The 144,179-nt window shown below is 48.5% G+C and overlaps 4 protein-coding genes and 1 non-coding gene across 10 annotated transcripts in view; 2 read left to right on the top strand and 3 right to left on the bottom strand.

The window, feature by feature from the left end:
* Window positions 1-9,675, bottom strand: part of NOP9 (NOP9 nucleolar protein) — a 26,535-nt gene extending 16,860 nt beyond the window's left edge. The window contains exons 1-3 of one of the 2 annotated variants that reach the window (XM_075330876.1): window positions 9,597-9,675; window positions 9,050-9,249; window positions 8,345-8,791 (exon numbers count right to left, since the gene is read on the bottom strand). In XM_075330876.1, coding sequence (XP_075186991.1) covers window positions 8,345-8,791; window positions 9,050-9,227 — 625 coding nt within the window. In that variant the 5' untranslated portion in view covers window positions 9,228-9,249; window positions 9,597-9,675. The other variant, XM_075330875.1, reaches the window with a different exon arrangement.
* A 4,460-nt stretch (window positions 9,676-14,135) lies between these two features.
* KHDC4 (KH domain containing 4, pre-mRNA splicing factor) lies at window positions 14,136-22,083 on the bottom strand. 3 transcript variants are annotated; one of them, XM_075331077.1, is made up of 14 exons: window positions 22,009-22,083; window positions 20,910-21,156; window positions 20,694-20,822; window positions 20,544-20,620; window positions 20,002-20,054; window positions 19,608-19,771; window positions 19,317-19,528; window positions 19,143-19,203; window positions 18,708-18,765; window positions 18,267-18,526; window positions 18,029-18,178; window positions 16,994-17,106; window positions 16,768-16,856; window positions 14,136-16,306 (listed from the first exon to the last, which is right to left on the bottom strand). In XM_075331077.1, exons 1-14 carry the CDS (start codon window positions 22,023-22,025, stop codon window positions 16,110-16,112), a joined length of 1,827 nt encoding a protein of 608 aa, XP_075187192.1. In that variant the 5' UTR covers window positions 22,026-22,083; the 3' UTR covers window positions 14,136-16,109. The 3 variants fall into 3 exon arrangements, with proteins under 3 accessions (XP_075187192.1, XP_075187193.1, XP_075187194.1); XM_075331078.1 differs by lacking the exon at window positions 22,009-22,083 and adding an exon at window positions 21,299-21,462; XM_075331079.1 differs by lacking the exon at window positions 14,136-16,306 and having other exon boundaries at window positions 16,994-17,078.
* LOC142258657 (small Cajal body-specific RNA 4) lies at window positions 18,982-19,111 on the bottom strand. The gene has a single exon (XR_012727834.1).
* A 420-nt stretch (window positions 22,084-22,503) lies between the features above and the next one.
* Window positions 22,504-89,771, top strand: LOC142258169 (uncharacterized). 2 transcript variants are annotated; one of them, XM_075330664.1, is made up of 31 exons: window positions 22,504-22,726; window positions 23,886-23,934; window positions 36,222-36,296; window positions 36,374-36,464; window positions 36,835-36,971; window positions 37,383-37,505; window positions 38,872-38,941; window positions 39,330-39,923; window positions 41,695-41,734; window positions 43,348-43,381; window positions 43,464-43,502; window positions 43,598-43,657; window positions 43,796-43,948; window positions 58,027-58,084; window positions 75,438-75,500; window positions 75,589-75,813; window positions 77,517-77,597; window positions 77,687-77,752; window positions 77,843-77,938; window positions 78,718-78,807; window positions 78,924-79,037; window positions 79,192-79,281; window positions 79,540-79,656; window positions 80,526-80,636; window positions 80,726-80,818; window positions 81,104-81,217; window positions 81,661-81,756; window positions 82,017-82,127; window positions 82,276-82,353; window positions 82,664-82,826; window positions 89,555-89,771. In XM_075330664.1, exons 2-30 carry the CDS (start codon window positions 23,893-23,895, stop codon window positions 82,807-82,809), a joined length of 3,207 nt encoding a protein of 1,068 aa, XP_075186779.1. In that variant the 5' UTR covers window positions 22,504-22,726; window positions 23,886-23,892; the 3' UTR covers window positions 82,810-82,826; window positions 89,555-89,771. The 2 variants fall into 2 exon arrangements, with proteins under 2 accessions (XP_075186779.1, XP_075186778.1); XM_075330663.1 differs by having other exon boundaries at window positions 22,505-22,880.
* A 10,135-nt stretch (window positions 89,772-99,906) lies between these two features.
* Window positions 99,907-126,997, top strand: HJV (hemojuvelin BMP co-receptor). Of its 2 annotated transcripts, none has more exons than XM_075329583.1 (4): window positions 99,907-100,272; window positions 117,449-117,593; window positions 119,763-120,265; window positions 121,318-126,997. In XM_075329583.1, exons 1-4 carry the CDS (start codon window positions 100,153-100,155, stop codon window positions 121,936-121,938), a joined length of 1,389 nt encoding a protein of 462 aa, XP_075185698.1. In that variant the 5' UTR covers window positions 99,907-100,152; the 3' UTR covers window positions 121,939-126,997. The 2 variants fall into 2 exon arrangements, with proteins under 2 accessions (XP_075185698.1, XP_075185699.1); XM_075329584.1 differs by lacking the exon at window positions 99,907-100,272 and adding an exon at window positions 101,348-101,430.
* Window positions 126,998-144,179: the final 17,182 nt, after the last annotated feature.

Raw genomic sequence — 144,179 nt, forward strand, 5'->3', positions numbered from 1 at the left:
TTAAGTGTAATACTTTGTGCGGCCTCCGGAGGCATAGCCTATACACCCTAATTGTCTGGGTCTCCCAATAGAGCGACAAAGAAAAAAAAGGGCATATATATATATATATATATATATATATATATATATATATGAGAATCATTCTCTTTTTCCCTGAAGAAGGAGACGGCTTATGTCTCTGAAACGCGTTGGATGCTGTAATAAAGAAAGAGTTTTTTAATATAAACTACATCCTGGCAACAGTGGTTTCTTAGCGCGGCTAAAACCCGATTCTCACATATATATATATATATATATATATATATATATATATATATATATATATATATATATATATATATATATATATATATATATATATATATATATATATATATATATATATATATATGAGAATCGGGTTTTAGCCGCGCTAAGAAACCACTGTTGCCAGGATGTAGTTTATATTAAAAAACTATATATATATGCCTTTTTTTCACTAAGTCTTCACGGGGCTGCTGCTGGAACCACGCGGACACTCATATGCTTTACAAGGGGTTGTGACTGGCACAACCGCTCCAGGTGAGTGTATCTTTCTACATCCTTACACGGTTAATACCGGGTAAAACCCTATTTGCGCCTTTTCTCCCCCCTTTCAGCAGTTTCATGCAGGATGGTAGCAGGCTCGGTCACAACCAGAGAAGCAGCAAAGAAACTCCTAGAAAGGGCATCCGCTTTAATATTTTTGGTGCCCGGAATATAAGAGACCACAAAATTAAAGCGCGTGAAAAACAAGGCCCATCTAGCCTGCCTAGGATTCAACCTCCTGGTGGATTCAAGATAGATCAAATTCTTATGATCAGTAAGTACAACAATCTGATGTCTCGCCCCCTCCAGCCAATGTCGCCATTCCTCAAAGGCCCACTTCATAGCCAATAATTCCAGATTTCCCACATCAATTTCGTTCTGGTGGAGAAAATTTCCAGGAAAAAAAAAAGCACAGGGTCTAAGTTTAGAAGTCACAGGGTCCCTTTTAGTACAGACAGCCCCAGCTGCCATCTCCAACGCATCGATCTCCACCTGAAAAGGAATAGACACATCAGGTTGCCGCAAGACCGGAGCATAAGTAAACCTCCTTTTCAGCTCCTGAAAGGCCAAGACTGCCTCTGGAGACCAATTCACAACATCAGCTCCCTTTTTGGTCAAATCAGTCAACGGCTTGACAATACTGGAAAAATTGCCAATAAATTTACGATAAAAATTAGCAAAACCCAAAAACGTCTGAACGGCTTTCAAAGAAGTAGGCTGTACCCAATCATGAATGGCCTGGACCTTGACCAGATCCATCTCAATAGAGGATGGGGACAAAATAAACCCCAAACAAGAGACCTTTTGTACACCAAAAAGACATTTTCGATCCCTTGACATATAATGCATTGTCCCTAAGAACCTGAAATACTGTCCGAACCTGTTCAACATGAGAATCCCAGTCGTGAGAAAAAAATCAAAATGTCATCCAAATAGACAATCAAAAACTTGTCATTAAAGTCCCGGAAAATATCATTCATGAAAGGTTGGAAGACGGCAGGGGCATTAGTGAGCCCAAAGGGCATTACCAGGTACTCAAAATGCCCCTCAGAGGTATTAAACGCCGTCTTCCATTCATCACCCTGTTTAATGCGAATGAGATTTTATGCTCCCCGAAGATCGTGCTTCGTAAACCAACTAGCACCCTTCATTCTAGAAAACAGGTCGGAAATCAGAGGTAATGGACACTGATATTTAAAGGAGTTGTCTGACATTAGCTTACCAAAAAAAAAATTGAGTTTCTGTGCTGTATTGTCATATAAAACACCCCTACGTTGTTATTTTTTGTTTTCTATCTTTTGTTCCTCTTGAATTATCCCTTTATTCTCTGCAGCTCTTTGTTTACATTCAGCTCCAGCAAATATGCTAACTTCCTGTGCAAAACCTCCCAGTCAGAGCTGGCACCGCCCAGCCTCCGTGTCCAGCCTCACCCCCTGCACACACACATTCCCTGTCAGTATTCTGCCCAGCACTGACCTGTTATCACTACAGCATTACAAATTACAGCCCCACATCGTGCCACACACACGGCTCTGCGCCCCACATCACATCCCTCCCACCACCCACACACACGGCGCTCTGTACCGACCCCCGACCCCTCCCCCACCATCGTTCTGTACCGACCCCTACCCCCATAGGGAACACATGTGGGCTACATTCACGTGACCGTTCCGTTTTTGCGGTCCACAAAAAAGGGACCATTTTTTCACGGATGCATCCGTGTGTCATCCGTGTGCCTTCCGTTTTTTTAGCGGACCGCAAAAAACGGAAGCAGCAAGAAAGATAAATAGATGAGTAGATATAGAGATGAATAGATAGATATAGAGACAGAGGGATGAATGAATGAATGAATGGAGAGATAGATAGATAGACAAATAGATAATGGATAGACAGATAGATAATAGATGAGAAAGACATACATCCATACATACACACATATTAGTCCTACCCCCCTGCATATTCTAAGCTGGCACCCTTTAGAGACTTTCATGTGGCACTAAAGGGTGCTTAGCCTTGTATTTAGCCAAGAAAATAAATAAATAATTTAAAAAAAAAAAAAAACCTGACATGGGGTCCCCCTATCTTTTGTAGCCAGCTAGGGTAAAGCAGACGGCTGCAGCCTGCAGACCACAGCTGGCAGCTTCACCTTGGCTGATAATCCAAAACAGAGGGCACCCCTCGCTATTTTAACTTAAATAAATAATTTAAAACAAAAAACATGGGGTCCCCCCCCCCCAAATTGGATCACCAACCGAGGTAAAGCAGACAGCTGTGGTCTGGTATTCTCAGACTAGGGAGGTCCACTCTTATTGGACACTCCCCAGCCTAAAAATAGCAGGCCGCAGCTGCCCCAGAAGTGGCGCATCCATTAGATGTGCCAATCCTGGCGCTTTTCCCCAACTCATCCCATTGCCCTGGTTCGTGGCAAACGGGGGTAATATACGGGGTTGATGCCAGATGTGTAATGTCACCTGGCATCAAGCCCTGGGGTTAGTGATGTCACGCGTCTATCAGATACCCGACATCACCAACCCAGTCAGTAATAAATAAATTAAAAAAAAAAAAGGACAACAAAAACGTTTTATTTGAAAAAACACTCCCCACATTCCCTCTTTCACCAATTTATTGAAAAGAACAATCAAATCCGGGTCCGGCTTAATCCAATAAGGGGGACACATAACTATCCATACCATAGTCACTGTCCCAGTCAGTGAAGAACAGAATGTTCCCCATTGGCTGGGAGAGTAATGCAGTGACCTGAGCTAACATCAATAGCCCAGGTCACTGCAGGGGATGATGAGCGCTGCTGTCAGGAGGTTAGATGAGATCATTACCTGCAGTGATCATCTCCTGCACTCCTGTCAGCGCGGTCACTGCCGCCTATGCCCGCTGTGTTCTCAGCAGTATCGCCCGTGACGTCACCGCTAGTGACGTGAGAACGCAGCGGGCATAGACGGCAGTGACCGCGCTGACAGGAGGGAAGAGGAGAGCGTCACAGCAGGTAATGATGTCATCTAACCTCCTGGCGGCTACCAGCTCTGCAGTGTGAGAATCTGCATGCGGGCAGACACACACTGCAATGAAGGCAGCCGCGGGGTTGGAGCGGGACACAGACTGCACGGGCCCTCTGCTATCCTAAGCACTGTAAGCAGGGGGCCCGGTGCTGGCGGTGACACTGTGGGCCAAGAGAGTACGGGGTGCGGGGGAATGTGTGGGAGGGTGCAGGGAAGGGGGGACGGGGACTCACGCACTGTGCCCGCCCAGCAGGGCGGCAACATGCTGTTCCAGATTTGCATGTCAACATGGTCCTGCCCATGTTGACATAAAATGACCGGAAGCAGCAAAATCGCGGCAGGAGCGGTCACATGACCCCTCTGAGCTGGGGGAGAGGGGCTGACAGCGGGGCAGGTAAGTGCTCACTATCTACTTACCTGCCCCAATATAGCCCAATAGTGTAATAATAAAACAAAAGTCAAAATAAGCCGGATAACCCCTTTAACCGTGACTTTATTAAGGAGACAATGAACAGTACAGGGCTGCAATGAGCCATCCTTCTTGGCCACAAAAAAAAACAAAAAAAAAAACAAAAAAAACGGTGCCCAAAGGGGAAGATGACGATCTGATGTGACCCTTCTCCAAAGACTCCTTAATGTAAGTCTGCATAGCAACATGTTCAGGTACAGATAAATTGAAAAGCCGTCCATTAGGAAATTTGCAACCAGGCACCAATTCAATAGCGCAATCACAGTCGCTATGCGGAGGCAAAGACGCGGCCTCGTTCTCATTAAACACATCCATGAAATCCACCAAAATAGTCAGGGACTTCCCGTGTCTGAGTGAAATAGACAAAACAGGAGTATCACTATGCACACATTGGCAGCCTCAACTAGTCACAGATAAAGAAGTCCAATCAAGAACTGGATTATGGGTTTGCAACCAAGGAAATCCCAGTACCAAAATGTCATGCAAATTATGCAACACCAAACACTTACAAACCTCCTGATGGTCAGGCGTGACCTGCATCATCACCTGGGTCCAAAACTGGGGCTTATTTTCAGCTAAAGGAGTAGCATCAATACTCCTCAAAGGGATAGAAGCATGCAAAGGTACCCATAGGAAAAGCACAACGCTCAGCAAACCCAAAATCCATCAAGTTCAGGGCAGCTCCAGAATCAATAAAAGCCAAAGCCGAAAATGATGATAGGGAACAGATCAAAGAAACTGACAAAAGAAACAGAATGTAAACCGCCCAAAGTAAATAAATAGTTTCTTGCGCTTAGGGCAGACAACTAGTATGAGAGGCGTCTCCACAGAAGAAACATAGCTTATTCCGCCGTCTTAAATCCTGCTGTTCCGCCCTAGAAAGGACCCTATCACACTGCATAGGCTCTGGAGAACGCTCCTAGAGGGACATCTCAGCACGCATTGTTTTACGTTTACGTAAACGTCTGTCAATCTGAATGGCCAATGACAGAGGCATCGAGACAAGAGTGGACAGGAAAACCCACCATAACATCTTGCACAGGCTCAAAAAAGGCAGATATCCAGCATCAAGGAGAGCAGTGGATTAAAACTTGCTTTTATTAGACGAGTAAAAACAAAATGTGGTCCAGTGAGCACAGAGGCACAAGTATTATGCGTGTAAACCAACGCGTTTCGACCAGAGAGTCTTATTCATGGCATGTGAATTACCCCAAAACTGATTCCATATAAAGAGGTACACATTATACGTCATTGGCAAGGCTGAGTGCTTATTTATGTTTATCTTGCACAGGCTCTGCCAACCCCTTCCGAAAGGGAGCGGCATCATTCCACTCAGTAAGGACCGCCCACTTACGAAATTTATGACAGTATATCTCTGCCTATTCCTGACCCTGGATCAAAGCCATTAAAGTTTTCTCGGCTTGATCAATAGCATTAGGTTCATCATATAACAACCCCAGAGCCTGAAAAAAAAAAATCCAAATCAGCAAGAGCAGGATCTTCAGGCGCCAGGGAAAAGGCCCAATCCTGGGGGTCACCACGCAGCAGGGAGATAATCTGAGCTCGCTGCCTGATAGACCCTTAGGACTTGGGTTTCAAGGAAAAAAAATAACCTACAGTTGTTCTTGAAGTTCAAAAATTTAGACAGATCCCCAGAGAACAAATCCGGTAACGGTATCTTAGGTTCTACAGCAGGTGTCTGGGCAAGATAATCAGATATATCCTTAACCTGAGAAGTAAGCTGATTGACTCACCCAGATAATTGTGTAATATCCATTGCAGCACAAGATCCTCCATGGCACCCAGAGATAAAGAAAAAAATAAAAAAAAAATTGACACTTTTTTTTTTTCCCTTTCTTTTCTTCCCTTCTCTTTCTTTAGAGTACCCTAGAATCTTAGGTAAGACCGGTGCTACTGTTGTGATCCAGTGACCGAGGAGGATCAGAAAAAGAGCAATAACTCGGAAACCCAGAAAATAACCAGAGTGGCTGGAACCTTAACGGACTTCAGACCTAATACTGACACACAACTAGAAGTAGCCGTGGGGCGAGCCTACGATGACCTGGTCGCCTCGACACAGCCGGAGAACTAAATATTCTTACAGATAGAGATAAAAGAAAGCTAACCTAACTCTGAGCAATCCCCAAAGATATAGATAGCCCCTCACATGTAAAGACTATGGTGATATAGGAAAACAGAATACGTAGTTAGAGAACAGCAAAGATGAGGCCCAAAACTATCTGCATAGGAAAGAGCACTGACTGCAGCTGTAAAAACCCTAATAAATACCAGCACGCCTGACATGGAAAAATACTGAGCCTGAACAGGATCTCCCCCGCTATATCAGTACTCTGGTGTTACTGGGATCCAAGAAAAACATGATATAGAGAGGGGACTGAATATTGTACCAAGCATGACAAAACACAATACATAACAGAACATGGAGCAAGGTACACAGATACTCCGAGCAGGGAATAATCCAATTCCACCAGGAACTCCATACAGGCAAAATCACAAGAAAGTGAAAAACCATAAGCAAAGATACAAGACCAACTTATCTGAGAGGAGTTCTGGTAGACACAGAACAGGGCTGGTTTCAGGAAGTTCTTAAAAACACAGGAAATACAATTAAGCACCGTCAAGGAACAAAAGGAAGCTACACAGTTATATAAACCCAAACCAAATGGCCTGATTGTAAATCCTACTCAGCTGTCCAGTTCCCACTCAGCAAGTCAGCTGCATTACCAGCACTGACCACAAGAGGGAGCCCCAAGCTGGAATCTAATTCAAATGTATTCACAACAGTGCACCTTCATAGAATGCAGCCCAGGAGCTGCAGAAGGTGATTCTTTTAGTTTAATAGGTAAAAATCTGGTGACAGGTTTTCTTTAATCAGAAAAGAATATGCTATAGTGGCCAGGACCAGCATTGCAGCTCTCTACCATGCAAGTAAATGGGAGAACTAGTACACACCGTATATGGTTTAGGAGCCATGAGGGGTACTGCAGCTCTCTCCCATAGAAGTAAATGGGAGAACTAGCACAGCATCATATATGGTGTAGTGGCCATAAGGCTGGTTTCACACTACGTTTATTTAACATGCGTCAGGAACGTTTTTTTGCTGCAAAAGAGGATCCTGCTTTTACAGCAAAAAACGCATGCAAACGCATCTGTTATTTTGCAGGATCCTGTCACTGGATGTTTAGGGGCGGGCATTGGAGTCATGTGATCGGGAGTGAGGGGAACTAGACTGGGAGCCGGCTTCTGACAGCTGCAGACGCTGGTAACCAAGGTAAACATCGGGCTTGGATACCCGATATTTATCTTGGTTACGAGTGTCTGCAGCTGCTAGGAGCAGGGCTGTCTGCACACGTAACCAACGTAAACATCGGGTAACTAAGAGAAGTGGTTACGCGATATTTATCTTGGTTACGAGTGTCCGCAGCTCTCAGGTGGGAGAGAGAGGAAGGGGAGGAAGGGGGAAAGACAGAGATAGAGAGAGAGGGTGAGGGAGGGAGGAGGAGAGAGAGACAGATCACGCGAGACTGGTTCTGGGCATGCTCAGTACTTTCTGGGCATGCTCAGTACAAAAGCAGGATCCTGTCTATCAGCACGCCAGCGTTCACCTGCGTTTGCGTGCTGTTTAGTCAGGATCCGGTGACATGCAGTATTTGGACGCAGCTCAAAAACGCTACAAGTAGCGTTTTTGAAACATGTTAAAAAACTGCAAGTCGCTGGATCCTCACTATAACGCAGGTGAACGCATGTTAACGCGAGTCCATTGCAAATGCATTGAAATGAAAACGCATTTGCACTGGATCCGCTTTTCCGCTAAAAAAAACGTTATGGACGGATGTTAAATAAACGTAGTGTGAAACCAGCCTAAGTGGTATTGTAGGTCTCTACTGTATAAGTGGGAGAACTCGCACAGCGCCATACATGGTGTAGTGGCCATGAGTAGTACTGCAGTTCTCAACCATACAATTAAATGGGAGAAATGGCACAGAGCCTTACATGGTGTAGTGGCCATAAATGGTACTTTAGGTCTCTACCGTATAAGCGCCATACATGGTTTAGTGACCATGAGCGGTACTGCAGCTCTCTCCCACACAAGTAAATGGGAGAACTGGCACAGCGCAATATATGGTGTAGTGAAGGCGAGTGGTACTGCAGCTCTTCTATACATGTAATCGTATGATGTTTCTTTGCATTTCTTCTTTTGAATACCTCTGCTTGCTGAGAACCTCTGCTCAGAACTGAACTTAAAACAAGTAGGATAAAAAAAAATGTCTACCTGTGGACCCTTGTCCTCCTTTTTTGGGGTCCTTGCAGAGAACAGTTCCGCTCAGCACCTGGAACAGAGTCCGTACGATGAAGCTGCCGTGTGTGTTCTGGTTGTAGGGCAAAAATTTGCTCTTTACTTCTGCACAGAGACTCAGAATCAGATCATCCAGGCTGCTGCAGGGCTCACCCCCATCCTCATCATCATCATCATCATCATTCTCCTCCTCCGCTCCCTGAAGCCTCTCATACTGGAGGAGAGCAGTCTCAACCACATGTGATCCGGTCCGGTGCCAACATATGGTCTGCCAGCTCTTACTCAGAACATCCAAAAACTGGCACAGCTGGGCTGACGACGCGAGCGCCAGCAGCTTCTGCATGGTGATGCTCGCAGAGACGTTCGTTGCCACTGCCCGCTCATTCCCTTTCACCTCCTTGAAGACGTTCCGGATAAAGAGAGCTGTGAAGAGACGGAGAAGAGGAAATTGAACCGTTATCTGATGTTTCACTTGCTGTTTGCTGTCAGTGAATGGAAACCTTAGGGCGATACACAAAAACTTCTGCAGAACTAATACTTTTCACAACTGGGGGTTTGTGGCAAGTGCATCGCTCCAGTGCTGATGGTTTGTTATAATGTATCAGTTCAGTTATAATGGGGACAGATGTAAGAAAGCCTAATGTAACCTCAATGTCCAGACTTCTTTCCGGAGCTTCTTACCCCGATCTTCTTCTGATTCGAAGTCTTGCTCCAGAGTTTCCTTCACTCGTCGGAAATATCCCACAAATTTGGGGTCCAGGGCCGGGGCCGGACTCTCCTCCGCCTTTTTTGCCTCCCAGATCCTCTGGCTGCCTTGATTTTTTTTGCGCCCAGTAAGTTTCTTCCGATCTGTCTCCATCGTCCTTTATTCCGTAGTTTCCCTAAAAGAGTTATAAAGGCGATAAGTTGGACAATCACTTACAAGAAAATTCCATACATAACACACCAGGCTGTGAGGAGTCACCACAGGATTATTAACCCCTTGGCACCTACGACTCCTGGAAGAAGGGTAGGAAAAATCAGCTGGAAATGAAGGGGATAACGCCCCCAGCGCTGAGGGGTGGGTGGAATCAAGGAGCTGACCCCAGTCCAACAGATGTAAAGGGAGACACATCCTCAGTTACCTGAACTTAGCTGTGACCTCTGAGGAGGAGAATTCCCTGACAGCCTGCTGATATATTGCACTATAGCGCCCACTGTAACCGCCGCGCCGCACTCAGTAACTCACCACAGCACACACGTGCTTCCGGCGATGGCTGATAACGTCACCTCCCAGTGCAAGGCATAGGTCATGCACTGGTTACGTCACCACCAGCTAGCGGTGCCTTCCAGCGCGGAATGATGACGTCACATGCCGAAAACTGTGGGCGAAGAGTTATAACACCGAACAAACAAAAAGAAAGCTGAAAATTCTGCCCGGATTTCCATCGTCTCCTCTCGTCCGTGTTTGGGTCATGTTCTTCCTATTACAGTGCAGCGCCCGCAGAGGAGGCATTGTGTGCTGCTGCACTGTTAGTAAAGGGAAAGACACCCTAAAATGTGTTCCACTCCATCTACCTAATCCCCGCATGTGTGATAGAGGCCGTACACACAATGGGATCAGATATATGGAGAATGACCTTAGATACCGTGTGACAAGCAGGATATGCTTAGATACACCGTGTATCTCGCCGAAGTTGCTTAGATACACTGAATGTATCACGCAGGATGGTCTGAGACCATCCTGAGCGAGACACGGATTTCATTTCAGCCCGTCTTGCATGATACAATTAGTGTATCCGAGTCCATTATGAGCAAAACACGTACTGCAGCAAAGCCCATCATGTGTGGTACAGCCATTGTATCTAAGCCTGTGCTGCCCAATACAAGGTATCGCAAACCTTCGTGTGTCGTACATGGTATGTATCTAAGCCCATCCTGTTCGGTACACAAGGGTGTATCTCAGGCTGTCCTGCATGGTATACAGAATGTATCTAAATCGTTCCTGTGTAACACATGGAGTGTATCTCAGCCCATCCTGTGTGGTACATTGGACTATAACTAAGCCCATCCAGCATTGTACACTTAGTGTATCTAAGTACACTCTGTGAGGTACACAGGCTGTATCTAAACCCATCCAGCCTGATACAATCAGTTTATCTAAGCCAATCCTGCATGGTACAAATGGCGTAGCTAAGCCCCTCCCTTGTGGTACAGTGCATCTCAACCCGTGTCACATCAAACTCTCTGTATCTAAGCCTATGCGGCATGGTAAACATGGTTTATTTAAGCCCATTCTCTGTGATACATGGGGTATATCTAAGCCCATTATGTGTGATACATCCAGTGTATCAGCCCATCCAGCATTATATACAGAGAGCATCTAGGCAAATCCTGCATGGTAGAAGAGAATATCTAAGCACATCATGAGTGGAATACAGGGTGTATCTAAGGTCATCTAGCTTGGTACACTGAGTGCATCAAAGCTCATCATGCATGCTACATCTAAGCCCATGCTGCACTGTTGGAGTATATCTCTGCTCAACCAGCATAGTACAGTGTATCTAAGCACACCGTGGGTAGTATACGGAATGTGTCTGAGCCTACCCTGTGTGGTACACAAGGTGCATCTAAGCCCATCTTACATGGTAGATGGGCTACATTTAGGCTCATTCTTTGCCGTATACAGTGTATTTAAGTCCATTGTTTGTGGTACACTGGGTGTATCTAAGCCCAACCACTGCAGTAAACAGTGTTTCTGAACCCATCCACTTTATTCATTGTGTACATCCAAGCTGATCCTCTGTGGTACACAAGCAGTATCTTACCCCTACTGTCCGGTACATGAAGTGTATGAGCATATCCTGAGTGATTGGGTGTATCTAAGCCCATAATGTGTGATACAATATGTATCTAAGCCTTTCCTGTGTGAGCCACAAGTTGCATCTAAACTAATTTTGCACGGTGTGCAGGGTGAATCTAAGCCCTTCCTCCGTAGTACAGAAGCAGTATCTAAACCCATCCTGCGTGGTACATTCAATGTATCTAAGCCAATCCTAAATTGCACACGGTGTGTATATATCTAAACCCATCCTGCTTGGTGCCTGGGAGAGTATCTAAGCACATCCTGTGTGATACACAAGGTGTATCTAAACTACTGCATGGTATACGGGACAATATCTAAACCCATTCTGCGTGATATAGAGTATCTAAACCAATCCTGTGTGGCACACATTGTGAATGTAGGTGCATGGTAAAAGGAGTGTATGCCTGTGCTGCACCATACACAGTGTATCTGAGCCTATGCTGCACTGTACAAGGAGTATCTAAACTCATGCTGTATGGTACATTGGGTGCCTCAACGCTCATCCTTGCGATGTATCTATGCCTATGCTGTTCAGTACCAGGAGTGGAAATAATCTTGTCATGTGTGCTACAGAGTGTATGTAAGCCCTTCTTACGTGGTACAGTGTCTGAAAACCTGATGTATCTAAAACCATCCTGCATGGTCCATGGAGCATATCTAAGCCCATGCTGCACTATGCATGAGGTGCATCTATGGTCATATTGCACAAAACCTAAGGTGTTTCTAAGCTTTTTATGTGTGGTACCCAAGTTACATCTAAACCCATACTATGCGGTACAGTGTATCTTAGCACATGCTGTGTGGAACAATCAGCATATCTAATCCAATCCTGCGAGGTTCAAGGGGTACATCCAAGTCCATATTGCACGGTACACAGGATGTATCCAAGCCCTTTGTATCGCACCCAAGTTATATCTACACCCATCCTGAGCTGTAAATTAAGTGTATCTAAGCATTTCCTGTGTGGTACACAAGTGGTATCTAAGCCAATCCTGTGCAGTACACAAGAAGCCCATCCATCATTGTACTTCTCACTGAATCCAAGCCCATCCAGTGTGGTCCACTGGTATATCTAATTCCATGCAGCATGGTACAGAGTGTATCTAAGCCAACCTTATATGGTACACAGTCTATCCAAATCTATCCTGGGCTGCAACTAAGCTCATCCTGGGTGGTAGTGTTTCTGAACCCATCTTGTACGATACACCCGTTTTATCTAAATACATCGTATACGGTACACGGTGTGCATCAAAGCCCATATCATGTGATACAATCTGTATCTAAACCTTTCCTGTCTGGTACACAAGTGGTATCTAAGCCAACTTGCGCTGTCTACAGGGTGCATCTCAGCCCATATTTTATGGTGCAGTGTATCAGTGTAAGCCCTCCCATCATGTGCGATACACAGTGTATCTAAGCACAATCTGCATGATACATGCATTGCATTTAAGCTCTTCCTGTGTAGTTCTGAGTGCATCTAAACTCATCTTGTGCGATATTAGTTTAGCTAAGCCCATGCTGCGCAGTACGCTGAGTATCTAAGCATACCCTGTATCTAAGCCCTTCCTGCATAAAACACTCAGTGTATTTGAGCCCATTAAGCGCAATATACCCAGTATATCCGAACTCATCTAACGAGATACACCTGGTGTATCTAATCCGATTCTGCACAACAGGGGCATTTTATCTAAGCCCAACTTGCGCAGTTGCCGGGATGTATAAGACCACCCGGCATGGTACATTGTGTATCTAAGCTCAGCCCGTGTTTTAAACAGTGTATCTGAACTCATCCATCACAGAATACCATGTATCCAAACCCATCCAGAGTGTGTAAGCCCAGCTTGCTTAAATACTCTGGAGTGCATATAAGCCCATCCTGCCAGATACAACTGATAAATCAAACAAGATTGGATTAGATACATATCTCTGAAATGTATGACACCGGGAGGGGCGAGACACTGGGCGCGCGCGACAAAAGGGAGGGCAGATTTTCCTGGTCAACGCATAGCAGTGTCTCTTCTGTGCGGTCAGTTATGCAGGGACGTCTAAATGAGGCTTCACTGCAGTGTCTGCCCTGTACAATGACGGTGACTGTGCGCTGGGTCTGTTGCAGTGAAATCATAGACATATTGTTCCATTTGTACACAGCCACAAACCTGGCACTGATTGTCCACAATTTCACTGCAACCACAGATCTGCCTCAGATTTATCTCTGACAGGGCCTTTACTGTGATTGAGTTGGATGCAGCAAAGCCTCATTGGGATGTCTGACTGAAGACGTAACAGACTCAGTATCCAGAGCACAGCTGTGTAAGGACTTCTGCTGTGCTCTGAACACTGCGGTGACAGCACAGCCTGTCATTGTACTACTAATGCCAGACTACCAAGCTGTTGTTGTCCCTAGAATGTTGCACCACCTGAGCACCGCTCTCGTTTTCCTCCAGCGCAGTGGTTACTCTTCTCGCTGCTGAACACTGAGCAGTGACAGGGGAATTGTAGTGGAGAGCACAGCTCCAGCTTACATACATGGAACCTGACTCCCCACAGCTATGAACAGCTGAAGTAGCTCCAGTTGGCCTCTGACCACAGCATCCTCTTTCCAGAGTCCAGCATTGTGCACGGACACTTACTAAAACCTGCAGGGAGCTCATCCCTACACATGAATCCTGTGCACATGCAATGATTCTATAACAACCCCAATCCGTGAAAATTATGTGGACCGGTGGTGAATAGGGGTCGACACTCACCTTTAACTGGAAATGCCCAAATGTCACTGCTTCATCCTGGTCAGCCAGAGAAGAGCAGTGTCCGATGGCAGCTGACCCCTCAATTCACTGACAAAGTGGTCACCGAATACATAGGAGAGTTTTGAGTCTTTCAATGATTTCTGTCATGTGACCCCAACACCACACGGACACAGTCTTGAATATGAATACATTTATTTACAATAAAAGATTTTCCCATATTTACAGCAAAATAAGACAATAAGGTACAAAGCAGGAGGTGGGAGATGGACGGGGAGGGATCCTGACACGAGGAACAGATCGGGAGTATATAGGAGGCAGCTGCGATCAAGTGTGTAGATATAAATATCCGAGCACGGTGACAACATGCAAATAACAGGGGGGAGGGTGACTGAGCACGGAGTGAGGGGAGAGGAGTGTATCTGTGTATACAGGAAAGGGGTCTACAGAAATTACAAAGCTCCTAATGGTACTGGATTTAACATTACCGCAGATGTTAGAATAAAGGGGGCTCGGTAATCCTATTCCACACATCCCTCCACCCAACTCAGCTGGCAGATACCACATGCCAAGCGGTACTCAGGTTTCAATCTACAACATATATGGAAGAATCGTGGGGTAAATTGAGACCCCCCAACCCCCATCACAGGTCTCCAAAATACATTATAGCCTCAATATATATATAGAAGAGTTGTGGGGTGAGGATAGACCCCATTACAGTACCCCAATATTCATTACAGCCCAATCAATCGCAAGCAACCTAACCATGTAGCCATGGCTTTAGAATGGTCATTACCTTCCTTACCAATTTGGGATCCCTACCTTTAATAGGTGAAACAAAAGTTGTACATAGCAGAAAATCACTTCACAAGGTGCAACAACTAAAATGGCACCTATCATGTTGTGAACTAGGGAACCGTCCGGCAAAGGTTTACTTTCATTTACAAGAAGTATTCCAGTTCCACTCCCATTTGCATTGGTAAAGTAGAGAGCCAGCGACATCACATCCATATCAGCCGACCATTATTAACTGTCAGTAATGTCACCTGCTGACACAGAAGGGAGGAAAAGCTGAGATACCCCTTTAGTGACTGAGAAGACGTCTTAATAAAGGGAAAAAAAATGAATCCACAAAGTTTATGATTTACCCTTTCAATGGGTATTCTGAGCCAAAAACATTGTCATATGGCTAGGTTATGTCCTCACAGATCCAGAGGGTGGTGTGGATGCAGTACTGTGGCTCCTTCCCTGTGTATCCCCATTAATGGTTATCAGCCAGGCGACAGTTCCCAAATTGACCCTCCCAAGCATACCCCCCGAACAAGCTGCAGGTAAACTGTGTTTCAATGTTGTCCAGCCACTTACTGAAAGCGCAGCTACAGGGAGAAAACGTTATTCCTTCCAGAAGGGGGCTGCCAGGAGGAATAAGGTTTGATCCAAAAACATACTGATAGGGAATTTAGATTGTGAGCCCCAATGGGGACAGTGTTGCCAATGTATGTAAAGCGCTGTGGAATTAATAGCGCTATATAAATGAATAAATATATTATATTATTGTCTGTTGATAGCCACACTCAATATGGTGGCTGAACAGCATTCAGATTAACCCTTTATCTGCAGGCTGACATTTGGGGAGATGAAATATTCCCTTTAAGAACAGAATCACACTTTTCAGTCCCTGAAAGTCACCTCCCGTTGTTAGATTGGGGAACTCATTTGACCACAGATTCGATTGACTTATCGCCTATTAGGAAAATGCTTTTTACCCACACGCAGAATAGTCCTATTGAATAAGACAGGTGAAAATACACAGGGGGTAGAAGGGCCAGCAACTCCAGAACTACACCTTCCAGCATACCCGACTGCACCAGGTGAGCAGGGCATGCTAGGAGCTGTTATGTCATAATACCAGACGTTGCCATCCACTGGTCTACGAGGATGAAGTACAAGGGCCAGCTCTGGCAGACCTCAAGAGAACAGTAAGAGCGTAGAGGGGGGCAGGACAAGGACTGGATGGGGAGAAGGGAAAGATTGATCCCATTGTCATCTCTTTACCTGCTCCTGCTTATAAAGTCTGATACGCGCGTTTGTGTGGTGAGCACATGCTGAATTATTGCTACAGGTCCTCGTGGACCAGAATCTACCCAACAAGCTACGGTGCCATCCAAAAAGGCATCTGTTGTTTGGCCCGCTGCTGGGAGGCGGGATACTGGTATCCTACATTCCACCCCGGAGAGAAGGAACCCGTACTCTTGTGCCCCCCATGCTCCTCCTCCTCGTCAGATGAGTCTCCGGCGTATGCTACCAGCCCAAACGTTTTATCAGCCTTCATCTTTTTGGTGGGAGAATCTGTAAAAAAAGAAAAAACGAAACAAGAGCCGACGAGGGGGGGGGGGGGGAATCAAAAACAAGGAGGGATATGGACACAACCAGAGAGAAAATACCCGCATCCGTTAATTCGGGAGAAATAAACACATTAGTCGGGAGTTTTGTGAGGGTTCCCCCCGGGCGGGTCACGCGTCGGGTCAAGCACAGCACAGGCACGCAGTCCACGGTCATGGAAGAGAAGAGCAAATGGAGAGAGAAAAAAAAAAAAAAAAAAAGACACAAAAAAAATACAAAAATATGCAGTTAGAGATGACACCTGAGACTGCACCAAGCTGCCCCCCCAGCCGATGTATAATGGGTGGCAGGAGCAGTATAACATACACAGGGCCGTCTCTAGGCACCGGCAGCCTGCAGAATCCGGGGAGGAGGCGAAAATCTGGCGGGGAGTGGGGGTTCCACCTACCGGGGCTCACAACACTCACCATCTGCACCCTCATAGCTCCGCAAGCTGCTGCGCTCCTCTGGACTCCTCTGCGTTGTCAGTGGCAACCCTGGTGGGGGCATCAGCTGCCTGCAGGGGGGTTAATAACAGACTGAATGTAACGACAGCTGTGAGACCCAGACCTTGCGGGCATCTATGCTCACGGCAGGTCCCCTGGGTGACTGGCCTACAAGCATGATGATGGAGCCCATGGAGTCTCATCTCACCTGTCCCTCTCTCGCTCCTTGCCGACGGCGGTGTCTGGTTTGGCGACTCCAGCGTCCATTTTATTCTGGCCCAGGAAGCCTGTACCTAAATTAGTCATATGAATGGGTCCATGCTATGAGCAGAAAGACACAGTGGCATTATTAGCAATACTACAGGTGCGTGCCATCTCCTACTCCTGCTGCATGGGGGGCGGGCAACCGGGCTACCCAGAAACCCCCTAGGACTACAAGAACTTCATCAGTATGAGATCTGCAGTCCAGAAATTCCCTTCTATCACAGAGGAGACCCCCTACTGGGACCCTTTCTAATGAGCCAAATGATTGAGGCACTAAGGGGTACTTTGCACACTACGACATCGCAGGTGCGATGTCGGTGAAGTCAAATTGAAAGTGACGCACATCCGGCATCGCAGGCGACATCGTGGTGTGTAAAGCCTAGATGATACGATTAACGAGCGCAAAAGCGTCGTAATCGTATCATCGGTGTAGCGTCGGCGTAATCCATAATTACGCTGACGCGATGGTCCGATGTTGTTCCTCGCTCCTGCGGCAGCACACATCGCTGTGTGTGAAGCCGCAGGAGCGAGGAACATCTACCGGCGTCACCACGGCTCCCGTAGGATATGCGGTAGGGAGAAGGTGGGCGGGATATTTACATCCCGCTCATCTCCGCCCCTATTGGTCGCCTGCCGTGTGACGTCGCAGTGACGCGGTACGACCCGCTCCCTTAATAAGGAGGCGGGTCGCCGGCTAGAGCGTCGTCCCAGGACAGGTGAGTCCATGTGAAGCTGCCGTAGCGATAATGTTCACTACGGCAGCTATCACAAGGATATCGCAGCTGCGATGGGGGCGGGGACTATCGCACTCGGCATCGCAGCATTGGCTTGCGATGTCGCAGCGTGCAAAGTACCCCTAAGAGTCAATGTCTCCCAGTGCTGATCACTAGATCGAGAGCGATGGCCATAAAACCAGAGTTCATACAAGGGGCAGAGAAAGCGAAGGGAGATACAGATGGATAGAGAGGCATTAAAGCACCTGGTAACCCAGCAGACCGGAGTCTTGTTCCTCTGGAAGCTCCTCTGTAAAACGCCGTTTCTGACCTTGAGGGGTTAAGTTGGGAATTGGCAGATGTGCAGTGGCTTGTTTAACAAGAGCAGGCGGAACATATGGACTAGGAATAGGAGCCTGAAGAAGAGGAAAAAAACATTAAACAGTTACATCCTGTACTATACTCCAGAGCTGCACTCACTAGTATGCTGGTGCAGTCACTTACTGGAATAGCGGTCACAGGTGGTTGCACTTGTGCGATCGGATACTGTGTTGGTATAGGGGGTACAGGAGCGGGCATGGTGGGTACAGCGGCAGGTACTGCTGGTACTGGGCTGCTCATTGCAGTGGGTACTACATATGGCACTTGCACCGGTTGCTGTGGCGGTATGGCTGGAACCACAGGAAAACCAGCCTGGTAGCCATTTGTTGCATAGTATGGAGGCTGGATAGGAACAGTTGATATCGCTGGTTGCTGAACATAGCCTAAAAAAGTGAGTTTGTAACAATGTGTTAGTGCAGGTAAAATGCATCTCTGGAGTCGCAGCTGTTTTGCTCACACGACTGAATAAACCTGAAACAACTGTAACAGCCGTCACAACTGATACTGCCATTCACTGACAGGAAGCAGAGGGGAGTCTGGTGTCCAGACAGTGGGCTGACGTACCGGGCAGAGGAGCAGGCGACGTAATCTGACTCAGGAACCTGGAATACTCTGCATGGACCTGCAGGACAGAAAGCCATTTACACAATTAAAGGGGTGGTCTTGCAAAGAACATCATCTTTGTATTTATCTTTCTGTTAAAGACCGCAGCTTCATATATACCACAGACCAGATGAAACGGCACGGCTACATGCAGAAGTTGGTGGCCGTTCCCATTCACTTCAATAGGAGATGCCACTGCAGTGTATATGGGGGGCCAGGACCATCATGCCTGGGTGGATGTTGCATGGTGCAGTCAGCCCTGGCTCTGCCTGGGAGCACGGCTGCTCTCTGACCATACATTTGCTGTCGGAGGGCAGTATCAGCACAATCTCACTTCACAGACTCTGCTTTCTTCACCCTCCACATTACAACTACAAGTGAGGTCTGGGTACTCACTGTTTGCAGGAGGTTCTCGCACAACTTCTTGGCAGATGCTAGGCCTTCAGGTTTTGGGTGGCTGTAGAGAAGGAGAGAGAAAACACTCAGATATTCACACCATCTGCACCGCTCCACTTCTCCGCTCCTGTATCAGGAGGTAAGTGGTGCCCAGAAGGTTGTGTAATCACAAACCTGATATAGATGTACATGGGCTCGAAAGCCTCCCGGCCGGACGCGGGCTCTATGCACCCCGAGCCTTTCCCCCTCAGGAAAACTTTGGCACCAGTTTCTAACTGAATGTGCTGGAGGTAGGAGCAGAGTGGCCCTTCCACCTTCTCCTTCACATTGAAGGTGACCACGGCGTGCTCCAGCCCCACAAACAGCTTGTCCTGGACATAGTGCAACTAAAAGCGGAAAACAAATCTGAGCTCTCCGCACCCCAACATCTAAAAGGCAGGTATTAGGGTTGGAAGGAATACATACTCCGGACTGGAACGAGGGCTTGGGAGGAGCCGCAGGGGCTGCTGGCGTCACAGGGGCCGATTGGTGATACACGGTAACCGTGGCACCGTTGAAGGTCGGGCTGGAGCCAGTGGCAGCTTTAACAACTCCGTTAGTAATGATTTCCTTAATTCTATTCACTGCTCCTGAGAACGTAAATAACGGAGCCTGTCATATTGCATGTATCATGCTGCATCGCGTCGCACATCACCTTGAGACCTCACCTCATCTTGAGACCCACATATCACCACACGACAATATGCCACACCCCCACACCTCACCCAGTTTTACCCATGCAGTGCTCCACCCATTTGGTGTCGCACCCACCCACCTTGCGCAAGACATCACCGTGGTACAATTACAATATGCCACTTACGGTCCACAAGATCCCTTGTCTGGCCTTGAACGTGGAGATAGAGCGGCCGATCCCTGCCAGAAGGAAGGAACAGACAGTGAAATGAGAAATGGGCACCACGGGGTAAAGTTTCCACCCCCTACCCAAATACAGCCCTCTGGCAAAAATTAAGAGACCACTGCAAAATTGTCAGTTCTTATTTTTCTCTTTATAGGTATATTTTTGAGTAAAATGTAAATTGTTCCTTTATTCTATAAACTACTGACAACGTCTCCAAATTGCTAGCAATACATTTTGCATTTATTTTCTGAAGATGAGAAAATAACAAAACAATGCACAAATAATGCAAAGAAAACAAGTTCATAATCATTTAGAAACAATTTTTGCCAGATCTGTAGATAGATCCGGGAATATCGCATTAAATGGAGGTAAAGGGGATGTACTCATTACCCAGGGATCAGGTCAGGTTGGCCAGACCCACCCCTGATAAGGATACCCCAAGTCTCCCCACTAACTGTCCCAGGATCAGAGGTGCCCTCTTACCCCCGCTAGATTGCACGTACCCTGGCCCTTTGACTTTCTCCTCCGGTGTCATGTATCGCCCCCTGGTGGATACAGCAGCTCCGCTCAGCCGGCTGATCTGCAGAGGGGGAGAGCGTGGAATGTAATGATCGCTCTCCTCACAATCTGTGGTCAGAGGGCGGTGCACCCACCTCATCCTGCGTCTGCCCCCGGGTCAGCAGATTCCGGCAGGTCTGGGGAACGTCGTTGATCTCCACTTCAGCCACCACTAGGTCGTCTTTGCTCTTGGTAGCAGCTGGAGGCTTTGCAGCGTCCGGGACCTGGAAAATATGAGGGTGAGTGTCAGCGACAGGGTGGAGACATGGGGCCCAGGGCAGTGGCCCGGTGACCCTGCCGGATGCCCTCACCTTGTCCGGCATGCTCAGGGCAGGCTTGATCTTCCCCTTGGCCATCAGCATGGCGTTGATCTTGGCAGCCACAGCGGCCGCTGCGTCCAGGGCTCCAGAGGGGGCGCTCACCGTCTCACACACCGGCAGTTTGTCCTCAGAGGATGGCATGAACATAGTGGTGGGGACGGGTGGGATAACCGGCATCACCCCGGGGTGGAGGAGGCCGGACGCTGCAGGGCCAGGCTGGTCCCATTTACTTCTCCGTCTATAAACATAAAAAGAGAAATGAAAACAAGATGTCCAATCCCAACATGACTGTACCCGGGACTGCAGGAGCCTCAGCGCCCTACACTGGGCCACAAGGGGGACCCCACAGAGTGAGGGCAATATACATCAGCACTCCTCACCCGCTCATCGCTGACCCGGGACTGCAGGAGCCTCAGCGCCCTACACTGGGCCACAAGGGGGACCCCACAGAGTGAGGGCAATATACATCAGCACTCCTCACCCGCTCATCGCTGACCCGGGACTGCAGGAGCCTCAGCGCCCTACACTGGGCCACAAGGGGGACCCCACAGAGTGAGGGCAATATACATCAGCACTCCTCACCCGCTCATCGCTGACCCGGGACTGCAGGAGCCTCAGCGCCCTACACTGGGCCACAAGGGGGACCCCACAGAGTGAGGGCAATATACAACATCAGCACTCCTCACCCGCTCATCGCTGACCCGGGACTGCAGGAGCCTCAGCGCCCTACACTGGGCCACAAGGGGGACCCCACAGAGTGAGGGCAATATACATCAGCACTCCTCACCCGCTCATCGCTGACCCGGGACTGCAGGAGCCTCAGCGCCCTACACTGGGCCACAAGGGGGACCCCACAGAGTGAGGGCAATATACATCAGCACTCCTCACCCGCTCATCGCTGACCCGGGACTGCAGGAGCCTCAGCGCCCTACACTGGGCCACAAGGGGGACCCCACAGAGTGAGGGCAATATACATCAGCACTCCTCACCCGCTCATCGCTGACCCGGGACTGCAGGAGCCTCAGCGCCCTACACTGGGCCACAAGGGGGACCCCACAGAGTGAGGGCAATATACATCAGCACTCCTCACCCGCTCATCGCTGACATGGCGACAGCTCCGCTCTCCGCCTTCACGACAACCTCCAGGCACGTCACGACGTACGAACGTCGTTGTAATACAGGCCACGCCCCCTAACAGTTGTATAGAGCGCCTCTCTGTGTACAGCCGAGTCGTGCGGGCGCCGTCTGCGTGTCAGACGGTGTAACTACAACAGACGTCACGTCTACTAAGCAACTAATTGGAACTCAGCTTGTATTCTGAAAAGCTTTGGAAAAATGTAACCTGGATTCTGACTGGATGCTTTGACACAGTAAAAACTTTATTAGTATTGTTCATGGAGACAAACTTATGCTTCCTGCTTGGCTACTTATTCAGAAATCTTTATAGCCCAAAGCTTCTCCCACACGCGACTGGTCGCACAGCAAATGACGTCATCAATAGGCGCTTTTACATTTCCGTTAGCCCAGCCGGAATAAGAGAATTCTAATCAAGTTACTGATCACGTGGTCATGACATCATCAAAGCGCTATTTGTTTTTTTTTGTCCGCTGTGTTATACCTATTTCTCTCCGTCCTCCATCTTGTCGGAGCCTTAGTCATGAGCTCCCAACGGGATACCGCCTCAAAAATGGCTGCGGCACCGGAGACAATCAGACTCCGACTGTGTTTCCACTAGCTCGTAGTTGAGGGCGGTGTGGGTCTGCGAGGAACGGTGGCGAGGAGAGAGGGAGCCGCGCTCGAAGTGTGAGGTGAGGTGTCTGTGCCAAGCGGAGGGAGAAGGGGTGCGGGACCCCAATACTGGAGGCTGCGCTGCTGAGTTTAACCCCTTCCTGCCAAGAAGAAATCGCATCATTCACCACCGTCCTGAAACGCGATAATATCCATAGTGTTATTTAGCCACTGGTAAGGGGGAGGCCATCATTTTATTTTATTTTTTTGTTGGGGAGGATTTAAGATATTTAAAAACATTTTTTAAATGTATTTTGTTTTGAGATATTTTGTTTTATTTTAAGATATATTTCATTTTTATTTTTTTAAACTTATTTTCTAAATATTATTATTTTCTTTTTATGTTGTAATTTTTGTTTTTATTTTTTTGATATGTAAAATTCCTACTTTTTTTTTTTTTTTTTTTCATTTGTCAATTTTTTTATGGGGATTTTTAAAAATGTATATTTTCAATTTGAAATGATTTTTGGTTTAATACATTTATTTTAATGTGTTTTTTTTTAAGGTATTTTATTTTTTATTTGGTTTTAAATGTTAAAATTGTGGTAGACAGTCCTGGGGGCTTCATTACACCCCCACCTCCCCCAGTCAAGGACCATAAAGAAGACCCCAGGACTGCCTACTACAATACTCATACATTACCAGTTATAAGTGGGCATTACCATGCTCAGGTACTCGTAACAAGCGGTTGGATGCTCTATTCGGCGCGACCCGAGTACCCGAGTGCAATGCAAGTCAGTGGAGAACACAGAACTGCTTAAATTCCCTATTGACTTCCATCATACCCAGTACACGAGTCAAGCCTATCCGAGCATCTGACTGTTAGTTACGATTACTGTGTACCCGAGCATGGCAGTGGCCGCTCACCACTGGCACAGCACAATGTATCAGTATTCTGTAAGGTGGTCCTGGGGGCTTCCTTACAGCCCCTGATGATGTGAGGGGCAATATATGGGAGCCATTTCTTGCAGTGATGTTATTTCAAGGTCACTCCTCTGTGAGCTCCAGCCGCGCAATCACAGGCATAAGATGGCTGTATAACTCAGCTCCTGAGCCAGTTTATACTGTGATAAATATGTCCGCCATGGGTTGTTGAGGGGTTATACTTACCAAGACATGTTGTAATGGTGGCCGACGTGCTCCATCCACATCATCCTCACATCTTTCTTTACATTGCAGAATCAGCATGGCGGACAAGGAGAAAAAAGAAATCATCCATAGGTGCCATGTAAGTACCGCAGCCACTCAGTTCTAGGTGGTAGGTACAGAACCCGTCTTCACCTGGTGCCACCTCACCGCCAGTCTACAAGGGGCCCCTGATATCATCCTTTTCTTCGTCGCTCCATTGGGAGACCCAGACGATTGGGTGTATAGCTACTGCCTCCGGAGGCCACACAAAGCATTACACTAAAAAGTGTAAGGCCCCTCCCCTTCTGGCTATACACCCCCAGTGGGATCACTGGCTCACCAGTTTTCGGCTTTGTGCGAAGGAGGTCAGACATCCACGCATAGCTCCACTGTTTAGTCAGCAGTAGCTGCTGACTATATCGGATGGAAGAAAAGAGGGCCCATATGGGGCCCCCAGCATGCTCCCTTCTCACCCCACTGGTGGTTTGTAAGGTTGAGGTACCTATTGCTGGTACGGCGGCTGGAGCCCACATGCTGTTTTCCTTCCCCATCCCCCTGAGGGGCTCTGAGGAAGTGGGATCTTACCGGCCCCAAAGCCCTGAGGCCGGGCTCCATCCACAGACCCATTGAACCTGCTGGATGTGGAGCGGGAGTGCCGTTCAGGGACATGGCCCTGCACCATTCAGGTACTCTGTGTCCCCGTACACACAGGCACAGCACACTCCAGACTTGCTGGGTGTGCTAGTGCGCCGGGGACAGTAAAGGGTTACAGTCACTGCAGCCTAGCTGAGTGACTTTATTTATTGGGAACTACCGCGCCGGACGCTCCGGGAGCGGCGGCGCGGCTGGGACTTGTAGTGCGCCGGGGACTTAGCGCCGACCGCGCTTTTACGGCGGCGGCGCTTATAAATCCAGTCCCCGGCTTTTGCGGCCTAGCTCCGCTTCGTTCCCGCCCCCACCCTGTCAATCAGGGTAGGGGAGAGACGCTGTACAATCAGCAGCGCCGAGGGCTGGAGCCTTATTTACATGCTCCAGCCCTCTCACTGGACACTGTGGGACGCCGGTTTCCCGCTCTGACTAGGGGCACGCCCACGGCCCGCCCCTACTCACACGAGCTGGAGAAGGACGCCGGCAGCCATTCCTGCAGTCCGAGCTGAGAGAACGGACTCTGGGCAACCAGGCACAGGACTAGGGCGACCACACACCCGCTTATAGGCGGGCGGTAAGCGGCACCTGAAGTGCTGACACTAAATACCGCAGTTTGTCCATTTGTATTTTATGCTTACACTGCATAGGTCGCTATTTTTGGCTATATGCCCTCTTAGATGGCGACACATCAGCAGCAGGAAAGCATGGGTGCTAAAGCACAGGCTTTCTATGCTGCTTGTATTGCACGTACTGAGGTGTTCATGTGTATTTATGCTTGTATGCTATACACTGCACTGTACGGTCGCTAGTCTTGGCTATATTCGCCATAGAATGGCTAGACTACAGCAGCAGAAAAGCAAGGGTGTTGAGGCACAGGTTTTTTTCTATGCTGCTTGTTTTGCAGGGGTTGCAGTGTTCATTTGTACTTATGCTTGTATGCTATACATTGCACTGTATGGTCGCTATTCTGGGCTATATTCCCCTAGATGGCTACACAACAGCAGCAAAAAAGCAAGGGTGCCAAGGCACAGGCTTTCTATGCTGCTTGTACTGCATGTGCTGCAGTGTTCATTTGTACTTTATGCTTGTATGCTATACATTGCACTGTACGGTCGCCATTCTTGGCTCTATAAGTCGGCAGCAGCATATAAGCAACACAGGCTTTCGATGCTGTTTTTACTGCATGTGATACTGTTCCACGGCACTGAACCCCATTGTGTGCAATGCTCCCCTGTAGCACTTGGTCAGCCGGGGTCTCTACTTGACGTGACCAAAAGAACCACCTCTCAACCCTGTCCAAGGACAGGGACGGAGTTGCGATGGGATAGAGACTTGCAGTCCGGACAGGCCATGGGCAATCTGGAGCATTGCTCCCTGGCCACCCTCATTTGGAATAAAATCGGTGCTCCGGGGGGGGTCCCAGGACGACTCTCTGTATGATGAGGCAGACGTAGCTCATCAGGACTTTGATCCTGACACCGCTCTCACTCCGGATACACCGGATGGTGACGCCATAAGGAATGATCCTATAGCGTCCATCAATGGAATGTTGGATCTTTTCTCCCTCAGCTCCCCCAGCGGAGGAGTCAGCTTCACAGCAGGAGAAATCCCATTTCAGTAGCTCAAACGTATATTGAGTATTGTTCTCGCCACGCTGACTTCAGAGAAGCAGTCCAGGAACACCACGCTTCCCAGATAAGCGTTTTCTCCAAACGTATTAAGGATACACGTTATCCCTTTCCCCCTGACGTGGTCAAGCGTTGGACCCAGGGTCCAAAGGTGGATTCTCCAATCTCCAGGCTTGCGGCTAGAGCCATAGTTGCAGTGGAGATGGGACTTCACTTACAGATGCCATTGACAGACAGATGGACTCTGGTTGAAATCTGTCTATGAGGCTATCGGCGTGTCGGTTGCTCCGGCATTCACAGCCGTATGGGCACCCTAAGCTTTTCAGCTGTTCTTGCGCAGCTGGTCTTGAGCACATGTACATCTGTGCCGCAGGGGCGTCCGTAACCTCGCAATGTCTGCATTGCGACTTACCCTATTAATGCTGTCCTGGAAGGACAGTCGAGGTTTCGGTCCTTCCCAGGCTCGGGCAGGTCCCAATTGTCCTCGTCCAAAAGGGCTGAAAAGCCTCAGAGGGGCTCAGCTTCCGGCCGGGCTCAATCACGCCCAAGGAAGGCAGCCGGAGGAACCGCTACCAAGGCGGTCTCCTCATGACTCTCAGCTCTCTCATCTCTCCGCATCCGCGGTTGATGGCAGACTCGCTCGCCTTTGGCGACATTTAGCTGCCACAGGTCACAGACCGGTGGGTGAGGGACAGTGTGCCCACGTGCACAGGACAGAGTTCTGTTCTCGTCCTCCGACTCGATTCTTCAGAACGTCCCCACCGAGCAGATGCTCTTCTGCGGGCAGAAGGAGTGGTAATCCCGGTTCCTCTTTAGGAACAAGACACGGTTTTCCTCCAAGCTGGTTGTGGTGCCAAAAAAGGATGGCTCTTTCCGTTCCGTTCTGGACCTAAAACTGCTCAACAAGCACGTGGAGGCCAGGCGGTTCCGGATGAAACCCTCCGCTCCGTCATTGCCTCAATGTCTCAAGGATATTTCCTAGCATCAATAGACATCAAAGATGCTTATCTCCACGTGCCGATTGCTACAGAGCACCAATGTTTTTCTACGTTTCGTGATAGGAAACGACCATCTTCAGTTCGTAGCTCTGCCATTCGGGCTGGCGACAGCCCCACGGGTGTTCGCCAAGGTCATGACGGCAGTGGTAGCAGTCTTGCACTCACAGGGACACTCTGTGATCCCTTACTTGGACGATCTACTTGTCAAGGCACCCTCTCAAGAGGCATGCCAACTCAGCCTGAATGTTGCGCTGGAGACTCTCCAGACGTTCGGGTGGATCATCAACTTCTCAAAGTCAAACCTGTCTCGACCCAATCACTAACGTATCTTGGCATGGAGTTTCATACCCTCTCAGCGGTAGTGAAGCTTCCGCTGGACAAGCAGCGGTCACTACAGACTGGGGTGCAGACTCTCCTTCAAGGTCAGTCGCACTCCTTAAGACGCCTCATGCACTTCCTCGGGAAGATGGTGGCGGCAATGGAGGCGGTTCCGTTTGCGCAGTTTCATCTGCGTCCACTTCAATGGGACATTCTCCGCCAATGGGACGGGAAGTCAACATCCCTGAACAGGAAAGTATCCCTTTCACAGACGGCAAGGACTCTCTGCAAGGGTGGCGTCTTCCCACCTCATTATCACAGGGAAGATCCTTCCTACCACCGTCTTGGGCGGTGGTCACGACAGACGCGAGTCTGTCAGGGTGGGGAGCGGTTTTTCTCCACCACAGGGCTCAGGGTACGTGGACTCAGCAGGAGTCCACCCTTCAGATCAATATTCTGGTAATCAGAGCAGTGTATCTTGCCCTACTAGCCTTCCAGCAGTGGCTGGAAAGAAAGCAGATCCGAATTCAGTCGGACAACTCCACAGCGGTGGCATACATCAATCACCAAGGAGGGACACGCAGTCGGCAAGCCTTCCAGGAAGTCCGGCGGATTCTGATGTGGGTGGAAGCCACGGCCTCCACCATATCCGCAGTTCACATCCCCGGCGTAGAAAACTGGGAAGCAGGCTTCCTCAGTCGCCAGGGCATGGACGCAGGGGAATGGTCCCTTCACCCGGACGTGTTTCAGGAAATCTGTCGCCGCTGGGGAAGGCCGGACGTCGACCTAATGGCGTCCCGGCACAACAACAAGGTCCCAACCTTCATGGCACGGTCTCGCGATCAAAGAGCGCTGGCGGCAGATGCCCTAGTGCAAGATTGGTCGCAGTTCCGGCTCCCTTATGTGTTTCCACCTCTGGCACTCTTGCCCAGAGTGCTACGCAAGATCAGATCCGATTGCAGCCGCGTCATACTCGTCGCCCCAGACTGGCCGAGGAGGGCGTGGTATCCGGATCTGTGGCAGCTCACGGTCGGCCAACCGTGGGCACTACCAGACCGACCAGACTTACTGTCCCAAGGGCCGTTTTTCCATCGGAATTCTGCCGCCCTGAACCTGACTGTGTGGCCATTGAGTCCTGGATCCTAGCGTCTTCAGGATTATTCCACGGGGTCGTTGCCACCATGAGACAGGCTAGGAAGCCCACGTCCGCTAAGAACCACAGACCGTGGAGGATATTCTTATCCTGGTTCTCTGCTCAGGAAGTGTCTCCCTGGCCATTTGCATTGCCTACCTTTCTTTCTTTCCTGCAATCTGGGTTAGAAAAAGGTTTGGCGCTCGGCTCCCTTAAAGGTCAGGTATCGGCGCTATCCGTCTTTTTTCAGAGGCGTTTGGCACGCCTTCCTAAGGTGCGCACGTTCCTACAGGGGGTTTGCCATATCGTTCCCCCGTACAAGCGGCCGTTAGATCCATGGGATCTGAACAGGGTACTAGTTGCCCTCCAGAAGCCGCCCTTCGAGCCTCTGAGGGAGGTTTCACTTTCTAGACTATCCCAGAAAGTGGCTTCTCTGGTAGCGATCACATCTCTTCGGAGAGTGTCTGAGCTGGCAGCGCTGTCATCCAAGACTCCCGTCCTGGTCTTCCACCAGGACAAGGTAGTGCTGCGCCCCATTCAGGAGTTTCTCCCGAAGGTGGTATCCTCTTTTCATCTTAATCAGGATATCTCCTTGCCTTCCTTTTGTCCTCATGCAGTTCATCGGTATGAGAAGGATTTACATTTGTTAGATCTGGTGAGAGCACTCAGAATCTACATTTCCCGCACGGCGCCCTTGCGCCGTTCGGATGCACTCTTTCTCCTTGTCGCTGGTAAGCGCAAAGGGTCGCAGGCTTCTAAGGCCGCCCTGGCTCGATGGATCAAAGAACCAATTCTTGAAGCCTACCGTTCTGCTGGGCTTCCGGTTCCATCAGGGCTGAAGGCCCATTCAACCAGAGCCGTGGGTGCGTCCTGGGCATTACGACACCAGGCTACGGCTCAACAGGTGTGCCAGGCAGCTACCTGGTCGAGTCTGCACACTTTCACCAAACATTATCAGGTGCATACCTATGCTTCGGCGGACGCCAGCCTAGGTAGAAGAGTCCTGCAGGCGGCAGTTGCCTCCCCGTAGGGGAGGGCTGTCTTTGCAGCTCTAACATGAGGTATTTCTTTACCCACCCAGGGACAGCTTTTGGACGTCCCAATCGTCTGGGTCTCCCAATGGAGCGACGAAGAAGAAGGGAATTTTGTTACTTACCGTAAATTCCTTTTCTTCTAGCTCCTATTGGGAGACCCAGCACCCGCCCTGTTTCCTTCGGGATTTTTGGGTTGTTTCGGGTACACATGTTGTTCATGTTGAACGGTTTTTCAGTTCTCCGATGTTACTCGGAGTGAATTTGTTTAAACCAGTTATTGGCTTTCCTCCTTCTTGCTTTTGCACTAAAACTGGTGAGCCAGTGATCCCACTGGGGGTGTATAGCCAGAAGGGGAGGGGCCTTACACTTTTTAGTGTAATGCTTTGTGTGGCCTCCGGAGGCAGTAGCTATACACCCAATCGTCTGGGTCTCCCAATAGGAGCTAGAAGAAAAGGAATTTACGGTAAGTAACAAAATTCCCTTCTTTAGACCATTACTACAAACCCGTTTTGTTTTTCTTCAGCGCTCTATTGGGAGACCCAGACGATTGGGGTATAGCTACTGCCCTCCGGAGGCCACACAAAGCACTACACTAAAAAGTGCAAGGCCCCTCCCCTTCTGGCTATACCCCCCCGTGGTATCACGGGTTCTCCAGTTTTCAAGCTTTGTGCGAAGGAGGTCAGACATCCATGCATAGCTCCACAGATTTTAGTCAGCAGTAGCTGCTGACTATTTCGGATGGAAGAAAAGAGGGCCCATATAGGGCCCCCAGCATGCTCCCTTCTCACCCGTTGATGGTGTTGTAAGGTTGAGGTACCTATTGCTGGTACGGAGGCTGGAGCCCACATGCTGCTTTCCTTCCACATCCCCCTGGGGGGCTCTGAGGAAGTGGGATCCTACCGGCCTCAAAGCTCTGACGCCGGGCTCCATCCACAGACCCATTTGAACCTGCTGGATACGGAGCTGGAGTACCGTTCAGGGACATGGCCCTGCACCATTACAGGTACTCTGTGTCCCCGGTCACACGGACACAGCACACTCCAGACTTGCTGGGTGTGCTAGTGCGCCGGGGACAGTAATGGGTTACAGTCACTGCAGCTTTGCTGAGTGACTTTGTGTTTTGGGAACTACCGCGCCGGACGCTCCGGGAGCGGCGGCGCGGCTGGGACTTGTAGTTCGCCGGGGACTGGGCGCCGACCGCGCTTTTACGGCGGCGGCGCTTATAAATCCAGTCCCCGGCTTCTGCGGCCTAGTGCCGCTTCGTTCCCGCCCCCTCCCTGTCACTCAGGGAAGGGGACAGGCGCTGAGCAATCAGCAGCGCCGAGGGCTGGAGCCTTATTTACATGCTCCAGCCCTCTCACTGCACACTGTCGGACGCCGGATTCCCGCTCTGCCTTGGGGCACGCCCACGGCCCGCCCCTCCTCACACGAGCTGGGGAAGAAGCCGGCAGCCATTACTGCAGTCCGAGCTCGGACTTTCGGCAACCAGGCAGGACGGTGGCGACCATACACCCGCTTATAGGCGGGCGGTAAGCGGCACACATAGTGCTGACCACAATATATATGCAGTGTGTACATGTGTTGTTTTTAACTGCATAGGTCGCTATATGCCAGCTTGGGGAGCGACACATCAGCAGCAGGAAAGCAGGTGTGCTAAGGCACAGGCTTTCTAGGCTGCTTGTATTGCACGACTGAGGTGTTCATTTGTGTTTATGCTTATATGCTATACATTGCACTGTACAGTCGCTAGTCTTAGCTATATTCTCCTGGAATGGCTAGACTACAGCAGCAGAAAACCAAGGGTGCTGGGGCACAGGTTTTTTTCTATGCTGCTTGTATTGCATGGGCTGCAGTGTGCATTGTACTTGTGCTTGTATGCTATACATTGCACTGTATGGTCACTCTTCTGGGCTATATTCCCCTGGATGACCAGTCTACAGCAGCAGAAGAGCTGGGGTGCCAGGGCACAGGCTTCTATGCTGCTTGTATTGCATGTGCTGCAGTGTTCTTTTGTACTTGTGCTTGTATGCTATACATTGCACTGTAGGGTCACTCTTCTGGGCTATATTCCCCTAGATGACTAGTATACAGCAGCAGAAGAGCAGGGGTGCCAGGGCACAGGCTTCTATGCTGCTTGTATTGCTTGTGCTGCAGTGGTCATTTGTACTTTATGCCTGTATGCTATACATTGCACTGTACGGTCACCAATCTTGGCTATATACTTTTAGATAGCTAGTCGGCAGCGGCAAAAAAGCAACACAGATTTTCAGTGCTGTTTTTACTACATGGGATGCTGTTCATGACACCGTCCCATTGTGTGCCTGCTCCCCTGTAGCACGTCGTCTGCCGGGGTCTCTAGCACTTCGTCTGCCGGGGTCTCTACTAGTCGTGGCCAAAGAAACCACCTGTCAACCCTGTCCATGGACAGGGACGGAGTAGTCATAATATAGAGACTTGCAGTCCAGACAGGCCATGGGCAATCTACTTGACCAAAAGGCAGCTCTTCAGGGCTTTGATCCTGACATCGCTCTCGGGTGGTAACGCCATACGGAATGATCCTATACCGTCCATCAATGGAAGGTTGGATCTTTCTCCCTCAGCTCCCCCAGTGGAGATAGGAGACGAACAGGAGAAGTCCTTTTTCAGTATCTCACACAGATATTGAGTATTTTTCTGGCCACGCTGACTTCAGAGAAGCAGTCCAGGAACACCACGCTTACCAGATAAGCGTCTTCTCCAAACGTTTTTTAGGATACACGTTATCCCTTTTCCCCTGACGTGGTCAGCGCTGGACCCAGGGTCCAAAGGTGGATTCTCCAATCTCCAGGCTTGCATCTAGAGCCATAGTTGCACTGGAGATGGGGCTTCACTTAAAGATGCCATTCACAGACAGATGGACTCTGGTTGAAATCTGTCTAGGAAGCTATCGGCGTGTCGGTTGCTCCGGCATCCACAGCCGTATAGGCAACCTAACCTTTTCAGCTGTTCTTGCGCAGCTGGCCTTGAGCACAGGGACATCTGTACCGCAGAGGCGTCCGTAACCCCGCAATGTCTGCACTGCGACTTACCCTGTTTATACTGTCCTAAAAGTACAGTCGAGGTTTCGGTCCTTCCCAAGCTCCGGCAGGTCCCAATTGTCCTCGTGCAAAAGGGCTACAAAACCTCAGACGGGCTCAGATTCCGGCCGGGCTCAATCACGCCCAAGGAAGGCAGTCGGAGGAACCGCTACCAAGGCGGCCTCCTCAGGACTCTCAGCTCTCTCTCTCTCTCTCCGCATCCGCGGTTGATGGCAGACTCCCCCGCCTTTGGCGACGTTTAGCTGCCACAGGTCACAGACCGGTGGGTGACGGACATTGTGCTCACGTGCACAGGACAGTGTTCTGTTCTCGTCCTCCGACTCCATTCTTCAGAACGGCCCCACCCCCCACCGAGCAGATGCCCTGCTGCAGGCGGTGGACGCTCTAAGAGCAGAAGGAGTGGTGATCCCTGTCCCCCCTCAGGAACGAGGGCGAGGGTTTGTACTCCAATCTCTTTGTGGCTCCAAAAAAGGACGGTTCCTTCCGTCCTGTTCTGGTCCTGAAACTGCTCAACGAGCATGCGAACGCCAGGCGGTTCCGGATGGGATCCCTCCGATCCGTCATTGCCTCAATGTCTCGAGGAGACTTCCTTGCCTCAACAGACATCAAAGATGACTATCTCCACGTGCCAATTGCTACGGAACACCAACGTTTTCTACGTTTTGTGATAGGAGACGAACATCTTCAGTTCGTAGCTCTGCCATTCAGTCTGGCGACAGCCCTACGGGTGTTCACCAAGGTCATGGCAGCAGTGGTAGCAGTCTTGCACTCTCAGGGACACCCGGTGATCCCGTACTTGGACGATCTACTCGTCAAAGCACCCTCCCTCGAGGCATGCCAACGCAGCCTGAATGTTACGCTGGAGACTCTCCAGACTTTCGGGTGGATCATCAATTTGGCAAGGTCAAATCTGTCTCCGACTCAATCACTAACGTATCTCGGCATGGAGTTTCATACTCTATCAGCAATAGTGAAGCTTCCGCTGAACAAGCAGCGTTCACTGCAGACAGAGGTGCAGTCTCTCCTTCAAGGCCAGTCGCACCCCTTAAGGCGCCTCATACACTTCCTAAGGAAGATGGTGGCAGCCATCGAGGCAGTTCCCTTGCGCATTTTCATCTGCGCCAACTGCAATGGGACATTCTCCGCCAATGGAACGGGCAGTCAACCTCCCTGGACAGGAAAGTCTCCCTTTCCCAGACGGCCGAGGACTATCTGCAATAGTGGCTTATTCCCACCTCATAGTGGTCACGACAGATACGAGTCTGTCAGGGTGGGGAGCAGTTTGTCTCCGCCACATGGCTCAGGGGACGTGGACTCAGCAGGAGTCCACCCTTCAGATCAATGTTCTGGAAATCGGGGCAGGGTATCTTACCCTACTAGCTTTCCAGAAGTGGCTAGAAAGAGAGCAGATCCGAATCCAGTCGGACATCTCCACAGCGGTGGCATACATCAACCACCAAGAAGGGACGCGCAGTCAGCAAGCCTTCCAGGAAGTCCGGCGAATCCTCATGTGGGTGGAGGACACAGCATCCACCATATCCGCAGTTCACATCCCGGGCGTAGAAAACTGGGAAGCAGACTTCCTCAGTCGCCAGGGTATGGACGCGGGGGAATGGTCCCTTCACCCGGACGTGTTTCAGGAAATCTGTTGCCGCTGGGGGGTGCCGGACGTCGACCTAATGGCGTCTCGGCACACCAACAAGGTCCCGGCATTTCTGGCACGATCGCGCGATCACAGAGCTCTGGCGGCAGACGCCTTAGTGCAAGATTGGTCGCAGTTCCGGCTCACATGTGTGTTTCCACCTCTGGCACTCTTGCCCAGAGGACTGCGCAAAAATCAGATCCGATTGCAGCCGCGTCATACTCGTCGCCCCGGACTGGCCGAGGAGATCGTGGTATCCGGATCTGTGGCATCTCACGGTCGGTCGACCGTGGTCACTGCCAGACCGACCAGACTTACTGTCCCAAGGGCCGTTTTTCCATCAGAATTCTGCGGCCCTGAACCTGACTGTGTGGCCATTGAGTCCTGGATCCTAGCGTCCGCAGGATTATCTCAAGGAGTCGTAGCCACAATGAGACAAGCTAGGAAGTCAACGTCTGCTAAGATCTACCACAGAACGTGGAAGATTTTCTTATCCTGGTGCTCTGCACAGAGAGTATCCCCTTGGCCATTTGCATTGCCCACCTTTCTTTCCTTCCTGCAATCGGGGTTGGAAAAGGGCTTGTCGCTCAGCTCCCTTAAAGGGCAAGTCTCGGCACTATCCGTGTTTTTTCAGAAGCGTCTAGCACGTCTTCCTAAGGTGCGCACGTTCCTGCAGGGGGTCTGTCATATTGTGCCCCCGTACAGGCGGCCGTTAGATCCATGGGATCTGAACAGGGTACTAGTTGCTCTCCAGAAGCCGCCTTTCGAGCCTCTGAAGGAAGTTTCTTTTTCTCGCCTGTCACAGAAAGTGGCGTTTCTTGTTGCGATCACATCGCTTCGGCGAGTGTCGGAGCTGGCAGCTCTGTCATCCAAGGCTCCCTTCCTGGTGTTCCACCAGGACAAGGTAGTGCTGCGCCCCATTCCGGAGTTTCTCCCTAAGGTCGTATCCTCGTTTCATCTTAATCAGGATATATCCTTGCCTTCCTTTTGTCCTCATCCGGTTCACCGGTATGAAAAGGACTTACGTTTGCTAGATCTGGTGAGAGCACTCAGAATCTACATTTCCCGCACGGCGCCCATGCGCCGTTCCGATGCATTTTTTGTCCTTGTCGCTGGTCCGCACAAGGGGTTGCAGGCTTCTAAAGCCACCCTGGCTCGATGGATCAAAGAACCAATTCTAGAGGTCTACCGTTCTGCGGGGCTTCCGGTTCCTTCAGGGTTAAAAGCCCACTCAACCAGAGCCGTGGGTGCGTCCTGGGCATTACGACACCAGGCTTCGGCTCAACAAGTGTGCCAGGCAGCTACCTGGTCGAGTCTGCACACTTTCACCAAGCATTATCAGGTGCATACCTATGCTTCGGCGGATGCCAGCTTAGGTAGAAGAGTCCTGCAGGCGGCAGTGACACCCCCGTAGGGGAGGGCTGTTTTGCAGCTCTAACATGAGGTATCTCTTTACCCACCCAGGGACAGCTTTTGGACGTCCCAATCGTCTGGGTCTCCCAATAGAGCGCTGAAGAAGAAGGGAATTTTGTTACTTACCGTAAATTCCTTTTCTTCTAGCTCTTATTGGGAGACCCAGCACCCGCCCTGTTGTCCTTCGGGATTGTTTTGTTGTTTGCGGGTACACATGTTGTTCATGTTGAACGGTTTTTCAGTTCTCCGACGTTATTCGGAGTTAATTTGTTTAAACCAGTTATTGGCTTCCTCCTTCTTGCTTTGGCACTAAAACTGGAGAACCCGTGATATCACGGGGGGGTATAGCCAGAAGGGGAGGGGCCTTGCACTTTTTAGTGTAGTGCTTTGTGTGGCCTCCGGAGGGCAGTAGCTATACCCCAATCGTCTGGGTCTCCCAATAAGAGCTAGAAGAAAAGGAATTTACGGTAAGTAACAAAATTCCCTTCTTTTTGCAGCTCTGCGAAGCGAAGTTCACAAACTACAAGGACAAGGATGTCCATTACAACGAGCAGTTCCACAAGTTCATGATGGTAAGCGACAGCCCAGATGATATAATCCGGCAGGTTATTGGGTCTGTGCTGTATGATGTATATCGTTTCTAACACAGGGGGTGAGGCGAACACAGCTGTCTTATATGGGAAAACTCAAAACGCTGAATGAGCAGATGACAGAAACCGGCAAAAAGGAGTCCTTCATTGGTAAGAAAGTCAGGACCCTGCACTCCACAGCGGAAGGGGCTTCTGTAGACTGGTTTGGGGGCTACCTTGCCAGCAGCACTGTGTGTGTGTCACTGGGAGGAGGAAGGCGCGACCCCCACACCCCTGATTGCTCCTGTCATGTGTGAGCACCACTCCAGTCACACAGGAGACTTTGGGTGTAGTGATCATTTATCATCAGCAATGACGTCATGTGGAGAGCTCACATCACCGCTGCAGCCAATCACTGCTTTCACTAGCTCATGCCGTCTTCATCAGCTGGTAAGGGGATATACAGAGCACAGCTAGTAAGGTACGAAATGGTGGAGAGACGATTAATGAATGCAATACTACAGTGGCTTTCTTTTGGCAGGCCTCGAGTACATCTATGAGTATGCGGCGGATAGTGAAGGGGTCCGCATGTATGAATGTAAGCTGTGCAACTCTGCCTTCAGAGTCGCCTCCATCTTCTTCCACATTGTAGGGATCCAGCATCGGATTTTGTACCTGGTAAGTACGGGCGGCACAGACTCCTCACGTAGGAGGGATACAAGGGATCTTCACATACAATATCACTTTCTGATTGGTGAAACCTTCCCCCAAATGGTTGGACTTGCCCCGACCGGTGGATGCTTCCCTTGTTAGTGGGATCTGCCTCGACCAGTGGGACCTTTCCCCGTTGTTGGGACCCGCCCCAATTGATGGGACTTGGCTTGATTAGTGGCACTTGCCCTGACCGGTGGAACCTTCCCACATTGGTGGGACCTGCCTCAACCAGTGGGACCTTTCCCCATTGGTGGGATTTTCCTCAATTTTTGGCGAATGTTTTCTGGACATTAAACCCTGTTGCCTGCCGACTACTGTATTGGTGTTTATGGTTTCGGTTCAGATTGTTAAGGTGGTTTTTATTTCTCCTTCTAGGCGAAGCATCATCCCATTATGGGAATAGAGGACAGTTACGAAGTCTTACAACTTGTACATTACCGAAAATTAACCAATAATGCCCTCGCCATCGAGCAGACACACGGAAGGAAGAAAATTAATGTGAGTTACACATTTTCAAGGGGATGTCCATTTATCATGCCCCTGTAACTGGAATACGCCAATACCAGACATGGCTTAAGGACAGTGGTGGCGTTTTTGCCAACTCTAGGCCTGTGTTTTTAAATAACAGGGTAAATGTTATAATATAGGGACCCCCCCCCCCCCTGCAGCCTTTTCTTGTCTTTGTTAAACTGTATATTCTGTATGTTGTTTTTTAGACATTGCTTGAACAGCCACCCTACTCTGCTATACATCTCCCCGGCAATCACTCAATTGCTGGTACAATACAATAGTTTTGTATTAGTCATTTTTAAAAGTACTGAGAAAGCGGTCCTGTTTGTTTGTTTGTTTTTTTTTGGTTTTTAAGCCTCCAATTACTCTGGAAGCTCATTAGGTTTATGGCATGACAGAAGAAGCCATGTTTCTCTGAATAACTGCTTAGATGCCATGGCAGTTACTGACTGCATCATATAAGGGGTTGAGTTGCTAAAATCTAAGTTATCTCCAATCCCATCAGTTGCAAGATGCTGTCAGCTGTGAAGGGAGGGGGTTCAATCGTTTTCAAGCCATATGCCTGTCAGGAAGGGCGATGCGCTGCTGGCACAGGCCTTCACTGGAGGGGCGTAACTAAGCAACTGCCTCATCTTCATTAGAGCCTCTGATGATTAGGTTAGGCCTGTGCTGGAAGGTAGCTGCCAGGTGCTACTCGATGGGATTGCTATGTACTGTGGCATCTGACCCCAGAGGTTGGATCTGCAGGAGTGGGCGCTGATGCATGCAGGAACAGTCTCTGGTGCAGACAGGAGAGTGGAAGGCTGGTGCAGGCGGGTACAGCAGGCACGGATGGTTCAGACAGGTACTAGAACACAGGTAGGTGTTAGCAAGCACAGGTAACTGAGACGGGATACAAGGGATGGGAACGGGATCTAACAACTAGTAGCAATGTCTCAAGCAGTAGAACAAGGAAAGGTTTGTAGCCCGTTCACAGTGTTTGAAAGTCCACTGTGCACAGAACCACTGTTAGACCAGAGATGCAATAGGATACGAATAAAGGAAAGAGGTTCCAACTTCTGGTAAAATGTTCGATCTTTAATGTGTTACAAAAAGTAAAAAAAATACCGTTGAAGAGACATGGTGTGCGCTCCCGGGGGATCTATGTGGTGTGCACAGGCCCTGAGAGCAGGGAGGACAGAAGCAGCCGGGCTGGGCGAGTGCACTGGTGTCCCTTCCTGGAGGAGGAAGCAGCACAGAGAGGGGGCGACGGCATTACAAAAGGGTTAACAAATGTTCATAGATAGCAGCCAGATTTAGACAAGATATATAGGATGACGTCTGATGCCTTGTATGTGTTTATTTTTACATTTAGGTTGTGGAGGAAGTTTATGTATCGAAGCCGAACGTCACTGAAGTCAGTGATTTAGAAATGTATCTTGTGGGTACGTCTACAACCTGGGGAGGAAAAAGTGATCCTAGGAGAAGCTTCCCCTCCTGGTGAAACCTTCTGATATGTTATATGTATCATGTTTTAAACTCTTTACACTTCATCATGGAGCGATCGGGGTATAAAAGCTCCTTGATACAGGATTGTGTAGTGCCAATGAGTTGCCATGACAGTCGGGGACCTGCTGAAGCCCCTTCAACCACTCTTCACTGCTAGCTACATACTGATGCATGGATAGCGCCACATCTGTGAGTGTGAGGTGTTGCACCTCAACACTAGTGAAGTGAATGGGGGACAGTTGCCACAAAAGGGTTGTTTCCATAAACTGTTTCAAAAACATGTTTTTGTTTTTTTTAACCTCGCTCCACCCCTTAAATTCACAGAAAATATTCCCTCTAAAGAAGAACTAGAAAAGAGAAAAGTTGAACAAAAAGTTGAACAAAAAGTTGAACAAAAAGTTGAACAAAAAGTTGAACAAAAAGTTGAACAAAAAGATGAAAAGAAAGATGAAAAGAAAGATGAAAAGAAAGATGAAAAGAAAGATGAAAAAAAAGATGAAAAAGAAGAAGAAAATATAGATGGTAGCAAAGTGAATAGTAAAACGAGAAGAGGACGGAGGCGAGCACAGAAGTTTAGAGACATGTTGAATTCTCAACAGGGAGACGATGATCGTGACGACCGATCCAGGCACCGTGACCACAATTCCTCATCACGTGACAGTAAAGACCTGCCGAAATTCCTCCTTCACGATGACGATTTCGATGCCAGAAACATAAGCCAGGGCAGTGCCTCTGCATCTCGACTCAACTTCCTGAAAGATTATCCATCTGATGACCGCAGGGCAGATCGTAGGAAGCGGAGCCGTTCTCCAGATCGCCGCAGTAAGAGGCGTAGTAGTGGCGGATCCAGATTTGTAGACAGCTGTGGCGATATTGACGTGCGGTCCGTGGTGCCCTCAGGGGGCATCTCATTTCGAGGTGAGCTCATCTTCTGCTTTCCGTCTGGGTCACAGGTCTTTCTTTTTTTTTTTTCTTAAATTATTTTTTTAACCATAAACATGGAATCATTCCAGTCTGGATCAGTTGCAATACATTTCACAACCATTGTATTAAAGACTAACTGTGACACATGAATATTTTCAACATTTTGACCTCTCCATGTTTACCAAAGGTTTTATAGTACGGGAATACCCGAGTAGATTAAGAAAGAGAGAAAAAGGAAACGAGTAAGGCAAGAAAGGTTTAGCGAGAAACGAGCGGGGGGGGGTACAGAAGGGGGAAGAAAGGGAAAGACACTGGGGCACGAACGAACGCAAAGCAGGGATCCATCCTCTCAGAGCACCTCCGTCCCATGGCATCCATGGGGGCCCCCCTCAATCAGGGTGTATCCATGTGCCATAGTCATTAGAGTATTTAAACTCGATCCAGGAGAACCAAGTCTTGTAAAAGGCCTCATGTCTATCGTAAAGAGACGCTGTCAGGTCCATGTATAACAATTCGTTCACCCTATTTGCCCACATCGATAACGTCGGCGGGGAAGGGGATCTTCACCTCAGAGGGATGCACGTCCTAGCGGCCATCACCAGGAAGCTTAACAGAGACCCTTTGTACGCACGGGCAGAGGACTCTGATAATTGGAGCAGGAAGAGTTCCGGGCCCAGGGTCTGTGTGTGTCCAGTCACATGCCTGATCACTCCCCGTACCCCCTCCCAAAACTGCTGTAGCGCAGGGCATTCCCAAAATATGTGTAGGAAGTCTCCCTCCCCTGTGCCACATCTCCAGCACCCCGGGTCCACTGCTGGGAACATCCTGTGGAGTTTTGTTGGGACCCTATACCACCGGGAAATGCATTTAAAGTTGGCTTCTTGAAGTTTTGAACTCATGGATGCTTTGTGAGCAAGGGACAGCACCTTGTTTCTCTGCGTGGCAGAAAGGGTGAGGCCCAGGTCCGACTCCCACTGCAGGAGGAACCTAGGAGGAGGCAGATTCGTGGAGTTGTTTAGCATGGTATGTGAGATGGCCAGTGAGTGTCTAAGGGTTCCCCCCTCCATGCATAACTTCTCGAATTCGGTGAGGGGTCTGTCAAACTGACTATAGTCTGGTAGAGAGCACAGAAAATGTCGAAGCTGCATAGAACGCCACTGGCCCAAAGGCCCGGGGACGCGGAAGTTCCGGAGTTCCTCCGACGTTGGCCAATGCCCCCCAACTCCAATTTGGTGGGCTCGAAATCTATTTCGGGAGATCCATAGGCGAAACACCGGGTCAAAGAGACCCGGGGGGAATTCTGGAGCGCCAACGATCGGGGGGAGGGTAAAGGGATTAGGGATCTCCGGACCACCTCTTGAGAACAACAAGATAGCGTGGCGCCAATCGTGGGATGGGTCCGAAGTTCTGTACCTGTTTGGGAAATCACCCATGGGAGCGCCGCTAGTGGAGTATCTGTGAAGCTCTGCTGCACCGACACCCAGGGTTTGGCCTTGGAATGCCTGCACCAATCCACTACTCTGGCTAAGTGCGTGGCTACATAGTATGCCTTGAGATCCGGGAGGCCAAGCCCACCCCGGGTTCTAGGTCTACACAACAGCGACCGCGCCAATCTCGCCGGCTTGTTTGCCCACAAAAACCTCGTTTGCATAGAAGAGACTTCTCTAAAGAAGGTCTTGGGGATGGGTCACAGGTCTTTGACCTTCTGTACCACCTAGTCTATCCTGGTTACTACTGTACTTAACACATGCATGTATCATTTCAGAACTGAAGGCAGCCAACATCGGACATCTATACGGTTTCAGGTTAGTACTGAGGAAAAATCCTGTGACGTTAATGCAGGATGCTTCTATTACCAATGTTGTAGGTTTCCACATGGTTACGGCTATTTGGTCGCGATTTGTGAAGCTTTCATGAAATACAGTGCAATTCAGGCTGCTCAATCCTATCTCTCCACATCAGCGGAATATACCATAAATGTCAGGTGAAGGTCCCAGTTGCATCTTGAGAATGATGCTTCCTGGTACTGTAAATGAAAAAGATTTCGTTGGAAACAGCTCAGTGTAAAGAAACCTCCATTTTTCAGAAAAGTACTCCTCCCACCACTGAGTCCTGTACAGATTTCGATAGGAGACCCAATTTTGACACTGCTGTGAATAGTGAGGTGTCTTTCTATATTCACCTCTCTCCAACAGTCCTTGAGTAGAAGAGCCATCTTAGCGCTACCAAACAAGTAAAGACGCATGCGTAGCAACTGCTCACTTACAAGCCGTGAGGTGGGGGTTACAAAACTTCCCTTCATGTGAAAACTGCCCATCTCACCTGTCTTAGGCCCCTTTCACACGTCAGTGATTCTGATACGTTTGTGCTTTTTTTAAACATACCGGAATCACTGACCTACGCAGACCCATTATAATGAATGGGTCTGCTCACACATCAGTGATTTTTCACTGAACGTGTCTCCGTGCAGCGTTCACCTGTGTCCGTGATTGCTGCACGGAGACATGTCCATTTTTTTCTGGCATCACTGATGTCCCACGGACCACGCAGTGGTGTGATCCGTGAAACACGTGCCAGAAAAAAACGTGCTTATAAAATAAAAATTATTTTTACTCACCCGGCGTCCAGCGATGTCCTGTGCAGCCGGCTGCTTCTGAGCCGGCTCGTTATTGTCGCGCATATTCATGATGCACGACACAGCCGACCCGAAAGTAGCTGCTGCGCGGGGGTCAGCGCCGGCCGGATGCTGCACCGTGGGAGCGATCAGCACCATGGAGAGCGGGAGCGCGCACAGGTGAGTTGATTTCTAAGTGCAATCACGGGCCACGGAGAACGGAGCCCGGATTGCACTTAGACAACCCACGTGTGCCGTGATTCACGGCACACGGAGGGACATGTGCGTGTTTTACAAGCCAGTGAAAACGTCAGTGTTTTTCATGTGTTTTTCGTGTGAAACTGGCCTTAAGAATAGGGCCCGACGCATGCTCAGCTCTCCATTAACTCCTAGGGTTGATGGGCAGAACAACGCATGCGCAGCAGTGCCTCTCAAGTCAGGCGTCAGGAGACCTTCATTCTTTAAGTAAGCATGTGTCCCACCTCTGGGAACCAAACACCTCTCAAGAATGGAGTCTTGTTTGAATAAAGAAATGGCTGTGTATGCGTCGCTCTCTACATTCACTTCTATGGAAGTTCAGAAAGTGAATAGAAAAGGTTGTCTCTTCATTTACTGCGACTGCAATACCAGGGGTTCCCTGTATCCATATTCTCATGAGTGTGGCCTCTAATATCCACGTGTGATTGATTAATCCTTTAATGCCATAATGGAAATCTCCGTAATATACAGCTCTGTCCAAATGCAGCTGACACAATGCCTCCCCATGTGATGTTTGAAATACTCAAGGACTTATTTCTTTTACAGCAGCGCAAATCTCCCCCTGTGTAAAAAGAAGCCGGTAAGCATCCACAAGAAGTCGTGGATAAAACACACGGACGTCACTAAGCAATGACACATTCACCTTATTATCTGTTTTTCAGGAGAAGGACTCTGACAGCGACATGGATGTGTGCAGTATGGTACGTGACCTATGGCTGTACGGTATATGAAATCTGACCCGCATATGGCTCAAGATTATATATATTATATAAATATTTCTGCCATTTCCCTGTAGGACTTCAGCGAATGTGAACCAGAAGACTTCTGGTGTAATGAGGAGCTGTTTGATTATTTGGTAAGACGACATCTTATGTGAAGAGATGCTGAGCAATTTAATGCTCGATAGTAAAGTTCAAAGTGAAAAAACAAAAATTGTCCTCAGCTGTAATGTAGAAGTGTAGACATTTCTCTTCTGATTTTTTCTTTTTCTTAGAAATGCTACGACATCGGAGATGATGAAGATGTCAAGTTCATCCTGGAGTCCATAAAGATCTTATCTCAGTCTTTGGTCCGTCACAAAACCCGGATGGAGGATCTGAAGAAGTGGATATCGCAGGAGAAGACTAGGCTGGCAGATGAGAAGAAGGTATTGTGTTCTGTGTGACCGTCCCTGCACTTCTGAATTAGAGGAGATGGGGCTTTCCTGATTCGGCTAACAATTCAAATACGTTCCGGGATAGTCAAAGTGCATATGAAGTGAAAAAAACAAATCCCTTTAAAATATCTCTTTCTTTACCGTTCCTATGGGAGACCCAGACCATGGGTGTTTAGCTTCTACCTCCGGAGGACACACAAAGTACTACACTTAAAAGTGTAGCTCCTCCCCCTGAGCTTATACACCCCCTGGTGAGCAGACCCAGCCAGTTTATCGCTTTGTGTTCAGGAGGCATACATCCACACATGCATTCTCATATGATTTTTCCTTTTGGAACGAGATTGAAGAGTGGGGTCCACGTCTGGACCCCCGGCATGTCCCTTCTCACCCCACTGTGTCGGCGGTGTTGTAAGATTGATTCCTAGGCTGGAGCCTTTACATGCCGTGCTCCTTCCCCATCCCTCCTGGGCTCTGGCTTGAAGTGGGAGCCAGCACGGTCTCCATGCTTGGCAGGACACCGGTCTCCATCCGCAGCCCTTCAGGACCCTGCTGGACCGGAGTACTCATCCCCAGGGACTTGGCCCTGCGTCTCAGCAGCTAAGTACCTGAGACGTTTAGATTTCGGGGTCCCTGTACTTTATTGTTGGGGGAGAGTGTGCTTATTGTGTTTACGGACATTTCCGGCGGGTTCTCTAGCTGTCGCCTGAGAACCGCGCCGATGGTGCCTGCGCGTCGGCCGCGCCGCTCAAATTTAGGCCCTGGCTTCGCCGGAGGCCTAGTTTCTGTTTCACTGCCCTCGCATGTCACTCATGCAGAGGGACAGGCTCGGCTCCTCCCGGCGGCCGTTCTGTACAGGGGAGGGACACTCCCCACTGCAGTGTGTGTCCCCTCCACTGTAGGTCTCTATGGCCCTTCAGATCGCGCTCCTCAAGCAAGTCCCGCCCCCTCTCTTCGCTCCGGCGGCCATTTTCTCAGCGTTCTCTCTGCGATCAGTCATTGCAGCGCTGGTCTGCAGTATCTCTGCTGAGGTGCTGTGCTTGGGGGGTCCGGGCTTCGGGATCTGGAGGGCACACAACACCGCTCCAGCGGTCTGGTAAGCCACAACCGGTCTCCGGTTGTGGACCTCTGTATATACTCTCTGGGGTTCATTCTCTGGCAGAGCCCCCACTCCAGCAGCATGTCTCACACGAGGAGCAAGGCCCCAAAGCTTTATGCTGTATGCGCTACATGTAAGCTCCTGCTGCCTGAACCGAGCACCTTCCCACATTGTGATGCCTGATCTAACTTGGCGGTGCCACAGCCTGGAGTCTCACCCCCAGTGATTTCTCAGGCTGCTCCTGTGGCTGAACCCCCGGCTTGGGTAGAATCCTTTTCTAGGTCTATCTCCCAGTCTTTTGCTGAGTCCATGGGACTTCTGTCCAGGACGTTGATGAATATGCATCAGCCCCCTTCACAGGGTGCCTCTGCTGCTAGGGGTCCCTCAGGACCGGAGCTCACAGAGGATTCATCATCAGGACCCAGACCCCGTCCTCCTAAGAAGAGACGCAGGGTTCCCTCTCCCTCCTCCTCCCGTGGCTCTGATTCAGAGATGACTCGCTGGAAGAGGAGGATGCCTTTACAGGGGGCTCGGAGGCTAACTCGCTGTGCCCCATTGATCTGTCCGAAAGTGACTCAGATCTTAGTGACTTGATTGCTTCTATTAATTCTGTACTGGATCTCAATCCGCCAGTATCAGAGGAGCAACCCTCTCTGGCAGAAAAGCACCAGTTTACCTTGCCTAAGAGAGCAAAGAGTGTGTTCTTTAACCACTCCAGTTTTCAGGCCGCTGTGACCAAGCCCAGGGCCTGTCCTGACAAGCGCTTCCCAAAGCGTGGTTATGATGACCGTTTTCCCTTTCCACCTGAGGTGGTCAAGGAGTGGGCTCAGTCCCCAAAGGTAGACCCTCCGGTGTCTAGGCTCGCAGCCCGGACCGTTGTGTCGGTGGCTGATGGCACTTCCCTTAAGGATTCCACTGACCGCCAGATTGACCTTCTGGCCAAATCCGTGTATGAAGCGGCGGGTGCATTCCCTCACCAGGGAATCTATGCCCGAAATGGATGCCTTAACTTCCCAAGCTTCGGCCTTTTCATCCTATGCCATGTCTGCCATGTTGGAGGCTTCTCACCGTACTGCGGTGGCTTCGGCTAATTCCCTTGCTATACGCAGAATCTTGTGGCTTCGAGAGTGGAAGGCAGATGCTTCTTCAAAGAAGTACCTTGCTGGGCTCCCTTTTGCTGGGTCCCAGCTGTTAGGAGAACAGCTGGATGAAATTATTAAGGAAGCTACTGGCGGGAAGAGTACTTCCATGCCTCAAACCAAAGCCAGGAAACCTGTCCAGGGTAGGAATCAGTCGAGGTTTCGCTCCTTTCGTTCCTCCAACTGGTCGTCCTCTAAACCCTCGGCCTCGTCCACTAACTCAGCCAAGGACCAGAAATCCAACTGGCGCACAAAAGCGCGTCCACAGAAGACCGCAGGAGCTGCTGCCACTAAGGCAGCCTCCTCGTGACTATCTGCCCGCTCCGGCAACGTCCTTAGTCGGTGGCAGGCTCTCCCACTTTGGCGACGCTTGGTTTCAACACGTCTCCGATCAGTGGGTGCGGGATATCATCTCCCACGGCTACAGGATAGAATTCTCTTCCAGTCCGCCAAACAGATTTTTTCTCTCAACTCCCCCCTGCTCCAAGGCCGCCGCCTTCTCTCAGGCCGTGGCATCCTTGCAGGCCAACGGAGTAATTGTACCGGTTCCCGCCCGGGAACGTTTCAGAGGTTTCTACTCAAATCTCTTCCTAGTCCCCAAAAAGGACGTTTTTTTCCGGCCCATCCTGGATCTCAAGCTTCTCAACAAGCATGTTCAGGTGCGGCATTTTCGCATGGAGTCTCTGCGGTCAGTCATTGCCTCAATGACCCAAGGGGATTTCCTGGCATCCATCGACATCAGAGATGCCTATCTGCATGTGCCAATTGCAGTTTCACACCAGCGTTGGCTACGTTTTGCAATCTGAGAGGAACATTTCCAATTCGTGGCTCTCCCCTTCGGGTTAGCCACGGCCCCTCGGGTATTCACCAAGGTCATGGCAGCAGTGGTTGCGGTTCTGCACCTCCAGGGGTTGGCAGTGATTCCTTACCTGGACTACCTTCTAATCAAGGCTTCATCCAGCGCAGACTGTCAGCGGAGTGTCTCGCTTACTCTCGCCACTCTAGCCCAATTCGGGTGGCTTGTCAATCTGCCCAAATCCACTCTGACTCCGACCCAGAGGCTCACGTACCTAGGGATGCAGTTCGAGACTCTGCCGGCACTTGTGAAGTTGCCCTTAATCAAACAGCAGTCACTCCAACTGGCGGTGCACTCTCTGCTGAGGTCCCGCCGTTATTCCATCAGGCACCTGATGCAGGTGCTGGGTCAGATGGTGGCGTCAATGGAGGCTGTTCCCTTTGCCCAGTTCCATCTGCGGCCACTGCAGCTGGACATTCTCCGCTGTTGGGACAAGCGGCCTTCCTCCTTGCACAGGTTAGTGGCTCTGTCGCCACAGACCAGGAGCTCTCTTCAGTGGTGGCTTCGGCCCCTCTCTCTGTCTCAGGGGCGCTCCTTTCTGGCCCCGTCCTGGGTGATTCTCACCACGGACGCCAGTCTATCCGGCTGGGGAGCGGTATGTCTCCACCACCGAGCGCAGGGCACTTGGACTCCGTCCGAGTCAGCCCTCTCGATCAATGTGCTGGAAACCAGAGCCGTGCTTCTGGCTCTCCTAGCTTTTCACCACCTATTTGCGGGCAAGCACATCCGAGTCCAGTCAGACAACGCGACAGCAGTTGCCTACATCAATCACCAAGGCGGGACACGCAGCCGCCTGGCAATGTTGGAGGTACAACGCATCCTTCAATGGACGGAGGACTCCAAGTCCACCATATCCGCAGTCCACATCCCAGGCGTGGAAAACTAGGAAGCAGATTATCTCAGCCGTCAAACCGTGGACAGTGGCGAGTGGTCCCTGCATCCGGCAGTGTTTCAGTCAATCTGCCGCAAGTGGGGCACTCCGGAAGTGGACCTAATGGCATCCCGTCACAACAACAAGGTTCCGGTTTACGTGGCTCGCTCCCACGATCCTCAGGCCTTCGCCGCGGACGCTCTGGTTCAAGACTGGTCCCAGTTTCGTCTGTCCTACGTGTTTCCCCCTCTAGCTCTCTTGCCCAGAGTTCTGCGCAAGATCAGAACGGAGGGTCGTCGAGTCATCCTCATTGCTCCGGACTGGCCCAGGCGAGCTTGGTACCCAAACCTGCTCCATCTGTCCGTAAAGGTGCCGTGGCATCTTCCGGACCGTCCAGACCTTCTCTCACAAGGTCCGTTTTTCCGCCAGAATTCTGCGGCTCTCAGGTTGACGGCGTGGCTCTTGAGTCCTGGATCTTGACGGCTTCTGGTATCCCCCCTGAGGTCATCTCCACTATGACTCGGGCCCGTAAGTCTTCCTCTGCCAAGATCTATCACAGGACTTGGAAAATTTTCCTGTCCTGGTGTCGCTCTTCCGGCCATTCTCCTTGGCCTTTTTCCCTGCCGACCCTTCTGTCTTTTCTACAGTCCGGTCTGCAGCTGGGACTGTCCCTCAACTCTCTCAAGGGACAAGTCTCGGCTCTGTCAGTGCTGTTCCAGCGGCGTATCGCCCGGCTGGCTCAGGTCCGCACCTTCATGCAAGGCGCGTCTCACATCATTCCGCCTTACCGGCGGCCCTTGGATCCCTGGGACCTCAATTTGGTTCTCACGGTTTTGCAGAAACCCCCCTTTGAGCCTCTTAGGGAGGTTTCTTTGTTTAGTCTTTCACAGAAAGTGGTCTTTCTAGTGGCCATAACTTCCCTCAGGAGAGTCTCTGATTTGGCTGCGCTCTCTTCAGAGTCACCTTTTTTGGTTTTTCATCAAGACAAGGTGGTTCTCCGTCCGACTCCGGACTTTCTCCCTAAGTTGGTTTCTCCTTTCCACCTTAACCAGGACATTACCCTACCTTCCTTTTGTCCGGCTCCTGTTCATCGCTTTGAGAAAGCGTTGCATACTCTGAATCTGGTGCGGGCGCTCCGGATCTATGTGTCTCGCACCGCTGCTCTTAGGCGGTGCACCTCTCTTTTTGTGCTAACCACAGGTCGGCGTAAGGGCCTCTCGGCTTCTAAGCCGACCTTAGCCCGTTGGATTAGGTCGACCATTTCGGATGCCTACCAGTGTTCTCAGGTGCCTCTCCCGCCGGGGATCAAGGCACACTCGACCAGAGCTGTCGGTGCCTCTTGGGCTTTCAGGCACCAGGCTACGGCTCAGCAAGTCTGTCAGGCCGCCACTTGGACTAGCCTGCATACCTTTTCAAAGCATTACCAAGTGCATGCTCATGCTTCGGCACATGCGAGCTTGGGCAGACGCATCCTTCAGGCGGCTGTCGCCCATTTGTGAAGTTAGGCTCCGCCTACTTCTCAGTTTTTCTGTTTATTCCCACCCATGGACTGCTTTGAGACGTCCCAATGTCTGGGTCTCCCATAGGAACGATAAAGAAAAAGAGAATTTTGTTTACTTACCGTAAATTCTTTTTCTTATAGTTCCGTATTGGGAGACCCAGCACCCTCCCTGTTGCCTGTTGGCAATTTTCTTGTTCCGCGTGTTATCACCGGCTGTTGTCGTGGACAGAGTCTCCGGTTGTTCCGGCTTTTGCTCTGTTCTACTTGTGGGTGGCTATTCTCTTTCAGCTTTTGCACTAAACTGGCTGGGTCTGCTCACCAGGGGGTGTATAAGCTCAGGGGGAGAAGCTACACTTTTAAGTGTAGTACTTTGTGTGTCCTCCGGAGGTAGAAGCTAAACACCCATGGTCTGGGTCTCCCAATACGGAACTATAAGAAAAAGAATTTACGGTAAGTAAACAAAATTCTCTTTTTTATTTATATACTTCTTAAAAATATTCCAAGTGATTCACCCTTACAGCAAATATCAAGGGTAGTATAAATATACACCAGGGATGCCACTCCTAATCAAAGGATAAAAAATGCAATTAATGATGGAGGACAACATAAAGGGAGTTTGGGGTCCCACAGGGGGATTAAAGTAACCCTGTTATAAACCTTCAACTTAACTCCTTCCTACCAACAGAGGTGATACCGCCTTAACTTAACTGGGCGCCCCCGTTCCTCGGTGGCTATCCCTAACTTACCCTGATAATTCCCTACCATATAAGGACAAATGAGGATGCCTATGCAAGAACACTAAAAATTAATGGTTGGCCTTATCATACCCTCAGGATATCTCAGAGAGAGGGCAAAATCAAATAGATATTGTAAAACCCTGTTAACATCTATATCAATCCAATATACCCCAAAATACAGGGTTGCAGATTCATGTACAGGGTTACAGATTCATATACAGGTCAAAACCCAAACCTAAACAATGTGTTTCTTCGGCGCTCCATTGGGAGACCCAGACGATTGGGTGTATAGCACTGCCTCCGGAGGCCACACAAAGCAATTACACTAAAAAGTGTAAGGCCCCTCCCCTTCTGGCTATACACCCCCAGTGGGATCACTGGCTCACCAGTTTTCTGCTTTGTGCGAAGGAGGTCAGACATCCACGCATAGCTCCACTGTTTAGTCAGCAGTAGCTGCTGACTATATCGGATGGAAGAAAAGAGGGCCCTTATAGGGCCCCCAGCATGCTCCCTTCTCACCCCACTTGCGGTTTGTAAGGTTGAGGTACCCATTGCGGGTACGGAGGCGGGAGCCCACATGCTGTTTTCCTTCCCCATCCCCCTGAGGGGCTCTGAGGAAGTGGGATCTTACCGGCCTCCAAGCCCTGAGGCCGGGCTCCGTCCACAGACCCATTGAACCTGCTGGATAAGGAGTCGGGGTACCGTTCAGGGACAAGGCCCTGCAACATTCAGGTACTCTGTGTCCCCCTATGGACTGGCCGCGCACGCTCCAGACTTGCTGGGTGTGCTAGTGCGCCGGGGACAGTAGCGCTGCGCGCTGGGGTTTGAGTCACTGCAGCTTAGCTGAGTGACTTTATGTGTTGGGAACTACCGCGCCGACCGCTCCGGGAGCGGCGGCGCGGCTGGGACTTGTAGTGCGCCGGGGACTTAGCGCCGACCGTGCTTTTACGACGGCGGCGCTTATAAATCTAGTCCCCGGCTTTTGCGGCCTAGCTCCGCTTCGTTCCCGCCCCCTCCCTGTCACTCAGGGAAGGGGACAGGCGTTGTGCAATCATCAGCGCCGAGGGCTGGAGCCTTATTTACATGCTCCAGCCCTCTCACTGGGCACAGTGGGACGCAGGTTTCCCGCTTTTTGTCTGAGCACACCCAGGGCCCGCCCCCCCTCCACAGAGACGCCGGCAGCCATTCCTGCATGCAGTCTGGCTGGGGAACGGACACAGGCTCTGGGAGACCCAGACAAGGGATTTCTGGCGACCACACACCCGCGTTAAGCGGGCGGTAAGCAGCACATTCGTGCTGGCCCCACTAGTGCCACAGTGTTATTTGGTGTACTTTTTCCTGTACCAGATATATCTATATATATTGCACTGTAAGGTCGCTTCTTGGCTGTATACCCCTATTGCTCTGAGGAGACGACAACATGTCATCTGCAAAACGCAAGGGTGCCAAGACACAGGCTGTGAACGCCGCTTGTGCCGCTTGTGGGGCTAATCTACCGGCAGGTTACAATGACCCCCATTGTGTGCAATGTTCGGTCCCTGTGCCACTTCGTCAGCCGGAGCCTGTGGTGGTAGTGGCCCAGGCAGAGTCGCCGGTGAACCCTGTCCCGGTGACGGGGACAGAGTTTGCTGTTTTTGCTGACAGGATGTCTGTCACTATGACAAAAATCCTAGAGACCTTGCAGGCCAGGCCAGTTACTCAGTCCATGGACACTGCTGCGGCAATGTTCCCCGGTCCCCCTCAGTTGGAGTTAATCAGTGCTTCAAGGGGGTCCCAGGCATCTCAGCCTGACGGCTCTGATTCAGATGACAGTCCCAGGCAGCCTAAGCGTGCTCGCTGGGAGAGACCCCCCACGTCTTCACGCGGATCAGGGTCTCAGCGAGAGGAGTCTCTACATGATGAGACAGAGGAGGGTGATCAGGAGTCTAATCCTGAAGCCGCTCTCAATCTGGATACTCCTGATGGTGACGCCGTGGTAAATGACCTTATAGCGGCCATCAATAGTCTATTGGAAATTTCTCCCCCTGTCCTTCTGCAGAGGAGGCAGCTGCACAGCAGGAGAAGTTCCATTTCAGGTATCCCAAGCCTAAACTGAGTACTTTTCTGGACCACGCTGACTTCAGAGAATCAGTCCAGAAACACCATGCCTACCCAGATAAGCGTTTCTCAAAACGTCTTAAGGATACACGTTATCCCTTTCCCCCTGACGTGGTCAAACGCTGGACCCAGTGTCCAAAGGTGGATCCCCCAATTTCCAGGCTTGCAGCTAGATCCATAGTTGCAGTGGAAGATGGGGCTTCACTTAAAGATGCCAATGACAGACAGATGGACCTTTTGGTTAAAGTCTGTCTATGAAGCTATTGGCGCGTCGTTTGCTCCAGCATTCGCGGCCGTGTGGGCACTCCAAGCTATTTCAGCTGGCTTGGCACAGGTGGACTCTTTCATAGGTCCAGCAGTGCCGCGAGTAGCGTCCCTAACCTCGCAAATGTCGGCGTTTGCGACTTACGCTATCAACGCTGTCCTGGACTCTACAAGCCGTACCTCAATTGCGTCTGCCAACTCTGTTGTCTTGCGCAGAGCCTTGTGGTTAAAGGAATGGAAAGCGGATTCTGCTTCCAAAAAATGTTTAACCAGCTTGCCGCTATCTGTGGATAGACTGTTTGGTGAACAATTGGCTGAAATCATTAAGCAATCCAAGGGTAAGGACTCCTCCTTACCCCAGCCCAGATCAAGCAAACCTCAACAGAGGAAGTGGCAGTCGAGGTTTCGGTCCTTTCGAGGCTCCAGCAAGACCCAATTCTCCTCGTCCAAAGGGACTCAGAAGGAGCATAGGAGCTCAGATTCCTGGCGGGCTCAGTCACGCCCCAAGAAAGCAACCGGAGGAACCGCTTCCAAGGCGGCTGCCTCATGACTTTCGGCCTCAGCCCTCCGCATCCTCGGTCGGTGGCAGGCTCTCCCGCTTTTGCGACATTTGGCTGCCACAGGTCAAAGACCGGTGGGTAGCAGACATTTTGTCTCACGGGTACAGGATAGAATTCAGTTCTCGTCCTCCGCCTCGGTTCTTCAGAACCTCCCCACATCCCGACCGAGCAGATGCCCTTCTGCAGGCGGTGTGCTCACTAAAAGCAGAAGGAGTGGTGATCCCTGTTCCTCTGCAGGAACAAGGGCAAGGTTTTTACTCCAATCTCTTCGTGGTTCCAAAAAAGGACGGCTCGTTCCGTCCTGTTCTGGACCTAAAGCTGCTCAACAAGCATGTGAACGCCAGGCGGTTCCGGATGGAATCCCTCCGCTCTGTCATTGCCTCAATGTCTCAAGGAGATTTCCTTGCATCAATAGACATCAAAGATGCTTATCTCCACGTGCCGATTTCTACAGAGCACCAACGTTTTCTACGTTTCGTGATAGGAGACGACCATCTCCAGTTCGTAGCTCTGCCATTTGGTCTGGCGACAGCTCCACGGGTTTTCACCAAGGTCATGGCGGCAGTGGTAGCAGTCTTGCATTCTCAGGGACACTCGGTGATCCCTTACTTGGACGATCTACTTGTCAAAGCACCCTCTCAAGAGGCATGCCAACACAGCCTGAATGTTGCACTGGAGACTCTCCAGACTTTCGGGTGGATCATCAACCTTTCAAAGTCAAACCTGGCACCGACTCAATCACTAACGTATCTTGGCATGGAGTTTCATACTCTCTCAGCGATAGTGAAGCTTCCGCTGGACAAGCAGCGGTCTCTACAGACAGGGGTGCAGTCTCTCCTTCAGGGTCAGTCGCACACCTTAAGGCGCCTCATGCACTTCCTAGGGAAGATGGTGGCAGCAATGGAGGCAGTCCCGTTCGCGCAGTTTCATCTGCGTCCACTTCAGTGGGACATTCTCCGCCAATGGGACGGGAAGACAACTTCCCTAGACAGGAAAGTCTCCCTTTCTCAGACGGCCAAGGATTCTCTGCTATGGTGGCTTCTTCCCACCTCATTATCGCAGGGAAGATCATTCCTGCCCCCATCCTGGGCAGTGGTCACGACAGACGCGAGTCTGTCAGGGTGGGGAGCAGTGTTTCTCCACCACAGGGCTCAAGGGATGTGGACTCAGCAGGAGTCCACCCTTCAGATCAATGTTCTGGAGATCAGGGCAGTGTATCTTGCCCTATTAGCCTTCCAGCAGTGGCTGGAAGGACAGCAGATCCGAATTCAATCGGACAACTCCACAGCGGTGGCATACATCAACCACCAAGGAGGGACACGCAGTCGGCAAGCCTTCCGGGAAGTCAGGTGGATTCTGATGTGGGTAGAGGAAAGAGCATCCACCATATCAGCAGTTCACATCCCGGGCGTAGAAAACTGGGAAGCAGACTTCCTCAGTCGCCAGGGCATGGACGCAGGGGAATGGTCCCTTCACCCGGACGTGTTTCAGGAAATCTGCCGCCGCTGGGGGGTGCCGGACGTCGACCTAATGGCGTCTCGGCACAACAACAAGGTACCGACCTTCATAGCGCGGTCTCGCGATCAAAGAGCTCTGGCGGCAGACGCCTTAGTGCAAGATTGGTCGCAGTTCCGGCTCCCTTATGTGTTTCCACCTCTGGCACTCTTGCCCAGAGTGTTACGCAAGATCAGATCCGATTGCGGCCGCGTCATACTCGTCGCCCCAGACTGGCCGAGGAGGTCGTGGTACCCGGATCTGTGGCATCTCACGGTCGGCCAACCGTGGGCACTACCAGACCGTCCAGACTTACTGTCCCAAGGGCCGTTTTTCCATCGGAATTCTGCGGCCCTGAACCTGACTGTGTGGCCATTGAGTCCTGGATCCTAGCGTCTTCAGGATTATCCCAAGGGGTCGTGGCCACCATGAGACAGGCTAGGAAGTCCACTTCTGCTAAGATCTACCACAGAACGTGGAAGATTTTCTTATCCTGGTGCTCTGCACAAGGAGTGTCTCCCTGGCCATTCGCGTTACCTGTCTTTCTTTCCTTCCTGCAATCTGGGTTGGAAAAGGGCTTGTCGCTCGGCTCCCTTAAAGGGCAAGTCTCGGCACTATCCGTGTTTTTTCAGAAGCGGCTAGCACGACTTTCTCAGGTGCGCACGTTCCTGCAGGGGGTTTGTCATATCGTACCTCCGTACAGGCGGCCGTTAGATCCGTGGGATCTAAACAAGGTCCTTGTTGCTCTTCAGAAGCCGCCCTTCGAGCCTCTGAGGGATGTGTCACTTTCTCGACTCTCACAGAAAGTGGCTTTTCTGGTAGCGGTCACATCTCTTCGGAGAGTGTCCAAACTAGCAGCACTGTCATCCAAGGCTCCTTTCCTGGTGTTCCACCAGGACAAGGTAGTGCTGCGCCCCATTCAGGAGTTTCTCCCTAAGGTGGTATCCTCTTTTCATCTTAATCAGGATATCTCCTTGCCTTCCTTTTATCCGCTTGCAGTTCATCGGTATGAAAAGGATTTACATTTGTTGGATCTGGTGAGAGCACTCAGAATCTACATTTCCCGCACGGCGCCCCTGCGCCGCTCGGATGCACTCTTTGTCCTTGTCGCTGGTAAGCGCAAAGGGTCGCAGGCTTCCAAAGCCACCCTGGCTCGATGGATCAAAGAACCAATTCTTGAAGCCTACCGTTCTGCGGGGCTTCCGGTTCCATCAGGGCTGAAGGCCCATTCTACCAGAGCCGTGGGTGCGTCCTGGGCATTACGACACCAGGCTACGGCTCAACAGGTGTGCCAGGCAGCTACCTGGTCGAGTCTGCACACTTTCACCAAACATTATCAGGTGCATATCTATGCTTCGGCGGACGCCAGCCTAGGTAGAAGAGTCCTGCAGGCGGCAGTTGCCTCCCCGTAGGGGAGGGCTGTCTTTGCAGCTCTCACATGAGGTATTTCTTTACCCACCCAGGGACAGCTTTTGGACGTCCCAATCGTCTGGGTCTCCCAATGGAGCGTCGAAGAAGAAGGGAATTTTGTTACTTACCGTAAATTCCTTTTCTTCTAGCTCCTATTGGGAGACCCAGCACCCGCCCTGTTGTCCTTCGGGATTTTTGGTTGTTTTTCGGGTACACATGTTGTTCATGTTGAATGGTTTTCAGTTCTCCGACGTTACTTCGGAGTGAATTTGTTTAAACCAGTTATTGGCTTTCCTCCTTCTTGCTTTTGCACTAAAACTGGTGAGCCAGTGATCCCACTGGGGGTGTATAGCCAGAAGGGGAGGGGCCTTACACTTTTTAGTGTAATTGCTTTGTGTGGCCTCCGGAGGCAGTGCTATACACCCAATCGTCTGGGTCTCCCAATAGGAGCTAGAAGAAAAGGAATTTACGGTAAGTAACAAAATTCCCTTCTTAACTTCCATGAGGCAATCCCGATAACCTGGAATAATACCAGTGTACAATCTCAATTACAATGACTAAATATCATTATATTAAGCAAAAAATAATAACTTCCCTTTTTGAAGTGCATCTGCACTGCCTTTGTGTTGTCCTCCATCATTGATTGCATTTTTTATCCTTTGATTAGGAGTGGCATCCCTGGTGTATATTTATACTACCCTTGATATTTGCTGTACAGGTGAATCACTTGGGAATATTTTTAAGAAGTATATAAATAAAAGAGATATATTTTAAAGGGTTTTTTTCACTTCATATGCGCTTTCTTGATTCCCAAAGAGAATGGAATGATGTATCAGGTCACATTTGCAACCAGCTGCATCACAGGTTTAGACGACTAGAAGAGAATCAAGGCCATACATCTCCTGTTCTGATGATCAGTAAACATGAACCTGACTTTAAAGGGATTGCAGGGGAGTGGTTTGCTCCTGAAGAAAGATCATGAGAACACACCTTTAAGTAAAAGAGGTTGTATATTGATTGCACTTGGTATCTCCACTGATCTGTGCCATTAGGGCTTAGAACAGCTGATCTATGGATGTGCCAGCTGCCTGCCTCCCACTGAGCAGATAGTGATAACATATCCTATGGACAAGCAATCTAACAAAACCCTGGACTGTCATCAGTGGGCACTACCTTTTTAAGCTGGGTTCACACATAGCGACAACGATGTCGCTGTTACGTCACCATTTTCTGTGACGTAACAGCGACCTTGTAAGTCGCTGTTATGATCGCTGCTTATCTGTCAAACACAGCAGACACAGCAGCGATCATAACGACGCTGTGCTTCATGTGCAGAGAGCAGGGAGCCGCGCTTAGCGCTGGCTCCCTGCACTCCTAGCTACAGTACACATCGGGTTAATTAACCGATGTGTACTGCAGCTACATTTGCAGGGAGCCGCACACACTGCTTAGCGCTGGCTCCCTGCTCTCCTTGCTACAGTATACATCGGGTTAATTACCCGATGTGTACTGCAGCTACATGTGCACAGAGCAGGGAGCCGCGCACACCGCTTAGCGCTGGCTCCCTGCTCTCCTAGCTACAGTACACATCGGGTTAATTACCCGATGTGTACTGCAGCTACATGAGCAGGGAGCCGGCGTCTGGCAGCAAGGGCGGACGCTGGTAACGAAGGTAAATATCGGGTAACCAGGGAAAGGTCTTCCCTTGGTTACCCAATGTTTACCCTGGTTACAGCAGACGCCGGCTCCTGCTCCCTGCTCGCTACATTTCGTCGCTTTCTCGCTGTCACAGCGATGTGTGCATCACAGCGGGAGAGTGACGACCAAAAAATGAAGCTGGACATTCAGCAACGGCCGGCGACCTCACAGCAAGGGCCAGGTCGTTACTGGATGTCACACACAGCGACGGGACGTTGCTGCAACGTCACAGAAAATGGTGACGTAGCAGCGACGTCGTTGTCGCTGTGTGTGACACCACCTTTACAGTACAGTCCTAAAACGGGACAGCACAAATCTTCACCACTTTGCTTCTCATTTAATCTAGAAATTTCAAGATATGAGGAAGCGGAAAGAGGATAAGATAAGCAGCACAAAGATTTGTGGTAAGTACAGAGACCCGGCCTAGCAGCAGATAAGCCAGTTATAAGGTTGACTGCCCTGACAGAAAACTGAGACCCAGGCAAACAAAAATCGAAGTGTAAATGTTTTTTCTCTATTGGCAAAGAGAATGGGAAAAAAAGAAACATAAATCTAAATCCTATAATATTTGATGACCACATTTGCCTTCATCAAGTATCTGCCTGGATTTTATCAGCACTGAGGACACCATTAATCCTGACCAACTCCATTTGCTGCAGTCTTCCTCCAAACTCTTATAATTGTGCCACTCTCCAGCCCTTCACCTCCAAACTACTTTTGTTACAACCAGATATTATATATACTGACGTCTTCAGTCCAGAGCCCCTGCTGCCATTGTACTGCATCCCAGTCCTTGTTTTTGGGCATGGTTGAGACACATTTCCTTTCTTCGGCGCTCTATTGGGAGACCCAGACGATTGGGTGTATAGCACTGCCTCCGGAGGCCACACAAAGCAATTACACTAAAAAGTGTAAGGCCCCTCCCCTTCTGGCTATACACCCCCAGTGGGATCACTGGCTCACCAGTTTTCTGCTTTGTGCGAAGGAGGTCAGACATCCACGCATAGCTCCACTGTTTAGTCAGCAGTAGCTGCTGACTATATCGGATGGAAGAAAAGAGGGCCCATATGGGGCCCCCAGCATGCTCCCTTCTTACCCCACTTGTGGTTTGTAAGGTTGAGGTACCCATTGCGGGTACGGAGGCTGGAGCCCACATGCTGTTTTCCTTCCCCATCCCCCTGAAGGGCTCTGAGGAAGTGGGATCTTACCGGCCACCAAGCCCTGAGGCCGAGCTCCATCCACAGACCCATAGAACCTGCTGGATGTGGAGCGGGAGTGCCGTTCAGGGACAAGGCCCTGCAACTTTCAGGTACTCTGTGTCCCCGTATGGCAGACCACGCGCACCCCAGGCTTGCTGGGTGTGCTAGTGCGCCGGGGACTGTAGCGCTGTGCGCTGGGCTTATAGTCCCCGCAGATTACTGGGGGACTTTATGTGTGTGGATCGCCGCGCCGACCGCCCCTGGAGCGGCGGCGCAGCTGCGACTTGTAGTGCGCCGGGGACGCGCCGACCGCGCTTTTACGGCGGCGGCGCTTCTAACTTTAGTCCCCGGCTTTCTGCGGCCTAGCTCCGCTTCGTTAACGCCCCCCACCCTGTCAATCAGGGTAGGGGAGAGACGTTGTTCAATCGGCAGCGCCGAGGGCTGGAGCACGATTTACATGCTCCAGCCCTCTCACTGAGCACAGTAGGACACAGGCTTCGCGCTTTTTCTCTGTGCACGCCCTAGGCCCGCCCCCAGGCTTGCAGCTCCCCAGGACGCCGGCAGCCATTATACACATACAGTCTGGCTGGAGAACGGACGCAGGCTCTGGGGGACCCAGGCTAGGGGTTTCTGGCGACCACACACCCGCGCTAAGCGGGCGGTAAGCAGCACATACGTGCGGCCCCACTAGTGCCACAGTGTTATATTTTTCGCTGTACATAGACACTGCTGTGTCTAGATATATTTATATACTGCACTGTAAGGTCGCTTCTTGGCTGTACACCCTATATTGCTTTGAGGAGACAACAGCATGTCATCCGCAAAACGCAAGGGTGCCAAGGCACGGGCTGTATACACTACTTGCTCAGCATGTGGGGCTAATCTACCAGCAGGCTCCAACGACTCTCATTGTGTGCAATGTTCAGTCCCAGTGGCACTTCGTCAGCCAGAGCCTATTGTGGTGGTAGCCCAGGCAGAGACGCCTGTGAACCCTGCCCCGGTGACGGGGACAGAATTTGCAGTCTTTGCTGATAAAATGTCTGTGACTATGACAAAAATCCTGGAAACCTTGCAGTCCAGGCCAGTTGCTCAGACCATAGACACTGCTGTGTCTATGTTCCCCGGTCCCCCTCAGTTGGAACTAATCCGTACTTCAAGGGGGTCCCAGGCATCACAGGCTGAGGGCTCTGACTCCGATGACAGTCCCAGTCCGCCTAAGCGAGCTCGCTGGGAGAGACCCTCCACGTCATCACGCGGATCAGGGTCTCAGCGAGAAGGGTCCCTATATGAGGGTTCAGAGGTGGGTGATCAGGAGTCTTGTCCTGACGCCGCACTCAATTTGGATACGCCAGATGGTGACGCCATGGTAAATGACCTTATAGCGGCCATCAATAGGCTGTTGGATATTTCTCCCCCAGCCCCTTCTGCAGAGGAGGCAGCTGCACAGCAGGAGAAATTCCATTTCCTGTATCCCAAGCGTAAATTGAGTACTTTTCTGGACCACTCTGACTTCAGAGAATCCATCCAGAAACATAATACTTATCCGGACAAGCGTTTTTCTAAACGCCTTAAGGATACACGTTATCCTTTTCCCCCTGACGTGGTCAAACGCTGGACCCAGTGTCCAAAAGTGGACCCTCCAATATCCAGGCTTGCAGCTAGATCCATAGTTGCAGTGGAGGATGGGGCTTCACTTAAAGATGCCAATGACAGACAGATGGACCTTTGGTTGAAATCTGTCTATGAAGCTATCGGCGCGTCGTTTGCTCCAGCATTCGCGGCCGTGTGGGCGCTCCAAGCTATTTCAGCTGGTCTGGCACAGGTGGACTCTCTCATACGTCCAGCAGTGCCGCAAGTGGCGTCCCTGACTACGCAAATGTCTGCGTTTGCGACCTACGCTATCAATGCGGTACTGGACTCTACGAGCCGTACCTCAATGGCATCTGCCAACTCTGTAGTTTTGCGCAGAGCCTTGTGGTTAAAGGAATGGAAAGCAGATTCTGCTTCTAAAAAATGTTTAACCAGCTTGCCATTATCTGGAGACAGACTGTTTGGTGAGCAATTGGCGGAAATCATTAAACAGTCCAAAGGTAAGGACTCTTCCTTACCCCAGCCCAGATCAAACAAACCTCCACAGAGGAAGTGGCAGTCAAAGTTTCGGTCCTTTCGAGGCTCGGGCAAGCCCCAATTCTCCTCGTCCAAAGGGACTCAGAAAGAGCAAAGGAGCTCTGATTCCTGGCGGACTCACTCACGCCCCAAGAAAGCAACCGGAGGTACCGCTTCCAAGGCGGCTGCCTCATGACTTTCGGCCGCCTCCCTCCGCATCCTCGGTCGGTGGCAGGCTCTCCCGCTTTTGCGACATTTGGCTGCCACAGGTCAAAGACCGGTGGGTAACAGACATTTTGTCTCACGGGTACAGGATAGAGTTCAGTTCTCGGCCTCCGCCTCGGTTCTTCAGAACTTCCCCACATCCCGACCGAGCAGATGCCCTTCTGCAGGCGGTGAATTCTCTAAGAGCAGAAGGAGTGGTGGTCCCTGTTCCTCTTCAGGAACGAGGTCAAGGTTTTTACTCCAATCTCTTTGTGGTGCCAAAAAAGGACGGCTCATTCCGTCCTGTTCTGGACCTAAAACTGCTCAACAAGCATGTGAACGCCAGGCGGTTCCGGATGGAATCCCTCCGCTCAGTCATTGCCTCAATGTCTCAAGGAGATTTCCTAGCATCAATAGACATCAAGGATGCTTATCTCCACGTGCCGATTGCTACAGAGCACCAACGCTTTCTACGCTTCGTGATAGGAGACGACCATCTTCAGTTCGTAGCTCTGCCATTTGGTCTAGCGACAGCCCCACGGGTGTTCACCAAGATCATGGCGGCAGTGGTAGCAGTCTTGCACTCTCAGGGACACTCTGTGATCCCTTACTTGGACGATCTACTGGTCAAGGCACCCTCTCAAGAGGCATGCCAACTCAGCTTGACTGTTGCACTGGAGACTCTCCAGACGTTCGGGTGGATCATCAACTTCTCAAAGTCAAATCTGTCACCGACCCAATCACTAACGTATCTTGGCATGGAGTTTCATACTCTCTCAGCGATAGTGAAGCTTCCGCTGGACAAGCAGAGGTCACTACAGACTGGGGTGCAGGCTCTCCTTCAAAGTCAGTCGCACTCCTTAAGACGCCTCATGCACTTCCTCGGGAAGATGGTGGCGGCAATGGAAGCGGTTCCGTTTGCGCAGTTTCATCTGCGCCCACTTCAATGGGACATTCTCCGCCAATGGGACGGGAAGTCAACATCCCTGGACAGGAAAGTCTCCCTTTCCCAGACGGCCAAAGACTCTCTGCAGTGGTGGCTTCTTCCCACCTCATTATCACAGGGAAGATCCTTCCTACCACCGTCTTGGGCGGTGGTCACGACAGACGCGAGTCTGTCAGGGTGGGGAGCAGTTTTTCTCCACCACAGGGCTCAGGGTACGTGGACTCAGCAGGAGTCCACCCTTCAGATCAATGTTCTGGAAATCAGAGCAGTGTATCTTGCCCTACTAGCCTTCCAGCAGTGGCTGGAAGGAAGGCAGATCCGAATTCAGTCGGACAACTCCACAGCGGTGGCATACATCAACCACCAAGGGGGGACACGCAGTCGGCAAGCCTTCCAGGAAGTCCGGCGGATTCTAATGTGGGTGGAAGCCACAGCCTCCACCATATCCGCAGTTCACATCCCCGGTGTAGAAAACTGGGAAGCAGACTTCTTCAGTTGCCAGGGCATGGACGCAGGGGAATGGTCCCTTCACCCAGACGTGTTTCAGGAAATCTGTCGCCGATGGGGAAGGCCGGACGTCGACCTCATGGCGTCCCGGCACAACAACAAGGTCCCAACCTTCATGGCACGGTCTCGCGATCAAAGAGCGCTGGCGGCAGACGCCCTAGTGCAAGATTGGTCGCAGTTCCGGCTCCCTTATGTGTTTCCACCTCTGGCACTCTTGCCCAGAGTGCTACGCAAGATCAGATCCGATTGCAGCCGCGTCATACTCGTCGCCCCAGACTGGCCGAGGAGGGCGTGGTATCCGGATCTGTGGCAGCTCACGGTCGGCCAACCGTGGGCACTACTAGACCGACCAGACTTACTGTCCCAAGGGCCGTTTTTCCATCGGAATTCTGCGGCCCTGAACCTGACTGTGTGGCCATTGAGTCCTGGATCCTAGCGTCTTCAGGATTGTCCCAAGGGGTCGTTGCCACCATGAGACAGGCTAGGAAGCCCACGTCCGCTAAGATCTACCACAGAACGTGGAGGATATTCTTATCCTGGTGCTCTGCTCAGGGAGTGTCTCCCTGGCCATTTGCATTGCCTACCTTTCTTTCTTTCCTGCAATCTGGGTTAGAAAAAGGTTTGTCGCTCGGCTCCCTTAAAGGTCAGGTCTCTGCGCTATCCGTCTTTTTTCAGAGGCGTTTGGCACGCCTTCCTAAGGTGCGCACGTTCCTACAGGGGGTTTGCCATATCGTACCCCCGTACAAGCGGCCGTTAGATCCATGGGATCTGAACAGGGTACTAGTTGCCCTCCAGAAGCCGCCCTTCGAGCCTCTGAGGGAGGTTTCACTTTCTAGACTATCACAGAAAGTGGCTTTTCTGGTAGCGATCACATCTCTTCGGAGAGTGTCTGAGCTGGCAGCACTATCATCCAAGGCTCCCTTCCTGGTCTTCCACCAGGACAAGGTAGTGCTGCGCCCCATTCAGGAGTTTCTCCCGAAGGTGGTATCCTCTTTTCATCTTAATCAGGATATCTCTTTGCCTTCGTTTTGTCCTCATGCAGTTCATCGGTATGAGAAGGATTTACATTTGTTAGATCTGGTGAGAGCACTCAGAATCTACATTTCCCGCACGGCGCCCTTGCGCCGTTCGGATGCACTCTTTGTCCTTGTCGCTGGTAAGCGCAAAGGGTCGCAGGCTTCTAAGGCCACCCTGGCTCGATGGATCAAAGAACCAATTCTTGAAGCCTACCGTTCTGCTGGGCTTCCGGTTCCATCAGGGCTGAAGGCCCATTCTACCAGAGCCGTGGGTGCATCCTGGGCATTGCGACACCAGGCTACGGCTCAACAGGTGTGCCAGGCAGCTACCTGGTCGAGTCTGCACACTTTCACCAAACATTATCAGGTGCATACCTATGCTTCGGCGGACGCCAGCCTAGGTAGAAGAGTCCTGCAGGCGGCAGTTGCCTCCCCGTAGGGGAGGGCTGTCTTGCAGCTCTAACATGAGGTATTTCTTTACCCACCCAGGGACAGCTTTTGGACGTCCCAATCGTCTGGGTCTCCCAATAGAGCGCCGAAGAAGAAGGGAATTTTGTTACTTACCGTAAATTCCTTTTCTTCTAGCTCTTATTGGGAGACCCAGCACCCGCCCTGTTGTCCTTCGGGATTTTTGGTTTGTTTGCGGGTACACATGTTGTTCATGTTGAACGGTTTTCAGTTCTCCGATGTTACTCGGAGTGAATTTGTTTAAACCAGTTATTGGCTTTCCTCCTTCTTGCTTTTGCACTAAAACTGGTGAGCCAGTGATCCCACTGGGGGTGTATAGCCAGAAGGGGAGGGGCCTTACACTTTTTAGTGTAATTGCTTTGTGTGGCCTCCGGAGGCAGTGCTATACACCCAATCGTCTGGGTCTCCCAATAAGAGCTAAAAGAAAAGGAATTTACGGTAAGTAACAAAATTCCCTTCTTTTCCATGTAGAAAGTCTGGGTTTTTCTTCCCATCTCTTCCATGAAGATGACTTCTCGCCAGACTTCAAATGACAGTAGATGATGTAGCTGGTCCCACTGGTTGCTGCCAGTTCTGAACTGATGGTACTGCTGGACATCTTCCAAATTCGAAAGGGAAGTAAAGCACGATGTGTCTGCTGCGATAGGTTTCCTTGGCCGACCACTGCATCATCATTACCCATTTCTTGGTGTTTCTTCAAAAGAGCTTGAGCAACATATCTGGAAACTCCAGTCTGCTGTAAAACTTTTCTTGGGAGACTCCTTGCATCAAATCCCTGAAGACTTGATGCTGTATTGATGTCAAAGGGCAGTCCACCAAATATTGACCTGATTAGATTTCTCTTTTGTTCATTCACTTTACATTTTGTTAGTTGATTAAAAAAAGATAAACAACTAACATTTCTATTTTTGAAAGCTTCTTACCTTACAGCATTTTTTCCCAGATCTGCCTAAACCAGGGGTGGGGAACCTGCGGGCCGCATGCGGCCCGCCATGACCTTTTCTGCGGCCCCCGGGCAGATTCCCGGGGGCGCAGTACTCCGGCCATCGCCGTGGTTTTACCGGCCGCCGGCCCTTTAAATCTCCACATGTGCTGCTTGAACGCACCAATGAGCTCTTTCGCTAGCAGGTGTCAGCGTGCTCAGAACTCGACTCTGTGGGTGGGTTTAGCGCTCTGCGTGCGCTTCCGTCCCACAGCATTGTGACGCCCCCCTCACCGCCCCTTCTCTGGTACAGCGTGCCCCATCAGTGGAGTGTGCCGCCCGCTCCCCTGCGCCTCCCGCTCACCGGTGCCTCGTGCCCCATCAGTGGAGTGTGCAGCTCCCAGTATGTGTACCGCCCGCTCCCCTCCGCCTTCCGCTCTCCGGTGTAGCATCGTGCCCCATCAGTGGAGTGTGCAGCTCCCAGTGCTGTCTTCTTTCCAATGCTGTGTACCCCCTAGTGACGTCTGTGCCCCCCAGTCTCCTAGTGATGTCTGCGTGCCCCCCACTTAGTGATGTCTGCGTGCCCCCCACTTAGTGATGTCTGCGTGTCCCCCACTTAGTGATGTCTGCGTGTCCCCCACTTAGTGATGTCTGCGTGTCCCCCACTTAGTGATGTCTGCGTGTCCCCCACTTAGTGATGTCTGCGTGTCCCCCACTTAGTGATGTCTGCGTGTCCCCCACTTAGTGATGTCTGCGTGTCCCCCACTTAGTGATGTCTGCGTGTCCCCCACTTAGTGATGTCTGCGTGTCCCCCACTTAGTGATGTCTGCGTGTCCCCCACTTAGTGATGTCTGTGTGCCCCCACTTAGTGATGTCTGTGTGCCCCTACTTAGTGATGTCTGCGTGTCCCCCACTTAGTGATGTCTGTGTGCCCCCACTTAGTGATGTCTGTGTGCCCCCACTTAGTGATGTCTGTGTGCCCCCACTTAGTGATGTCTGTGTGCCCCCCACTTAGTGATGTCTGTGTGCCCCTCACTTAGTGATGTCTGTGTGCCCCCCACTTAGTGATGTCTGTGTGCCCCCCACTTAGTGATGTCTGCGTTCCCCCCACTTAGTGCTGTCTGTGTGCCCCCCACTTAGTGCTGTCTGTGTGCCCCCCACTTAGTGCTGTCTGTGTGCCCCCCCACTTAGTGCTGTCTGTGTGCCCCCCCACTTAGTGCTGTCTGTGTGCCCCCCCACTTAGTGATGTTCGTGCTCTCTGTGCTGCCCTAGTGATGTGTGTGCCACCCCAGTGCCGTCTGTGCCCCACAGCAATGCTTACGCCTCCCTGTGACCTAGTTATGTCTGTTCCCCAGCCCCTCTTGTCATGTATATGCCCCCAGCATCTCCTGTCATGGATATGCCCCAGCATCTCCTGTTATGTGTATGCCCCAACCCCTCCTGTGATATATACATCACATTGGAGATGCTAGGAGGCATATACATCACACGCTGGGGTATATACATCACATTGGAGATGTTGGGGCTGTACATATCACAGGAGCGTCTGGGCGCATATACCTCACAGGAGGGGCTGGGCGCATATACCTCACAGGAGGGGCTGGGCGCATATACCTCACAGGAGGGGCTGGGGGCATATACCTCACAGGAGCGTCTGGGCGCATATACCTCACAGGAGCGTCTGGGCGCATATACCTCACAGGAGCGTCTGGGCGCATATACCTCACAGGAGCGTCTGGGCGCATATACCTCACAGGAGCGTCTGGGCGCATATACCTCACAGGAGGGGCTGGGGGCATATACCTCACAGGAGGGGCTGGGGGCATATACCTCACAGGAGGGGCTGGGGGCATATACCTCACAGGAGCGTCTGGGCGCATATACCTCACAGGAGCGTCTGGGCGCATATACCTCACAGGAGCGTCTGGGCGCATATACCTCACAGGAGGGGCTGAAAGCATATACATCATAGAAGGGGGCTGGGGGCATATACATGTGTGATGTAGGTGTCTCCTGTGATGTATATACAGCAGTCCCAGCGTCTCCTGTGTGATGTATATCCCAACAGCCCCTTCAGTCATGTATGTGTCTCCTGTGATTTATATACACCAGTCCCTGTGTCTGTTGTGTGATGTATGTAGTCTACCAATCTTATTATCACGAAGAGTTGCCTGCGCTCCAGACCGAGACAAACCTGGAAAAGAGAGAAGCAACATAAGTATCACCGAACATCACAGCCGCACCAAAGAGAAGCCGCTCCAGCCATTACAGTAAGGGTGAGTTAATAAACTGTTTGACCAAATATAGTTGGTTCATTTTCACATTGATAATTTTATGCGGCCCCCGAAGGTTGGCAGAAATTTCCAAATGGCCCCCGGCAGCAAAAAGGTTCCCCACCCCTGGCCTAAACCATTTGCACTGTGCTGTGCGCAGGGCTGTGGAGTCAGTAAGCCAAACCTCCAACTCCTCAATTTCCCTTGCACCGACTCCACGATTCCGACTCCCACATATATTGCTTATATTTAAGTGAAAAATGTATTGTAGTATAATGTGAACATCAGACATTTTAATAATTTTTGAGAAAATAATCAAGATATTTAGATAGAACATAAAAAGAGAATTTTGTTTACTTACCGTAAATTCTTTTTCTTATAGTTCCGTAATGGGAGACCCAGACCATGGGTGTATAGCTTCTGCCTCCGGAGGACACACAAAGTACTACACTAAAAAGTGTAGCCCCTCCCTCCGAGCATATACACCCCCTGGTTAACCAAATATAGCCAGTTTAGTGCAAAAGCTGAAGGAGAGTAGCCACCCACAAGTAGAGATAGAGCAAAAAACCGGAACAACCGGAGCCTCTGTCTACAACAACAGCCGGTGATAACACGCGGAACAAGAAACTGCCAACAGGCAACAGGGAGGGTGCTGGGTCTCCCATTACGGAACTATAAGAAAAATAATTTACGGTAAGTAAACAAAATTCTCTTTTTCTTCATCGTTCCTATGGGAGACCCAGACCATGGGACGTCTCAAAGCAGTCCATGGGTGGGAATAAACAGAAAACTGAGAAGTAGGCGAAACCTAACTTCGCAAATGGGCGACAGCCGCCAGAAGGGTGCGTCTGCCCAAGCTCGCATCTGCCGAAGCATGAGCATGCACTTGTAGTGCTTCGAAAAGGCATGCAGACTAGTCCAAGTGGCAGTCTGACAGACCTGCTGAGCCGTAGCCTGGTGCCTGAAACCCAAGAGGCACCGACAGCTCTGGTCGAGTGTGCCCTGATCCCCCGGCGGGGGGAGGCACTTGAGTACTCTGGTAGGCATCGGAAATGGCCGACATAATCCAATGAGCTAGGGTCGGCTTAGAGCCGAGAGGCCCTTACGCCAACCTGTGGTCAGCACAAAAAGAGAGGTGCACCGCCTAAGAACAGCGGTGCGAGACACATAGATCCGGAGCGCCTGCACCAGATCCAGGATATGCAACGCTTTTTCAAAGCGATAAGCGATGAACAGGAGCCGGACAAAAGGAAGGCAGGGAAATGTCCTGGTTAAGGTGGAAGGAGAAACCACCTTAGGGAGGAAGTCCGGAGTCGGACGGAGAACCACCTTGTTTTGATGAAAAACCAAAAGAGGTGACTCCGAGGAGAATGCAGCCAAATCAGAGACTCTCCCGAGGGAAGTTATGGCCACTAGAAAGACCACTTTCTGTGAAAGACGAGACAAAGAAACCTCCCTAAGAGGCTCAAAGGGGGGTTTTCTGGAAGCCGTGAGGACCAGACTAAGGTCCCAGGGATCCAAAGGCCGCCGGTAAGGCGGAATGATGTGAGATGCGCCCTGTATGAAGGAGCGCACCTGAGCCAGCCGGGCGATACGCCGCTGGAAACACACTGGCAGAGCCAAGACCTGTCCCTTGAGGGAATTGAGGGATAGTCCTAGCTGCAGACCGGACTGTAGAAAGGACCGGAGTGTCGGCAAGGAAAAAAGGCCAAGAAGCATGGCCAGAAGGGCGACACCAGGACAGGAAAATTCTCCAGGTCCTGTGATAGATTTTGGCCAAGGAATACTTCCGAGCCCGAGTCATAGTGGAGATGACTTCAGGAAGGATACCAGAAGTCGTCAAGATCCAGGACTCAAGAGCCACGCCGTCAATCTGAGAGCCGCAGAATTCTGGCGGAAAGACGGACCTTGTGAGAGAAGGTCCGGGAGATGCCACAGCACCTCAACGGACAGATGGAGCAGGTCAGGGTACCAAGCTCGCATGGGCCAGTCTGGCAATGAGAATGACCCGACGGCCCCCCATTCTGAACTTGCGCAGGTCTCTGGGCAAGAGCTAGAGGGGGAAACGCGTAAGACAGACGAAACTGGGACCAATCTTGAACCAGCACGTCTGCTGCAAAGGCCTGAGGATCGTGGGAGAGAAGATCCACTTCCGGAGAGCCCCACTTGCGGCAGATTAACCGAAACACTGCCGGATGCAGAGCCCACTCGCCGCTGTCCACGGTTTGACGGCTGAGACAATCTGCCTACCAGTTTTCCACGCCTGGGTTGTGGACTGCGGATGTGGTGGACCTGGAATCCTCCGTCCACTGAAGGATACCAACAGTGCCAGGCGGCTGAGTGTCACACCCTGGTGTTAATGTAGTCAACCGCTGTGGCGTTGTCTGACTGGACTCGAATGTTCTTGCCCGCCAGCAGGTGGTGAAAGGCCAAGAGAGCTAGAAGCACAGCTCTGATTTCCAGCACAGTGATCGAGAGGGCTGATTCGGACGGAGTCCAAGTGCCCTGCGCTCTGTGGTAGAGATATACCGCTCCCCAGCCGGATAGACTGGCATCCGTGGTGCGGATCACCCAGGACGGGGCCAGGAAGGAGCGTCCCTGAAGAGAGAGGGGCCGAAGCCACCACTGAAGGAAGTCCCTGGTATGTGGCGACAGAGCCACTAACCTGTGCAAGAAGGAAGTCCGCTTGTCCCAACAGCAGAGAATGTCCAGCTGCAGGACGCAGATGGAACTGGGCAAGGGAACCGCTTCCATTGACGCCACCATCTGACCCAGCACCTGCATTAGGTGCCTGATGGAATGACGGCGGGGCCTCAGCAAAGAGCGCACCGCTAGTGGAGGGACTGCTGTTCGACTAAAGGCAGCTACACAAGTGGCGGCAGAGTCTCGAATTGCATCCCTAGGTACGTGAGCTTCTGGGTCGGAGTCAGAGTGGACTTGGGCAGAATGACAAGCCACCCGAATTGGACTAGAGTGGCGAGAGTGAGCGAGGCACTCCGCTGACGGTCTGCACAGGATGAAGCCTTGACTAGAAGGCCGTCCAGGAAAAGGGATGCCAACCCTTGGAGGTGCAGAACCGCAACCACTGCTGCCATGACCCTGATGAATACTCGAGGGGCCGTGGCTAACCCGAAGGGAAGAGCCACGAATCGGAAATGTTCCTCTCTGATTGCAAAACGTTGCCAACGCTGGTGCGAAACTGCAATTGGCACATGCAGATAGACATCTCTGATGTTGAAGATGCAAGGAATCTCCTTGGGTCATTGAGGCAATGACTGATCGGAGAGACTCCATGCGAAAAAGCCGCACCTGAACATGCTTGTTGAGAAGCCTGAGATCCAGGATGGGCCGGAAGGAACCGTCCCTTTAGGGGACTAGGTAGAGATTTGAGTAGAAACCTCTGAACCGTTCCCAGGCGGGAACCGGTACAATTATTCCGTTGGCCTGCAAGGATGCCATGGCCTGAGAGAAGGCGGCGGCCTTGGAGCAGGGGGGAGTTGACAGAAAAAAAAAAATCTGTTTGGCGGGCTGGATAGAAGTCTATCCTGTAGCCGTGGGAGATGATATCCCGCACCCACTGATCGGAGACGTGTTGAAACCACATGTCACCAAGCGGGAGAGCCTACCACCGACCAAGGACATTGCTGGCGCGGCCAGATAGTCAAGAGGAGGCTGCCTCAGTGGCAGCAGCTCCTGCGGTCTTCTGAGGACGCGGCTTCGTGCGCCAGTTGGGTTTTTGGTCCTTGGCTGAGTTAGTGGACGAGGCCGAGGGTTTAGAGGACGACCAGTTGGAGGAACGAAAGGAACGAAACCTCGACTGGTTCCTGCCCTGTACAGGTTCCTGGTTTTGGCTTGTGGCATGGAAGTACTCTTCCCGCCAGTAGCTTCCTGAATAATTTCATCCAGTTGTTCACCGAACAGCCTGGGCTCAGCAAATGGGAGCCCAGCAAGGTACTTCTTTGAAGAAGCGTCTGCCTTCCACTCTCGAAGCCACAGGATCCTGTGGATAGCGAGAGAATTGGCCGAAGCCACCGCAGTGCGGAGCATCCAGCATGGCAGACATGGCATAGGATGAAAAGGCTGAAGACCTGGAAGTTAAGGCAACCATCTTGGGCATAGAGTCCCTGGTGAGGGAATGCATCTCCTTTAGAGAAGCAGAGATGGCTCTGAAGCCCACACTGCTGCAGAAGATGGGGAGAACGGGGCCCCTGCCTCCTCATATACAGATGGTGGACATTGGAATCCTTAAGGGAGTTGCCATCAGCCACTGATACAACTTTCCGGGCTGAGAGTCTAGACACCGGAGGGTCTACCTTTGGTGAATGAGCCCACTCCTTGACCACCTCTGGTGGAAACGGAAAACGGTTATCAGAACCACGCTTTGGGAAGCGTCTGTCAGGACAGGCTCTGGGCTTGGGCACAGTGGCCTGAAAAACTGGAGTGGATAAGGAACACACTCCTTGTTCTCTTAGGCAAGGTATACTGATGCTTTTCTGCCAGAGAGGGTTGCTCCCCTGATACAGGCGGATTGAGGTCCAGTACAAATATAATGGACGCAATCAAATCATTAGCATCTGCGTCACTTTCGGACAGATCAATGGGGTACATGGAGTAGCGTCCGAGCCCCCAGTAAAGGCATCCTCCTTGTCCTGCGAGTCAGCTCGTGAACCAGAGCCGCGGGACGAGGAAGGAAAGGGGACCCTGCGTCTCCATTTTAGGAGGACGGGGTCTGAGACCAGATGAAGAATCCTCTGTGAGCTTTGCTGAGCGAGCCGTAGCAGCAGAAGCGCCCTGAGAAGGGGGCTGATGCATGCTCAGCAGTGTCCGGGACAGCTGTCCCCTGGAGAGAGGGATTCTACCCAAGCCGGGGGTTCAGCCACCGGAGCCGGAGCAGCCGGAGGGACCACTGGGGATGAGCCTCCAGGCTGAGGCACCACTATGTTAGAGCAGGCATCACAATGTGGTTATGTGCTCGGTACAGGCAGTACGAGCCTACAGCAGTGCATATTAAGTACAGCCTTGCAGCCTTGCTCTGATGTGAGACATGCTGCTGAAGTGGAGGCTCTGGCCAGAATGACCCCCAGCAGAGTATATAAACAGTGTATATAAGCAGGTCCACAACCGGAGGTTGTGGCTTGCCAGACCGTTTGACATAGAGACATCTCTGTGCCCTCCAGATCCACAGCCCGGACCCCCAGAGAGATGGCCAGCGTCGATCGCTGTCACAATGTGGTTATGCAGACATGCATGAGAACGCTGATAAAATGGCGCCGGAGCGAGGAGAGGGGGCGGGGCCAACTACAAGAGCGGGATCGGAGGGCCAAGGAGATATACAGGGGAGGGAATATTTCCTCAGAGGAGTGTCCCTCCCCAGTGCTGAACAGTCGCTGGGCGGAGCCGCACTGTCCCTCTGCATGATTGGCATGCAGGGGCAGTGAAAACGAAACTAGGCCTCAGGCGAAGCCGGGGCCTAAATTTAACGATGCGGCCGGCGAGCAGGCACCATCGGCGCGGTTCTCAGGTAAAAACCAGAGAACCGGCCGGAAATGTCACAATAGATACACAGCACACTCTCCCCAACAATAAAGTACAAGGGACCCCCCGATAATAACGTCTCAGATACTTAGCTTGTGAGACGCAGAGCCAGGTCCCTGAGGGATGAGTGCTCCGTCCGGCAGGATCCTGAAAGGGCTGCGGATGGAGACCGGTCTCCTGCAAGGCAGGGAGAACCGTGCTGGCTCCCACTTCAAGCCAGAGCCCCGGAGGGATGGTGAAGGAGCGCGGCATGTAAGGCTCCAGCCCTGAAATCAACCTTAACAACACTGCCGACACAGTGGGGTGAGAAGGGACATGTCGGGAGTCCAGGCTTGGACCCGCTTTTCTTCAAACTCTTTCCAAAAATCAAAATCAGATGAGAATGCATGTGTGGATGTGTGCCTCCTGAACACAAAGCATTGAACTTGGCTATATTTGGTTAACCAGGGGGTGTATATGCTCGGAGGGAGGGGCTACACTTTTTAGTGTAGTACTTTGTGTGTCCTCCGGAGGCAGAAGCTATACACCCATGGTCTGGGTCTCCCATAGGAACGATGAAGAAAATATATTTATTGGACTACAACTTTAGAAAACAAAAAACTGTAAATATGTAATACAGATAATATATAACACTATGTAATCTATGTAAGTGGCAAAAACAGTTTTCAACAAAAACAGTAACATTTGTGCAGTCTATGAATTTGTTGTAAGAAATAGAATTGCTTCCATCAGATCCTCCTTCATAAATGACTTCAAATCTGACCTAATAATTTTAAGGCTAGAGAACAACCTCTCTACACTAACTTGGGTTGGAGGCAAAGCCGTAACCACATGGGCAACATCTCTAATAATTTCTGGGTATAAAGGACTTGCCTCATGCACGGTCAGTGTTTATGAACGCTTTAATTTTTCTATTATTTGAGAGCAAGTGAAAACGTTTGCTGAAATCTGGTCAATCTGCTGCTATAGGAGACGGAGTGAAATCTTTTTCCTTGCGGCAACGCTCTGCCTGCTCTGTCATCCAAATACTTGTCAAAGTTAAACTCCTCATCTGATGAGGATGTAGATATGGCAGTAGCACTGTCAGGATCCAAGTCCTCTTCCGCCTGGCAGTCCTGTAGCCGCTCATCCTAACGGTTACCTCAGTCAGAGCTTCTTTTCCTTTAGTAAGCTGTTGATCATCAAGCAGTATACGATGACTTGGGTCCATATAAACAGCTGCCAGAAGAATTTTATTTTCCAATAGCTGTGTCTGTCCCATTGAAGCAGAAATGCCATCTGCGATTAAACCTCCTCTTTGGGACAGGCAAAATAGCAAGTTCTTCCACTCCTTTATGAAAATTCCAGGAGTTAAATCCTCAGCTTGTAATTTTTTAGTCACGGGAAATGGGTGATTAAGCAATGCCTTCAATTCAGCCACTTGTCCATTGACCTTCATTTAGGGTTACCTGAGGGTTCACAATATCTATAAGAAACGGTTTTAGTTCAAGCAATCACTCAATCATTAAAAAAGTGCTGCCCAATCGAGTGGCTTGATCAACAATTGCTCCTTTCCCAACACGTCTCTTTAAGATGGAATCAATTTTAGGGGTTCTGACGGCAATAACCAATTTCCTCACTTTTCCAATCAGATTTCCAGCATGTCCCTCTTGCAGACTATCTGTTATTGCCAACTGCAGCGTGTGCACAACACAGCACATGTGATGAATATGAAAGTGTTTTGAAGCAGGTTCAACAAGATCATCTAATTCTAAAGTATCATTTTGCTGTTCTTCTGTTGTAATATGTTTGTTCCTCAGTTACATGAGCAGAGCTGTGGCTCCATCTCACACATACTGAATTGTAAATTTTCTTCTAGCTGTTGTTCATTACTCTCATTCATCAGTGTAATTGTGCTTATATTTGAAGCATTGTCCTTTACAATAGCAAGAACCTGTTCTTTTTTGAGTTCGCAATCTTGCAGAACGTTTTCCACTGGAGAAACTGGAGGCTTCAAAAATGGATCCTCACTAAGAATGAGCAGGCAGTTTGTGTGGCGTTTTTCTGATCTGCTTTTGCTATTGAAAACATTATCTATGAGCTCAAAAATCTTTCAGGTGATGGTTTTTTAAAAAGCTGATCTGCTTTTGCAGCTGAAAAACGTATCCTCAAAAAACGCAGCAAAAACACTGTGTGTGAATGTAGCCTTAGATCAGGAATAGAACAGCCAGGAATAGAACAGCCATTTATAGGGCATTTCATAACTTTCCCAAATTCCTATGAAAAAATATTCAGCACATTCTGCATTGCACTATTCTCCCCAATTTATTATATATTTTCGGAGTCGGTCCATTTTATACCGACTCCACCAAAATGAACACAGACTCTATGACTCCACAGCCCTGGCTGTGTGTGTCTATATCACAACACCATCAGGAAAGCATCTGATTGGCTCCAAATCAGATTTTTTTGATCTTCGTACCAAGCTTCCTTTTTCCCTGTTAATATTTTGTTATCTCTTATCCCTTTTTATTGTTACATTTTTAAAAATTTGGTGAAAAACAAATATATAATTTTAAATCTTTATTTTTTAATTTTGCAGAACCCGAGATCCTGAAGTTGTTTAATGAAGTAACAGGGTCCCAAGTAAAGCCTCAAGCACCAGGTGATTTATATAGTATTGAGCTGTCAGATGTCCATGTTCTTCTAGTACAAATCTCCAGTAACGCTGAGATTTTATATCCTTTCTACAGCCCAAAACGTCGGCCCGCTCCTGCCTGCGCCCATGGGTGCGCTCCTGCCCACGCCCACGTGCCCTCCCCTCTACATGGCCACGCTCCAGCAAATGCTGGTCGGCTCGCCCCTGCCAACGGCCATTGGTCTACCCCAGCACATACCAATCGGCGCACCACAGCACATGGCCGTCGCCCAGCCCATGCCCGTCGCCCAGAAGCTGCCTGTGCCAGCTAAGAAACAAGGTAACAATGTAACAATAAAGGGTATTCCACTCCATAGACAAAAATTAAAATCTGCACTTTTCTATGTAGCGTGGGGAGGTGTCTTTATTAATACAGTGGGGGGGTACAATTTGCAATTATGTATAATGTTCCCAGTTCTGTGCAATTACCTTACTTTTTTTGTTTGTTTTTTTTAACCCCTCCACGACCGCCCAATATTGCACTTTCCATTTATTTTTTTTTCGCCTATCTTCTTCCGAGTAACTTTTTTATTTTTCGGTCCATATGGTAATGTGAGGGCTCATTTTTGTTTGTACTTTTAAATGAAACCATGAGTTTTACCATATATAGTGTACTGGAAAACTGCAAAAAAATTCCAAATGCGGAAAAATTTCAAAAAAGTGCGATAGCACTATGGGTTTTGAGATATTTTATTCACTGTGTTCACTATATGGTAAAACTGATATGTCGGTATGATGCTTCAGGTCGGTGCGGGTTCGTAGACACCAAACATAAGGTTTACTTTTATCTAAGGGTTTAAAAAAAATTAGATGTTTTGTTCGAAAAAAGTGGCGCACGTTTTACACCATATTCCGTGACCCGTAGCATTCTCAATTTTCGGGATCTATGGCTCAGTGATGGCTTATTTTTTTTGCATCACAGGCTGACGTTTTTAACGGTACCACTTTTGCGCACATGCTACATTTTGATCACTTTGTGGCGACCAAAAAACGTAATTTCGGCATTTGGAATTTTTTTGCCGCTACACCGTTAATCGATCGGATTAATTGATTTTATATTTTGATAGATCGGGCATTTCTGAATGCGGTGATACCAAATGTGTGTGTATTTTTTATTTTTTTAACCCTTTAATTTTCAATGGGGCCAAAGGGGGGGTGATTTGGACTTTTAGAGTTTTTATTTTATTTTTTTTTCAATTTTTTTAACTTTTTTAACTTTTTTTATTTTTTTTAGTCCTAGGGGACTAATGGATCAGCAGTCCGATTGCTCTGCCATATCTGCTGATCACAGGTACAGAGTTGTGAACAGCAGATATGCTCATTTCATGTCTCACCAAGCTCTCGGCCGTGTGAGGGCAGGAAGTGAGTCGTGAGCTACAGGAGTCCTCACATGACTTTGTGCTACCATGGCAACCACCGGAAGTCACGTGATCACGTCACGTTACTTCCGGTATCTGCCGTGAGTAAATGTTTACCGTTATCACCATTCTAATAGCGCTGTCGCATATTGACAGCGCCATTTAAGGGGTTAAAAGGCACGGGCGGATAACGATTTTACTTGTGCTTAGCAGTCACACGTGTCGGCTGTTAAAATCAGCTGATCTGTGCGCCGATCACTGCACGCTGCTTGCAGCAGACCACGGGCATTAACACTATGACCGCTAGGACGTAATGTTACTGCTTGCGGTCGTTAAGGGGTTAATGATGGACAGTGGGGGGGTCTTTGTTGAGACAATGAGGATATGATATGCAGGTAGCGAAGACACTGCCGATTTATGAGAGCATCTCACATCATTGCCATTGCCGTGCGCGGCTCGCTGATTGTTTTCAGTGGTCACATTAAAGATGTGCGGCCTATGACCAGCGGCAGTTAATCTTTTTTTTTTTTTTTTTTTTTTATTCTGTCTTATCATTGTTCCTGCTATCTGGAACTTGTAGAGACCCCCTTTGATATGTATTTTATACCTTTCTTGCCACACAAAGTTAAGGAGCCCCCACAGCTGACCACCTTCAAGAAAGCGCTGCTGGAAAGCTTGGCATCAACAGCACCTCAAGCCACTCCAGGTAAGAATTGGATTCCTCTGGAGGGTACACAGCCCCTTGTACAGAGGAGTGTCCGCTAATGCTGAGATTTTATACTGTGTATGCTACAGTAACTGCGCCCGGCTCCCAGAATCCGTTGATGGCACCAACAAAACAAGTCACCCAGAAACCTGCAGGTAACGGTATAGTAATGAAGCGATTCCTATAAATATACTGGTAACATACAGATCTCCCAGTAACACTGAGATTTTATATCCTGCGTGCAGCACAGAATGTCACCCCGACCCAACAAACTCCCATCTCCCAGACATTAATGGCCGGCGTAGGGCAAATACTTCAACAGCTTTTCCTGCGACCTCACGGTAACTCTGTGGTTATTTCTCATGCATATCATTGGGGATGAGGGGGCGGGACAGATGAGAGCGATGGGTATGGCTGCAACTTGGCACATATGTAAGTCTTAACTCCTACCCCTATACGCACCCTGCAGGTGCTGAGCAGAGCAATGGAATTCAGCATGTCTAATCCTTTTCTTCCCCCACATGATTTGCCTAGAGGGAGTGTCCTTATACGCAACAGTGAGGAGGGAGGGCTCTGGAATGTGAGTCAGGAGGGAGGGCCTTCTGTACACGACAGTCTGGAGGGAGGATCTTCTGTAAGCGACAGTCCGGAGGGAGGGTCTTCTGTAAGCGACAGTCTGGAGGGAGGGCCTCCTGTAAGCGACAGTCTGGAGGGAGGGCCTCCTGTAAGCGACAGTCTGGAGGGAGGGCCTCCTGTAAGCGACAGTCTGGAGGGAGGGCCTCCTGTAAGCGACAGTCTGGAGGGAGGGCCTCCTGTAAGCGACAGGAGGAAGGTCCCTTATACACGACAGTCATAAGGGAGGGCCTTGTATACGCGACAGCCAGGAGGGAGGGCTTTCTGTATGCCACCGGAGGGAGGGCCTTTATATATAACAGTCAGGAGAGGGGGGTCCTTGTAAGTGACAGGAGGGAGGACTCCTGTATGCGATATTCAGGAGAGAAGGCTCCCCATAAGTGACTGTCATGAGGGAGAGCCCTGTACATGAAAGGCCCCAATAGCGGGCATTGCCCTGTTGAGTATGGGGCCTTTAGTCATATGTTTCTATTTCTCTTCCATGTAGTGGATGCTGCTAATCCTTCTAACCCAAAACCCAGTTCTCAATATGACATCAGGGGTCCTATGGGTGGAACCAGACCAGTCTTACCTGCAGGTAATTGTAAATTATAAATAGACCATAGATGAATACTAGACGATGTGTATGGGCAGTCTCTTCCCATGTATACATGTTGTTGTTAAATCTATATACCCCTTTATCTACAATCACAGCCTCTAATGCTGCCCCCAGTCAGAATGCACAGATTCCTGGCGCTAGATTTAATACTCCAAATCCATCTAAGGAACAGAAACCTCTCACAGGGCAAGGAGTCAGCAAATATCCAGGTATTTGCGGATTGTGATACTATTCTGAAAGCTGCAGCACAAAGGGATTCCCATTTTTGCTCCTTCTAATGCTCTACATTCTGACAGACAATCACACATTGTTCCATGATCTTTGTATGGATCTTTCAGTAGCATATGGATTATATTTTGGCAGCAGAGAATGTCCGCCCTTCCCAGCATGTGCCTGGCTACCAGCAATTGCCCGGCTCCAGTCCTGCACCTCAAGCCAGTCAGAGAACTCCAGGTAATTATCGTAGTAATGACCTCAAATGATTGCGGTTAGAAGATCCAGTTTTGTAAATTCAAGTTTCGCTCTCCCCATTACAATGCAGGGCTGATGGTGGAGGTGTTTCTCTTTGACTTGATCAGCATGTCAAATGGCTGAGAATGGGTTAAAGAATGAAGAATTGATACCCTCACCTATCCCATGACAGTGCTGTGGCACAACAATACTGATGGGTTTCATCTGCTTTCATCTTATTAACAAATCTGACTTTTTCAGGCCCTGAAACGCGTTTTGCTCAGAATCTGCAGATCCCTGGATCTAGATTTAATAATCCGGACCCCTCTAAGGAACAAAGGCCTCCCTTCCAGGGACAAGGAGGGGGCGTATATTCAGGTAATTCCCGCATCGTGAAATACTCACTCTAGCGATTATGCTACAAGGGTTTCTGTGATCACAATATTGATTAGTGGAGTCAGACACATGGCGTGCCTGTCCATCAGAGGTATTGTGAATCACTTAGTGATTGACAGCAGCTTTTAAATAATTAAACAGCAGGGATCAAAGCTATCTCCTGTTTCTGCTGTTAGATGCATGTCCCGGCTAGATACAAATTCACCTGACCTATGATGCAAATGACGTTGTGGTGCAGGGAAAGGTTAATCCCTATAAAGCCCCTGTGACACCCGCTGATCCCTACATCTGGCGGAGCAGGATTCCCCAATGACATCTATATGTCATAATAAGGGGAACAAATGGGTGGTCCATTTGGACAATCATTTGGACTCAAATTCTGCACTTTGCCGATGCCTCTAGTTCCTCCTTGAGGTGACAATGTTAATATACAGCTACATACAGGAATAATTTCCACATGTGGTTTTATTTCTTAGTTTGGACAGTAAGATCAATGTCTCCTTGCATTCCCAGCTTCCATGAACCCCAGCCAAACTCAGCTACAAGCTGGTCCAAGCACTCAAGGTAGCCCTACATCATAATGGCTGCAGACTAGTATCAATGCCTTAGAGAGTTCTTCCAAACATGAAGGACAGAGCACTCTTGATCATTCGGGTCCTCTGTAGTCCTACCCCAACTATCATTTGTCCTATGGATAGGTTGTCCATTGTCATAGTGGGCCAACCCCTTTATGGTTGTATATACTACCTATGGAGTTTACATGTCTGTAGTCTTACCCTCTATGCACACGTAGAAGTATATAATGTCCGTCCGCTCATAGTCTCGTAAATTCTGTGTTTTGTGTTTCACAGGTTCTGAAACACGCTTCAATCAAAATCAGGGAATTCCTGCTTCCAGATTTGATATGAATCTCCCAAAGGACCCCAAGCCTCTGATGGGACAAACAGTAGGCAGATATCCAGGTATCCGTGGTGTGTTGGGACAGGTGCTACCCTTTAGGTGATTCTTTGTGTTCAGCCTCGATTATAATTCTATCATCCTCCGTGTACAGAGTCGAATGGTCGTTATAACCAGAGTGAGCCGTATCCTGTTGCCAGGACTGACACCGGTGGATCTTTCGATAAACCAAGACCATCAGGATTAGGTGATTTCTGACCTTCAGGATCGAAGATGAAGGGGTTTTTGCTTGTTAGCAGAGTCCATTGACAATCTGATCCCTATCCCCAGCGATCAGCTGTAATCTATAGATAAACCAGGCAATGTCTAAATTCGCTGCAGTGCCTCCAGAGGGGAAATTATGTATTACACAATTAACTGATATGACCTGAAACTGTAATACACAATGTTTACCCGAGAGCGAGAGACGCACCAAGAAATGATAAACAGAAGACTCCCTCTATTAACTCTATCTGGTTTGTTTGTTTTACAGATCCGGACATGCGTTTTAGTCAAAATCCGCAAATGCCTGGTTCCAGATTTGATCATCCAAACCCCTCTAATCAACCAAAATCCTTCATGGGACAAGCACCAGGCAGATATCCAGGTATCCTAAATCACAGCAACACTGCTCAGTATTGCTCTATAATATTCTTCATGCTGTTGTTGCTTTACTTGAAGTGTTTTATCAAACTCAAGTGATTGATTCACAGCTACACTGCTCAGTACTGCTTTATATACTGCTGCTTTCTAGTAAAAGCAACTGGAGGTTTGGATTCACAGCAACACTGCTCATTACTGCTGTATAATGTCCTCCACATTGTTGCTTTCTTCAAAAAGCAGCCAGAGGTCTGGATTCACAGCAACACTGCTCAGTACTATTGTTTAATGTCTACCATGATGCTGCTGGTTTCTGAACAGGTGATACATAGTGACAGCGCAGCAGGAATGACTCCGGATATCTTCCATATACAGCTCACACAGACATATCAGCTCGTCTCTACTCAATAGCTCAAAGATGGTTCTAATTCTGTAATCCTTCGTGTACAGAGTCGGACGGTCGATATAACCAAGGTGAGCCGTATCACAGTGCCCGGCCTGAAAACAGTGGATCCCTCGATAATAACAGACCACCATTTGGAGCAGGTAATAACTGACCGTCAGGATCAGAGAACGGACAGATGATCTTGTTTACACCTTTACTGTAAGCCAACGTTAGAGGTTTTTTGAAGGACTTTGATACTGATGGTCTAGCCATAGGATAGGTCAGCAATATAAGATTGGTTGGGGTCCTCTTAGGTCTATGGGTGGTCTCTGATAACATTCCAGACCACTCGTGTCTCAGATTAATGCCATATATATTTGTTTTGCTTGGCGATATGACACGTATGCTTTTACCTTCATAGATCAACAAGGGGGTTATAAACAGATGGCGTGGAATAGCGAACCATCGTCCAGAAACCAGAGTTTCTATAGCGAGGCGCGACCAGGCACCATGGGTCCGGGAAGATATGATGGTATTATTAACGTGTGCATGATTTAATGCTTTGGTATCTGTGCTATTCGCTCTAGGTGAAGTATGAAAGTTGTGGGATCTGTAGGTAAACAGGACGTGTGTATAATGGAGGAAAACTTTTACATAAAAAATATTGTATTTTGTCACAGAGCAGTACAACCAAAACCAGTGGCAACCCCAGTACAGTAGCAGAGGGACGTATGGAGCTGGAATGGACAAACCTCCTGGTATGTATCTGACTTTTCAGACTTTTATGGGGATAGTGGAGTAAGCTGTTGCCAGTCCCCTTTGAAGTGGTCGCTTATGTCACAATTTGTGCCATTTTGTTAATAAAGAGGGGCATCCCCATGTCTCGGGTGGGAAAAAACCCTTAACGGCTGAAAAGTATTTTGGCTAGTGGACTGGAAGGATTGGCTGTGATGTGACAGGTTTTACAAATTAAAGAAAAGTAGCAATTCAGAGCAGCATCTCCCATGTACTTAGATTTATATGATATGAAGTCCAAATTGTTGAATATCATCATTCTTTACTTTACAGGACCCCAAGGTCCCCAGACTCAGCCTTCGGCTTCTACCGGGTTCTCGTCAGAGGGGCGTCCAGCCACATGGCCCAGTCAGGCTCCTGCTAAACCTGGCGTTTACCCTGCTGGCATCCTCAAAAACAAAATTAGCAATCCGCCCTAAATGAGGAAAATGTCTCTGTAAGTGACAGCGATGACCACCCCAATGCATACGCTCAATTATGTCATATTGACATCATTCATGTGGGAGGTCGTCTGCTCATGATACTCTCTTCTTTGTCTTTTTGTTCCCTTTTCATACTCTTCTCTTTTCTTCCACTTTATATTAATTTATTTTTTTACTTCTTTGCCCTTCTGTCACTCTTTCACTTTTCTCTCCCTTCCTCCTCCCCATTAATCCTTTGTTGACGTTTCATCCACTTCTTTTGCTTCCTCCTAATTCTTTCTCCTCTTATGTTCTACCTTCGTCTCTTCCATTTCTTGTTTTTCCTCCCGATATTTCCTCTTTCTTCAGCGCTCTATTGGGAGACCCAGACGATTGGGGTATAGCTACTGCCCTCCGGAGGCCACACAAAGCACTACACTAAAAAGTGCAAGGCCCCTCCCCTTCTGGCTATACCCCCCCGTGATATCACGGGTTCTCCAGTTTTTAGCTTTGTGTGCGAAGGAGGTCAGACATCCATGCATAGCTCCACAGATTTTAGTCAGCAGCAGCTGCTGACTATGTCGGATGGAAGAAAAGAGGGCCCATGTAGGGCCCCCAGCATGCTCCCTTCTCACCCGTGGATGGTGTTGTAAGGTTGAGGTACTTATTGCTAGTACAGAGGCCGGAGCCCACATGCTGTTTTCCTTCCCCATCCCCATGAGGGGCTCTGGGTGAAGTGGGATCTTACCGGTCTCCAGGCACAGAGACCGAGCTCCATCCACAGACCCAAAAGAACCTGCTGGATATGGAGCTGAGTATCGTCAGGGACAGGGCCCTGCTACATCAAGGTACTCTGTGTTCCCATGCACATCGCGCCCACACACACCAGCATTGCTGGGAGTGTTAGTGCGCCGGGGACAACAGCGCGGAGCGCTGGTGCTATTATTCACTGCAGCTTTGCTGAGTGAATTTATGTATTGAAAACGGCCGCGCCGGCCGCTGCTGGTTGTTTTTTACATTGTGGCGCGGCTGGGACTTGTGGTGCGCCGGGGGACTTCGGCGTCGGCCGTGCACATAGGACGGCCGCGCTTATTACTAGAGTCCCCAGCTTTGCGGCCTAGTTTTCGTTTCGTTCCCGCCCCAGCCCTGCCAGTCAGAGGAGGGGCGGGACGCTGTACAGTAGCTCAGCGCAGGGAGCTGGAGTCTGCTTTGCATTCTCCAGCCCCCTCTCACTGAACACAGTGAGACGCCGGGTTCCCGCTCTTGGCTGGGGCTCGCCCACGGCCCGCCCCTCTGCACAGGACGGGGAAGAGAAGCCGGCAGCCATTATGGTTTCCACTCTGGGAGAACGGAACCAGTCACAGGTTTTTGGGCGACCTCGCACCCGCTCTTGTGCGGGCGGTAAGCAACTGACACCACTAATGCTGAAGTGGGCTTTTGGGCTGTGTGCTGATATGCTATGCACTGTACTGTACTGTCGCTATTCTGGGCAACAGCAGCAAATAAGCAATGCTGCTGAGGCACAAGCTTTCAATGCTTCTTCGTTTGCATGTGCTGCAGTGTTTACTGTCAGATTGGGCAACAGCAGCAGTAGAGCAATTTGTGCTAAGGCACAAGCTTTCAATGCTGCTTCGCTTGCATGTGCTGCACGGTTTATTGTTATGATATACATTCACTGTATGTCGCTATTCTTGGCTAATGCGCCCAGATAAACAGACAAAAGCAGCAGTAGAGCAATGGTGCTACGGCACAAGTTTTCAATGCTGCTTGACTTGCATTGGCTGCAGTGTTTACTGTCATGCTTGTATGCTATACATTCACTGTATGTCGCTATCCTTGGCTAATGTTCCTGGATAAATAGACAACAGCAGCAGAAAGGCTAGGGTGCTAACGCGCAAGCTTTCAATGCTGCTTGGATTGCATGGGCTGCAGTGTTTACTGTCATGCTGTATGCTATACATTCACTGTATGTCGCTATCCTTGTCTCATGCTCCTAGATAAATAGACAACAGCAGCAGAAGAGCAAATGTGCCAAGCCACAAGTTTTCAATGCTGCGTGTACTACATGTGCTGAAGTGTTTATTTGTACTTCATGCTTGTATGACTATTCACTGTACGGTCGCTATCCTCGGCTAGGCTCTTAGATAGCTAGACAACAACAGCAGAAAAAGACAAGTTGCCAATGCACGGGCTTTCTATGCTGCTTGTACTGCATGTCATACGGTTTCAGGACCCCCAGTGCGTGCAATTGCTCAACCGGGGTCTCTGCTATATGTGGCCAAAGGAACCACCTGTGATCTCTGTCCAGAGACAGGGACGAAGTTGCAGTTTTTCCACTGATATATTGTCTGTGACTATGACTGACATCTTACAGACTTTGCACCCCAAGCAGACCGTGGGCAATATGGTTGCAATGACCCTGGCCGCCCTGATCTGGAGCATCTCAAGGCGCCAGAGTGATTCCAGGCATCCCAGAGAGCAGGCATCCGACACGGTCGACAGTCCCAGATGGCCTAAGCGGGCTCGCTGGCATTAGCCCTCGACTACATCACTGGGCAAGGTCCCAGCTGGAGTACTCTCTGTACGATGAGGCAGACGTAGCTGTTCAGGACTCTGTTCCTGAGACCGCTCTCAATCCGGATACACCGGATGGTGACGCTATAGTGAATAATCTTATTGCGTCCATCAACGAAAGGTTGGGTATTTCTCCCTCAACTCCTCCAGTGGAGGGGTCAGCTTCACAGCAAGAGAAATCTCTATATATTGAGTACTTGTTTAGCACTCTGACTCCAGAGACGCAGTCCAGAAACGACACGCTTATCACGATAAGCGTTTCTCCGACCGTATTAATGAGACACGTGTCACTCCCCCTGACGTGGTCAAGCGCTAGACCCAGTATCCAAATGTGGATCCCCCAATCTCCATGCTTGCAGCTAGATCTATAGTTGTAGTGGTGGATAGGACTTCACTTCAAAATGCCATTGACAGGCAGATTGGCCTCTGGTTGCAATCTGTCTATGAAGCTATCGGCAGGTCGGCTGCTCCGGCAGTCGCAGCCGTGAAGGCACTCCAAGCTATTTCAGCTAGTATTGCGCAGAGGGTCGCTGTCACAGGTACTCTCGGTCCCAGCAGCGTCTTTAACTCGCAATGTCGGCATGGCGAATCATGCTGTTATTGCTGTCCGAGACTCTACGAGCCGGACGTCAGTGGCATCCGCCAACTCCGTGTTTTTACGCAGAGGCTAGTAGTTGAGAGATTGGAACAGAGGCTGCTTCCAACGAAGTGCTTAACCAGGTTGCCTTTATCTAGTGATAGTCTGTTGGTAAGGGTTGAATGAAATCATTCAACTATCCAAGACGACTCAAAAAGCCCAGAAGGGCATAGATTCCTAGCGGGCTCAATTCACGCCCGGGGAAGGCAGCCGGAGGATCCGCTACCAAAGCGTTTTCCTCATAATTTTCAGCCCTCTCACTCCGCAACCGCGGGGGGGCAGACTCCCCCGCTTTAGCGGCATTTACCTACCGCAGGTTAAGGGCCTGTGAGTGAGAGTCAGTTTGTTTTCAAACTACCGCACCGACCGAGCCGAGGCTCTTCTGCAGGCGGAAAGAGCGGTAATCCCTGTTCCTCTTCAGGAACCAGATACGCATTTTGCCCCGACCTGGTCGTGGTGCCAAAATAGGACGGCTCCTTCCGTCCCGTTCTGGACTTTATACTGCTTAACGAGCACGTGAAAACCAGGCGGTTCCGGATGGCATCACTCCGCTCCGTCATTGCCTCTCTGTCTCAAGGAGTTTTCCTAGCTTCAATAGACATCAGGATGCTTATCTACACGTGCCGATTGCTCCGAGGCACCGGCGTTGGCTACGATTCGTTATTAAAGACGAGAATATTTCGTTTCGTAGCCATACCTTTTGGCTGGCGACAGCCCCACGGGTGTTCACCAAGTTCGTGGCAGCAGAGGGAGCAGTCCCGCGCTCTCACGGTCACTCTGTGATCCTTTACTTGGGCAATCTACTGGTCAAGGCACTCTCCTTTACAAGCATGCCAACACAACCTGAACATGGCGCTGGACCCTTCCCAGAGTTTCGGGTGGGTCTTCAACTTTTCAAGGTTGAACCCAATCGCTGGCATCTCCTGGAGAGTTTTCACACTCTCTCAGCGATAGTGAAGCTTCCGCTGGACAAACAGCGTTCACTACAGACGAGGGGACAGTCTCTCCTTCAAGGAGGCGCCTCATCCAGAGGCGAGTTTTAGCTTTTCCAGACGGTCAAAGACCATCTTCAGAGGAGTCCACTCTTCAACTCAGTGGTCTGGAGCTCTGGGCAGTGTATCTTGCACTGCAAGCCTTCCTGCAGTGGCTGGAATGCAAATAGATCCGAATTCAGTCGGACTATCCACAGCGGTGGCATACACCAACCACCAAGGCGGACTACGCAGTCGACAAGACTCCCAAGAGGTCCGGCGGATTCTGCTATGGGTAGAAGACAGAGCATACACCATATCAGCTGTTCACATCCCGGGCGTACGACACTAGGAAGCAGACTTCCTCAGTCGCCAGGGCGTGGACGCAGGGGAATGGGCTCTGCACCCGTTTGTTTGCAAGAATTCTGTAGACGCAGGATGAAGACGGACGTCGACGTCATGGCTTCTCGGCAACAACAAGGTCCCGATTTTCATGACGCGGTCTTACGATCATAGAGCTCTGGCGACAGGCGCCTTGGCTCAGGATTGGTCACAGTTCCAGCTACCGATTGCTGCCACACCATCCTCGTCGCCCCAGACTGGCCGGGGAGGTCGTGGTACCGTGATCTGTGGCATCTCACCGTCGGTCGACCGTGAGCACGACGTCATTGCCACCATGAGACGGGCTAGCCAGCCGCGGTCTGCCAAGATCTACCACAACTCGTGGAAGATATTCTTATCTTAGTGTTCTGCTCAGGGAGGGTCTCCCTGGCCATCGGCATTGCCTACTTTGCCTTCCCTCCTGCAATCTGGTTGGGAAAGAGGTTGGTCGCTCGGCTCCCTTTAAGGGCAAGTCTCGGCACTATCCGTGTTCTTTTCAGAAGCGTCTAGCACGTCTTCCTAAGGTGCGCACGTTACTACAGGGGGTTTGTCATATTGTGCCCCCGTACAAGCGGCCGTTAGATCCATGGGATCTGAACAGGGTACTAGTTGCTCTCCAGAAGCCGCATTTCGAGCCTCTGAGGGAAGTTTCCCTTTCGCGCCTGTCACAGAAAGTGGCCTTTCTGGTTGCGATCACGTCGCTTCGGCGAGTGTCTAAGCTGGCGGCTCTGTCATTCAAGGCTCCCTTCCTAGTGTTCCACCAGGACAAGGTAGTGCTGCGCCCTATTCAGGAGTTTCTCCCTAAGGTTGTATCCGCGTTTCTTCTTAATCGGGATATACCCTTTCCTTCCTTTTGTTCTCATCCGGTTCTCCGGTATGAAAAGGATTTACAGTTGTTGGTTCTGGTGAGAGCACTCAGAATCTACATTTCCCGCACGGCGCCCATGCGCCGCTCTGATGCATTTTTTGTCCTTGTCGCTGGTACGCGCAAGGGGTTGCAGGTTTCTAAAGCCACCATGGCTCGATGGATCAAAGAACCAATTCTTGAAGACTACCGTTCTGCGGGGCTTCCGGTTCCTTCAGGGCTGAAGGTCCATTCTACCAGAGCCGTAGGTGCGTTCTGGGCATTACGACACCAGGCTACGGCTCAACAGGTGTGCCAGGCAGCTACCTGGTCGAGCCTGCACATTTTTCACCAAACATTATCAGGTGCATACCTATGCTTCGGCGGACGCCAGCCTAGGTAGAAGAGCCCTGCAGGTGGCAGTGGCTTCCCCATAGGGGAGGGCTGTCTTGCAGCTCTAACATGAGGTATTTCTTTACCCACCCAGGGACAGCTTTTGGACGTCCCAATCGTCTGGGTCTCCCAATAGAGCGCTGAAGAAGAAGGGAATTTTGTTACTTACCGTAAATTCCTTTTCTTCTAGCTCTTATTGGGAGACCCAGCACCCGCCCTGTTGTCCTTCGGGATTTTTTTGTTGTTTGCGGGTACACATGTTGTTCATGTTGAACGGTTTTTCAGTTCTCCGATGTTACTCGGAGTTAATTTGTTTAAACCAGTTATTGGCTTTCCTCCTTCTTGCTTTGGCACTAAAACTGGAGAACCCGTGATATCACGGGGGGGTATAGCCAGAAGGGGAGGGGCCTTGCACTTTTTAGTGTAGTGCTTTGTGTGGCCTCCGGAGGGCAGTAGCTATACCCCAATCGTCTGGGTCTCCCAATAAGAGCTAGAAGAAAAGGAATTTACGGTAAGTAACAAAATTCCCTTCTTTCTTCCATCTGTCTACCTTTTTCTAATTGTTCCGTCTTTTCCCTTATTTTCTGTTTTCTTCCTCGAACTCTTCCACTTTTATTTCTTCATTCTCCTGCTCTTCCTCTCCTTTTTTTTCCTTCCACTTTTTTCTTCTTGACCTTCACCTCTCCAATCTTCTGCTCTTCCTGGTTTCCTTTCTTTTTTTTTCCAATTAATATTTTCTTTTTTCTCCCTTCTTCCTTCTCGTTCAGCTGTTTATTATTCCACTCTCTCATTCTTTTCTCCCATACTACTTAGAGAGGTTTATGCTGCTGTTTCTTCTTCCACTCTCTTTATTTCCTTCCATACTACATGTAGACGTTTATGGTACAATCAGAATTTTGCCTGGCAGTAACCAGACCCTGCCGACGTCTGCTCATCACATCCATCTTTCATATTTCCTTACAGATAACATGATGAAGTTCGGGGGAGCGCTTGTTATCAGGAGCAACACGTTGTTATGAATTGAGTTTGAATGTTACATAATTATAGTTATAACTTCATTTTATTATATCCTGTGAGACAAGACGGGAGTGACCCTTGCAGCTTGTACATAGTTTTCAATTTTCCTTTTAATTCTGTTATCTGAAGATGTAATATCAGTAAAGTGTGATCTCAAACCCGATGCCTTCCTTCTGTCATTTCTTTTTAGTTGATCGCGTCATCTAGTGTGCAAAATTTGTGAACTTCACAGTATCATTGATTGTCTTTGGAAAGATCATCAGACAAGAGTTACCACTAGCTTCCAATACCAGTTGAAGTATAGTCCACAGTGACCAGACCAGTCCTCTGGCTCAAACGCAACAGCCTTACAGGCACATATGAAGCTGTTGAGTTCAGGGTGGGAGACACCTAGCCAGTGTGGACACCATGGTCTGTGTGCGGACCATGACCATCGGACATGTGAAATTGAGGTCAAGTAAATGAAGAATATAATTTATAAAATTCAAGAGTGTTTAACTACAGTATCAGATGCTACTAATCAGTAAAATTAGGTCTGAGCTGCAACACCATACACTGACCACAGAGAAAGAGGTGGCACTGTTGCTAGAAAAAGGAAAATTTTGATTTGTAGCGCAGAAGCTGTATGCCGTGGATTCACTTGGAATACAGTTGTATGCAATTCACTGAGAGTTTTAGTTTTGCTATAGCTGGAGAGCCAGAACCTGCTGGGAGTTGTTGTTGTGCAACGGTTGGATCTCACAATCTGTTCTTTCTACACTACCTGTGAAAGTGCCCCTCAACCCTGAGACCTAATCTAATTGAATCATTGGTACTGAGGGAGTGACGTATCATCACTAGACCCTACTTATCGCCATAAGGAGGATGTAATACCACACGCCATACATCCTAACTGGTTTATTGGGGGGAGTTGTAACAAAGTGGGTGGGCTTATTCAGATATTCATAATATATTTGCTTTGGGGCAGGGTTTAAGGCTGTGTACGCACGTTGCGTATTTCATGTGCTTCGGCAGCGTTTTGAGCTGCAGCGTTTTAATACAAAATTGCATGTGTTTTGATTTCCAGACAAAGTCTATGGAAAATAAGGCTTTCTTGTGCGCACGATGCTTTTAAAAACGCGGCGTTTTTGTTGTAGAAAATTTGTCAAAATCTCTAGAAGCAACATGTGAATTGTTTTTGCCATTTCTTTGTCGCTCCTAATTGGGAGACCCAGACAATTGGGTGTATAGCTACTGCCTCCGGAGGCCACACAAAGTATTACACTTAAACGTGTAAGGCCCCTCCCCTTCTGGCTATACACCCCCCCGTGGGATCACGGGCTCCTCAGTTTTATGCTTTGTGCGAAGGAGGTCAGACATCCACGCATAGCTCCACTGTTTAGTCAGCAGCAGCTGCTGACTATGTCGGATGGAAGAAAAGAGGGCCCATACGGGGGCCCCCAGCATGCTCCCTTCTCACCCCACTTGCGGTCGGCGGTGTTTGTTAAGGTTGAGGTACCCATTGCGGGTACGGAGGCTGGAGCCCACATGCTGATTCTTTCCCCATCCCCCTTAGGGCTCTGGGTGAAGTGGGACTTTACCGGTCTCCGGGCACTGAGACCGTGCTCCATCCACAGCCCCTGGAGGACCTGCTGGATACGGAGCGGAGTTTCCTCAGGGACAGGACCCTGCTTCATTAAGGTACTCCGTGTCCCCGTGCTTACCGCACGCACACTGCAGCATTGCTGGGTGTGTTAGTGCGCCGGGGTAAACAGCGCTGCTGCGCTTGTGCCGTTACTCACTACAGCTCTGCTGAGTGAGGAGACTTAGTACGATCGGCCGATCCGGCCGCTGGGGTCAGTGTTTACTGCGTCGCGGCTGGGATTTGTGGTGCGCCGGGGACTTCCGCGCTGGCCGTGCATATATGACGGCCGCGCTAGATTACTACAGTCCCCGGCTTTTGCGGCCTAGTTCGTATCGTTCCCGCCCCCAGACCTGCCGGTCAGGAGGAGGGCGGGACGCTGTACAGACCAGCAGCGCTAAGAGCTGGAGTCTGTTTTACATACTCCAGCCCTTACACTAGGCACAGTGGGTCGCAGTTTCCCGCACTTTTGTTTGTGGCACGCCCACGGTCCGCCCCTCTTCACAGGACGCCGGCAGCCATTCCTGCCTGCACGCTGAGCTGCAGAGGGGAGGCTGGGAGACCCAGACAAGGGATTCTACGACCTCACACCCGCTTTTCAGCGGGCGGTAAGCAGCCCTCAAGGGCTCTCCCCCACTTGTGCCATAGTGTACTTTGTATTTTGTGCTGGCAATACTTTACACTGTACGGTCGCTGGTGATTTCTGCTATATACCCTCCTTAGATTTCTCAAGGAGACAACAGCATGTCGTCCGCAAAAAGCAAAAGTGCCAAGGCACGGACTTTATATGCTGCCTGTACCGCATGTGGGGCTGCTCTACCGGCAGGTTCCACTGACCCCCATTGTGTGCAGTGCTCGGCCCCTGTGGCAATTGCTCAGCCGGGGCCTCTGCTAGAGGTGACCCAGGGAGAACCACCTGTGAATGCTGTCCAGGTGACAGGGACGGAGTTTGCAGCTTTTGCTGACAGATTGTCTATGACTATGTCTAAAATTCTTGAAACATTGCAGTCTAGACCAGTAACTCAGACCATGGGCACTGTTGATTCATTGCCCCCTGGTCCCCCTCAGCTGGAACACTTCCTAGCTCCGGGGGTGTCACATGCACCCCAGGGTGATGGCTCTGACTCGGACGACAGTCCCAGACAACCTAAGCGGGCTCGCTATGAGCGACCCTCACCTTCATCACACTGGTCAGGGTCCCAGCGGGACGACTCTCTGTGTGATGAGGCGGATGTAACTGATCAGGATTCTGATACTGGGGCCGCTCTCAATCTAGATACCCCGGATGGTGACGCCATAGTGAATGATCTTATAGCGTCCATCAATAAGATGTTAGATATTTCTCCACCAGCTCCTCCTGCGGAGGAGGCAGCTTCACAGCAGGAGAAATTCCATTTCAGGTATCCCAAGCGTAAATTAAGCACTTTTCTGGACCACTCTGACTTTAGAGACGCAATCTAGAAACACCACGCTTATCCAGATAAGCGTTTCTCCAAACGGCTTAAAGATACGCGCTATCCTTTTCCCCCTGACGTGGTCAAGGGCTGGACACAGTGTCCCAAGGTGGACCCTCCAATCTCCAGGCTTGCAGCCAGATCTCTAGTTGCAGTGGAAGATGGGGCGGCACTTAAAGATGCCACTGACAGACAGATGGAGCTCTGGTTAAAATCCATCTATGAAGCTATTGGAGCGTCGTTGGCGCCAGCATTCGCAGCCGTATGGGCACTCCAAGCTATTTCAGCTGGCCTTACACAGGTCGACACGGTCACACGTACATCTGCTCCGCAGGTGGCACCATTGACCTCTCAAATGTCTGCATTCGCGTCTTACGCGATTAATGCTGTCCTAGACTCTACGAGCCGTACGGCGGTGGCGTCAGCCAACTCCGTGGTTTTACGCAGAGCCCTGTGGTTGAGAGAATGGAAGGCAGATTCTTCTTCCAAGAAGTGCTTAACCAGTTTGCCTTTTTCTCGTGACCGATTGTTTGGTGAGCGTTTGGATGAAATCATTAAACACTCCAAGGGTAAGGATTCATCCTTACCTCAACCCAGACAAAACAAACCCCAACAGAGGAGGGGACAGTCTGGTTTTCGGTCCTTTCGAGGCTCAGGCAGGTCCCAATTCTACTCGTCCAAAAGGACTCAAAAGGATCAGAGGAGCTCAGATTCTTGGCGGACTCAATCACGCCCAAAAAAGCCAGCCGGAAGAACCGTTACCAAGACGGCTTCCTCATGACTTTCAGTCTCCTCTCTCCGCATCCTCGGTCGGTGGCAGGCTCTCCCGCTTTGGCGACATTTGGCTGTCACAGGTCAAAGACCGTTGGGTGAGAGACATTGTCTCACGGGTACAGGATAGAGTTCAGCTCTCGTCCTCCAACTCGTTTCTTCAGAACTTCTCCACCGCCCGACCGAGCCGATGCTCTGCTGCAAGCGGTGTCCGCTCTAAAGGCGGAAGGAGTGGTGACTTCCGTTCCTCTTCAGGAACAAGGCCACGGTTTTTACTCCAATTTGTTTGTGGTGCCAAAGAAAGACGGGTCGTTCCGTCCCGTCCTGGATCTAAAGCTGCTCAACAAACACGTAAAAACCAGGAGGTTCCGGATGGAATCTCTCCGCTCCGTTATCGCCTCAATGTCTCAAGGAGATTTCCTAGCATCAATAGACATCAAGGATGCTTATCTCCACGTGCCGATTGCGCCAGAGCATCAGCGTTTTCTACGCTTCGTTATAGGAAGCGAACACCTGCAGTTCGTAGCTCTACCTTTCGGGCTGGCGACAGCCCCTCGGGTCTTCACCAAGGTCATGGCAGCAGTAGTAGCAGTCCTGCACTCGCAAGGTCACTCTGTGATCCCGTATTTAGACGATCTACTTATCAAGGCACCCTCTCAAGAGGCATGCCAACACAGTTTGAACGTGGCACTGAAGACTCTCCAGAGTTTCGGGTGGATCATCAACTTTTCAAAGTCAAATCTAACCCCGACCCAATCACTAATATATCTTGGCATGGAGTTTCATACTCTCTCAGCGATAGTGAAACTTCCACTGGACAAACAGTGCTCGCTACAGACAGGGGTGCAATCTCTCCTGCAGGGCCAGTCGCACCCCTTGAGGCGCCTCATGCACTTCCTAGGGAAGATGGTAGCAGCAATGGAAGCAGTTCCTTTTGCGCAGTTTCATCTGCGTCCATTACAATGGGACATTCTCCGCCAATGGGACGGGAAGTCGACGTCCCTCGACAGGGAGGTCTCCCTCTCTCAGGCAGCCAAGGAATCTCTCCGGTGGTGGCTTCTTCCCACCTCATTGTCAAAAGGAAAGTCGTTCCTACCCCCATCCTGGGCGGTGGTCACGACAGATGCGAGTCTATCAGGGTGGGGAGCAGTGTTTCTCCACCACAGGGCTCAAGGTACGTGGACTCGGAAAGAGTCCACCCTTCAGATCAATGTTCTGGAAATCAGAGCAATCTATCTTGCCCTACAAGCCTTCCAACAGTGGCTGGAAGGCAAGCAGATCCGAATTCAGTCGGACAACTCCACAGCGGTGGCATACATCAACCACCAAGGGGGAACACACAGTCGGCAAGCCTTCCAGGAAGTCCGGCGGATTCTGACGTGGGTGGAAGACACGGCATCCACCATATCCGCAGTTCACATCCCAGGCGTAGAAAACTGGGAAGCAGACTTTCTCAGTCGCCAGGGCATGGACGCAGGGGAATGGTCCCTTCACCCGGACGTGTTTCAGGAGATCTGTCGCCGCTGGGGGATGCCGGACGTCGACCTGATGGCGTCATGGCACAACAACAAAGTCCCGGTTTTCATGGCACGGTCTCACGATCACCGAGCTCTGGCGGCAGACGCCTTAGTTCAAGATTGGTCGCAGTTCCGGCTACCGTATGTGTTCCCACCTCTGGCATTGTTGCCCAGAGTGCTCCGCAAAATCAGGTCCGACTGCCGCCGCGCCATTCTCGTCGCTCCAGACTGGCCAAGGAGGTCGTGGTAACCGGATCTGTGGCACCTCACGGTAGGCCATCCGTGGGCACTACCAGACCGTCCAGACTTGCTGTCTCAAGGGCCATTTTTTCCATCTGAATTCTGCGGCCCTGAACCTGACTGTGTGGCCATTGAGTCCTGGATCCTAGCGGCCTCAGGTTTATCTCATGAAGTGGTTGCCACCATGAGACATGCTAGGAAGCCATCCTCCGCCAAGATCTACCACAGGACGTGGAGGATATTCCTATCTTGGTGCTCTGCTCAGGGAGTTTCTCCCTGGCCTTTTGCATTGCCTACTTTTCTTTCCTTCCTGCAGTCTGGGTTGGAAAAAGGTTTGTCGCTTGGCTCCCTTAAAGGTCAAGTCTCCGCGCTATCCGTATTTTTTCAGAAACGCCTGGCGCGACTTCCTCAGGTACGCACGTTCCTGCAAGGGGTTTGTCATATCGTCCCCCCTTACAAGCGGCCGTTGGAGTCCTGGGACCTGAACAAGGTTCTAATTGCTCTCCAGAAGCCGCCTTTCGAGCCTATGAAGGAGGTTTCCCTTTCTCGTCTTTCACAGAAAGTGGCCTTTCTAGTGGCGGTCACGTCTCTTCGGAGAGTGTCCGAGCTGGCGGCGTTATCATGCAGATCTCCATTCCTGGTGTTTCACCAGGACAAGGTAGTTCTGCGTCCAATTCCAGAATTTCTTCCCAAGGTGGTATCTTCCTTTCATCTCAATCAAGATATCACTTTACCGTCTTTGTGTCCGCATCCAGTTCACCAATTTGAAAAGGGTTTGCATTTATTGGATCTGGTGAGAGCACTCAGGATCTACATTTCCCGCACGGCGTCTCTGCGCCGCTCGGATGCACTCTTTGTCCTTGTCGCTGGTCAGCGTAAAGGGTCGCAAGCTTCCAAATCCACCCTTGCGCGGTGGATCAAGGAACCAATTCTTCACACCTACCGTTCTGCTGGGCTTCCGATTCCATCAGGACTGAAGGCCCATTCTACCAGAGCCGTGGGTGCGTCCTGGGCATTACGGCACCAGGCTACGGCTCAGCAGGTGTGCCAGGCGGCTACCTGGTCGAGTCTGCACACTTTTACCAAGCATTATCAGGTGCATACCTACGCTTCGGCGGATGCCGGCCTAGGTAGACAAGTCCTTCAGGCGGCGGTGGCTCACCTGTAGGAAAGGGCTGTTTGACGGCCCTATCACGAGGTATTCTTTTACCCACCCAGGGACTGCTTTTGGACGTCCCAATTGTCTGGGTCTCCCAATTAGGAGCGACAAAGAAGAAGGGAATTTTGTTTACTTACCGTAAATTCCTTTTCTTCTAGCTCCAATTGGGAGACCCAGCACCCGCCCTGTTTTCTTAGGAAGTTTGTTTCTTTCGGGTGCACATGTTGTTCATGTTGAACAGTTCAGTTCTCCGAGGCTGTTTCTCGGGTTGAATTTGTATTTAAAACAGTTATTGGCTTTCCTCCTTCTTGCTTTTGCACTAAAACTGAGGAGCCCGTGATCCCACGGGGGGGTGTATAGCCAGAAGGGGAGGGGCCTTACACTTTTAAGTGTAGTACTTTGTGTGGCCTCCGGAGGCAGTAGCTATACACCCAATTGTCTGGGTCTCCCAATTGGAGCTAGAAGAAAAGGAATTTACGGTAAGTAAACAAAATTCCCTTCTTTGGCAGCATTTTGCTAACACTGAAGTCAATGAGAATTATCAAAACTCATCCTAAAAGACATTTCTAGCGTTTTACATGATTTTTTGATGCTAAACGCATTCTTTTTTGTCAAAATCAAACCATGCGTTTTGGCATTCTAGTGAGGTCAAGAGGTTTCCATTTGCCCTCACATCCATTCCGACTTTAAAAAAAATGAGTCAAACAACACTTTTTATTTTGAATATAATTATTAAATCTCAATCATTTTTGGTAAATTATCATTATAGTGTATGATTTAAAGGTTATTATTTATTTATTTTTTTCCCCTTTTTTTCCTACTGTTTGAATGTTCAAACTTTATTTAGTTGTGTATTTGTATTGAAAACGCATCTCAATTTAAGCAATGAAAATGCCTGTAAAACACGGCAAAAACGCCTTTGTATTTCCTGCGTTTATGTGGTCAAAACCAAATTTAACTGACAAATTCTGCCAGAGGATGCTTTCATTTCTGCAAGTTACTGAACACAACGTGCGCACATGGCTTAAAAGTACCTCCACCAGTGAGGAGGCATCTGTTAAGACACACCCCTGCAGTGCTGTTTTGTTTGTTTTTTTGGCGGGGGGTGGGGTGGGGGGGGGGGGGGGAAGGTTTCGGTTGTCACATTGGCAGTGGTTTATGATTGGAGGGTGCATCATCCACCCCACTCACCACACAGGCTTTTTGCCTAACCACAGCTCCTTGTAGAAAATCCATCTGTGGGCTGAGGTTAGTCTTTGACTCATGGGGGATCACAAACCCATCGTATTGCTCACTTAGAAACCCCATTTTAATGCTTTAGCTACCATGTCAGGAAACTGCTGCAATTTATAGTTAAAGGCTACGTCTTAGGCCGGCGTCACACTTGCGATTGAAAAATCGGTCCAATTCTCATGCTGGAGAGTAGAACGATTTTTTTCTCACTTTTCATCCATGTGCCGTCAGTGTGCTGTCAGTTAGCAATCTGTTCTTTCTTCCTCATTAGCTGTTACTTATATACAGTCATGCACAGTAGCATTTACAGGGTTCTCTGCTACATGATAGAATTATATTTAGAAAAACAGATGTCACTAGGATGGGCCGTGTGCCGTCCGTTTTTTTTCTCTCACCCATAGACTTGCATTGGAGAGTCTTGCACAAGAAACTCTAGAAATCGCAGCATGCTGCGATTCTTTTTTTTTTTTTTCCCCTCAGTCCGATTTGAACTGAGGAAAAAATAGCAGATCAGAGCTGCCTCATTGATTAACATTGGTCTAAGTGCAATGCGAGATTTTCTCGCATTTCACTCGTGGGAGTTAATCGCAAGTGTGACGCCGGCCTTAAAGAGAATCCGTCACTTGCTATAAATATTAGAGGTGATGCGAATCGATATGATGGACCCGATCCATCAGGAACATCAATAATCTGTGGCCACGCTCTACGTCTCGGTAGAGCCCTACCTCTTTGACTGTTGCAAAGTCATCATTTTGATGTGACATACATGGCACGTCGCATGAGGCCAGCGAATGAAAAGAAGAGCCTCAGATGCAATCATGTAGTAGTGGTTCTCAGGGCTCCTGTGCAACAACCACTGATCAACAAAATAATCGATGGACCAGGGCCTGCAAATTTTCATCAACTCTAAGAAATATGTAGAATTTTAACAGGTGTAAATTCTATTTTCCTATCATTTCAGACATGTCTATTCCTTGAAGGGTTAATCCACACACTCCGTAATTTTACATCATGGACGAATCAATACAATGGCTGAGAATGAGTAAAGTCATCTCCACATTAAATACATTTTTCAATGACTTAGTGTAAAATTGGAATCGAAAGTCTTATAATACATTCCATGAATGGAACTACAGAGCGAGAGCACGGGGGCCCGAATATAAATACTGCGAGATGAAAGGACGTTGTTAGTGTAAGACTACAAAAATATCATGATTCTTCAGTCAGAGTTCAGAAAGAAAAGTTCATGTTTTGGAAACTGATGGGGGATCTGCAAGAGCGGAAAAAAAAGAAAAATAGGAAAAAAAAAGCTCTCTCTGTATTAAACCAATAATACCGGTAGTACACTTAATGATGTGACCTTTCTAGGCACTGACAAACTTAGCGCCAGGGAAAAAATGAACTTTGAATGCATATGCAAATTAGATTAAAAGTGTAGAGTGGGTGGTCCCAAACTAGGCAGATTCTCTAAATGTCGCTAAATCCACCTTGGCACCGCCCACTTGCTGTGGATTAACTGCGTTGGCGCAGCCTGTCCTGGAATCCTATCAATTGACACCAAGGGAAGGTTATTACAAAGAGATTAGTGACAACTGCTTGGAACCGCCCACTGGACACTTCAGACCTAACTTCCCACTAGAGGAAAAACTAACTTCATCTTCCCAGTTGGCGGTCCAGTATGACAAGAACTCTAGCTCTCGACACTGAAACCAGACCCCAACTTAATCACCTCAGTGTTGATTGATGGCACCAGCGAAGAAGCCTAATGTAGCAGCTACCGGAAACTTATTGCGCATGTGTCACTGGTAGCGGCTTAAGTGCAGAATTTGAAAAAAGAAGCATAAGGAAGTTAACAATCAAGATTTAAAAAAAAAAAAAGGGATGGGGGGTTAGTGACAACATCCAGAGCACTTGCCTGGTTGTTTACTACCAATTTTGGGAGAAGCTGCCGCAGTTACTAGTTTCAGGTGAAAAGTCTACAATAACTCCCTTCAATAACTTCACCTATTTGAGATCTTAAATTGGTGGTATGACTCTTAAAAATTGTTATGCGGTTTATACCGTAAATATGAATGCGCTGATGTCCTGTTCCCGGTGACTACACATCTTCGGTTTGCTCCATCCCCTTTCCGAAATGTCACTTGCATGACTTTAGACTGAGCTCCAGGAAGGTTGATATATTGAGCTTGCTAGCTTCCCCTACATCTGTTTCAATCTTTTTTTAGACCCCCTTAGTCTCTCCCCCTTCCCTCTCTCTCTCTCACACACACCCTATACTGTACTTCTTCCATCCTGCAAGTAACATATGCACAGAGCCTGCAGCGCTGAGGGGGCCAAACACAGTTGTTCAAGCAAAGAGCAGGTGCCAATGTCCACTGATTTATCTCCCCTCTGGTATCTCCGGAGCCCCGCTGAGACAAGCTGCACCCACCCTAAAAAAAAAAAAAATAGGTGGTCCTAGATGATGGTACAGAGCTGGGAAAAGTGGAGTGGGTTCATTTGATATTATTCTGCCACTAGAGTATTGGGGTACAACCTTACGGTGGCCGATGAGATGCCGATTTAATACATCGCAGTCACCAACACCTGCAACAGTGCGGCTTCATGAGTCAAGGGCAAATCAAGAATCATGGGCAAGTGAAGCCTACTGCCTGAGAGCGGTGTGCCAGGTAAGTGACATGCGCATGTCTGCAAAGGCAACTATCAGACACAGACAATCCTCTTTTATGTAACAGGCAACTAAAGCTTTTAGTATATCTGTTTTTTACATCATGCAATTTATATATAACAATGAATTTTAAAAATATAAAAACAATAAAAATAAATGTTTAAGGTTATTTCTGAGATTCAGTAGTAATTTTCTTGTTAACTTTTCTACTGAGGTCTCTGTTGGATACTGCACTTCAATTTTAAACGTCAGAACTATAATGGCATTTGGTAAATGCTAAAGTAGAAAAAAATAAATTGGAGATTGCATTTATACTGCTGGGATCTGTAGTTCTGCAACAGCCACTGTTGGCGCATTATCCCCACTGTTTTACCCTGTATTTGTTATCCTTTGCATATGGAAATGCCCTGCAGCTCAGATGTCACACGGTGGTGCGGTCGTCTACCCCAGCTGCCCATCAAACCGCAGAATCAGCCAAGCTGTGAGTTTACCTCACACCAATGACTTTGTTCTTCTCCCTATTTGTGCAAGAGCTTAGAAGCAAACATAAAAACAGCTGGGACCGCGAAGGGCACATTCAACCCCCAAAAGGTCATTTCCCCCCAAAAATCTATTTTGCCATTTATACAAATAGAAATGGCTAAATAGATTTTTTTCGTTCAATTTGGGGAAGGGGGGGGGGGAATGCCCCTTTTGAGGGTTGAATAAGCCCCTTGCGGTCCCAGTTGTTTTTACATTTGCTTCTAAACTCTTGTACAAATAAGAGAGAAGAACAAAGTCATTGGTGTGAGGAAAACTCACAGCTTGGCCGATTCTGACTCAATCGAGAAAGGGAATTTGAGGGTGATTGGTCCAAATGCCCGTCGGGTCTTCAAGTCTGAAATCCATGGTTGTGTGTCTATAATTTTTTTTTTTTGAGGAATTCTAAAGTCCGGCCATTCAGGGTGACCCGGCAGCTGCGTAGTAACATTGCAGGAATTTGCTTTTGACAGTTTGGTCTTTGGGACCGGTGGGGGCTACTGATTATAGTAGTCATTACTAGAGGGGTGACACATGGATCACACTGAACTGCTAAACAATATGGCACTTAGCTGTAAGGAGGAAGGCAAATCTGCAGACAACTGGTGTCATAAAATTGCAGTAGTCCAGAAGCAATGGGGTAAGTATTTTGCTGGAGTTGTTTTTTGACAGTATAAAATGTGAAGGGTAAAATCTGCGCTAAATCCAATCTGAATGATTTAGTGTGGATCGGTGAGAGGTAAAGGGGTCATGCCAGGTCCACAGAGGTGTGATAAGAGAGCACCTGACAGTGTTCAACTTATCTGGGAAATCAATCTCTATCAGCAGCACAGAGTATTTCAGGAGAGGAGCAAGGGGGTAACCACCTGTTCTGATCTATTCATATAATTGCAAAAGAAAGTAGAACAGTGTGTGACAAGAGCAGTGAGGAAAATAAACACAAGAGAGGTCAAAGTGTTACAGCAGCACAGAGTATTTCAGTAGCACATACTGCTGTGGCGAAGCCCTTTGAACTGGCCACATTTCTGAATAAGGTATTGTGGATGGACAAAGATGTGAATTAATTAATTGGGAGATTAGGTACAGATGCGGAGAGGAGCAGGGTATCTCTGCAGCACCGAGAATGTCAGGAGTGGAGTAAAAAAACAAAACAAAACAGTGTTGCATCTAGATTCATCACAGGCCAGGGGCAACATACTTTTCCAGAAAGGGTGATCAGTAGGATTTTGATGTGAGAGGGATCAACTTTTCACAAGAAATGTGGAGATTGGCAGTATAGGATCTAAGGAGGGTTTGGATTATGGTTGGAAGTGGCATTGAAATTCCAAAACCAAGAAGGAAAGGAGGTGGAATCACAGAATAGAGACATCTTACTGATCTGCAAATGATAAAAAAAAAATGGAAGTTTTTCTGGACATCTGAGCCATGTGGATAAATCCCGGGACTGCTAGCTTTGGCTGTTATCAGTGAGGTTATTAATATACATCTGAGAAAGGTTCTGCCACACTGAATGTTCTTAGGTAAATCATTAAGATCCGCTGCTGGCAGCTCCTGTGTAATCACTGGCCAATGACGTCTCATTTGGAGATCACGTGGTCAACTCCATAAAGAGGCCTTTGCAAGGGACCATCACATTGTTCCTATTCCCAGGATTACGGTGCCATATTGTAGGGTAGCTGGACCCCTTTAGTTTACTTTAACAGCTCAGGATTGCATTGATTTGGCGGTGGAACAAGTGGTGCGGACATTTCTTCAGAGTGTCTTAGGAGCTGTTTGTTCCTTGTACTACTGTGAAAATGTTATACCCATTTTGTCATAATTTGCAGATGAGCACCATGTCTATTCATCCTGCAATTTCTTTAATTTCACCACTTCTCCTTTTCGGTGTCACTATTTAATGTAAAGTATCTCAAACGTGGTCACAGAAAGTCACTATCAGTGAAGTGTAAGACAGTTACTGGAGAAAACGTCTTTCGCTCGTGTCCAGTTGGTGACTAACCAGCAGCTCACACTTATCAGGATAGTGAGTGCTACGCACAGGTGACACCGACACAGTCACCATCCAGAATGGGAAAATCTGGACCCCCTGTATAGAGGATAGCAGGGAGGTCTCACCAGTCCAATATAGAACCAGCATATTCCAGTCTCTGCCAATCAATGACAATCTCTTTGATCCTAGAGACTGTCTAAAAGCAGACACAAGTGGCATTATTCAAAGTGGAAGAGAAAGTGAAGAGCTTCCTATGGTGAGATGACCACAGGGTGGCTAAGGACTTACATAGTACCCAATTAAATTAATTAATGTATGAAGGTGTTGAGTCTTCCGGTTCTGTACTCTGGCCAATTTCTGGGACATTATTGAAGAAGTGTCAGACTCTAAGGTACAAAGTTATCATACAGAGCGCCACGTATATATGCAACTAAATATCACTGCGCCAAATTAATATAGGACTTTGCCTCGGGTGCTCAACCTGTTGAACAGCTGCGAGCAGCCCTGATACGAGCAGATTAGTGATGCATTTCATAGCCTGTTCCACAGAGCTCGACTTGACATATCCAACATGGCCGCTCCCCTTGCTCCTCAGCACCTGGCTGGAGTTAGCACATGGGAAGACCCTTGGCCTATGTTCTACGTGCAGAAATATTACTAGATCACATCAATCATCGGTCAGATGTGCTCCATCCCCCGACACCTCGCCGCTCTAATTACATGTGTGCGCCATTAACAGGCAACACGTGAAGAACATCATTTTTCGTTTACGACACCCATCTGACAGAACCGACTGCAATAAAAGTCCTATACTAGCGGGAAGATGGATGCCTAAACTATATTATTATTGCGCTGATGCAAATTGACAAAAGCTCTCTGAACTTACACAAAAACATTAAGACTATGCTCACATGGAACGGAAACGCTACAGGCTTTGCAAAGAGGCAAAGAAAATATTTTCTTGATGATTTCACCCTAAGGAATTTTGTGGACCTTAAAATTTGCAGCAAAGGTCAACTAAAAGTGAAAATTTCCACAATGTGTAGATTTTAAAATCTCACTTCTTATGCTTTATTACAATGCAGTCAAATCAGTGCAGATAATCTGCAGAAAATCAGCAGCACATATGCATTTACTCCAAAGGATAAATTCTGAAGCATAAATTTATCTGACATCAATTTTGGTGCAGATTATTTTCCCTGCAAAGTGTGGATAAGAATTTAAGATTTTTTACATACCTTTTCATGTGTATGCTGAACACAGGTTGGGTAATTTGCTAATCGATGGGCTTGGCAGAAAGTACCACAGCACATTGACAATGGTGTTAAGTCCAGGCAATGCCCCCCACATCAACTATTTCTACAACCGCCTGCCAGGTGCATGTTTTAATTGGCCCTGTCCGGAGTGGAATCTAAATTTAACACGGGCTTGTAGCTTTACCAAAATAAACGGAAGCAAGAGGACAGCACGCTTCCCATAAAGGGGACGGGGTCTTAGTGAGAACGTAGAGACATTTTAATGAGCAAATCGGAGAACTGCATTGTGGGTAATACTAGAATATAATATAATACTATGGCTGATTAGTAACGTAATAGTCTCTAGTAGAGTGCTAAAAAAGTGGATGACATGAAAGAGGAGTCAGAAATAGGCAAGGGGAGGAGAAAGCAGGGACAATACATTTCTAAGAATCCAGGGTGACTAGGAGAAAAAATGTTGGCTCCAAAATGGTTAGGAGAAAAACAAGAGGACATGAATAGTGACAGGACAAGATGAATTGATTCATACCCTATTTGATTATTCTATATCTCTAAGAGGGAATTTTATATTTTTTTTTTTACACAAAGGATGGAGCAGGTAATGACTATACAACCTCATGCTCTGGAGAACACTGGCCAAACGAACCTTCATGATTTAGGCTTTGCAGCACTCTTTGTTCTCAACCCCCATCTATCCCTCATTTGCTGCCTCCTCAAAGTACAGGTTCAGTCTATTGATGGAGCATTCCAGCATCAGGCAGAAGAATCCTACAGGAGGTTTTGGAGTGTGCCAATTCTCCAGGGAGTACAGGAAGTCTTTTTTTTTTCTGTCAGCCTCCCAGATGTTTCAGTAGAGTTAGCAAACATAACCTTGACCAAAATATTTTTTGGGGAACTTTTAAATCAAAGATAATCTGGAACCTTAAAACCATGACCCTACCATCCAACAATGCCAAGTTTCACACGGTTGGAACTTGTTACTCTATCATGGGCTTGTAAATAAAGAAGTCATCAAGAGCCTAAAGAATCCTACGGAAGGTTTTGGAGTGTATCAATTCTCCCAGAGTACAGGAAGTCTTCCTTTTTCTGGGAGCCTCCCAGATGTTTCAGTAGAGTAAGCAAATATAACCTTGACCAAAATATTTTTGTTAACTTCTACATCAATAATTACAATCTGGAACCTTAAAACCATGACACTACCTTACAACAATGCCAAGTTTCACAAGGTTGTAACTTGTTACTCTATCATGGACTTGTAAATAAAGTCATCAAGAGACTAAAGGCTTCTATACACTAACGTCTGACGAACCTGCCAATAGCCAAAAGGATAGGCGAACAGTCTAATGTGTACAGGGGCCTCACCCACCACGACAGATGACGGAGAAGATTAAACACATTGGATATTCCTATGGCCGATCCTTTTATTGTCCAGGAGATAAGCCGCTAACGGAGGAGTCTGACCAAAGTTTTCTCATAGCAAGTCAAGAAGCACGTGACCAAAGAAAAAAGATAACACTACTGTATGCGGGAGTTCAGAGAGATAGAAGTCAGCCAAACAATCGTTCATTATTGTATATGGCCTTAACTCATACTTGCAAATTATCCCGGAAAGTCCGAGAAGCTCCCAGAAAAATGGAATACCTCCTGGAATTACTCCAGAGCCAACATAGAAACCTCCTGGAATCTCCCCAAAAAAAGCGCAGCGTAACCCCAATATGTTCTTTACCGTGACTCTGAGCCATTCAAAGTCCCACTCTGTCTTCTGGAAAAAGAAATTCTAAAAGATGGCAAGCATAGTCTGATAACAGAAGGAGCAGAAAAAGCTGTTACAGCCAGGAACAAGTGCCTGAGGGTCCTACAAACTTCTTAAACGCATAAGAAAAACAACTGTATTATAGATGGAGCTCCACGTTACCGAATTTGCATTGGGCACTTCACATTACACAACTGTGTTTAATAATATGACCAATCTGCGTTCTGGTCATTTACACTCATTTGATTTGGCATAGACCAGTACTGACAAAAGATCAAGGCTTCTGCTTTCTATACCGGGAACCAGTTGATCATTAGCTTTGTGTATGAGAAGGGAGCACTACTATTTCTCAATGACTGCAGTGTGAAGCGATTTATAAAGCCTGTTTATTAATATTTTTGGGGGGCTGATTATTTTGGAAAACTGACAGAAATGGTCAACTAGAAAAGAACATCTTGTGATAGCCACCTTGTTAACTCAACAGATGAAGATCCACCACTTCCACAACATCTTTTAGTGTTCTTCCTGGATTGAAGATCAGACCCCATTGGAGAGGAGACACCGATGATGCCCCAATTCTCCTGCTGATACAATTATCTGTTCTATGAGAAGGTTGTGTGTGGCTCAGAGAGAGAGTCCTGACAACAACCGAAGCTCTCGAAATCCTTGTAGATACAGAAAGACAGCTGCTCCTGAAAGTCCTGGATTATCACTCTTATGAAGGAGGAGTGGAGAAAAAAGTGGACGGGGATGAACACCGGCTGTCTTTGAATAACATATTTCAGGTGGACGGAGATTGTGTTTTTACAACCTCGATAGTTGCCAGAGGACACATTACTACACAACATGGCCATCTGAAAAAGAGCCCTGTAGTAAGTGTTCACTAGAATACCACAATATCTAAGCTCAAGTGAGATACTGAAAGGCGGTCTCCCAATAGTTTTTTATGCACTGTATATGTAATTCTCATTTGATATAATAGTGGATGATGAATTGTTAGACAGTCGTTACCTTCTGCCTGTTATATTGTTGTCTTGAACCTTGAGCTAGGGAGTCTCCTTGTGATCTAGAGGGGTTCACCTATACTCAGAGTTCTCTCTGCCCTTCTTTCCGCTAACCACCATAAATCTTGGCAGTGCACCAGGATTCCTGTTGATACATTGTTTACATTGTTGCAACAATATTGTGATTCTCTTAAAAAAAAATTAACCTCTTGCACTTCAGAGAATTGGATTGTCTTGTACTAAGTTTTTTTGCTGTTTGTAAGGATAATATAGTTAGAAGGTAGCAGTGGATCCTTCGTTTTAGGTGGGAAGGTGATCAAGGTTTGCTTCAGTGTGAGCATAGAAAATTCTTATTACTTGATCACCTATGAGTCCAAAGCAGAGATGAGTATGTCATGGTGGTCTCTGCTGAGGTGTGGTTCTACATGTGGCATGTGGATCAAGATGTTAAGTCGAGGGTCAAATTTAGGGATGAGCAAGCAAGTTTGGGGTTCATACTGAACACCGGGTGTCCATGTCTCTGACTCGAACACAGACTTTTTTAAAAAAAAAAAAAAGTCTTTGTCCTAGTTTGGGTGCTGTTTGTATGCTAACCACTCAATCAAGTATAGTGGTGCTCGGGTACATTTGCTGCTCAGCCCAGTAAGAGCCATTTGCAATCTCTGAATGGCTCTCACTGGGGGTAAAAACAACTTTTTCGGATGCGGTGTGTCAAAAAAATAAATAAATAATCACCCTTCCAGAGCGACTATCATATAAAAAGTCTAGACATGTTGGATTTTGGAGTAAAAGGTTGGCATTTTAGTTGTGCTGTTGCGATATAGATTGTATGATGACTTACCACCTAACATGACTGAAGCGTTACCATCTCCAAAAAAGTAAACCTCTTTGATTATTGGTCAGTTGAAAGAGTTAAATAACCACATTAATTCTGCTACATTTATCCCAATTCAAGGTCAATAATGCAACGTGGTAACTTTGCACTTAGCATAACCTAAAGATCTCAAACTCATCCCCTGTCTCTCTTCCAAAAAATGACAAGTTTAACGAGAAAAGAAGGTTGCTGGTGATTACATAATATCATGTCTTGTAAGCTTCTTGATCTTGCAAAGTAAGCAAGTCCTCTGTTATGAGAGAGCACAGTGTTTTCTTGGTAATATACATCTGCAATGTCTCCCCCCTTCCTCATCCAAGACATCTGGACACATGTTGATCTGGAAGGAAATACTTCCCAAGTCTTCAGAGAGCAATTTGCTTGACAGAAAAAGAGTTTGGCCAAGACAACTCCTATTCCCAGCTGCGGAGCCTCCAGTGTTCAGCAGGTGGACGTAAAGGGTGCCCCTAATTTTAATGCATTACGTTCTGATCTCCATCCACTTCCCATACTGTGGCCCGACTCAGCCCTTTGATGCAAAGAAAATGATGGGAGCAAATGGTTTATATTAGAAGGAGGTCAAGACAAGTCTGTGGCAAGTGAGCTTAACTTCTGATTCCCCAGTGCAGGTGAAAAAATGGAGATATATTGAAGAAGTGGTGGGGGGAGGAGGGAGCAGATGTTTCCGATGGAAGAACATGACTTTTTCTTCCTTTCCTAGTTATAACATCTGAGTTCAGACATAAATCTGCAGCATTTGTGTTGCTGGAATGAGATGAGGATGGCAAGATGAATGGAATGCATTTGTGCGATTATATGGTAGAGTAGTTCACTGATGGTTAAAGGCTCGCCCGACGCTGGGGGTGAGGTGTGGGAATATTTCATCTGGTGAGTTTCCAAAAAAAATGTAAAAAGTAATGATGTCACCCCAAAATTGTGTCAGCTGGAACGTCAACAGATGGACATGGTCAGTGCCAAGGAATGTGAAAATAGTGAGAAATTAAACTAAAATAACATTTCTAACCTCAGGAAGCCAGAGAGAAAAGGGGTTCACGGGTGTGCAGGGAGATGTAAGATAGGAGACACCAGAGCTTGGATAAGGTTCATTGTTGCCTATAATTGTGCCAGAAAATGAGATGTAGCACAGACTAGGGGGAACTACGATCATTTTTACATACCCCTGCTCCCAATCACTGCTACATGTACATGAAAGTAAATAAGTGCACATCTTCCTATATCATTGATAGGCTCTCATTACAGGCAACTTAGCTTTGAAAAAGGACCATCAGTGGGGGAAAGGGGGATGGAGGCCTTGGATTAAAAAAAAGGTCATGGGCCTCCTACTACCATCCATAATTCTAATAACTTGATGGAAATTTAGAACATGCATCGGTCACTTTTGCCTCTTGTGCGCTGCTAAGTGGTGCTGTGTATATGCACCAAGCTTTGCACCCGTAAGGGCACAACATGTGCACCAGGCAGCTTTCACAGCTGAGCGGTATTAGCAATGCATTCCTCTACGTGACAAGCCAAACGGCACAGTTAATACCCTAAGCTAGTGAGACAGATGGAAGGTAGATTGCCAGTTCGACCATTTAAAGCAGGACACATATGACGCACACATGCTGCATAGTCGTAGCACCAATATTTCAGATGTGTCAGGGTAATTATTGCTAACTAAATATGCGTCTTGACTATAACCTGGAAGTGACTTAAAAAAATGTTTTGTCCATATGCGATGGCAATTCTATGGGTCAGTAATTCCTAAAACACATGTCGTGAGCATACAAATCGCAACTCCTTGCCATGTTTATTCAATGCGTGCTGCTAGAAAGCTATATAGCTCTGCTAGCGTCTCTCTCATAGAGAACACAGGTGCACTTGGCTGAACTGAGAGTTCTCATGTATGGGGGACTTAGGGAGATAGATGTTTTGATTGGTTCAGCCCAAAACTATCTAATATGTTTAGGGAGGTTTTAAATGGGTTTTATAAAACTGACGTACCACTTTCCTTTCTTTCGATGTATTGGCTAAGCAGAGAGCCTAAGAGATGACACATTTTTAGAAAACTGCTCAAAATCTATAAAGGATTACAACTGAGAAACGAAAAATATAAGGATTTTAAAAACAAAAAAAACCAATTTTACAAAGTTGAGATCTTACCAGTTTACTCATGCAAAGGTAAAGAAGGGAATTTTGTTTACTTACCGTAAATTCCTTTTCTTCTAGCTCCAATTGGGAGACCCAGACAATTGGGTGTATAGCTACTGCCTCCGGAGGCCGCACAAAGTACTACACTTAAAAGTGTAAGGCCCCTCCCCTTCTGGCTATACACCCCCCCGTGGGATCACGGGTTCCTCAGTTTTAGTGCAAAAGCAAGAAGGAGGAAAGCCAATAACTGTTTCAAAAACAAATTCAATCCGATAAACAACATCGGAGAACTGAACTTATTAACATGAACAACATGTGCACCCGAAAAACAAAATCCCTAAGAAAAAACAGGGCGGGTGCTGGGTCTCCCAATTGGAGCTAGAAGAAAAGGAATTTACGGTAAGTAAACAAAATTCCCTTCTTCTTTGTCGCTCCTAATTGGGAGACCCAGACAATTGGGACGTCCAAAAGCAGTCCCTGGGTGGGTAAAAGAATACCTCGTGATAGGGCTGTCAAGCAGACCTTTCCTACAGGTGGGCCACCGCCGCCTGAAGGACTTGTCTACCTAGGCCGGCATCCGCCGAAGCGAAGGTATGCACCTGATAATGTTTGGTAAAAGTGTGCAGACTCGACCAGGTAGCCGCCTGGCACACCTGCTGAGCCGTAGCCTGATGCCGTAATGCCCAGGACGCACCCACGGCTCTGGTAGAATGGGCCTTCAGTCCAGATGGAATCGGAAGCCCAGCAGAACGGTAGGTGTGAAGAATTGGTTCCTTGATCCACCGCGCAAGGGTGGATTTGGAAGCTTGCGACCCTTTACGCTGACCAGCGACCAGGATAAAGAGTGCATCCGAGCGGCGCAGGGGCGCCGTGCGGGAAATGTAGATCCTGAGTGCTCTCACCAGGTCCAACAAATGCAAACCCTTTTCGAATTGGTGAACTGGATGCGGACACAAAGACGGTAAAGTGATATCCTGATTGAGATGAAAGGAAGATACCACCTTGGGAAGAAACTCTGGAATTGGACGCAGAACTACCTTGTCCTGGTGAAACACCAGGAAGGGAGATTTGCAAGATAACGCCGCCAGCTCGAACACTCTCCGAAGAGACGTGACCGCCACTAGAAAAGCCACTTTCTGTGAAAGCCGAGAAAAGGAAATCTCCTTCATAGGCTCGAAAGGCGGCTTCTGGAGAGCAATTAGAACCTTGTTCAGATCCCAGGGCTCCAACGGCCGCTTGTAAGGAGGGACGATATGACAGACTCCTTGCAGGAACGTGCGTACCTTAGGAAGTCGCGCTAGGCGTTTCTGAAAAAATACGGATAGCGCGGAGACTTGACCTTTAAGGGAGCTAAGCGACAAACCTTTTTCCAACCCAGACTGCAGGAAGGAAAGAAAAATAGGCAATGCAAATGGCCAGGGAGAAACTCCCTGGGCAGAGCACCAAGATAGGAATATCTTCCACGTCCTGTGGTAGATCTTGGCGGAGGATGGTTTCCTAGCCTGTCTCATGGTGGCAACCACCTCATGAGATAAACCTGAGGCCCCTAGGATCCAGGACTCAATTGCCACACAGTCAGGTTCAGGGCCGCAGAATTCAGATGGAAAAACGGCCCTTGAGACAGCAAGTCTGGACGGTCTGGTAGCGCCCACGGTTGGCCTACCGTGAGGTGCCACAGATCCGGGTACCACGACCTCCTTGGCCAGTCTGGAGCGACGAGAATGGCGCGGCGGCAGTCGGACCTGATCTTTCGGAGCACTCTGGGCAACAGTGCCAGAGGTGGGAACACATAAGGTAGCCGGAACTGTGACCAATCTTGAACTAAGGCGTCTGCCGCCCAAGCTCGGTGATCGTGAGATCGTGCCATGAAAACCGGGACCTTGTTGTTGTGTCGTGACGCCATCAGGTCGATGTCCGGCATCCCCCAGCGGCGACAGATCTCCTGAAACACGTCCGGGTGAAGGGACCATTCCCCTGCGTCCATGCCCTGGCGACTGAGAAAATCTGCTTCCCAGTTTTCCACGCCTGGGATGTGAACTGCGGATATGGTGGATGCTGTGTCTTCCACCCACGACAGAATCCGCCTTACTTCCTGGAAGGCTTGCCGACTGCGTGTTCCCCCTTGGTGGTTGATGTACGCCACCGCCGTGGAATTGTCCGACTGAATTCGTATCTGCTTGCCTTCCAGCCACTGTTGGAAGGCTTGCAGGGCAAGATAGACTGCTCTGATTTCCAGAACATTGATCTGAAGGGTGGACTCTTTCCGAGTCCACGTACCCTGAGCCCTGTGGTGAAGAAACACTGCTCCCCACCCTGACAGGCTCGCATCTGTCGTGACTACCGCCCAGGATGGGGGTAGGAACGACCTTCCTTTTGACAAAGAGGTGGGAAGAAGCCACCACCGGAGAGAATCCTTGGCTGTCTGAGAGAGGGAAACATCCCTGTCGAGGGACGTCGACTTCCCGTCCCATTGGCGGAGAATGTCCCATTGTAGAGGGCGCAGATGAAACTGCGCGAAAGGGACTGCTTCCATTGCTGCCACCATTTTCCCTAGGAAATGCATGAGGCGCCTCAAGGTGTGCGACTGGCCCTGAAGGAGAGATTGCACCCCTGTCTGCAGCGAGCACTGCTTGTCCAGTGGAAGTTTCACTATCGCTGAGAGAGTATGAAACTCCATGCCAAGATATGTTAGTGATTGGGTCGGGGTTAGATTTGACTTTGCAAAGTTGACAATCCACCCGAAACTCTGGAGAGTCTTCAGTGCCACGTTCAAACTGTGTTGGCATGCCTCTTGAGAGGGTGCCTTGATAAGTAGATCGTCCAAATACGGAATCACAGAGTGACCCTGCGAGTGCAGGACTGCTACTACTGCAGCCATGACCTTGGTGAAGACCCGAGGGGCTGTCGCCAGCCCGAAAGGTAGCGCTACGAACTGCAGGTGTTCGCTTCCGATAACGAAGCGTAGAAAACGCTGATGCTCTGGCGCAATCGGCACGTGGAGATAAGCATCCTTGATGTCTATTGATGCTAGGAAATCTCCTTGAGACATTGAGGCGATGACGGAGCGGAGAGATTCCATCCGGAACCTCCTGGTTTTTACGTGTTTGTTGAGCAACTTTAGATCCAGGACGGGACGAAACGACCCGTCCTTCTTTGGCACCACAAACAAATTGGAGTAAAAACCGTGACCTTGTTCCTGAAGAGGAACGGAAGTCACCACTCCTTCCGCCTTTAGAGCGGCCACCGCCTGCAGCAGAGCATCGGCCCGGTCGGGCGGTGGAGAAGTTCTGAAGAAACGAGTTGGAGGACGAGAGCTGAACTCTATCCTGTACCCGTGAGACAGAATGTCTCTCACCCAACGGTCTTTGACCTGTGACAGCCAAATGTCGCCAAAGCGGGAGAGCCTGCCACCGACCGAGGATGCGGAAAGAGGAGACTGAGAGTCATGAGGAAGCCGTCTTGGTGACGGTTCTTCCTGCTGTCTTTTTTGGGCGTGATTGAGTCCGCCAAGAATCTGAGCCTCTCTGATCCTTTTGAGTCCTCTTAGACGAGGAGAATTGGGACCTGCCTGAGCCTCGAAAGGACCGAAAACCAGACTGACCCCTCCTTTGTTGGGGTTTGTTTTGTCTGTGTTGAGGTAAGGATGAATCCTTACCCTTGGAGTGTTTAATGATTTCATCCAAACGCTCACCAAACAATCGGTCACGAGAAAAAGGCAAACTGGTTAAGCACTTCTTGGAAGCAGAATCTGCCTTCCATTCCCTCAACCACAAGGCTCTGCGTAAAACTACGGAGTTGGCTGACGCCACCGCCGTACGGCTCGTAGAGTCTAGGACAGCATTAATCGCGTAAGACGCGAATGCAGACATCTGAGAGGTCAATGGTGCCACCTGCGGAGCAGATGTACGTGTGACAGTGTCGACTTGTGTAAGCCCAGCTGAAATAGCTTGGAGTGCCCATACGGCTGCGAATGCTGGCGCCAACGACGCTCCAATAGCTTCATAGATGGATTTCAACCAGAGCTCCATCTGTCTGTCAGTGGCATCTTTAAGTGCCGCTCCATCTTCCACTGCAACTAAGGATCTAGCTGCAAGCCTGGAGATTGGAGGGTCCACCTTGGGACACTGGGTCCAGCCCTTGACCACGTCAGGGGGAAAAGGATAGCGTGTATCTTTAAGCCGTTTGGAAAACCGCTTATCGGGATAAGCGTGGTGTTTCTGGATTGCGTCTCTAAAGTCAGAGTGGTCCAGAAAAGAGCTTAATTTACGCTTGGGATATCTGAAATGGAATTTCTCATGCTGTGAAGCTGACTCCTCCTCAGGAGGAGCTGGCGGAGAAATATCTAACATCTTATTGATGGACGCTATAAGATCATTCACTATGGCGTAACCATCAGGTGTATCCAGATTGAGAGCGGTCCCAGGATCAGAATCCTGATCAGTTACATCCGCCTCATCACCCATAGATTCATCCCGCTGGGATCCTGACCAGTGAGACGAAGTTGAGGGCCCCTCATAGCGAGCCCGCTTAGGCTGTCTGGGACTGTCGTCCGAGTCAGAGCCGGCACCCTGGGGTGCATGTGACACCCCCGGAGCCCGGAAGTGTTCCAGTTGAGGGGGACCAGGGAGCAATGATTCAACAGTGTCCGTGGTCTGAGTTACTGGTCTAGACTGCAATGTTTCAAGAATCTTAGACATTGTCATAGACAATCTATCAGCAAAAGCTGCAAACTCCGTTCCTGTCACCTGGACAGCATTCACAGGTGGTACACCCTGGGTCACGTCTAGCAGAGGCCCCGGCTGAGCAAGTGCTGCAGGGGCCGAGCACTGCACACAATGGGGGTCAGTGGAACCTGCCGGTAGAGTAGCCCCACATGCGGTACAGGCAGCATATAAAGTCTGTGCCTTGGCACCCTTGCGTTTAACGGACGACATGCTGTTGCCTCCTTGCAATCTAGGAGGGTATATAGCCGAGAATCACCAGCGACCGTACAGTGAAAAGTATTTGCAAACACAAAATACCAAGTACACAACGGCACAAGTGGGGGTGAGCCCTTGAGGGCTGCTTACCGCCCGCTGAAAAGCGGGTATGAGGTCGTAGAATCCCGTGTCTGGGTCTCCCAGGCTCCCCTCTCCAGCTCAGCGTGCAGACAGGAATGACTGCCGGCGTCCTGTGAAGAGGGGCGGACCGTGGGCGTGCCACAGACAAAGTGCGGGAAACTGCATCCTACTGTGCCTGGTGTGAGGGCTGGAGTATGTAAAACAGACTCCAGCCCTCAGCGCTGATGCTCTGTACGGCGTCCCGCCCTCCTCCTGACTGGCAGGTGCGGAGGCGGGAACGAGACGAACTAGGCCGCAAAAGCCGGGGACTGTAGTAATAAGCGCGGCCGTGATATATGCACGGCCAGCGCGGAAGTCCCCGGCGCACCACAAGTCCCAGCCGCGTCGCAGTGTGACTGACCCCAGCGGCCGGCGCGACCGTTCGCCCTAAGTCTACCCACTCAGCCAAGCTGTAGTGAGGAAATGGCACAAGCGCAGCAGCGCTGATGTCCCCGGCGCACTAACACACCCAGCCATGCTGCGGTGTGCGCGCGGTATGCACGGGGACACAGAGTACCTTGACGGAGCAGGGTCTGTCCCTGACGAAACTCAGCTCCATATCCAGCGGCTTCTCCAGGGGCTGCGGATGGAGCACGGTCTCAGTGCCTGGAGACCGGTAAAGTCCCACTTCACCCGGAACCCTAATGGGGATGGGGAAGGAATCAGCCTCCGTACCCGCAATGGGTACCTCAACCTTAACAAACACCGCCGACAGAAAGTGGGGTGAGAAGGGAGCATGCTGGGGGCCCTGTATGGGCCCTCTTTTCTTCCATCCGACATAGTCAGCAGCTGCTGCTGACTAAACAGTGGAGCTATGCGTGCGTGTCTGACCTCCTTCGCACAAAGCAAAAAACTGAGGAACCCGTGATCCCACGGGGGGTGTATAGCCAGAAGGGGAGGGGCCTTACACTTTTAAGTGTAGTATTTTGTTCGGCCTCCGGAGGCAGTAGCTATACACCCAATTGTCTGGGTCTCCGAATTAGGAGCGACAAAGAAAACTAAATTATCCCAGAGCCTTAAAAAAAATGTACCACTCATGTTATGACTTCACTTAAAAAACTCATCCTTCTCCACCAACCCTTACTTTTCCTCCTTGAACTTCAAGAGGCTCTTGAAGAAATATTGGGCAGTCAGCCAGTCTCTATTGAAAATTTGGATATTTGCCAGTCAAGAGATGCATGGCATCCGCGGTCCATCACAAAAAGAAACTGCCAAGTTGCCAAACGGGCACTGAAACTGAAAATTCAGTAAGGAAACTGAGCTTGTTGATCGGAGATAGGGGAGCTTTGTTAGGCCTAAAGGGTGCTTTACACGAGACAAGCTATCGTTCGATGCATCGTCGGGGTCACGGTTTTCGTGACGCACATCCGGCATCGTTCACGACGTCGTCTCGTGTGACACCTCCGAGCGACGCAGAATCGCTCACAAATCGTGAGTCGTGTACTCGTCGCTCAGTTTTAAAAAATTGTTTAATTAAAATGGTGCCGGTTGTTCATCGTACCCGGGGCAGCACACATCGCTCCGTGTGACACCCCGGGAGCGATGAACACAGCTTACCTGCGTCCCGCGGCTCCCGGCGGCTATGCGGAAGGAAGGTGGGCGGGATGTTTACTTGCCGCTCATCTCCGCCCCTCCGCTTCTATTGGCCGGTGGCTGTTTGACGTCGCTGTGACGCCGAACGTCCCTCCGACTTTAGGAAGAGGATGTTCGCCGCCCACAGCGAGGTCGCTCAGCAGGTAAGTACGTGTGACGGGGGTTTCACGACTTTGTGCGACACGGGCAGCGATTTGCCCGTGACGCACAAACGACGGGGGCGGGTACGATCGATCATGAAATCGCACAATCGATCGGCTCGTGTAAAGCAGGCATAAGGCATACAGCAAGAAAATAGGAGCGAGTGGAGTGTGATAAAACATTGCATTCCACTCGGACCAATATTAGCCTATGTGTCAGCACCCATGAGCAAATATTTTCTCAGCCCTAATCGGACCGAGAAAAGAATCGCACCATGCTGTGACTAATGCGCTCCTGGTTTCTCTCACACCCATTCAAGTCTATGGGGCGAGAGAAAAATCGCACTGCACTCGCAGTACACCAGTGTACCGCGAGTGCAGGGCGAGAATGGCACTAGCCGGCAACAGAGGAGAGAAATAAATCCCTCCCCTCCTCGGCGCCGGCCCGCCCCTCCTCAGCGCCGGCCCGCCCCTCCTCAGAGCCAGCCCCTCCCAGCTGAGGTCAGATCGCAGGATCGGACCTCAGTCGCAGTGATACTCGCATGACACTCGGCTCCCGCTGTGTTGCCAGCGTGAGCTGAGTGTCATGCGAGGATCGCATTAGTCCCCCGTGTGGTCCCGGTCTTAGTGGATTTATCTTTGTCAGAACTGTAATGTAAAACTCTGTGGTGAAGGCATTGACAGAGGAGAACTGTATGTATATAGTTGCAGCTTATGAGCCATATTGCCTATAATCCTTTTTTTTCACACTAATTTAATTGATTCAGGACCTAACTCTAAAAAACTTTCTTGTGCCAGGTGGATGAAGAGCCTGTGAGGAGTGACCATCCTGGGATATTTGAATGGACTGGAATGGGTAAGCCGACCACTAGACGTTACCTCTCAAAATCTACAGACAGTGTCCTCTTCAAGACCGTGCTTCTGCTAATTTTCTGGGAGCAAGGTAGGTGGGCTGGAAATTTTAACTTAAAAGAAACCATATTTAATAAGATACAGAGACGAGCAAAAGGGTAAAAATGTTTAAATGTTTTGAACTTTTGCCTCTCAGGCTTCATATCTCACCATCCACTACAGCTTCAAACGTGAGACTTCCTTCATTTTATTGACAATCATCTTGGCTATCTTATATAAAAATTTGACTTGCAGCTATTTAGCATATGATTAGTTATGCAGATTCTTTTCATGTCACTGTCTTGTTACTGTTTTGCTCCTAAAAATCTAAATTTACATTTTTATTATTTTGTTAGTACAGTGGAACTTTGGATTAAGAGTAACTTGGTTTAAAAGCAATGCTTTGCAATAAGAGCAAATACTCACTGTGCACACTTCTGGTTCTGTCCATTCACCGAGCCCTGACCTGCTCTGGAGGTAAATTTCTGTACATATGTACTGTACACTGTACAGTATTATTATTATTATTATTATTATTTATTATTATAGCGCCATTTGTTCCATGGCGCTTTACAAGTGAAAGAGGGTATACGTACAACAATCATTAACAGTACAAGACAGACTGGTATAGGAGGAGAGAGGACCCTGCCCGCGAGGGCTCACAGTCTACAAGGAATGGGTGATGGTACAATAGGTGAGGACAGAGCTGGTTGTGCAGTGGTCTACTGGACTGAGGGCTATTGTAGGTTGTAGGCTTGTTGGAAAAGGTGGGTCTTGAGGTTCCTCTTGAAGTTATACAGTACAGTATATACTATATAACATATCTATCAATTTGCATTTGTGGATACAGTATTGTACTTTATTGATAACCAGTACAGCACATTGCTTGTACTGTACCTCCCGCACACCAACAATTCTAATGGAAGCTAACATAGTTTAATTTGTTTTATATGCTTTTGCTGTACTGTACAGTATTTTGTATTGGTGTACTGTAATAATTTCATATGAATACAGTACGTTATATTGTACTACTGTAATAAGTTTGTATAAATACAGTAAGTACGGTATTTTTGGGTTGTGGAATGAATTGTCTGCATTCAATTATTTCGTATGGGAAAATTTGCTTTGATATAAGAGTAACTTGATTTAAGAGCACACTCCCGGAACCAATTATGCTCGTAATCCACGGTTCCATTGTATTTTATAAATTCACCGTTGTCTTTCATTGCTACCTGATTCCTTTTGGACATGCTCTTGATCAGATTCAGGCATGTATTCACCTGAAATATTAATCAAAAATAACGTCTGGAACACCATACTGAGTCTGAACTGGGTACAAAAAACCTAAAAAATCTACACTATATGGAGAGAAGGTATGCACACCAGTGACTATGTAAGGGGAATATATGAAAAGCAGAAACTGCTGTGTGAATACTGACATGAAAAATCCAATAGCTATATGTAAGAATGAAGGTATGAAAAATGGAATCTGCATTACTGCCATGAACATATGAATATAGAAATTTAGCTATTGAATTGATCAATGCAACAGAGCCCCAACACTACGCCAAAGTATTTCTCTACGTTGGGGTCCCTAGCTTGTGTGTGTCCTCTCATGCAGTTAAAAAACTTACCGTGTATCTCCACCACCAGGAGCAAAACAGTAACAATGCAGTGACATGACAAGAATCTGCATAACTAATCATATGCTAAATAGTTGCAAGTAAAATTTATGTATGATAGCAAAGATGATTGTCTATGAAATGAAGATTGTCTCACGTTCAAAGCTGTAATGGGTGGTGAGATGTGGAGCTTGAAAGTCAAGAGTTCAAAAACATTGTTACCCATTTGCTCCTCAGTGTAAATGACTCAATGATGGACCTGTTTTGCAATGTGGAAGCACATTGCCCTTTTTCCCTCCCCCAAAAAAACAACTAAATTAAGATGGTTTGATGGTAATTACTACTATACAGTGCTCGAAAAACGATCGTCCTGAGAAGGGTTAAACATATTTGGTTTTTTTTTGCTTGTTGTAATCTCTCATTGACTAAGGACCATCATAAATAATTCGCTGTTCATTAACTAAAGTGGAGCATCTTAATGTATCCCATAGTCATACAGTCCAATCCATCAGGTTGAGCTTTAGAGACACATCCTCAGTGTGCTCTATGTACATATACAGGGAAAAGACACCTACTAATGAGTATTCTTTCTTGTACAGTGGATGCACAGTGTAAAATTGTGAAATGTAACACCGATTATGTTGCCGCCACAACGAATCCAAGGATCTCCAACAAGAACGCTATAGAGTGCAACGCCTTACGTGCCTATTCTCAATGCACCCGTAACACAGCCCGAACTTGCCGAGGAGACCTGATATACCACTCTGCAGTTCACATCATTGAGGATCGTATGATTCAGCATAACTGCTCCAAGGTGGGACCAACCAATCCTCCCAGACGACAGACTCCACCGCAGCCTCTTCCTGATAGTCATGTGAAGCAGGCTTGTGATTATGAGAAGATCTACCGGGAAAAACACGAGACTGATCCCAAGTATCTGCACTGTGGAGTTTTTGGAGATCCCCATGTGCGCACTTTCAGTGGTGACTTTCAGACGTGTAAAGTGAATGGTTCATGGCCTCTTCTAGACAATGAATATCTGTTTGTCCAGGCAACCAGCACACCTCTCCACCCTTCCTCCAATGCTACAGTTACAAACAAGGTAAACATTCATGACAATCAGGTTAATTTGATTTTTTTTTTTCAGAAGTTGGCAAGTAATGGAAGCGCCAGGGAAAAAATAACTAGAGAACGTACAACCGTCATGTATAATCCACATGTGTCAGTATTAAGAGCACCATCATAGTGAGCAAAATGCTCCTACAATTTTGTGGCATCTGTAGTGCTGTCATACTTTTTTGTGATGGCCCAAGGAGAAAAAGTAAAAGTGTCCATACATGCAAGATGAATGTAAGCTAACCATCTAATGCTTATGGGGGGTGATCTAACTAATCAGAGAAAGAAGAATTGGTAACCTAGATGTTACGATACTCTTATGAAACATAAGCCACAGCCTGAGTTGTCTCTCAGCCGCTTATTCTGGTCTCGTCATTGAGCTGAGCGTGCATATGTAATGGGAGGATGGGAGGAACAGCTGTTGGCTGGACAGTCATATTCCCTACAACTAGCTAATGTGTATGGCCAGCTAAAAGTGACTCCAGTGTCAAAAGGGAAAATTTCCCTTTCCATTGCCAATGAATAGTCAACCTACCTGGTGCTCTTGTCGTGAACAATCCTGACATTTTTGTGTTCCAGCCCCCCTTTTGTATGTTTCCAAAATGGCTGGGTTTGTCTGCCTTACGCAGAACATTAATGACATACACCTTTCCTTTCACTGCCCAATTATAGGTCATTGTCGATAATGGCAGCACTTTGTCTATAAAACCCATGTCATCTTCTGCAGGGGTTGGTGTGTCTCAGACTTCGAAGGTCTTTCTCCATAAGAAAGTCCAAGATTGTGACATTATTTTGCTAAGATGCAAATGAGATAACAGAATGCACACATGGAAGAAAAATTGATCATGTATGGTGTGCTAGGTGTGTATCCTATTGCAACATATAGTCAAATTTTTAATTTTGATTGATTGGTTTACTTTAATGTGGATTAAAGATTGAATACAATATGAGATACAGGACACTGTAAAATGTATCATCCAGCCACAGTCTCAATATAGCACCATCTTTAACGCTTGATTTATTGTTTTGTCTTTTTAGCTAACGATAATCTTCAAGAACATGAAGCAGTGCATCGACCAGAAAGTGTACCAGGCAGAAGTGGGCCACGTTCCAGCAGCTTTCGATGACGGCTCTGTCAATGGCGGCAAAAGAGCAGGTGGCAGCAGCCTTGTCATTCATGAGAAGGATCCTGGGAAGTACATAGAGATCCATGCTGCTTATATAGGCACTACAATCCGTATACGGCAGCTGGGTAGGCAGCTGTCATTCTCCTTACGCATGGCAGAGGAGATATCTCAAGCTTTCCAGGAGGAGCAGGACTTGCAGCTGTGTGTAGGTGGCTGCCCATCCAACCAGCAGATCTCCAGGACTAAAGACTTCACTAGGACTCACTCTCTGAGCATGGAGAGCGCCAGGTCACTCTGTCGGGAGAGACTCGCCATAGAAGACATGTATTTTCAGTCCTGTGTATTTGACTTGATGATATCAGGAAATACGAATTTGACAGATGCAGCTTACTACGCCTTGGAAGACGCCAGAGACTTTCACCCAGAACCAGGAACATTACATATATTCAGCAAAGCGGAGAATGGATCGGTTTTATCATTTAGTGTATTACTTGTGCTCGCTATTATTGGAAATATTTATCCCCTTGCTTGAATCTTCCAAAATGGGAGGGTCAGTAGTATAATTTTTTTAAAAAAAATTGCTGTTGCCTGTCTATTAGCCAAGCAAAAGCATTTTCCATCAATTTTTTATGTTGTTATGTTTATTTATATTTAATGCTGAAAAAAATGATGCTGATTGGCCTTGGAAAAAGACCCAGTTTAGCTCCTCCTCTTGGTTACACATGTGACTTTACATGAAATCCCACAAAGCACTTCTTTCTGAAAACCAGCAGAATTGTGACTTTAGGCCTATCGAAAATGTCCTCCGTGGAACATGAGTTTTTATAATCTAGGATATGTTTAAATTCTGCATTTATTTTTTAAAAGGACTGTCCAGAGCAAACAAGCTATCACTAATCCACAGAGTATGAGATAATTTATTGATTGGTGGTAGTAAGACCGCTGGGATCTACCCTATGGGGCTACCAGCTGATGCAGGTCCCAGGAGATTTATCATTAGGGGTAGATTTATTATAGGAGTGGGTTTTTTTCCGTCAGAATGAACTGCACTGACTTTATTAAGAAAGGCATTTCTGCTTCCTTAACATTTGCAACTTTTCACTCCTCTCGCCACTTTCTAAAAAAGTAGTCACCATTGGTCCAACAAATCTAATCTGAAATACAACAGAAATTGCAAAAAATGTTCCCTTTCTGTTGTTCAAGCTGCACTTGATGAGGTTTGTGCTTCTATGAAAATTTAGAATGGATGCTGTTTCTTCTTGTGGAGACTACCAGGTGCCATAGAGAGACTTATAGGCCAGGTAAAGTTCCATGTGAGGAAAAATAGACGTAATTGAACCCTCCTCCAAAAGAAAGAAAGCAAAGCAATTTATCATTTTTGGAGATGAGCAAATCCGTAGTTCAGTGTTCGTACCAAACACAGACTTTGCCAAAAAAACAGAGCTCCGGTGCTTTACGCATGGAAACCACTCACATTAGCATTGCTGCTGTACTCGGGTACGCTTAGTGCTCAACCCAGTGCGAGCTGCTTGTACTGTTTGAAATGGCTCGCACTGGGGGTACCAACAGCATGATCGGAGGTGGTGTACACCAAACAAAAAAAAATGGAAAAACTCAAACCACCCTCTCCTGGTCAAGTCCAGGTACCAAACTGAACTTTATTTAAAGGAGTTGTCCGACATTAGCTTAACAAAAAATTTTGAGTTTATCTGTGCTGTATTGTCATATAAATCACACCTACATTGTTATTTTTTGTTTTCTAACTTTTGTTCCTCTTGAATTATCCCTTTAGTCTCTGCAGCACCTTGTTTACATTCAGATCCAGCAAACATGACCACTTTCTGTGCTAAACCTCAGTCAGAGCTGTCACCACCCACCCCAGTGTCCAGTCCCGCCCTCTGCCCGCCCCCTGCACACACATTCCCTGTCAGTATATTCTTCCCCAGCACCTGACCTGGTATCACTACAGCATTGCAAATAACTAGCCCACATTGGGCTCTGCACCGCACACGCACACATATGGCTCTGCACACGCACACATATGGCTCTGCACCGCACACGCACACATATGGCTCTGCACCGCACACGCACACATATGGCTCTGCACCGCACACATATGGCTCTGCACACGCACACATATGGCTCTGCACCGCACACGCACACATATGGCTCTGTACCGCACACGCACACATATGGCTCTGCACCGCACACATATGGCTCTGCACACGCACACATATGGCTCTGCACACGCACACATATGGCTCTGCACCGCACACGCATGGCTCTGCACACGCACACATATGGCTCTGCACCGCACACGCACACATATGGCTCTGCACACGCCCACATATGGCTCTGCACACGCACACATATGGCTCTGCACCGCACACGCACATATATGGCTCTGTACTGCACACGCACACATATGGCTCTGCACACGCACACATATGGCTCTGCACCGCACACATATGGCTCTGCGCCGCACACATATGGCTCTGTACCGCACACGCACACATATGGCTCTGTACCGCACACGCACACATATGGCTCTGCACCGCACACGCACACATATGGCTCTGCACACGCACACATATGGCTCTGCACTGCACACATATGGCTCTGTACCGCACACGCACACATATGGCTCTGCGCAGCACACATATGGCTCTGCATTGCACACGCACACATATGGCTCTGTACCGCACACGCACACATATGGCTCTGCACACGCACACATATGGCTCTGCACACGCACACATATGGCTCTGCGCCGCACACATATGGCTCTGCACCACACACGCACACATATGTCTCTGTACCGCACACATATGGCTCTGCACCGCACACGCACACATATGGCTCTGTACCGCACACATATGGCTCTGCGCCGCACACATATGGCTTTGCGCCGCACACGCACACATATGGCTCTGCACCACACACGCATGGCTCTGCACACGCACACATATGGCTCTGCACCGCACACATATGGCTCTGCACACGCACACATATGGCTCTGCACACGCACACATATGGCTCTGCACCACACACGCACACATATGGCTCTGTACCGAACACGCACACATATGGCTCTGCACCACACACGCACACATATGGCTCTGCACACGCACATACGGCTCTGCACCGCACACATATGGCTCTGTACCGCACACGCACATATATGGCTCTGCGCTGCACACATATGGCTCTGCACCGCACACGCACACATATGGCTCTGTACCGCACACATATGGCTCTGCACACGCACACATATGGCTCTGCACCGCACACATATGGCTCTGTACCGCACACGCACACATATGGCTCTGCACCGCACACGCACACATATGGCTCTGTACCGCACACGCACACATATGGCTCTGCGCCGCACACGCACACATATGGCTCTGCGCCGCACACATATGGCTCTGCACCGCACACATATGGCTCTGCACACGCACACATATGGCTCTGCACACGCACACACATGGCTCTGCACACACACACATATGGCTCTGCACATGCACACATATGGCTCTGCAACCTCCCCCATCCCCATCGGGAACACATGTAGGGAGTACATACTCACCCTTCCTCGGTCCCCGCCGGTCCTGCACGTTCGTCCGCTGTCTGTGGTCTGGACATATCAGCACAGTAGTGACGTCACAGCTGTGCTGAAAAGAGCACAGACAGCGGGAGGGACAGTGATGAGAAGCAGCGCTGCGCTGCTTCTCATCAGCACTTTCAAATGTACCGGCATCGGTGATCTGTGATGCCGGTACATTTGAATGTGTGATCCTGAGCAGGTGGCCCGGTGCTGGAGCTGACACCAAGGCAGCTGCCGCCAGGCCCCTCCCCCAGGTCACGGACCCCACAGCAGTGCAGGGGGAGGTTACTGGAGAGTAAAAGAGGTGCGGGGGAATGTGTGGGAGGGTGCAGGGAAGGGGGCGGGGCTCATCACACTGTAGACACCCAGCAGGGAGGCGACATGCTGTTTCCACATTTGCATGTCAACATGGCCCTGCCCATGTTGACATGAAATGACCGGAAGCAGCAAAATCGCGTCAGGAGCGGTCACATGACCGCTCTGAGCCGGGGGAGAGGGGCTGACAGCAGGGCAGGTAAGTGGTCTCTATCTACTTACCTGCCCCAATGTAGCCCAATAGGGAAATAAAAAAAAAAATGTCAAAGAAGCCGGATAACCCCTTTAAGGTTCGGCTGAACCCAGCGAACCAAACTTCCATGTGTCTTCTCATCGTTAATCATTTTTCAAATATGGTGGGAAGAGTTACAATTTGCAAATTGTACTGTGAATTTAGTCATGTGCTAAAATTTTAAACTTTTAAATACCAAAAAAGTAACATAAATCATGTTATAAATTTCCCCTTCAAACATGACGGATACCTGCCAACACCTATAGTGGGAGCTCAGTGCAAATGCAGCTGTTCAATGTACTAACAGTATGCAGTAAGCTTCACAGTGCCCTCTTGTGGCAGCCAGAAAGTCCAATCACTGTAAAAAAATTACTTTAACCACTTAAAATAAGATTAACTGTAACAATTGTCTTCATTGCTGTTAGATAGCACATTATTGGGGAGTTTGGGGATAATGTTTTTCTTTTAACACCTGTCATGGGAGGAGGTGTCATATGGTGTCCAAACTTATAATCTGGGCTTGATGGATTTCACATTAGAGAACACTAATTCAGAGATGGTAATGAATTGAGTTAAAGGTTGTATGACATTCACACAGGGTTATGATGTACCTGCTTTACATTTGGTGTCCAAGAGATGTTTTGCAGTCCAATAGTGGTTAAAGGGAATCTGTCAGCAGGTTTTTGCTGCCTCATCTGAGAGCAGCATGATGTAGGCAAAGAGGCCCTGAGTTCAACAATGTATTAGTTATATTACTGTGTGCAGCCGTTCTAACACAGTGAAAGATTTGAGAATTTGTATGTAGCAGAGCTCTAGGAGCTGCCCCCGCCAGGCTTTCAGTGTACATTTCCATAGACAGAAGCTGCTAATCACAGGAGTCTGACTGGAACTCATGCTGCTGAGACACTCTAATGATAAAGACAAGAGGCTTAAGCTTACATTGCAGATAAATAAAAAAAAAGACTTTGAGATAACAGACACAGGGCTGTAGTCTCTGTTTTAACTCTTGCAGCATGCGGTCTTCAGATTACATTATAGGAACCTGCTGAGGGAGTCCCTTTAATGCTACCTATGTGTGTCTCAAAATGAAAAATGGTTGTATAACACTAATCAAAGAGGTTGAATAATACAATTCTAGTTATGAGGGCTGAAATTATTTGAGTACAGTTTCACAATACAGTATTTATTTGTTATGTAATATACTGACTGACCACAAGTTGGCAGCAATATCCAGGCAATCAATCTGATAATAAAAAGCCGGTGTACCTCTGTAAATAGGTGAAAAAAATGTCTATAAAGTTATAATATATTAAAAGAGACTAGTTATATCTTCCAACTTTATATATATATTTATATATATATATATATATATATATATATATATATATATAGTTAGAATATATAACTAATATATATAGTAACTTATATATATATTGAGCAGGTTAATAGAAAAATGTAGTTTTGTAAAAATTAGACTTTTTCGGACATACATTGTTTTGTGTTGGCTTGTAAATAACCTTAAATATATTTAAAGGCAGATAATTATAAATATATATATGGAAATAAATGGTCTGTTTGGACTTAATGTATTTTCTGTTAAATTAGTAATGACACTGTCACGCTAGGTAAAAGGAAGTACCAAGCGAGCAGCAAAAGGTAAGGAAAGGAGACCCCTGTGTCTAGGGAAGGGGGGGGATGGTGATCTCTGAACAAACCTACTGCTTGTCCCTGGAGTCCCTCACCACCCTAGATAGGTCCTACATCTATCCGCCGAGCCGGACACCTGACCCTAGTGCTGAACCCTAAATAGGGAACAGGTGGGATGAGCTCTTCATCAACCCCACTAAACACTAAATGAAGGCACAAGGAGGACACACGGGGAAAAAGCATCAACTACTTATCCACAGATGAGTCAGACAGTTCAGCATAGCTTCAGCAACGATACTACAGATGAGAGCAAGCCACCTGCTTGCAACCAGAGCTAGAGTGAACTGAATAATATCACCAGCACCAGTCCAGGACAGAAGGGAGTAATTAAGCACCAAGAAAATACTGATCATCAGCAGCTGGGTGAAAGGCGTGCTTATGCTGGATCCAAAAGGGGGACAGATGTAAATCTAGCAGGAAAGCTACCTATTACAATGAATACTGAAAACAGGAACAATAGAAAATCAGGGAGCATTTTCCGCAGCCAAATGCTGTGACCGTCTATTGCCAGAAACCACATGACTGTCTGTCACCTGTGACACCCGCCGCTTTAAAAGTATGTTATTATAATAGGGGGTGTTCCTTACATACAGTACATTTCTATATAATGTGTGAATGTAACTCATTTTTACAAAGGAATCTTGGCGTTAATTTTGTATAGACCTAATGTGAATGTTTACATATTTATTACATCCCAGTTGCAGTACCCTTTTGAACCTCTGGGAGTGCTGCAATGAAACACTAACTGGAATGAAGAATGAGCACACAAAGACATGTCTGGAAACTAGCAGAAAGGTGTAACCATCTCATACTGATAACATCTAAATAGGTCTGTGCCGCTCATAATTGCACTGTCAGCCTCAAGATCTTTTTTTTTACAGCATAACAACTAGATTAAGGCCTCGTTCACATGAGCGTATAAATCAGACAAGTGTAATGCGAGAAAAAAAACGCAATGCACTCTGAACAATGTTATTCAATGAGGCATAGATCTCCAGCTTTTTTCTCATGCCGATTTGGCATGAGAAAACAATCGAGTGCCTCTGCAAATTAGATCATGCGCATCTATACAAGTCTATGGGTGAGTGTGAAGCACTGGACTGCACTCGAATGTCATCTGAGTGCAGTCAGATATACACCAAGACAGACAATAGAGAAGATGGAAAGATTAAGCTCTCCATCTTGGTACCTATGATACAATTCTCACACGCAAGAGAATCGGATCACAGTGAATGGCACTTGTCTCACGCTCGCAGCAGAGATTGAGGAAAGTGTCATTAGCATATCGCATCCAATGCTATATGCTTGCGTGACCGCAGCCTATTAGTTATATACTTCACACCTTCAAACACCTGAAAATTGCTTATACTGATCCCAAAAAGCTGAATGAAGCTCCCATAACAATGTGTGCTAGCCAAATATGAATACTAAGGGGTACTTTGCACGCTGCTACATCGCTAGCCGATTGTAGCGATGCCGAGCGTGATAGTCCCCGCCCCCGTCGCACATGCGATATCTTGTGATAGCTGCCGTAGCGAACTTTATCGCTGCGGCAGCTTCACACGCACTTACCTGTCCTGCGACGTCGCTCTGGCCGGCGACCCGCCTCCTTCCCAAGGGGGCGGGTCGTGCGGCGTCACAGCGACGCCACACGGCAGGCGGCCAATAGAAACGGAGGGGCGGAGAGGAGCGGGACGTAAACATCCTGCCCACCTCCGTCCTTCCTCATTGCAGGCGGGACGCAGGTAAGGCGATGTTCCTCGCTCCTGTGGCTTCATACACAGCGATGTGTGCTGCCGCAGGAACGAGGAACAACATCGTACCTGTCGCTGCAGCGAAATTATGGAAGTGACCGACGTGACACAGATCACCAATTTTGAAACGCTTTTGCGATCGTTTATCGGTGCTTCTAGGCTTTACACATTGCGACGTCGTTACCGGTGCCGGATGTGCGTCACTTTCGATTTGACCCCGACGAGATCGCAGTAGCGATGTCGCAACGTGCAAAGTACCCCTAAAGTGATTCTGTCCCATGTGGCCCCTTTGTCTTTGCTCAATGTGCCTCTTCTTGCTCTTACCAATTATTTCACAAATGTTTTTCTGTTATTCCCAGGTTCTCATACAAGTTTCATCTTTAGTGTTTGTGTCCCCATTGCCCATTCTTCCCATTCTAGTTTGATTTCCCCATATTTTACCTATAGCACCTATGTCCTGGGTGCCCTTCTTGTGCATCTGTCCTAAATGCCTTTTATAGTGCCTGTCCCAGGTTCCCAAATAAAATGTCTGCTATTCTACAGTACTTCTGTCCCAGATGTTCTTAATTTCCCCCTTCCCTAGGTGTCCCTTACAGTGTTTCTGCCCATGATGATGTGTCTCAGATGCTCCATACTGGTCCTCAATTGCCCCTATACTGTGCCTTAGGTACGCTGTAAAGTGAATCTGCCCAAAGTGCCTATCTAGTTCCACAGCCCCATATTCCACCCACAGTGTTTCTTCCTTAGTTGCCCCTTTTATTGTCTCCAATAATGAATGTCCCAAATGCACTATAAAAAAATTGTTTAAAAGAACAAAAAGTCCTCAGTGGTTGATACCTTTTAATGGCTAACACGGTACAAAGATATATTTTACTTGTACCAAATGCACTATAGCATTTCTGACTTAAAGTGAACCTGTCATGTGCAATATGCACCCAGAACCACGAGCAGTTCTGGGTGCATATTGCTAATCCCTGCCTAACTGTCTCTGCATCTAGTAGCATACATAAAAGGATCTTTAGAAAGAGTATTTCTAAAGATCTTTTATCATATGCTAATGAGTGCGGAGACTTTTACCAAGGGCGTTACTTCCCTTGCTAGTTGGCCCCATTAGCATGTTAGCATGCCCCTGTCGGTGTGCTAACATGCTAATGAATGTTCGTCAGCGGATTAACTCACTCACCTGTCCGCTGCCATCACGTCTGACAGGGGATTTCGGCTCAGTACGCATCACCCCGGAGTTTCGGTCATGCACATTATGAAGCCAGGTGTACGCGTCCCGGCTTCAAACTGAAGTAGTGCGCATGACCGAAAGTCCAGGGTCATGCGGACTTAGCCAAAATCCAACGTCCGGCGGCGATGGCAACAGAGAGATGAGTGAGATCATCATCTGATGCTGCGCATTCATTAGCATGTTAGTTCACCCCTGTGGGCATACTAACATGCTAATGGGGCTGACTAGCCAGGGGAACTAACGCCCAGGGGACTAGTCCCCGCACTCATTAGCATAAGATAAAAGATCTTTAGAAATAATTTTTTGAAAGATCCCTTTATCTATGCTTCAAGGTGGAGGGACGGTTAGGCAGGGATTAGCAATATGCACCCAGAGCGGTTTGTGGTTCTGGGAGCATATTGGACCTGACAGGTTCCCTTTAAGCCTCACTCTATAATTCAAATAATTAATTCAAATAATAATTCTTTAATTAGTATGCATTTTCTGTCTGAGAACCCTGCCCCACCCATAGCCATGTATCTTATTTCACATATATAGCTTGGTCCTTTGCTTCCCATACAGAGCAAGTTTTTTAACTGCAGGTGAGGTCACACATAGGATAGGGACCCCAAAAATAGAGATCACCTTGGCGTTTGGTTTTGGAGCTCCTTTGCATTGATCAATACAATGGCTAAACATCTCTCATTCAGAGCAGTTATGCATATACCATTTTCATGTTTTTCACTTTTTTCAGATAGTCCATTGTATTTTTCAGTCTAGTATTCCCATAGCAGTTCTGCTTTTCATCCTTCCCACATACATTGTGACTGGTGTGCAACTCTTTATCCTATTGTTTAGTTGTATATTTTTGAGTCTTGCATCTTGTTCACACCATTGGTGTTCCAAACGTACATTCTTTTATCACTCTATAATTCCTCTGTTACAGTTGTCCATTAATTTCCCCCTCCTGAGGTACCTCTATAGCACTTCTGCGTTTCATGCTCATGCTGTGTCTCAGGTGCCCCCAGTACCAGTGTCTTTGCTGACCACTAAATGAATGTGCCCACTTTTTTGTCTTTTGCATCAGAGCTATGGTAAAAAGGAGCTAGAACACAAAGCGCATTGCAGCCATGATAGAAAGATATCAGAGGATGAAGAGCATCACAGCTTTGATAGAAATCTGTCAGAGTATCAACCCAAAACAGAAAAAAGCAATCAGACATCCTAATGCAAAAATTATTCTTTATTAAAAATGAATGGGTGTGAGAATAATAAAAGAAAACAACAGAAAAAAGGAAGGTGAGTAATGGAGTATCCAATGCATTTAGTGTTAATAGTGGACAATAAGCACAACACTCACAAAAGACAAAATGATTGGATACATAAGGCCACTTTACACGCAGCGACATCGCTAGCGATGTCGCTGCCGATCATACTTGCCGATCATACTTGCCCCATACTGCCGATCATACTTGCTGATCATACTTGTCATTTGTGCGTCACGGGCAAATCGCTGCCCGCACAAAATCGCTAGGCCCTGTCACACGGACTTACCTTCCAAGCAACGTCGCTGTGGCCGGCGAACAGCCTCTTTTCTAAGGGGGCGGTTTGTGCGGCGTCACAGCGACGTCACACGGCAGGCGTCCAATTGAAGCAGAGGGGCGGAGAGCAGCCGAATGAAAGACACACCCACCTCATTGCCAGAGGACGCAAGTACGGTGTTGTTCGTCGTTCCTGGGGTGTCACAAGTAGCGATGTGTGCTGCCTCAGGAACAACCAATAACCTGCATCCTGAACCAGCAACGACATTTGGGAAATGAACGACGTGTCAACGATCAACGATAAGGTGAGTAATTTTGATCGCTAGCGGTCGCTCGTACATTTCACACGCAACGACGTCGCTAACGAGGCCGGATGTGCGTCACGAATTTCGTGACCCCAACGAAATCTCGTTAGCGATGTCGTTGCGTGTAAAGCCCCCTATGGTATCAGAGGTTACAATAACAACTATATCTCACAAAAGAGAAGTTAATGATAAATAGTACCAATATTAAATGACAATATATTTAATCCAAATAAATAGGGTGATGCACTCATGAATGGCAAGAAAATTGTGGACTATATTTGACCCTCCATAAATACCATATACACCACCTGATACCATGTAATAGATGATGACACAAATATTAGTATAAGCGGTAAACTTACCAACGTGCAAGTGCACGCTATACACGGAGTTGAACTGGGGAAAGGCGCCCACACGATGGACGTTCGTTTCGGCGAGTGCCTTCGTCAGGCACTGGCTTCGTCTTTACTTTAGGTGTCCGAGTTTGTAGAGCATCACAGCTATGATAGAAAGGTATTAAAATATGCACTGTACCACAGCGATTACAGAAAAGTATCAAAGCATGCAGAGCATCACAGATATGATGAAAAAAAGTATCAAAGCATGCAGAGCATCGCAGATAAGATAGAAAAGTGTCAGAACACAGAGCATTGCAGCTTTTTGCAGGCTGATCGGAGTGCCTTTCTGTCTCCTGTCCATTGCCAAAAGTGCCTACAATGACCACATGAGTATCAGAAATGGACCACAGAGCAATGGAAGAAAGTGTCCTGGTCTAATGCATCACATTTTACATCACGTATTTGGTTGGATGCATGTGCGTCATTTACATTACTTGGAAAACAAATGGCAACAATATGCACAATGGGAAGAACACAAGTTAGTGGATTAGGTGTCATGGGGCAATGATCTGGGATAAAGGTTATGACTTGTCTCCAAATTCCCAAGATCTCTGTCTAATCGTTCACCTGTCGGATATGCTGGAAAAACAAGTCCAATTCATTGAGGCCACACCAAAAAGCTTGTCGTATTATACACCTATTTATTATCATCATGGCTTTTTTATACAGAACATTTCTCCACATTGCCTGTAGAGGTTGTCCTTGGTTTTCTTCTGAGTGCAAACGTAATGACAAGATTTAACAGAAGGTGGAGCAATTGCTCTATGAAGTATTCACTTCCTGATGCCTTAATATTTTGCCCTTGAACCTTTTTGCATCATGGCTTCAAGAAAGGGTCAAATTGAATCGGAAATTAAAATAAATCTTTACTTCTATAGAGATTTTTAAACGTAAATGTGTACTTCATAATTTAAAGTAAATCTCTAGTTTGCATATTTAAAACAGATAGCTCCAAAACTAAATACAAAAGGCCTAAGAATATCTTTGAAGATTCCCCAAGCTTAAACTGTATACATAAGTCACTATTACTCTCCTGTCCCAACTCCGGCATCACGTCCCCTGCTCCAGCCAGCACCTTCTGTTCCTCTATGGTATCCAGCGAACACTCCTGAGGTCTTGCGCCATGAGGTCTCTGGCGGCAGCAGGTATGATTGTGCATGTTGTTTCACTGGGATCAACTACTTCACTACAATAAAGGGCCATTTACACGCTGCGACATCGATAACGGTATATCGTCGGGTTCATGGTGTTTGTGACGCACATCCGACGTCGTTAGCGACATCGAAGCGTTTAACACCTATGAGCGACCTTAAACGATTCCAAAAGAGGCAAAAATCGTTGGTCTGTTATATGTCGTTCATTTAACAAAAATCGCTGTCTGGTCAGTACCGAGGTTATTTGTCGTTCCTGCGGCAGCACAAATCGCTATTTGTGACACTGCAGGAACGAGGAACAACCTCGTACGTGCGGCCGCCCGCAATGAGGAATGAAGGAGGTGGGCGGGATGTTCGTTCCGCTCATCTCCGCCCCTCCGCTTCTATTGGACGGCTGCCGTGTGACGTCACTGTGACGCCACATGAACCGCCCCCTTAGAAAGGAGGCGGTTTGCCGGCCACAGCGACGCCGCAGGGAAGGTAAGTCCGTGTGACGGGTGTAAGCGATGTTGTGCGTCACGGGCAGCGATTTGCCTGTGACGCACAACCGACGGCGGCGGGTATGCTCGCTAGCAATCTTGCTAGCGAGATCGCAGCGTGTCAAGCACCCTTAACTCACCTGATATACCCAGCTTTACTATTCCACTGAGATCTACTACAACAATCAGCTCTGCTACATCACTGGGTTCTGCTACATCATTTTAGCTAGTGTCCCCATCTACTAAGCTCTGCTACATTGAAACGTTTGTATTGTGAACCACTCAAATCTGCTACATAGCTGTGTTCTGCTACATCATTATAGTGAGTCTCCTGAACTACAGTCCCTGACAAAAGTTCTGTCGCTTATCCATGTTATGTAAATAAAAGCTTATAACCTGACTTTAAATTCATCCATTGGTTTCATAAATTACTCTTTTGAAAGCTGAAACTCTCCCAAATTTGGTTTAGGTTACGAAAATAACGCTGCAAAGTTGTCATATTGCTGAAAAATTGATCATTTAATGAACACAGAAAGGTCAGATTTTGGCAAGACAAAAGTTTTGTTGCCTTGTCATATAATGCACCCAATCCTAGTTTACATCCTCACCTGTGCTCCCTAAATGGTCAGTTAATTAGTGGGTGTGTATAAAAAGAAACCCAGCACCCCAGACCTTCAGTTGAACAGCAACTTGACCTCTGACAACATGCCAAAAATCCCTCCTGTGACCAAAGCCTTGATTATCAAGAGGCTGTAGATCAGATCCACTGCAGAGGTGTCTGGCACCTTTAATGTGTCTCAGCATCAAGCACAAAGAATTAAAAAAAGATTTGAAGAGACTGGAGATGTTTTTGAAAAGCCCAGGTCCGGCAGACCCCGCAAGACAACTGCTCAGGAGGAATGTTTGTTGGTTAGAAAATCCAAAGCCAGCCCATCTTCCACTGCAGCAGAGCTCCAACAGGCCTGGTCACCTCAAATCCCTGTGTCATCTAGAACAGTTTGTAGGATTCTGTCTCGAAATGGCCTCCATTGTCGAATCACTGCCCAGAAACCAGCACTAAACAAAAGGCAATTAAAAAAACGTGTGGCATTTCTAAAGTCCCACAGCCTGCTAAACAGATGGACACTGGAAAAGTGTCAGAAGGTGGATTTTACTGATGAATCTTCAGTTGAATTACACCACAGCCACCACAAATACTGCAGGAGACCTACTGGAGCCCGTATGGATCCAGAAAACAGTTAAGTTTGGTGGTGGAATGATCATGGTCTGGGGTTACATTCAGTATGGGGGTGTGCGAAATATTTGCAAGGCGGAAGGCAATATCAATAGCCTAAAATATCAAGAAGTATTAGCTACCTCTTACATTCCCAATCATAAAAGGGGTCAAATTCTCCAGCAGGATGGTGCTCCATCTCATACATCCATCTCTACAACAAAGTTCCTCCTGGCAAAGAAGATCAAGGTGCTCAAGGACTGGCCAGCCCAGTCACCAGACATGAACATCATTGAGCCTGTTTGGGGTAGGATGAAAGAGGAATCTTGGAAGACAAAACCAAAGAATCTAGAGCAGGGGTGGGCAATTAATTTTCCCATGGGGCCGCATGAGAAATTGGGATGGTTTTAGAGGGCCGGACTAATATAATTAACTCGGTTCTACATATATATATATATATATATATATATATATATACACACAAACACGCATATATACTGTGCGTGTATAATATATATACACATACACACAATGTATACATACACACACAATCCCAATATACTACATCACTACACCCACCACATACTACACCTGTAATATACATCAGTATACACTACACCTGTAATAAACTACACCTCTATATACTATACCACTATATATTGCATCACTACACCCCTATATACACCTGTAATATGCTACATCACTATATACTACACCTGTAATAAACTGCAGCACATCACTATATACTACACCTGTGATAACCTACATCACTACACCCCTATATACTACACTTGTATTATACTACATTACTACACCCCTATATACTACACTTGTATTATACTACATCACTACACCCCTATATACTACACTTGTATTATACTACATCACTACACCCCTATATACTACACTTGTATTATACTACATCACTACACCCCTATATACTACACTTGTATTATACTACACTCCTATATACTACACCTGTATTATACTACACCACTACACCCCTATAAACACCTGTATTATACTACACCACTACACCTGTAATATACTACACCACTACACCCCATATACACCTGTAATATACTACACCACTACACCCTTATATACACCTGTAATATACTACACCACTACACCCCTATATACACCTGTATTATACTACACCCCTATATACACCTGTATAATACAGGTGTATATAGGGGTGTAGTGGTGTAGTATAATACAGATGTATATAGGGGTGTAGTATAATACAGGTGTATATAGGGGTATAGTATAATACAGGTGTATATAGGGGTGTAGTGGTGTAGTATAATACAGGTGTATATAGGGGTGTAGTATAATACAGGTGTATATAGGGGTGCAGTATATTACAGGTGTATATAGGGGTGTAGTGGTGTAGTATAATACAGGTGTATATAGGGGTGTAGTATTATACTACACTCCTATATACACCTGTATTATACTACACCACTACACACCTATAAAACTACACCACTACACCCCCCCATATACCACACCTGTAAAACTACATTCCCATATACTAAACCACTACACCCCAAATATTTGTCAAAAGTTACCCCTCTCCCCCAGCCCCCCGCCTGCCCGCCCCCATTGTCCCCGCAGGTTACTAGTAACCACTCACCTCTCTTCTTATCGTTCCCGTCCTCAGACACCTCCGTACGAGCCCCCCGCTGAGCTGCTTCTCCTTCACATGGCCAGGCTGCGCCGACGCTGTATTCCTAGGAGCCCCCGCCGCTGCCTCTCTCCATACGGCCCCCGCCTCTGCAGCTTCTCCTGCCGGGCGGGAACTTTTCAAATGACACACGCGCCGTACTGACGATATCAGGGCGCGTGTGTGTCACAGAGAAAAGTGTCGGGCAAGGAACAGAGGAGAGATTCCTGCGTTCCGCTGCCTACACTGTGCGGAGCTTCAGGATCTGTCCTCTGTTTCCTACCCGACACGCAGCGTGTGATGAGGGTCAGGGCCGGCTCCAGGTTTTTGTGGGCCCCGGGCGGAAGAGTCCCAGTGGGCCCCATCAACACGCAGACACACATACGTGCACATACATATTTAAAGACAAACTCACAAAAATACATATAGAACGGACACATCTATACAGCCATATACACTGACATACATAGATACACATTATACATGCCTACAGACACACAGCTCTGCTGCATACATACAGACACACATAGCTCTGCTACAGACACACATAGCTCTGCTACAGACACACATAGCTCTGCTACATACATACATAGTTCTGCTACATACATACACACATAGCTCTACTACATACATAGCTCTGCTACATACATACACACATAGCACTACTACATACAGACACACAAAGCTCTGCTACATACATACACACAGCACTGCTACATACACACATAGCACTGCTACATACAGACACACATAGCTCTGCTACATACAGACACACATAGCTCTGCTACATACATACACACATAGCTCTGCTACATACATACACACATAGCACTGCTACATACACACATAGCACTGCTACATACAGACACACATAGCTCTGCTACATATATACATACATACACATTGCTCTGCTACATACACACATAGCTCTGCTACATACATACACACATAGCTCTGCTACATATATACATACATAGCTCTGCTACATATATACATACATACACACATAGCTCTGCTACATATATACATACAGACAGACACACACGCGGCTCTGGGGCCCAGCACATACGGCACCGGGGGGGGGGGTTTGCAGGGAATACACCTAGGGGGGAGAAGGGCCCATACAGCTCACCAGGGCCCATAAATCGGGGGGTGGGGAGGGCACATACCGCTCAGCTCAAGGTGGAGAGGGGGCCCACACAGAGCCGGAAAGAAGCACTGTGCTGGGGGTCACTGGCTGGCACTGCAACTCTTTCATCTGTGGGATGAGCAGGACGCCGGCCGGTAGCTCCGCCCACAGATTAAGTTCAACCAGGAAGTCTTTGATCCTTAAAGTGACGGCGCTGCAGATTCCTGCCGAGGACTGCGGTCCCCGGAACTCGGCCCGGGGGCAGCAGAACTAAGGCGAGTGGGCCCTGGCCAAGGGTCACCAGAACTGACGAGGCCGAGTGGGCCCCCCCGGCTCTCCAGGGCCCCGGCATTTGCCCGGGCACTGATGAGGGCAATCTGACCACGCGCCTCCCGGAGCCTGGAGCTCCGGACAACAGGTCAGATTGCTCTCATCAGTGACCGGCCAGCAAGGACACCCTGAGCCAGGCGGGCCGGTCACAGAGAGTAGGCGGGCCGGATGTGGCCCGCGGGCCGCCCCTTGCCCAGGTCTGATCTAGAGGAACTCTGGGAGGCATGTAAGACTGCATTCTTTGCTATTCCTGATGACTTCATCAATTGTATCAATCATTGTTCAACCGCATGGATGTAGTCCTTCAAGCTCATGGAAGAAAAACAAAATATTCACCAATGTTATGCAACATATCTTTGTATTAGAAGTTCATTATTTGTTTGAATTTCACATTACCTTTTGTGGGCGACAAAACTTTTGTCTTGCCAAAATCTGACCTTTCTGTGTTCATTAAATGATCAATATTTCAGCTTTGCAGCAACTTTATTTTCATAACCTAAACCAAATTTGGGAGGGTTTCAGCTTTCAAAAGAGCAATTTATAAAACCAATGAATGAATTTAAAGTCAGGTTACAAGTTTTTATTTACATAACATGGATAAGTGACAGAACTTTTGTTACGGACTGTACTTAACTTTACTACATTACAGGACTCTGCTACATTGTTACTTTTTTCATGTCATGTGACTTACTCAAATATGCTCTGCTACATCACTACAGTGCGTCTCCTATCCTACTTAAGTCTGATAAAGAGCTGGGCTTTGCTATATTGCTGTGAGACCCCTGACCTACTCAGCTCTGCTATGTTGATCAGTCAACTCTGCTGTGCCTAGTTTGTCTCAATCTGCTTCATCTGTCTCACTTTGCCAAGCCTACATCAACTCTGTGAGGATCAGCAGGGAAATCTGCACCAAACTGTGTGGATTTTGGTGTGGATCTTTTTACTGTTGTTGTAGAGTGCAAGTCAAGGAAGCATCCAAAGCACCAAATTCACAGTATATTTGAACATAAAACAGGCTTAAGGCCACGCAATGACATATCTAACGATATATCGCCGGGGTCACGGATTCCGTGACACACAGTGACGTCGTTGCGTGTGACACCAACGAGCAGCCGTTAACGATTGAAAATACTCACCAAATCGTCCATCGTTGACACGTCGCTCATTTTCAAAAAATCGTTGATTGTTGAGGATGCAGGTTGTTCGTCGTTCTCGAGGCAGCACACATCGCTATGTGTGACACCTTGGGAATAACGAACTACAGCGTACCTGCGGCCGCCGGCAATGAGGAGGGAAGGAGGTGGGTTGCATGTTACGGCTGCTCATCTCCGCCACTCCGCTACTATTGGGCGGCCGCTTAGTGACGCCGCTGTGACACCGCACGAACCGCCCCCTTAGAAAGGAGGCGGTTCATCGGCCACAGCGACGTCGCTAGGCAGGTAAGTCTGTGTGACGGGTCCTAACGATATTGTGCGCCACGGGCAGCGATTTGCCCGTGACGCACAAACGACGGGGGTGGGTACGCTCGCTAGCGATATCGCTGGCGATATTGCTGCGTGTAAAGCCTCCTTTATACTAGAAAATTGTTTATAGTAAAACTATATTAATGCCTGTGACATCCGCCAGGACAATGTTTCTTTTGATAAGAATGCTTTTAATATAATTCAGAAAAGTCAATCTCCTTCCAGCGGACTATAATCCCATAAACTCTACTTCTGTATTCTAAACTGTGTTTGTTAATAGTAAGTCTAATAATAAGTCTTTTTACACAAGTCGAGCACAGTCTGTATCCTGTTTATAGCACAGAACAATGTGCAGAAAGTTTCCTGGAGGAGCGGAGAACAGTTCCTAGCTGGAGGAGGAGATGTTTCCAGTCTACTCCGTATTCACCATGTGCTGAATAGAGTTCAACACTTCAAGGGTTTTCCCTCTGTTCGTAAGACTGAGACGGACAGCTGCGTACACACGTCTGGGTCATACTGCAGCTTCATCCCTGCACAGTCGTGTGGCCAGGGCAGCAGCAATACACCATCAAAGTAGCCACATCATTTTCAGCATCATTTGGGAAACAAAGGGTCAGATCCCCGCCGATCATCAAGTGATCACATATTCAGTTGAAGCTACCAATTAATTTAATGTCACTGGATGGAATGGTGGTTTCATGAACTCTATTTAACTCCCCAGTAAATAAAAATTAATCAAATATAATAAATAATACAGAAATAAATGAACATCAACTTACAATGTTTCCATGAAATTACCTAAGTTATTTGGAGCTGTGTGCAGACTGACCCAGTGGACAGAATTGGCTGAAAATTGGTATGTATGCTATTCAAGGAATGGAGAAGCGGAAGGCATCTTAAATATTTTTTTTATACTAAAACTCCCCACAAGGTGAAACTAATGCGCTGTACAGTGAGTGAGCGGCCTAAAAACCGTGTGTCGATAATTGGAGATGTCACAATTGTTCCACAGACTAGCATAACAGTTCAATATGGCCGCCATCATGTATGGTGATCATGTTCATCCTATGCAGAACATGTCTGGTGGGATGCTGCGCACTTCCAAAATGAAGTGGCCTTTGAGGTCAGCCAGGGTGTCGACATTTCCCCGATAAACACTCTCTTTAAAGTGTCCCCACAACCAGAAATCACAAGGTTTGAGCTCAGGCAAACACGGTGGCCATGCATTGGCGAAGGAGTGGCTCAAAATCCTATCATCTGGAAAATGTTCTTCACACGAATTGCAATGTGAGGAGGTGCTCCATCATGCATGAAGGTGGTCGTCTTAAGACACTGCTGCTGTTGGAGTTGCGGAACGACCACTGTTTCCAGCATTGTCTGATATCTTCCTGCTGTCACGGAACAGGTAGCAACCCCAGTTGGCCTCATTTCTTCGTAAATGAACGGTCCGAGGATGAATGATGAGGTGAAGCCACACCAAACGGTTACCTTTGGCGAGCACAGCAGAACCTCATCGACCACATGCAGATTTTCGGTAGCCCATATGCGACAGTTTTGTGTGTTCACCATTCCATTCAGGTAAAATGTGCTTCATCACACCATTGAACATTCCATGTTCAACTGCCATCCACTTCCACACCCACCAGAAACATGAATGCAAATGTCATGCGGGAATCATTGTCACGAGGAAGAAGTTGTTGATGATGGCTAATTTTGTATGGGTATGTCCGCAAGACCTTTCTGAGAACTTTCCACACTGTGATGTACGGGAGCCCCAAATGCCTGGAAACACTGCTGTTCCCGGCAGGGTTGTTAGTCCCCTGTTCCACGACAGCAGTGGAAATGTCCTCCACAACCTCCCTGCTTACCGCTCATCGCCCGCACCATGGCTGAACACTCAGTAACCCTGTTGCCTCACAATGTGTCATCATCTGTCTCAGCGAATTGACAGCCAATGGACTGCTACCGTGTTTTTCCAAATATAAGACCAAATATAAGACCAAATATAAGACCTCCCCCAAAAATAAGCCCTAGCAGGGATTTTCATCATTTTCAAGATCAAGATTTTCAAGCCTTCAGAGCAAGGCTTAAATATAAGCCCTCCCTGACAATAAGCTCTAGTCGCGGATCAATAATGAAGTGTCCGTGCAGCTAAAAAAGTTAGATACTGCAGGACACTTCATTATAGACAGCGGACACCTCGCAATCACACTCACCAGATGCAAGGGCAGAGGAACTGCAGTGATCGTACCCCCGCACACATCCGATCTCACACACACAATCAGATCGCACACATAAACATCGGATCCCACACACAAACATCGGATCACACACATAATCAGATCGCACACATAATCAGATCGCACACACAAACATCGGATCACACACACAAACGTCGCATCGCACATATAATCAGATCGCACACATAATCAGATCGCACACATAAGCAAATCGCACACACAAACATCGGATCACACACACAAACATCAAATCACACACACATCGGATCTCAGACATATTCACCACATCCAGCGACACCGATATCTTCTCGCTGGCAGAATCCTGAGAGGCAGTGCAGTGGAGCGCAAGGACCTGCCGCAACAGGACCTGCAGACACACGTGACTTCCTCCCATCATTCCCTGCAGCCGGAAGCATTCTTTAACGCTGGATGTGGTGTGTGTGTTCAGCGTGATCAGCGATCTGCTGTGTGTCACTGATCTGCTGTGTGTCAGCCAGAAACAGGGGTGGACGGTGTGCAGCACCCACCGGAGATCACAGGGACGACCTGGGAGCCACGCAGATGTCCGGGTCTGGTAAGTATGAGTCTCCTGGGAAGTGGGGGGGTCTGCTTTTTTGTGGGTAAACTTACCCTCCAACCGTGTTTCTCCAAGAATAACACCTCTTCCAAAAATAAGCCCTAGTGCTTTTTTTGGGGGGCAAAAAAAGTACAAGACAGTGTCTTATTTTTGGAAAAACACGGTACGTGTTTATAGGTCTTTTAAAAGACAAAAGGCTCTCAGTGCAGCTGTAGCATTCCTGGCATTCTCATAAAACAACCGCACTAACAGTTCATGATCTGGCAAAGAGACAGGCATCTTGCAGACTGAGTTGCAAGACGCGCTCACTGTACAGTTCCATTTTTTCACATGGTGGGGAGTTTTGGTATAAAAAATTTTTTAAGATGCCTTCCATTTCTTCATGTGAAGCAAACACAGATGAAGACAGAGAGGGGAAAATCAAAATTGAGTCACACTGCAAATCCACAGGAATAAACAGTAAAGCCTGCTTTACACGTTACAATTAATCGTGCGATCACATTTGCGATCGCACCCACCCCCATCGTTTGTGCGGCACGGGCAATTTCTTGCCTGTGTCGCACAATGTTGTAACCCCCCCGTTACATGTACTTACCTTCCAAACGACCTCGCTGTGGGCGGCGAACATCCACTTCCTGAAGGGGGAGGGACGTTCGGCACCACAGCGACGTCACACAGAGGACGGCCAATAGAAGCGGAGGGGCGGAGATGAGCGGGACGTAAACATCCCACCCACCTCCTTCCTTCTGCATTGGCGGCGGCCACAGGTAAGCTGCAGTTCAGCGTTCCTGGGGTGTCACACGGAGCGATGTGTGCTGCCTCGGGAACAATGAACAACAGGACGTTCGATTTTTAGAAAATGAGCGACGTGTCAACGATGAACGAGAAGGTGAGTATTTCTGCTCGTTCATAGCTGTCACACGCTACGATAACACTAACGATGCCGGATGTGCGTCACTTACGACGTGACCCGGCCGACATCTCGTTAGATATATCGCAGCGTGTAAAGCCCGCTTAAGAGAATAAAGATAAAAGCAAGAGCAGAAAGGCAGCAACAAAAAAACAACAAGGGTTAACATCACAACCGCTCACAGCAATAATGTACAACAACCACCAGGAAGTCTGGATCATAACACCTACCCAGACCAGTATAGGTAAGTTATAGCTGCCATTAATGGATTAGTCAGCCAGCATATATAGGAGGGGAGTGAACATGATGGGCTTCCCCACAGCAAGTGATGAAAGAGATTAACTCTTGTAGGACTGCCTAAGTCTGTGGGTCAACCCTTGTGTCTCCCTGCACAGACATCAGAAAAGTTAGCAGGAAGAGTGCCAGAAACTTTCATTTCCACAGATCCTGATGCTGCCATGACAGTTGGCGATGCCAGCAAAAATCTCCTTGTGACATGCACTCACTATTCTGCTGGTGCAGTCATTGTGTACATAC

The sequence above is a fragment of the Anomaloglossus baeobatrachus genome, chromosome 12 (genome assembly GCF_048569485.1).
Source record: "Anomaloglossus baeobatrachus isolate aAnoBae1 chromosome 12, aAnoBae1.hap1, whole genome shotgun sequence".
Classification (NCBI taxonomy): Eukaryota; Metazoa; Chordata; class Amphibia; order Anura; family Aromobatidae; genus Anomaloglossus; species Anomaloglossus baeobatrachus.

Coding starts and splice junctions, on each gene's coding strand:
- KHDC4 (XM_075331077.1), bottom strand. Junction 20,823..20,909: donor CCCTGAGCATGCCGGACAAG/GTGAGGGCATCC, acceptor CATATTTTCCAG/GTCCCGGACGCTGCAAAGCC. Junction 19,204..19,316: donor CCCATGTACATCTATATCAG/GTTTGTGATTAC, acceptor CCTTCTCTACAG/CCACCCAAAACCTGAAGGCC.
- LOC142258169 (XM_075330664.1), top strand. CDS start 23,893: ATGGCGGACAAGGAGAAAAAAGAAATCATCCATAGGTGCCAT. Junction 75,814..77,516: donor TGTGCCAGCTAAGAAACAAG/GTAACAATGTAA, acceptor TGCCACACAAAG/TTAAGGAGCCCCCACAGCTG. Junction 80,637..80,725: donor AACAGTAGGCAGATATCCAG/GTATCCGTGGTG, acceptor CTCCGTGTACAG/AGTCGAATGGTCGTTATAAC.
- HJV (XM_075329583.1), top strand. CDS start 100,153: ATGAGATGCCGATTTAATACATCGCAGTCACCAACACCTGCAACAGTG. Junction 117,594..119,762: donor GCTAATTTTCTGGGAGCAAG/GTAGGTGGGCTG, acceptor TTTCTTGTACAG/TGGATGCACAGTGTAAAATT. Junction 120,266..121,317: donor ATGCTACAGTTACAAACAAG/GTAAACATTCAT, acceptor TTGTCTTTTTAG/CTAACGATAATCTTCAAGAA.